The sequence below is a fragment of the Nomascus leucogenys genome, chromosome X, assembly GCF_006542625.1.
Source record: "Nomascus leucogenys isolate Asia chromosome X, Asia_NLE_v1, whole genome shotgun sequence".
Lineage (NCBI taxonomy): Eukaryota > Metazoa > Chordata > Mammalia > Primates > Hylobatidae > Nomascus > Nomascus leucogenys.
The window spans coordinates 105664724-105802013 of NC_044406.1; the positions used below are offsets into that span (position 1 = coordinate 105664724).

The 137290-nt window shown below is 44.6% G+C and overlaps 2 protein-coding genes, 1 non-coding gene and 1 pseudogene across 3 annotated transcripts; all 4 read left to right on the top strand.

The window, feature by feature from the left end:
* The first annotated feature begins 25736 nt into the window (after positions 1-25736).
* On the top strand, positions 25737-26142 carry LOC100597081 (annotated as a pseudogene).
* Positions 26143-43086: 16944 nt separating this feature from the next.
* Positions 43087-91810, top strand: SLC25A43 (solute carrier family 25 member 43). Its single transcript, XM_030807468.1, has 5 exons — positions 43087-43705; positions 50901-51142; positions 54903-55075; positions 89374-89508; positions 90217-91810. Exons 1-5 carry the CDS (start codon positions 43431-43433, stop codon positions 90415-90417), a joined length of 1026 nt encoding a protein of 341 aa, XP_030663328.1. The 5' UTR covers positions 43087-43430; the 3' UTR covers positions 90418-91810.
* LOC115833486 lies at positions 67635-67798 on the top strand. The gene has a single exon (XR_004028914.1). It is a non-coding gene; the product is annotated as a U1 spliceosomal RNA (small nuclear RNA).
* A 13130-nt stretch (positions 91811-104940) lies between the features above and the next one.
* SLC25A5 (solute carrier family 25 member 5) lies at positions 104941-108452 on the top strand. Its single transcript, XM_003262247.4, has 4 exons — positions 104941-105754; positions 106795-107281; positions 107507-107647; positions 108035-108452. The coding sequence occupies exons 1-4, from the start codon at positions 105644-105646 to the stop codon at positions 108190-108192; spliced, it is 897 nt and encodes a 298-aa protein (XP_003262295.1). The 5' UTR covers positions 104941-105643; the 3' UTR covers positions 108193-108452.
* Positions 108453-137290: the final 28838 nt, after the last annotated feature.

Sequence of the window (137290 nt, forward strand, 5' to 3'; positions counted from 1 at the left end):
ACTCCTATAACACAAATTTATCTGTGTAACAAATTTGTACATGTACCCCTGAACTTAAAATAATTTTTTAAAAAATAAATAAAATGTGGTATATATACACCATGGAGTACAAACTACTCAGCCATCAAAAAAGAACAAAATAATGTCTTTTGCAGCAACTTTGGATGAAACTGGAGGCCATTATCCTAAGTGAAGTAACTCAGGAATGGGAAACCAAAAACCACATGTTCTCCCTTATAAGTGGGAGCTAAGCTATGGGTATGCAAAGGCATACAGGGTGGTATAATGGACACTGGAGACTCAGAAAGGGAGGAGGGTGGGAGAGGGTAAAGGAGGAAAAAAATTACCTATTAGGTACAATGTACACTAGTTGGGTGACAGGTACACTGAAAAACCAGACTTCACTGATATACAATTCATCCATATAGCCCAAAACCACTTATACCCCCTGTGTTAGGTCATTCTTGCATTGCTATAAAGAAATACCTGAGACTGCATAATTTATAGAGAAAGGAGGTTTAATTCGGCTTATGGTTCTGCAGGCTGTACAGGCATGACACCAACATCTGCTCAGCTCCTGGTGAGGGCTTCAGGGAGCTTCCAATCATAGGAGAAGATGAAGAGAAGCCAGCATATCACATGGTGAGAACAGGAGCAAGAGAGAGAGGGTGGAGAGGTGCTAATGTTGGAGACATTTAAACAACCAGATCTTGCATAAACTCAGAGCGAGAGCTCACTTATCACCTAGAGGATGGCACCAAAGCCATTCATGAGGCATCCACCCCTATGACCCAACACCTCCCACCAGGACCTATCTCCAACAATGGGGATTATAATTCAAAATGAGATTGGGAAGGGACAAATATCAAACCCATATCAACCCCTAAAGCTATTGAAATAAAAGAAAGAAAGATAGAAATAATCTAAAGTTAGGTTGTAATTATGGTTGCATAGCTCTGTAAATATACTAAAAAGCTTGGAATCATACAGTTAAAACATGAGATAATTATTTTATATAAAATATACCCCAGGTAAAGCCTTTTTAAAAATAAACGTCAAAAAATACCGGAGACAGTGATCATACTTTGTGGCTTGGAACTTGCTTTTCTCAGTAATAGTTCTTGGGATTTTTTTCCTATCAGTGCATATAGATCTACTTCATTAATTTTAAAAATTGTTTAGTGTAAGCAGTACCATAATTATTTACCCAATTCCCTTTGATGGACATTTTGGTTGTTATCTCCTTGGCAATCATATATAATGCTGCAATTAATATCTTTGAACATATTTTTATGCATGTGCAAAATACAGATTTCTGATCTCTGGAATTGCTAAATAACAAGTATGCACATTTTGAGTTTTGACACATTACCAAATTGCACTCAATTGACTTTTCTCATCAGTAATATTTCAGAATGCCCTTTTCACACACCATTTTAAGCACTAGATACTAATAATCTTTTAATCTTTGCCACCCTGGTAGGTTTGTAAAAATAGCAATATGATTTTAATTTGCATGACTTTGAATACCAGTGAAGCAGAACACATTTTAATCTTTATTTCCATTCATATTTCTTACTTTGTATCACAACTGGGTCCTTTGCCAATTTTTTCTATTTAAGCGTCTATCTTTTTATGTTAATCAATTAGTTAGAATCATCTCATATAGGTTGCAAATATTTTTTTCTAAATATATTGTTTGAATTTCAACATTATTTATGGTATTTTAATAGAGTTTTAAAATGTGGTCTATGCTTTCATTCTTTTCTTTTAATGGTTTCTGCCTCCAGCATCACATCTGATTGGTGTGTTTTTTTTTTAACAAAAGCCAGAGAAATAGGTTTTCAGATTATTAACCCAAAGCTTAAAGAGAGCACATTCCCTTTTCATGGCTAATCAGGATCAGGTATCTGCAATGGAAACAAAATTTCCTCTCCCCATTCCCAACTTTAATCAAAATGTTTTTCTCCTTACGTTACTGGCAAAAAAACCACTGCCTAATTGAGACTTCCGTGTATTCAATTAATGCTTCTGTGCATTTGGCCTGACAATGTCTAGGGGCTAATGGGAGCATGTGCTATCTTTAACAAAGATGAGAGTACAAACATGAGTAAGACAGCCTATTATGGGCTTTCTGGGGCCTTTTAAAAATATTACATTTTCAGCATGTGAATTACACCAAATGGTGGCAACACAGGTTTCTGGGGTTTAATGCATTTCAGTTCATTCCATGTATAAAGCAAAATTGAAATAAAGTAATTCTATCCCAAAATATGTTTTAATCATGAGTTTTTGAAAGCTCTTTAGGTAAGATGTTTTTGCCTTGCGTGATTTAGAAACCATTAAATTAAGTGGGTTTCCATATTATTTGAATACTGCAAGTTGAACGTACTTTCAATCTAAAAGCAGGCAGAAGAGAATTTTGATGTAAACTGAATTATTTGAGTAATTTTCTTAATGATTAAGAAGTCGACTCAAAAAAATGCTAGCCACTGCCTATAGAATAAAGAGTTATCAATCCTTGTTGTTTTTCCAAAGTAGTCCATATGTTTTAGAGGTAAATTTTGAAGTAAATTTGAAATAAATGTCCAAAGTAAGAAAAATCAAATCAAACATTCAGACTTCAATCACTGCAAAAAAGATTTACAAAAATCTTTCAGATCACAAGAAATTGTTAAAATAACAGAACCCAAAAACAGAGGAGAAAGGAAAAAGTATGGGTTGTGAGGTTAATTCCAGCAGGTCTAGAATTAGCCCTAGTTGTTTTATTGAAGTTCTGGCGTGACACTGACCTCCTATCAAGACACAAAACATACTGGTTAATGGTGTTGTTTTGTAGCCATGAGTCTTGAGATTCACGGTGGTTTGTCCGAGCTTGTTGACATTATGTATTGGTAACAGTGAGACTGATTATTTGTACCTGGTCTCAGTGTGACACCTGTCCCTCCCTCAAAGGGCTCTACTGTTAAGGCTAAAATATGCCTGTGTGACTGTCAAAAAATTTTTTAAAACCCATCTGAGAGTCCATTTTGGACTCCCTGGTTCTGAGGTGTTCTGTGCACATGTCAGTGGTTCCTGGTCCAAGTGATAAAGTGCATCCTGCTGTCATGGCTCTTAGAGAGGAGGACAATAGGATCCTGTACCTGACCACTCCAGACCCCTGGCTGTATCCTTTTGCTGTAATAAACTATATATTTGTGAGTAATGCCATTTGAGTCCTCTAAGTCTCCTTTAGCAATGGAACCCTGTTCACTTGCCATAGTTAATGGAGCATGAAAAAGTCATCCAGGAGAGTGGAAGAGATTATTAGTGGTGATACACATTGTTCAAAAATGGTGCTGAAAAAAATGGTGCTGGGACAAATAGTGTAGCAGATGTGTCTGCCCAGGTCACAGTGATTCTTCCCAGAGAACTTCTATCTTCTATCTTCTCCTTTCCAATTCATAAGGTTTCAGGAGTGGGTCCACAACAGCCATGTACACATTAAGTGACCCATGTTCCCTAGCCAAAGCTGGTCGGATCGGAGGTGAACCCCTGACCCAAGCTAGACTGATCAGAGTCTCTTCCAGTCTGAAGGATTGGCATCTTTAAGGGAGGAAACCTAAAAGCTCAGGTGTTGAGCTTTGGTATACACAGCTTCCACCAATAGGACCAAGTAGCCGAGAAAGCCCAGCCACAGAGATGAATGAAGCCAAGGCTCAGAGGGCAGCAGAGCTGAGGAATGGCAACAAGCTACTCTTTGCATTCCTGACACTATTTCCTTCTCTGATTCCAGCCGTTTGGGAGGTTAAGCTCCATCCAAGATCTGGGTTCCAGAGAAATACTCCATATTCTTATAATAAATTCCTTTTTTTCCCCCATCAAGCTAGCTTGAGTTAGCACCTTTACTAGCACCTAAATATCCTTAACTCACTAGCCATGTAGAAACATATAGAGCTAGATCCCTACCTCACTGCCTGCCCAAAAATACATTCCAGATGGAATTAAGATTTCAATTTCAAAATAGAACAATATAGGGAGTAAAATCAAATGTAGGAGAATTTATTTATTTATTTATTTATTTATTTATTTGAGACTGGGTTATGTGTTGCCTAGGCTGATCTCGAACTCCTGGCCTCAAGCGAGCCACTCACCTCAGCCTCCCAAAGTGTTGGGATTACAGTTGTGAGCCACCGTGCCCCAGCCAGGAGAATATTTTTATAATATTGGAATCCAGAATCAAAAATAAAAAAGATTTAAACATTTGCCTGTATGACATTTGAATACTTATAAACAGCCAAAACACATCATGAACAAAGCCAAGAAGCATAAAAATAGGGAAAGTATTTGTAATAAATATGCAAAGCAAATGACTAGTGTTGGTAATACACAAAGGACTGTTATAAATTAATAAGGTTGGCTGGGCACAGTGGCTCACGCCTGTAATCCCAGCACTTTGGGAGGCTGAGGTGGGTGGATCACCTGAGGTCAGGAGTTCGAGACCAGCCTGGCCAACATGGTGAAACCCCATCTCTACCAAAAATACAAAAATTAGCTGGGTGTGGTGGGCAGGTGCCTGTAATCCCAGCTATTCACGAGGCTGAGGCAGGAGAATTGCTTGAAGCCAGGAGGTGGAGGTTGCAGTGAGCTGAGATTGCACCATTGCACTCCAGTCTGAGGGACAAGAACGAGACTTCATCTCAAAAAAAAAAAAATTAATAAGATTAAAAAGGCAGGCAAATCGGCAAAGGATGAAAATTGAGAAATCATAGAAGGCAAGTTACAAATTACCAGCAAACGTATTATATGAAAAGATGTTCAACCTGACACTTATTTAAGAAATAGAAATGAAAACTACAGATTGGCAGATATTAAAAAGATTAATAGCCCTAGTGATGACAAGGTTTTAGAAAAACATACGCTGTCTTTTAACTATTGTTAAAAACTTTTTGGAGTGTGATTTGGCAATATCAATTAAAATTTTAAATACACAATGACTTTTGACATCAGTAATTCCACTGCTGGGAATTTATCCTACAGAAAATCACATAATGTGCATGACACTATATAATAAGGTTGTTTATTATAAAATGGTTTATAATAATAAAATTTGGACATACACAAACGTCTATCACAAGGCATTGTATTTTTTAAAAATCTAGCATAACCACAGAGGGTAATAAACTGCAGCAGTTTAAAAATATTGAGGCAGCATTGTGTGTACTGACATGGAAAGCTACTTGGGAAATATTTTAAGAAAAAAGCAAGTTGCAGATCACAGGAATAGCATGATCTTATTTTTGAAGACGTGAGGGAGACCATGACCTGATAACAGTGGTTACCCATGGGCAACAGGAATCGGGGGGGGCCACAGAAAGCTGGTAATTTTTAATGTATACAGTTCTAAGTGTTCTAAAGCTTCTACAACATACATTTATTAATTTTGTGATGATTTTAAAATAAAATATTTTTAGAAACTTCAGACAAAAACGGAAAGATAGCTGGGTGCGGTGGCTCATGCCTGTAATCTCAACACTTTGGGAGGCCGAGGCAGGTGGATCGCCTGAGGTCAGGAGTTCGAGACCAGCCTGGCCAATGTGGTGAAACTCCATCTCTACTAAAAATACAAAAATTAGCCGGGCATGGTGGCGCACGCCTGTAATCCCAGCTACTCGGGAGGCTGAGGCAGGAGAATTGCTTGAACCCGGGAGGCAGGTGGAGGTTGCAGTGAGCCGAGATTGCACCATTGCACTCCAGCCTGGGTGACAAAAGCAAGAATCTGTCTCAACAACAACAACAATACAATTTTATTTAAAAATAAATAAATAAATAATAAGACTCAACATCAAAATAGGTCAATTCTCTTTAATTTAAGTTACAAATCTAACATGATCCCAGTAAAACTGCCTATTCTGGGGACTAGAGAAGCTTGTTTGATGTTCATATGGAAAATAAGAAAGAATAACCAGAAAAATGCTGAAAAAGAAGAATAATGAGGCAGGAGGAACTTGTCTTATTAAAGTATATACAATAAATACGGATAGCAAGGATGTTTATTACAGCAGTGTTTATATTAGAGACCAACTGCAGGCCACTAAAATACCTACCAACATAAGACTAGTTAAATAAAATATGATATGTCCATGTTGTGCAATACTATGCAATTATTGACAATAATGTAGTTGTATTGATGTGGAAAGATGCTCATGATATATTGCTAAATACAATAAAAGCAAGTTGCAAAACAATAAATATAATGTAATCCTATTTATGGAAGAAAGGCACATGTATATATGAGCACACATACATTACATGTATGTAAATACATGGAAAGTAGACAGAAATTATGCCCACTGAACTGGTAACAATGGTTACCTTCAAGGAGAGGACTGGGATTCAGGGTATGTGTGGTGGGAGGGAGAGTAGTAAGGATTTTGTTCTGTATGCTTCTATAATGTTTGAATCTTTTATGATGAGAATGATTCCTGTATCACCTGTGTACTTTTTAAAAGACAAAAAATGTCTGTAATCCCAGCACTTTGGGAGGCCGAGGCAGGTGGATCACTTAAGATCAGGAGTTCAGGATCATCCAGACCAACATGGCGAAATCCTGTCTCTACTAAAAATACAAAAATGCATGGTGGTGCACGCCTGTAATCCCAGCTATTCAGGAGGCTGAGGCACAAGAATCGCTTGAACCTGGGAGGTGGAGGTTGAAGTGAGACGAGATCGCACCATTGCACTCCAGCCTGGGTGACAGAGGGAAACTCTGTCTCAATAAATAAATAAATAAATAAATAAATAACAAAAAGTAAGAGCAGTTACCACAGTCTGCTTTTCTGTGAATGTTGGGACAAACTGGACCACAAACAAAAGTTTACATTCAATCACATATTTATTTCTTCATTCATTCAACAAATATTTCCTGCCGAGTTCTAGGTACTTGGTACTCACTAGTGATTAACAGACAATGCTCTGATCCAGGGCAGCTCATCCAGCTGAGTGATTGCTGAAGCCAGCTGTCAGACGAGGTGACTGGAACACAGGTGCAGTTGATGTGGCTCTTTAGAAGCCACATAGATCAATTGTGTATGGTTAATGGCTACCAATAAAATAAGAAGTTAATGCCTGTCGCAATAATGTCCAAAAGTGAGAGACAACGCGACAGAGGCAAAAAATCTAATGATTTTTGAATCCAGTGATGCAAAAAGAGAAAAGCAAGCAACAGTGGAAAAATCCAACATGTCTCTTGCAAGACTTTTACCTAAAGCCTTTCTCGCTCTCTGAACCAGCCACGGAATCAACTCTGCCTCACCTGTACTTTCTCGTGTGCCAAAGTGGAAACCTACCCATGGAACTTTGCATTTTCCTTCTTGGACCATGACAGACTCAGGGAGTGGAGGGTGGCAGGGCATTGCCAGGGCAGCTAGTGGGGACCTCAGGAACCATAGATTTGTGGCTAAATACCTGAACCCTCCCATCCTGGGGAGGACTGGGATTTATGTGGTCAGAGCCAGAGTGTGAAGCTTCTGCCAGAGGCAGCACAGTCTGCCAAGGACCTGAAGGTCAGGTCAAGTCAAAGCCCTCAAGAGAAAGCTGGGGTTTGATCACCAGGATGTCCTGGTGCAGGCCTAAATCCAAAGAGTCCGAGACAAGGCACAGACTGAGCAAAGAATCCAACACTGCTTGCCTGGCCACAGCTCCCTGAGCTACTGAATTCCCTCCTCATGTTCCCCTTTCTGTCCTCTGAATTCAAGTCCTGGCACTGGCTTTCCTGCTACAGCCTTGGCCCTTCTCCACATAAGTATCTGGCTTTCTGCCTCAGGCTGCCTGAAGAAAAGCCCTGAGACAACCTAGCCCCTGGGACCCTGCTACCCAGGAGTCAAGCCCATGGCCTGCACTCCCAGCCCATTTGTCCTGTTCCCTTCGGTGGCAGAGACCAGCACCCTACTCATGGGCATTAGAATCTCACTATCAGACCCCTGGCAAGGCCCTGTCTGGGCAGCTCTCTCTTTTCAATATTGCTCTCTGGTTGCAACACTTCGCAGGCATCTTTCTCAGTGTAAATCCACAAATTGGTATTCTGGATTCGCAATCCACCAGTTATAAATTTAGGTAGGGCAATCCCATCCCTAGACCTGAACACTTTTGGGAGAGCTGACAAAGTTTCTGAATCCCAAATTTGCAAAACAGACCCTCCACCCCTGGGAGGACCTGCTCAAACAGCCAGCTGGTTTCTTTCTTTACTACCTCGTCACTGAAACAGGCAGAGTCCAAGAGACGATTCTGAAATATAGAACCCTGTCTAGGAAGGCGGTCTTAAGGAGGGCCTCCAGGAAGGGACTGTGAGCAAAGCACAAAGTGTGTGCAGGTGTATGGTGGTGGGGGGCAATGGCAAGAAGGAGGAATAGAAGAAGAGAGTAGTTAAGAACATGGGTGGGAGAGAGTGGGTGCTGAGAATTACTTAATAGATACAACGCGTATTATTTGGGTCATGGATACACTAAAAGCCTGGATTTCAGACTGTGCAATACATCCACAGAACAAAATTGCATTTGTGCGTTTTAGATTTATACGATAATTTTTAAGACAAATGTAGGCTCTGCCTGTGTTTGCATCTCAGTCCAGTTTCCTCATTTGTTAAACAGAATCATAATATCTGAAGTCCAGTTTCCTCATTTGTAAAATGGGATCATAATAGTATTTACCACTATGTTATGAGAATTAAATGAGATAGTACCACGGGAGACTTAGCACAATGTCCAGCACATAAGAAGCACTCAGTATATGCCACCTGTTCCTAGAGGAGAGAGTGAGGCCAAGGAGGTTCCAACAGGGAAAAAAGGAGAAATAAATGAAGGGAGATGAGAAAGACTCAGATAAGCTGCCTAATTCCCACTTTTTTCCGAGGGCTAGCTTTGACTATTTTAGGTGTTTAATCAGAAATGTATTTGCATGATTTGTAAATTTCCCTGTCACTACCAATTTCCACTTCCAGCTCTGTCCTTTTTTATCTGTGTGTGACCATGGGTAAATCTCCTAATCACTCCATACCTCAGTTTCTCCAAAAATACAAGTAAGTGGTTATTGTAGAAAACTGTTAAGATCATTCCTATTCTAACATTCTTATTCTATCTTAAATTCTTGTCTTTTTCTTTGTGAAAGGGTTATGGGTTGAATTATGTCCTCAGAAGGATATATTGAAGTCTTAAGCCCCAGTACCTGTGTTACTGGTGGAAGGTGTCCAGGTTCTTGGCATTTTGAACAAAGAATTGGACAAAATGCACAGGTTTGTCAAAGGTCAGATGGCTGTAGGTGTGCAGTTTTATTTCTGGGTTCTCTATTCTGTTCTGTTACCAGTGGAGGGTGTCCAGGTTCTTGGCATTTTGAACAAAGAATTGGACAAAACGCACAAACAAAGCAAGGAAAGAATGAAGCAAGGAAAGCAGAGATTTATTGAAAACGAAATTACACACCACAGGGTGGGAATGGGCTGAAGCAGCCGCTCAAGGGCCCCGACACAGAATCTTCTTGGGTCCAAACACTCCCTAGAGGTTTCCCATTGGCCACTTGGTGTTCCCCTTATGTAAGTGAAGTGGTGGCCCACAATCAGAGGCTAAAGTGAAGTTACAAATTGCACTTCTATGCAAACAAAGACTTGGCCCGCAATCAGAGGCTGAAGTTACAAAGTTACAATCCTATGCAAAAAAGCAACCAATCAGAGGTATTTTCAATTTCCCATCTGCCCCACAGAAAGGGTGGGGATTTGCAAAGGGAGTAGCCTCTGGTCCTTTTGTTACTTAGGCGTGGAAAGTTAGGGTTTTCCTTTCCATTTCCTTGTAGGAAGTCAGTGTGAATCAGCCTCAGGTTCCCTACCTCCAGACCCTATTCTCCTACCTCACCTGTAAATGAGAACCTATTTGGAAATAATCAAAGATGTAATCAAGTTAAGATAGGTCATTAGGGTGGGCCCTAATCCAATATGGCTGGTGTCTTTCTAAGAGTAGAAGATGCACAGAGACACGGGGGAGAAGACAGCCATGTGATGACAGAGGCAACAATTGGAGCGATCCATCTACAAGCCAAGGAACACCCATGATTACCAGAAAACAACAGAAGCTAGAAGGAGGCAAAGGAAGGATTCTCCCCTCCAGGTGTCAGAGGGGCAGGCCCTGAAAACACCTTGATTTCAGACTTCTAGTGTCCAGAACGGTGAGAAAATAAATTTCTGTTATTTTAAGCCACCCAGTTTGTACTACTTTGTTACAGTAGCCCCAGGAAACTAATCCAGAAAGTGTCCCCAAAACATGTCTATCTTGTGCTATCAAACTGTTGTTTCCAAGAGTCCTACCTTCTTTCATATCTCCATCTCTAATTAAAGAAAGTTTAAACACAGCATTCTAAATTCCTGATTTAGCAATTTCATTAAATGATAAAAATTAATGCATGATATACCAGATATTTGGAAAACATAAATTGCCAGAAGATTGTTATAGCAACATCCATACTAATTAACATGTCTTAAGAAAGGCCATGCATGTTTATCATCTAATTAGAATCATACAATCAAAAGAATAAAGAGTACTTCCTTGGGGGATATAAAATAAATAAATAACTACAATATTTTCATTAAAGTTGGCAATGTTCCTTTGAACCTATTTGAGTGCTAGAAATTGAGGTATAAATTAAATGGTTTTATAGTTTAGACTTGATATTTAGAAGAGATTTAGACCATTAGTGCAAATTATTTTAAAATGTATTGTGTGTTTGAAGAATGCTATGATGCTTACAATGCTATGTGAAGAAAATGAGCTACAACTCATTTAAAATCGTGAATAAAAGGGTGTTTTAGAGACTGATGTCCATATTCCTATGAGACTGGAAAAATTCTCCAAAGTTCAGAGGGTTTGACAAAAAAATGCACCAATTCCTAGATATGGGGTTTGCCAAATTGTAACCCACAGGCCAAATCCATCCCATCACTGGTTGTTTGTACAGCCTACAAGCTAACTACATATATATATATGTACACATATACTAAACAGTTAAGAAAATTGAAAGCAGAAAAATGTTTTGTGACTATGAAATTTACATGAAATTCAAATTTTAGTGTTAATAAATAAAGTTTTATGGGAACACATCCTCCCTCATTCATTCATTTACATATTGTCTATGGCTGTTTGCATCACTTTCCTATTGCTGTATAACAAATTACCACAACTTTAGTGGCTTAAAACACAAATTTATTATCTTACAGTTTCCACTGGTCAGCAGTCCCGGCAGTACTGGGCTGTTTGTTCAGAGTCTCACCAGGCTGAAATCAAGGTGTTGGCTGGGGTGGTAGTCTCATCTGAGGCTCAAGGTCCTCTTTCAAGCTCACCTAGTTGGCAGAATTTAATTCTTTGCAGTTGTAGAACTGGGACTCCCATTCTTATGCTGACCACCAGCCAAGGGCCACCTTCAGCTCCTAGAGGCTGGTTACATTCCTTGCCACATGGCCCCTCCATCTTCAAAGTAAGCAATAGAGAGTCTCCCTCACATTAAACCTCTTTAATATTTTGAATCTGTCTTACTAGGAAGAGCCCTATCCCTTTTAAAGGCTCACCTGATTAGGCGAAACCTACCATGCATAATCTCCCTATTTTAAGGTCAACTGATTTGGGACATTAAGTATGTCTCCAAAATCCCTTCACAGCAGCACCTAGATTAGTGTTTGATTAAATAACTGAGATAAAGTTTGTATGCATCAGGGGCCAGGAATCTCAGGAGCCATCTTAGAATTCTGCCTACCACACTGTTGCCATGCCATGATGGGAAACTTCAGTAGTTGCAACAGAGACCACATGGCCAGCAAAGCTTAATATTTGGCCCAGAGATCATACGGCCCCAAATTACTTACTATTTGGCCCAAACAGAACAAGTTTGCTGATCCCTGTCCCAATAAAGCTGAGTTTCAAACTTGAAAACTGCATGATCTCTGTTCAGCAAATAACCCTAAATCTGGGACAGTGTAAACAGAAGGAAGAGGCCATGAGAGTGAAACAATAGTAGCATTACCAAACTGTTTCAACTTTTCAACTCACATACACACACACACACACACGCACACACACACACACACACACACACAAATACAGATGGTACTGAACTGGTGGTACTTTTTCTTTTTTCTTCTTTTCTTTTTTTTTTTTTTGGAGATGGAATCTTGCTCTGTCACCCAGGCTGGAGTGCAGTGGCGCAATCTCAGCTCGGCTCACTGCAATCTCCACCCCCTGGGTTCAAGTGATTCTCCTGCCTCAGCCCCCCGAGTAGCTGGGACTACAGGCATAGACCACCACGCCCGGCTAATTTTTGTATTTTTAGTAGAGATGGAGTTTCACCATGTTAGCCAGGCTGGTCTCGAACTCCTGACCTCAGGCAATCCACCTGCCTCAGCCTCCCAAAGTGCTGGGATTACAGGCGTGAGCCACAGAGCCTGGCCAATACTTTTTCAAATGAGTCTTTTCAAGCACACACTAGGGGACTAATAAAATGATAACTCACGTCATAATATTATCACTGCCCACCTTTGTCAAATCTTAACATGTTTGCTTCTTTTTAAAGTAATAAAAATTGGCCAGGCTCGGTGGCTCATGCCTGTAATCCCAGCACTCTGGGAGGCCAAGGTCGGTGGATTACATGAGTCCAGGAGTTTGAGACCAGCCTGGCCAACATGGTGAAATCCTGTCTCTACTAAAAATACAAAAAAATTAAATGGGTGTGGTGGTGCACACCTGTAATTCCAGCTACTCAGGAGGCTGAGGTGGGTGAATCACCTAAGCCTAGGAGGTTGTGGCTGCAGTGAGTGGAGATGGCACCACTGCACTCCAGCCTGGGTGACAGAGTGAGACTTTGTCTCAAATAAAAAAAAAAAAAAAGTAATAAAAGCCATAACACCGTAGCCTCCTCTGATCTCATGCCACTCCCTCCACCTTCAGAGGTAAACACTATCCCTTCCACCTATTCATCTATCCACAGAAAACATATTGCAATTTGTCATCTTTTGAACTTTACAGAAATCAAACTATATAGCATGTATTCTGCAATTTCCTTCTCTTGCTTAGCGTGTTTATGAAATTTATTCCCATCAATGTGTATAGCTAAAATTTGTTCATTTTTACTGACATATAGCATCCCATTGTATAAGTATACCATGGTTTATTTTTCTATTCAACTGGTGGTGTACATTTGGGTTACATGTATAGTCATTTACTGTTACAAACAACCCTGCTATGAATATTCTTGTGTAGTCTCCTGACTCAGATATGAAAAAGTATCTCCGGCTGGGCGTGGTGGCTCACACCTGTAATCTCAACACTTTGGGAGGCCGAGGTGGGCAGATCACCTGAGGTCAGGAGTTCCAGACTAGCCTGACCAACATGGTGAAACCTGTCTCTACTAAAAATACAAAAAATTAGCCAGGCATGGTGGTGCATGCCTGTAATCCCAGCTACTTGGGAGGCTGAGGCAGGAGAATCGCTTGAATCCAGGAGGCGGAGGTTGCAGTGAGCCGAGATCGTGCCACTGCACTCCAGTGTGGGCGACAGAGAGACTCCATCTCAGGAAAAAAAAAGAAGAAAGAAAGAAAGAAAAAACAAAGAAAGAAAGAAAAAAAGAAGAAGTATCTCTAGCATATTATCTGAGAGTAGAATTTCTGGGTCTTAGGGTATGTGTATGTTTATCTTTATTAGACATTATCAAATTCTTGGCCAGGCGCAGTGCCTCACACCTGTAAACCCAGCACTTTGGGAGGCTGAGGCAGGTGGATCACGAGGTCAGGAGATCGAGACCATCCTGGCCAACATGGTGAAACCCTGTCTCTACTAAAAATACAAAAAAAATTAGCCAGGCATGGTGGCACGTGCCTGTAGTCCCAGCTACTCAGGAGGCTGAGGCAGAAGAATCGCTTGCACCCAGGAGGCAGAGGCTGCAGTGAGCCGAGATCGCACCACTGCACTCCAGCCTAGGCGACAGAGTGAGACTCTGTCTCAAAAAAAAAAAAAAAAGAATTATTCTTTATTCTCCAAAATGTTTGTGCCAATTTATACTCCAACTAACTGTAAACAGTTCCCTTTTCCCTAAGCCCTTACCAATAATTAATATCATCAAACTTTTAATTTTTACCAGTCTCTTGGGTATGATGTGGTAGTTTCATTAGTGTTTAATTTTGTATTTTCCTGATTACAAATTATATAAAATAGTTTTCAGTATTTTTACTGTGTCTTCAGATTTCTTCTTCTGTGATCTGCCTATTGACGATTTTCCTATTGGGCCATTTGTTGGTTTTTAACTAATCTGTAGTCTTTACATATTCTAATACTAACCCTTTATCACTTATATTCATTCATTCATTCAACAAGTATTTATTTAGTATATAGTATATGCCACACATTATTTGAGGACAGAAGGATGTGGCAGTCAGCAAGGCAAAGTCCCTGATCTCAAGGAATTTGAATTCTAGTGGGGAGACATGCAATAAAGAGCAAATAGATATATAATATCAGGTGGTAATAAGTGCTATGAAGATAAAACAAATGGAGAAGATGAAGTGACGATGGTTTTATTTTCAATACAGTGGTCAAAGAAGGCCTCTTTGAGGAGGTGACATTCAGACAGACACATTAATTAATTGAAGAAGAGAACCAGATGCATATTTGAATGAAAAGTATTCTTCCAGGCAGAGAAAAATCAATTGCCAAGAGTCTGGGATAAAAGCAAGCATGTTGCAATTATCTTTTCCTAGACTGAAGCTTGTTTTTTCATTTTGTTTATGACTTGTCTTTTTGTACACAAGTTTTAAATTTTTAATGTAGTATAATTTAGCCAGATTTTACTTTATTTATGGCTTATCAAGCTGTATTTTGTTTATGAAATCCTTTCTTACTACAAGGTCATAAAGATATTTGCCCTGACCAGGCGCAGTGGCTCACGCCTGTAATCCTAACACTTTGGGAGGCCAAGGCGGGTGGATCACCTGAGGTCAGGAGTTCGAGACCAGCCTGGCCAACATGGCAAAACCCCATCTCTATCAAAAATACAAAAATTAGCCAGGCGTGGTGGCAGGCGCTTAGAATCCCAGCTACCTGGGAGGCTAAGGCAGGAGAATCGCTTGAACCCGGGGGGCGGAGGTTGCAGTGAGCCGAGATCGTGCCACTTCACTCCAACCTGGGCGAAAGAGCCAAACTCCGTCTAAAAAAAAAAAGATATTTTCCCATGCTGTCTTCTAAAAATTTGTAACTACTTGTCACATTTAGGTCATAAAACCACTTTGGGCCAAGTGCGTTGGCTCATGCCTGTAATCCCAGCACTTTGGGAGGCTGAGGAGGGCGGATCGTGAGGTCAGGAGATCGAGACCATCCTGACTAACACAGTGAAACCCCATCTCTACTAAAAATACAAAAAATTAGCCGGGTGTGGTGGCACGTGCCTGTAGTCCCAGCTACTCGGGAAGCTGAGGCAGGAGAATAGCTCGAACCCTGGAGGCAGAGGTTGCAGTGAGCCGAGATCACACCACTGCACTCCAGCCTGGGGAACAGAGTGAGACTCCATCTCAAAAAAATAATAAAATAAAATAAAACCACTTTTGAGTTTGTTTTTGTATACAATGTGGGGTTGAGATTTTATTTTTTTCAAAATAATAACCAGTGGTTCCAGCAACATTTATTAAATAAATCATTTCCACACTGATAATGTATTAAGATTTTCTTTTCATGTGGTTTCTGGGCTCTTTGCATTCTGTCCCGCTGGTCTATTTTTCTCTGTACTGCCTTAATTACTATAGCTTATAAGAAGTGCTGCCATTGGGTAGGGTATATTGTACTGCTTTAATATTGTCTTGGTTATTCTTGGTTCTATTTAGAATTTTAATTGGAATTGCATTCAATCTCTAAATGAATTTAGGGAGACTTTGCATCATTACATTATTAAGTCTTCCTATACATGAACATATTTTATCTATTAACTTAGCTTTTCTTTAATGTTATTCAATAAAGATTTATACTTTTTTGCATATAGGTCTTGTATATCTTTTGTTAGATTTATTCCTGGGTGTCTTTTAGTTTTTGTTTCTACTGTAAGCTCTAATTGGTACACTATTGATTTTTTTATATTGCTCTTATATCCTAAAACCTTGCTTCAATATTTTACATATACTTTTGTATTTTCTATGTGGACAGTCGTGTCATCTGCAAATAATAAGCTTTGTTTCTCCTTTTTTGATCCTTACTTTTTATTTATTTTCCTTTTCTTACTACATTAATTGGGACCTACAGTACAAGGTTGAATAGAAGTGCTAGTTTTGCTCCTTTGTATCATTATGGTGACGTAAATTAATAGTTTTCTTAAGTTAGATCACTCTTTTATTACTGAGATAAACCCACCTTGGTCATAGGTATTTTCAACGCATTATTCATTCTGATTGCTAGTATTTTGTTTTAGATTTTGGCATGTATGTTCATAAGTGAAGTTAGCATGTGATTTTCCTTTCTCATAATATCTTTGCCTGGTTTAGCATAGAGGTTATGCTAGCCTTACAAAATGAGTTGGGGGAGACTTAATGCAACAGTTTATATAGTATTCAGATTATCTGTTCCTTGTATATCTGATAGAATTCACCTATACAACCAACTATCTAGCGGGTAGGTGGTGGTTGTTTGTTGGTTGATAGATTTTAACCACTGCTTCAATTTAGTTCACAAACATAGGTCTGTTCAGTTTTCCCCATTTTTTCTTGAGTCAATTTTGGTAAATTTTAGCTTTATATAAAATTATCCATTTCATTTAAGTGTTCAAATTTAATGGCATAAAGATGTTCACAAAGTTATCTTATTTTTGTTTCAATATCCTATCTACTGTTACTTACTTTACACCCATTTATGGTTTGGTTTTTTTTTTTTAGATGGAGTCTCACTCTGTTACCCAAGCTGGAGAGCAGTGGCGCGATCTCAGCTCACTGCAACCTCCACCTCCTGGTGCAAGCGATTCTCCTGCCTCAGGCTCCTGAGGAGCTGGGACTACAGGCATGCGCCACCATGCTCAGCTAATTTTTGTATTTTTAGTAGAGATAGGGTTCGCTATGTTGGCCAGGCTGGTCTCGAACTTCTGACCTCAGGTGATTCACCCGCCTTAGCCTCCCAAAGTGCTGGGATTACAGGCATGAGCCACCACGCCCGGCCCCATTTTCTTTTTTTGTTCATTGATGGCATTGAATTTATTGATGAGTAGGTGATTTTTTTGTGTGGCTTATCTCATGATTTATTCAGATCTTTAATGTCTTTCAATAAAGCTTTACAAGTTTGTTCTTAAATGCTTTATTTTTTGTTGCTCTTGAAAATGGCCTTTTTAAAAAAATAATGTATTTTTGTGTATAGTAACCCTATTTATTCTATTTTTAAAAGCTTTTATTTTAAGTTCAGGGGTACATGTGTAGGCTTGTTACATACGTAAATGTGTGTCATGAGGGTTTGCTGTACAGATTATTTCACCACCAGGTATTAAGCCCAGTACCCATTAGTTACTTTTCCTGATCCTCTCCCTCCTCCCACCCTCCACCCTCTGAAAGACCCCAGTGTGTGAAAGACCCCTCTATGTGTCCATGTGTTCTCATCATTTAGCTCCCACTTATAGGCGAGGACATGCAGCATTTGGTTTTCTGTTCCTGCATTAGTTTGCTAAGGATAATGGCCTCCAGCTCCATCCATGTCCCTGCAAAGGACATGCTCTTGTTATTTTTTATAGCTGCATAGTATTCCATGGTGTATATGTACCACATTTTCTTTATCCAGTCTATCATTGATGGGCATTTAGGTTGATTCCATGTCTTTGCTATTGTGAATAGTGCTGCAATGAACATACATGTGCATGTGTCTTTATAACAGACTGATTTATATTCCTTTGGGTATATACCCAGTAATGGGATTGCTGGGTTGAATGGTAGTTCTACTTTTAGCTCTTTCAGGAATCACCATACCGCTTTCCGCAATGGGTGAACTAATTTACACTCCCACCAATAGTGTACAAGTGTTCCCTTTTCTCTGCAACCTTGCCAGCGTCTGCTTTTTTTTTTTTTCCTTTTTATCATAGCTATACAGACTGGCATGAGATGGTACCTCATTGTGGTTTTGGTTTGCATTTCTCTAATGATCAGTGCTATTGAGCTTTTCTTCATATGCTTGTTGTCCATACGTATGTCTTCTTTTGAAAAATGTCTGTTCATGTCCTTTACCCACTTTTTAATGGGGTCGTTTAGTTTTTTCTTGTAAATTTGTTTAAGTTCCTTATAGATGCTGGATATTAGACCTTTGTCAGATGCATAGTTTGCAAAAATATTCTCCCGTTCTGTAGGCTGTCTGTTTACTCTGTTGATAGTTTCTTTTGCTGTGCAGAAGTGCTTTCATTTAATTAGACCTCCTTTGTCAATTTTTGCTTGTGTTGCAATTGCTTTTGGTGCCTTTGTCATGAAATCTTTCCCTGTGCCTATGTCCTGAGTGGTATTGCCTAGGTTGTCTTCCAGGGATTTTATAGTTTTGGGTTTTACATTTAAGTCTTTGATTCATCTTGAGTTAATTTTTGTATTATATGGTATAAGGAAGCAGTTTAGTTTCAATCTTCTGCATATTGCTAGCCAGTTATTCCAGCACTATTTATTGAATAGGGCATTCTTTCCTCATTGCTTGTTTTTGTCAGGTTTGTCAAAGATCAGATGGCTGTAGATATGCAGTTTTATTTCTGGGTTCTCTATTCCATTCTGTCACGGGTGGAGGGTGTCCAGGTTCTTGGCATTTTGAACAAAGAATTGGACAAAACGCACAAATAAAGCAAGGAAAAAATGAAGCAAGGAAAGCAGAGATTCATTGAAAATGAAAGTACACTCCACAGTGTGGGAGTGGGCGGAGCAGTGGCTCAAGGGCCCTGGATACAGAATCTTCTTGGGGGGAGGGAGAGCATCAGGATAAATAGCTAATGCATGTGGGGCTTAATATCTAGCTAATGGGTTGATCTGTGCAGCAAACCACTATGGCACACATTTACCTATGTAACAAACCTGTACGTCCTGCAAATGTATACTGGAACTTAAAATATTTTTTTTTTTTGAGATGGAGTCTTGCTCTGTTACCCAAGCTGGAGTGCAGTGGTACAATATCAGCTCACTGCAACCTCTGCCTCCTGGGTTCAAGCGATTCTTCTGCCTCAGCCTCCCAAGTAGCTAGGACTACAGACGCACGCCACCATGCCCAGCTAATTTTTGTATTTTTAGTAGAGATGGGGTTTCACCATATTAGTCAGGCTGATCTCGAACTCCTGACCTCAGGCGATCCACCCACCTCGGCCTCCCAAAGTGCTGGGGTTACAGGCGTGAGCCACCGCGCCTGGCCATAAATTATTTTAATGGAGTGTTCGGACAGAGACTGAGACATGGGGAGAAAGCCACGTGAAGAAAGCCACGTGAAGAAAGATGAAAGCAGAGATTGAAGCAATGCATCTACAAGCCAAGGAATGCCAAAATTGGCTGCAAACCCCCAGAAGCAATGAAAGAGGCATGGAAAAGATTCTCTCTCACAGCCTTCATAAGAAACCAACCTTGCTGACACCTTGATTTCAGACTTCTATTCCCTAGATCTGTGAGACAATACATTTCTGCGCTCAGTTTGTGCCACTATGTTATAACAGCCTTAGGTAACGAATGCAGCATTAGTTAATGAAGCATTGACATTGTCCAGCATAATACTGGACTAGATGTCCTTAAGGGCACTTCTTTACTTCTCTAATACACAATTTTTAAAATGGTTCAATTCAATGACAGACAATAAATTGTTGGAAATATGTTTAATTCATTTATTCATTCAATAAATATTCATTGAACACACTACATGGCACAGTAGGGAACAAAACAGACAATCCCCTACCCTGGTGGAGCTTACATGCTAATGAAGGAGACAGACATGAAAAAAAGATAAATACATAGCCACAAACTTGTTAAGTGATATTAAGAAAATACAGGGTGTGGCTGGGTGCAGTGGCTTACACCTGTAATCCCAGCAGTTTGGGAGGCCGAAGCGGGCGGATCACCTGAGGTCAGGAGTTTGAGACCAGGCTGGCCAACATGGTAAAACCTTGTCTCTACTAAAAATACAAAAATTAGCCAGGCGTGGTTGTGCATACCTGTGGTCCCAGCTACTCTGGAGGCTGAGGCAGGAGAATCACTTGAACCTGGGAGGTGAAGGTTGCAGTGCGCCGAGAAAGTGCCATTGCACTCCAGCCTAGGTGACGAGAGTGAAACTCCATCTCAAAAAAAAAAAAAAAAGAAAGAAAGAAAGTAAGAAAAAAGAGAAGAAAAAAGAAAAGAAAATACAGGGTGCTAGGAGAGGGTATAAGAGTATTCATAGACGTCCTCTCTGGAGAGACAATATTTAAACTGGAAAGTTGAAGGAAGAGAAGGATCTCTATGTGAAGACAGGGAAGCTCATTTCAGGCAGAGGAAACTGCATGTGCAAGGGTCTTGACGTAGAAATATGTTGGCATGGGTAAAGAACAGAAGGGCTATTAGAACTTGATATACATGGGAAATAAGAGAGAGGAAAAAAAGTCAAAGATGACTAACTGGGAAACTGAGTGAATAGTGGGAGCTATTGACTGAGGTGTGGAAGAATCTAGGAAGAATGAAATGGGTCAGGGTAGGAAGCAAAAGTTCAGTTTTAGACATGTTAAGTTGGGAATCAGTAAATCTTCAAGTGGGAAACTGAATATATAAGCTTAGAGCTCAGGAGAAAGGTGTGGGCTGGAGATAGAAATTTGGGAGTCATCAACATAGGTGGTATTTATAGCCCTGGAACTGGAAAGGATCATTAGCAAGGGAGTAAGTGGGGCTAGAGAAGGGAGAAGCGCCAAGGACTGAGTCCTGGGGCATCCTGACTCAGATTTGGCATTGTCAGATCTGCATTGTCATCTGAGACTCTCTCTTCCCAACTATACTGCCTTTCCTCTTTCTATTCACAAGTGTCAAGTCTATGTCACGGTCTGAGGCATTTCCTGCCCAATCTTGCTTCCTCCCCTTTTGTAATTCACAAGCAGGACCCCAATAAACTTTTTAACACTGCTAATTCTGTCTCAGTATCTGCTTCCCAGAGGACCTGAACTGACACAATTGGTACCAGGATTGGTCTGAGAAAGCAGGAGATGATTGGGGTTTTGGCACTGGATCACTTAATGAAATGAAATGAGGACTTCTTCCCATGAAATGAGGACATATCCCATGGTATGTGGACGATGGATAGTCCCTGGTACAAGATGGTGACCCAACTGCTAAAACTGTCACTGGTAGTAACTTGGGAGAGTGTTCTGGTAAAAAGAAAATGCTCTGGCAGATGCAATGAAGAGTAGAGATGAATAACTTTGCACAGAAGGACAGTGGACTTGGCTGGCTGTCATTAAGGTGCACAGACACCATATGAAGGGACAATTAAGTGGCTGAGGGCAGTTAACTATTGAAAACTAAGCATGAAGGCCAGAGGACCTCTTTGGTAGCTCATAAACATGTTCTTATCTCCTTCAGTGAGAGAGCAGAGAAACCTAGAGATCAAACTCAGAATGACCAAGCTTCAAAGGTGACTGAATACTCATCCAAGCCAGGTCCACGATACTCAAGTCAGCACTCCAGTTAGGCAAACCCAGGATCGTGGCAAACAGCATGGGAGTGTCTAAGTGGGTGCTCCCAAAGATTTTGACTCCTCAGACTGCTCTGAACCTTTAGAGCCTGCAGCAGTAACTCATCTCTCCCTATTAAGGGCTGGCATTCACCCCATCCTTTGTGGAAAGACAGCACAAAGGCCTTTCCCTTATAAGGCACCAAGATCTGCCTCCACATTTTCTCCTGGCTATAAGACCAGTAAGTAGGGTTAAGTCAGGGTGTAAGCCTGCCAGGGATGTGCTGGGCCTGGAAGAAAAGAAAAGATCTATACCCCAAAGGAGCTGTAAGATCTAACCAACATATACTAGGAGTCAGAGAGGTCCCATGGACTGGATTTAGAGTGTTTGAGCAATGGGGCCAGAACATAAGACTAGGTAAGGGAGAGTTTGTTGATTTGGGGGCACTGTCCAGGAATACAGGACTTAGCACTGTGACAAGGACCCTAGGAGTTGGTGTGAACTGGCAGTCAGGGTGGCCCCTAGAACCCTGGGGAAAGTGATAACCCACATTGAGTGAGGGTGAAATGCCTAAATTGCCAGGGCAGATGGTAATGAAAGCAACTAAGTAGCGCAGGAAGGTGAACATGCTGGAGTGGTTATATAACCTGAGGCCAGAAGACCAGCCAGAGAATTATGTTGCACAGGAGGGCTCAGGAGATGCACCATTTACCAAAGCCATGTGGAATGCCCTGGTGAAAGGGGTACCAGCATCACCAAGATGTTCCATGGTGTTGCTCCTCTGCAGGCCAAGGTGGACTATAGGAGAGGCAATCACAGAGCTGGGCTTGTTAATGGAAGCCAAAGTTATAAGGGCCGAGTGACTGTGTTTAACTGACCGAAGCCAGAAGGCTGCACTTACCATAATGATTAGCAATCAGAGGAGCAGCCAAAGACACTTGACCCTCCAGGAGTCAAGAGGATTAATAGTGCATGTTGTCCCTAGAGGCAAAATAGGTGGATTGCCAACAAGAATATCGTTTAATTACATAATTTTTTAAGTGGCAATAGATGAGGAGGAGGTTGAGGGTCAACATCCCTATAAAAAGCCATGATCTCCTGCCTAGTTCCTGGATCTGAGTTATCAGACTTAGGACTCATTGACTGAAGAGGTGGCTAGGTCCCCTGGAAGAAGAACCCTACATCACTATGGCAATTATAAACCATAGTTTGAGTCCTTCTCCCAAAAGGACCTAAGACTTAGATGACTCTACATAAAGGACAGACATTTAGAGACTACTGGAAATTGATGTCTACAGACCCAAAAAGTTTCTCTAACAAGGAATTCCAGGTAATAAGCAAGGAGGCAGAACACAAATTTGGATAGAAGATAGTTTACCAATATAGGAGTACTCTCCTGGTATACACCCGGGAAAGGACCCTGGAAGACAGCACAAACACAATGCTAGGATAGATCCTAGAAGCATGAAAAACATGTTGTCTGACACTAAGTGCAGTAGGAATGCCTACATTGCCCTGGCAGATAGTGAAGAAAGGAATGAGAAGGCTCAGGGAGGTGGACACACTGGAGTGCGTATGTTATGTGAGGCCAGAAGACCCACTGTAGGATTCTCTTGTACAGAAGGACTCAGGGAACATCCAGTTCACCCAGGCCATAAGGAATGTGCTGGAGAGAGGGATGCCAGCATCACCAGTAAATTCAATGTGGCTCTCCTCTGCAGCCCAGAGTGGATGGTAGGAGGGGCAATCACAGAGCTGGGCTCATAACTAGCAATGGGGATGATGGGGCCTCTTCCATCCTGGAAGGGCCAGCAATTCATTCTCACAGGATGGACATTCTTTCTGAATATGGTTTTGCCTTTCCTGCCCACAGAACCTCATCCAGCACCACCATCCAGGGGCTTAAGGAGTGCCTGATCCACACCATGGAATCCAACACAGCACAGCATCCAAACAGGGAATTTATTTCATAGCAAAGGAAGTTTGGGAGTGTGCCTGTGACCATAGGATCCCCTAGGCATGCAACATTCCACACCATTCATGAGTAGCTGGCCTGACAGAGTGATGGAATGGCAAGGAGCAGCTGAAGCACCAGCTCAGAAGCAACACTCTGCAAAGATGGGGTAGCATCCTCCAGGATGCAGTGTAAGCACTAAATTAGAGACCTCTGTACGGCACCATCTCGCCAAGAGGAAAAATACATGGGTGCAGGAACCAAGGGGTGAAAGCAGGAGTACCATCATTCTCAATAACCTACTAGTAGCAAGACATTGTGCTTTCAGTCTCCACGACCTGGGGCTCTACAGTGTAAGAGGTGGGCACACTCTTGCCAGGGGCGTAGCAGGAGTCCCATTGAACTATACGCTACAGCTGCCACCAGAGCATTTTGGAGGTCAGAGACATGGGAAGCAAAAATTAGAAATACTCTGTTATAAGGTGCCTGCACTACTCATGAAGCAATATAGTGTTAGTTGAAGGTTGACTTACATTAGTTAAAAATGTACGTTATAGGCTGGGCATGGTGGCTCATGTCTGTAATCCTGACACTTTGGGAAGCTGAGGCAGGAGGATAGCTTGAGCTCAGGGGTTTGAGACCAGCCTGAACAACATGGTGAAAACTTGTCTCTACAAAAAAATACAAAAATTAGCCAGGCAGCATGGCACGCATCTGTAGTCCTGGCTACTGGTGGGGCTGAGGTAGGAGGATCACTTGAGTCCAGGAGGTCGAGGCTGCAGTGAGCCGAGATCGAGCCACTGCACTCCAGCCTGGGTGGCAAAGTGAGACCCGGTCTCAAAAATAAATTAATTAATTAAAATGTATATTATAAACTCTAGGGCAACCATTGCAACTGATACATTAGAAGAGGAGATAAAATGAAATCATATGAAAAGCTCAATTTAAACCAGGGAAGGCAGAAAAAGATGATAGTGAAAAAACAAAAAACAAGAGCAATAAATAGAAAACAGTTATAAAAATGGACACAAATACACACTTAGAAGAAATAAGACCTAGTTTTCAATCATCAGTAGAGTGACTAAAGTTAACGTGAATCAATTGTACATTCCAAAATACCTAGAAGAGGCTGGGCGTGGTGGCTCACACCTGTAATCCCGGCACTTTGGTAGGCCGAGGCAGGTGGATCACCTGAGGTCAGGAGTTCAAGACCAGCCTGACCAATATGGTGAAACCCCATCTCTACTAAAAGTACAAAAATTAGCCAGGCATGGTGGCATGCGCCTGTAGTCCCAGCTACTCGGGAGGCTGAGACAGGAGAATTGCTTGAACCTGGGAGGCAGAGGTTGCAGTGAGCTGAGATCATGCCACTGCACTCCAGCCTGGATGACAGAGCAAGACTCTGTCTCAAAAAAGTAAAACAAAACAAAACAAAATAGCTAGAGGAGAATAATTCAAATGTTCCTAGTTAAAAGAAAAGATTTATGTTTAAGATGATGGATATTCCAATTACCCTGATCCGATTATGTAAATGCATCAAATTATCACATGTATCCCAAAAGTATGTACATCTAATATGTATCAATTTAAATAAATAAATATACAAAAGAAAATAGTTATATAGATGGTAGATATTAGTCTGACTATATCAAAGTCACTTTAAATGTGAATGGTCTAAATGCACCAATTAAAAGACAGAGATTGTCATAGTGGTTAAGAAAATAAGATCCAATTACACATTGTTTATAAGAAATCCACTTTTAATATAAAGACATAGACATATTAAAAGTCAAAGGTATGGTGGCTCACACCTGTAATCCCAGCACTTTGAGAGCCTGAGGCGGGAGGATTGCTTGAGCCCAGGAGTTTGAGACCAGCCTGGGCAACAGAGTGAGACCCCATCTCTACAAAAAAATTAAAAATAAAGTAAAAAGATAGCCACAGATATACTAAAACAAAACAAAAAAACAAAAAAACACTAACCAAAAGAAAGTTGAGGTAGTTATATTTCTATCAGATAAAGCAGGTTTCATAACAAGGAATGTCATCAAGAATAAAATGGGGATCATTCTGCGACCGGCACTCCACAGGTCAGGTGGCTGCACAGTAGTGGCAGAGGTGACCATAGCCACATAATGTCCATAGTTCGTTCATCCGTCCATGCCAAATGGATTGTGGGGAAAGTGACTGGGACAAAAATGCAAAAGACTGCTAAAGTGAGAGTGACCAGGCTTGTTCTGGATCCCCATTTATTAAAGTATTATAATAAGCGAAAAACCTACTTTGCTCACAATGCCCTTCAGCAGTGCACAATTGGGGATATCATGCTTCTCAAAGCTTTACCTGTTCCACGAACAAAGCATGTGAAACATGAACTGGCTGAGATTGTTTTCAAAGTTGGAAAACTCATAGATCCAGTGACAGGAAAACCCTGTGCAGGAACTACCTATCTGGAGAGTCCATTGAGTTCGGAAACCACCCAGCTAAGCAAAAATCTGGAAGAACTCAGTATCTCTTCAGCACAGTGAAGGAGGAATGGAAAAAGAAGCCAAAGGGAAAGATTTACATGTTTATTTTATGGACAAAGAAATTTTTCTAAGTTTCATCACAAACTGTGTCCAAGTTCTCTTGTGGTATTTATGAAATAGCTAAAAGCAAATGAAGTAAAGGGCATATTATGGTTTTTCACAAAGGTTTTTATGGTCATGCTTCAAATTTTCTTTTCAGTGAACATACTTTCATGTTACACTAAGTGTGTCTAGCGGTCTGTTGCATTTTGTAAGCTCACTGTTTTAGAAGGTTTTCTTTTCATTTTTTGAGACAGGGTCTCGCTTTGTCGTCCAGGCTGGAGTGCAGTGGTACAATCTTGGCTCACTGCAGCCTCGACTTCCCTGGCTCCAGCAATCTTTCCACCCCAGCCTTCTGAGTAGCTGGGAGCACAGCAGCGTGCCACTACACCTGGCTAATTTTTTGTAAATTTTGTAGAGACAGGTTCTCCCTATATTGCCTACGCTGTTCTTGAACTCTTGGGAGTGAAATGCTCACATTGGCCTCCCAAAGTGCTGGGATTACAGGCCTGAGCCATTGTGCCCAGCCAATTTTCTTTTTTTCATTCAAAAGAATCTTGAATTTATCTTAGAACCTTTATTTTGAGGGAAGAAAGCCTTTGAATATAAACAAATAAGGCCACATTAAGTGAATCTTTTTGGATGCTATATATTCAAAATAAATATTTTATTTTTCTGACTTCACCAGTTCCAAAGGGAAATAATCAACATGCTTATGGTCAGAATTTTTTGATCAAGCTGTATTAATAAGAATGTTGACGTGTGGAAAATAAAAGTTTACAATTCTGAAAAAAAAATAAAATAAAAAGGGGTATTATGGGGGTCAAGTCTCAAGAAAACAAGACAATCTTAAAACGTGTATGCCCTAACAACAAAGCATCAAAATAAATGAGACAAAAACTGATAGAACTGTAAGAATAACTAGACACATCTACTATTATCATTGGAGATTTCAACACCCCTCTGTCAGCAATGGCTAGATTAAGCAGGCAGAAAATCAGTGCAAATATAGAATGGATTGTGGAGAAGGAAGAAAATGAAACCTAGTGGCAGCCCTGAGACCAACTGCAGCAAGATGAGCTATAGTTCTTCCCACTAACCTCCTCTTCTAAGTCTTCCCTCAGGAAGAGAGGTTCACAGGAACTCTGAAGTTAATCCAGGCAATACAAAGCGTGGACTGTGGCAAGCATGGAGCTGCATAGCTCAGAGTTCCCATCAAGAAAGACTTTGCCATGGAACTATGAGGAGTGAAGTTAGCTTACAGCCTCAGGTTGCAGGACCTTCCAAGACTGGCTGCAGTATTCTTGACAAAACCATGCTTTCCCTGGGCAGCCTCCAGTCAATAACTAAGCAAGGTGGCAGTTCTAGGGCCTGGCCACTTCTGCCCAATGTGAGACTCTTTTAAGAGGCAGTCTTTCCTCCAGAACTCCCCACTGGGTTGAGACCAAGACTTTGTCATATTTGCCTTAAAGTCTAAAACAACTCTGCCCAATTCTGTTTCCACCCCTTATCCTTTCACATGTGTCAGATATGCATTGTAGTTTGAATGCCTTTCCTGCCCAATCTTGTTCTCTGCCCTTTTATCTTTCACAGGTATTAGCCACAATCAACATCCCGCGTTCCTAACTCCATATTAGCATCTGCTTCCTAGAGGACCCAAATAGACACAATTAGCCACACACCACTGCCATCCACTTTGGGGAAATTCTTCAGAATACACTTAATCAAGCATTTCAAGAGTCTCTTCATTATGATCAAAATGTTTTCAGCAAGTTCTTCAGTTTAATTCATAACTAGGAAAATCAGATAATGAAAACCATTTAATACCACAGCCTCACAATCTCCATCAAGGCATGTGTGCTGCCAGTTGCAGTGGCTCACACCTGTAATCCCAGCACTTTGGGAGGCCGAGGCAGGCAGATCATGAGGTCAGGAGATCGAGATCATCCTTGCTAACACGGTGAAATCCCGTCTCTACTAAAAATACAAAAAATTAGCCGGGCGTGGTGGTGCGTGCCTGTAGTCCCAGCTACTCGGAAGGCTGAGGCAGGAGAATGGCGTGAACCCGGGAGGTGGAGGTTGCAGTGAGCCGAGATTGTGCCACTGCACTCCAGCCTGGGGGACAGAGTGTGACACTCCGTCTCAAAAAAAAAAAAAAAAAAAAAAAAAAGCATGTGTGCTGCAGCTACAGTTTTTACAATCATTGCATTCAGTTTATCTGGAAGGATAGAACACTGATGAAGCTTGTCATACAAGCATACATTTGGGCTGCGTAAAGTTAATCTTAATCATGCTTATGATCATTCAGATTAAGGGTTTTTGTTCCAGAAAGATACAAGATTTTTCTTGAAACTCAGTCAAGTGATGAATTTTCCTTAGGGAAGTCAGTGACTTCCTTGAGCAAAAGTAGTTATTTATGGTCATTACCCTAACCTCATAACAAAGCTGGAAAAGAAAAAACCTTTAACATAACTGGCAAGCATTAAGTGCTTCTCATAATCTTCACGTGTAGCTCAGGTAGAGAGGGCTTTCTTGTGGTCAACAGTGTGTAGATGTGTTAGTGCTATTGTTTCGATGTTTGTTCCCCCAAAACTCATGTGGAAATTTGATCCCCAGTGTTGGAGATGGGGCCTATTAGGAGATGTTTGGGTAATGGGGCAAATCCCTCATGAATAGATTAATGCTCTAGGGAGGGAAGTGGTGAGTGAGTTCTCACTCTATTACTTCCCACGAGAGCTGGTTGTTAAAAAGAGCCTGGTACCTCCCCCTTCTCTCCCTTGCTTCCTCTCTCGCCATGTGATCTCTGCATACACTGGCTCCCCTTTGCCTTCTGCCATGAGTGGAAGCACCCTGAGGCTTTTACCAAGATGCCCAACATTCCAGCCCATGGAACCATGAGCCAAACAAACCTCTTTTCTTTATTAGCTCAGATGTTTCTTTTTCTTTCTTTCCTGTCTTTCTTTCTTTTTTTTTTTTTTTCAGACAGTCTCACTCTGTCACCCAGGCTGGAGTACAGTGGCATAATCTCAACTCACTGCAACCACTGCCTCCCAGACTCAAGCGATTCTTGTGCCTCAGTCTCCCGAGTAGCTGAAACTACAAGTGTGCACTACCACATCCAGCCAATTTTTTGTATTTTTAGTAGAGACGGGGTTTTGCCACGTTGGCCAGGCTGGTCTTTTTGTTTGTTTTTGTTTTTGTTTTTGTTTTTGAGACAGAGTCTGGCTCTGTCACCCAGGCTGGAGTGCAGTGGCACGATCTTGGCTCACTACAGCCTCTGCCTCCTGGGCTCAGGTGATTCTCGTGCCTCAGACTCCCAAGTAGCTGGGACTACAGGCACACGCCACCATACCTGGCTAATTTTTTGTATTTTTAGTAGAGATGGAGTTTCACTATGTTGGCCAGACTGGTCTCAAACTCCTGGCCTCAAGTGATCTGTCCGCCTTGGCCTCCCAAAGTTCTGGGATTACAGGCATGAGCCACTGCACCCAGCCAGATATTTCTGTATACTGACACAAACAGACTGAGACAGTCAGGTAGACTAGAATCTGCTGTGGTAACAAAGAAACCCTGAAATTTCAGTGGCTTAACCAAAGGTTGATTTTTTACTCACACAAAGTCCCATGAGATGGTTCCTGTATGAGCAACTCTCCAGGGTGGTTTTCCTCTGAGGGGTAAACCCAAGGATACAGGTTCCTTGCATCGTGTTCCACCATTTCAGAGTCCTTTGCTTTCTGCTGTACAAGAGCAAAGAGATTTATTAATAGCATGAAAAATCATGAAGGGTATTACATGGTTTAGGCCTAGAAGTGGCAGTTATCAATCCTACACATGTTACCTTGCCAAAACAAAACCACATGGTCCCATTTAGACAAAAAGAAAGCTTGGAAATGTAAGGGAGCATGTGGATATTGGTAGATAGTCTCTGGCATAATAGACTTTGCTTTTGATATAACAGCTTGAAAACATGAAACAAGCTCTAAAGTTGGATTTACCTAAGCTTTTGCACTCTTTATAGTTTATCCTGACACATCACCTTTAGTCTAAGTTATTCACGTAAAGTCATCAATAAGCTTAAATTTATTCTCTATCTCAATTAATTACATCACCATCCACCCATTTGCTCAAGTGCAAAACTTAAAATTTATCCGTGTTTCTGCTACATAGAAACTGGATAAAAGAGCCGGGCACGGTGGCTCATGCCTGTAATCCCACTACTTTGGGAGGCCAAGGCGGGCAGATCACCTGAGGTCAGGAGTTCCAGACTAGTCTGGCCAACATGGTAAAACCCTGTCTCTACGAAAAATACAAAAATTAGCTGGGCATGGTGGCGGATCCCTGTAATCCCAGCGACTCGGGAGGCTGAGACAGGAGAATCGCTTGAACCCAGGAGGCAGAGGTTGCAGTGAGCCAAGATCCTACCAGTACACTCCAGCCTGGGCAACAGGAGCAAAACTCCATCTCAAAAAAAAAAAGAAACTGGATAGAAGAAAGCCAAAGAGCCCTGTGCAGGAGTGATCCCAGAGCAGCTTCTATGAATATTACAATTCCACTTGGTAGGAATTCCTAAAGTGAAGATGGATTGGTAGAATTACCTGTGAAGATATGCTCACAATGTCAGGTTCATTTAAAAAAAGAAAATAAAATAGAACGACCTATGAAGAGTATTTCAATATTTCCCTTTGCTCTAAGGCTGTGTTTTATACTAACTTCTTATTGCAGTGTGATAGCCCATTAAGACTTCCCTAAAGGGAAGAGAGTTCCCTGAATATCCTATGTGAGTATTCAGATCTGCTTAACAGTTACGGTTCTCACTGTCAATTAATAAACAGACATTTTGGTTCATATATATCTGTATCTTATGAGTAGAATCATTCATTCATTCATATATTTAACAAATATTTATTGAGTGCCTAGTAGGCTACAGTTTTAAATGCCAAAAATATAGAAGTATACCAAACAGATAAAACCTCTGCCCTCATGGAGCTTACATCTTAGTAGGCTAAAGAGAGACAGATTTTGGCCCGGAATGGTGGCTCACGCCTGTAATCCCAGCACTTTGGGAGGCTGAGGTGGGCGGATCACTTGAGGTCAGGAGTTTGAGACCAGTCTGGCCAACATGGTGAAACCCCGTCTCTACTAAAAGTACAAAAAATTAGCCAGATGTGGTGGTGCATGCCTGTAATCCCAACTCCTCAGGAGGCTGAGGCAGGAGAATTGCTTGAACCCGGGAGGCAGAGGTTGCAGTGAGCCGAGATCGAGCCACTGCACTCCAGCCTGGGCAACAGAGCAGGACTCTATCAAAAAAAAAAAAAAAAAGAGAGAGAGAGAGGTTTTTTTAAGAAAAATATATAGTGTGTCAGATGGATAGTGGCAAATTCTATAGAGAACAAGAAAGCAGGGAAGGGGGACAGGATGTACCAAGGTGGGAGTTACAATTTTAAACAGAGTATTCAGGCCTCACTGGGAAGAAGACATTTGAGCACATCTCTGAAGGAGGTGAAGAAGTAGCCATTCAGATGGCTATGGAAAAGCATTCCAGGCAGAAGAGACACCAAGTGCAGAGGCCTGAGGTGGGGAGTGCCTGGTTTGTTCATGGATCAGCAGAAAGGCCAGTGTGACTGAAGTGGAGTGAACACAGGGGAGAGTAGTGGCGAGGAGTCAGAGAGATAATGTGGGGACAGTGGGGGGATGAGGGAAAGATTGCGTAGGGCCTTGCAGAGCAGTATTAGGATTTTGGATTTTACTTTGAGATGTAGAGTCAGCGGAAGGTTCCGAACAGTGAAGTGACACCATCTGACTTTCATGCTAAAAGGATCAATTGGCCGTATGTGGTGGTTCACGCCTGTAATCCCAGCACTTTGGGCCGAAGTGGGAGAATCACGAGATCAGGAGTTCGAGACCAGCCTGGCCAACATGGTGAAACCCCATCTCTACTAAAAATACAAAAAGTAGCTGGGCGTGGTGGTGGGTGCCTGTAATCCCAGATACTTGGGAGGCTGAGGCAGAATTGCTTTCAGGAGGTGGAGGTTGCAGTGAGCCAAGATCATGCTACTGCACTCCAGCCTGGGCCACAGAGCAAGACTCTGTCTTGATTAAAAAAAAAATTAAAAGGATCAATCACTCTAACTGCAGAATTGAGAATAAAGTGTAAGAGAGCAATGGTGAAGCAGAAAGACCCATTAAGAGATAATCTCAATAGTGCAGGTGAGGGATGATAGTTTTTTAAAGAGAAAAAGGGGTATCAAGCATGACTACAAGATTTTTGGCCTGAGTTACCAAAAGAATGAAGTTTCGGCCGGGTGCGGTGGCTCACGCCTGTAATCCCAGCACTTTGGGAGGCCGAGGTGGGTGGATCACCTGAGGTCAGGAGTTCAAGACCAGCCTGGTCAACATGGTGAAACCCTGTCTCTACTAATAATACAAAAATTAGTCAGGCGTGATGGTGCGCACCTGTAGTCCCAGCTACTCAGGAGGCTGAGGCACAAGAATTGCTTGAGCCCGGCGGGGCAGAGTTTGCAGTGAGCCAAGATCGCAACACTGGACTCCAGCCTGGGTGACAGAGTAAGACTATGTCTCAAAAAAAAAAAAAAAAAAAAAGAAGTTTCCATTTGCCAAGATGGGGAAGGCTAGGTAGGGACAGATTTGGTGGGGTAGATCAGGGGTCTCATTTGAGACACTTTATGATTGAGATGCATATGAAATATCTAAGTGGAGCTATTAAGGGGGCCTCTGGACATGGGAGTCCAGAGTTCAGGGGAGAAGTCCAAACTAGAGATACTGTATCTTGAATCTGTAATCTCTCTTATCTGTAGGAGATCTGTTCCAAGATCCCCGATGGATGCCTTAAAACATGGATAGTATTGAACCCAATATATACACTGTTTTTTTTTTTCACCTGATAACCAAGAGAGCCACTAAGAGACCAACAGGCAGGTATCATGGACAACTTGGGTACAATGGACAGAGGGATGATTCACATCCCAGATGGGACAAAGCAAGATTTCATCACACTACTCAGAATGGTGCATAATTTAAAACTTATGAATTGTTTATTTCTGGAATTTTCCATTTAATATTTGCAAAGTGTAGTTGACCACAGGTAACTGAAACTGAGGAACATGAAACTTCATATGACGGAATACTACAGTATATATTTGGGAGTCATCGGGACATAGATGACATTTAAACCCATGAGACTAAATGAGATCAGCATGGAAATCAGTTTAAATGGAGAAAATGCTCAAAGAGTGAGCCTAGAGCACTCGAATATTTTAAAGGTCATGGAGATGAGGAAGAACCAACAAAGGAGACCAAGAAGGAGTGACGGTAGTTATTAAGAGTCAGCCTTCTGAGCCTGCTTGCTGCAGGGTATCCTGATAAAGCTGAATTTCTGGATCTGCAGAGCTAAGAAATCAACAGCAGGGACCCTCACCAAGGTACTGCTGTCTGGTGAAGTCTAGCTAAGTAGTCAGTCAGCGTTTTCCTTTGACATCTTTTAAATACAACAAAATCTCATGCAAATTATATGCAAAAACAACAGGATGGCAATATTGTGGTAGATATGGCTAGTCTCTTGTTTAGGGACAGACATTAAATGCTAGAGCCATGCATGCCACACTGGCAGGAGGAGCTCCACCCTGTGACCCTCCAACCAGGCCCTCAGGCCAACCTTGGAGAACACCCAGCAGAGACACTGAAAACCACTCCCAGTGAGGCAGGAGAATAGGGACTGGAGTTAAGGACCCTAAGGCCATTTCACGCTGACTTCCTGGAACTAAATTGAAAGGAAAACCCTAACTTTCCATGCCTAAGTAACAAAAGGACCAGAGACTACTCCCTTTCCAAACCCCCACCTTTTCTGGATGGCAGATGGGAAATTGAAAGTACCTCTCATTGGTTGCAAAAAGCAAAGGAGTCTAACTTTGCAAAGGAGTGTAACTTTGTAACTTCACTTTAGCCTCTGATTGGTTGCACCAATCAGATGTTTGCATAGGAGTGTGACCTTTGTAACTTCACTTCAGCCTCTGATTGTGGGGCACCACTTCATTTACATGGGGTGAACACCAAGTGGCCAATGGGAACTCACTAGGGGTTATTTGGACCCAGGAAGATTCTGTATCCCGGGATCTTGAGCCGCTGCTCTGCCGCTCCCACACAGTGGAGTGCACTTTCATTTTCAATAAATCCCTGCTTTCATTCTTTCGTGGCTTCATTCTTTCCTTGCTTTGCTGTGCATTTTGTCCAATTATTTGTTCAAAACTTCAAGAATCTGGACAGCTTGCAGTCAAGACCTTCTACCAGCCGGGCGTGGTGGCTCACGCTTGTAATCCCAGCACTTTGGGAGGCCAAGGCGAGCGGATCACGAGGTCAGGAGATCGAGACCACGGTGAAACCCCATCTCTACTAAAAATACAAAAAAATTAGCCGGGCGTGGTGGCGGGCGCCTGTAGTCCCAGCTACTCGGAGAGGCTGAGGCAGGAGAATGGCGTGAACCCGGGAGGCGGAGCTTGCAGTGAGCCGAGATCGCGCCACTGCACTCCAGCCTGGGCGACAGAGCGAGACTCCGTCTCAAAAAAAAAAAAAAGACCTTCTACCGATAACACCAGTGCCCCAATAGCAAAAGGCTACTGGCTCACTGCACCCCCTTTCATTGATGCTGCCAATACCAACTGACCTAGAAGTAAAAGAACACTTTACACTCCAACAGCTGGACCTTATCAGCAGGTTAGGTTAAGAGAGATTTAAGTTAAGGTTAGCACTCCAAGTCTATGATGGGTTAAATCCCAAAGCCTCAAATCTCTCAAGATATTCTTCCCCCATCCCTGCTGTAATTGAAACCTTGGCTGTCTGCTGACCCTTTTCAAGTGCGAGCTGTTTATTTTCTCATCCCCCCCACAGCTAAATGCCTCAGGGAGTGCCAGGAGGTGGAGCTTGAGCTCTCCTTGCTCCCCAAGACCACTTTCTGATCTTTATTCCTCCTCCCTCCTGAGAAATCTCTAGCTCTTCCTTGGCTCATGCTATCCACTTGTATCATCCTCTCCCATTCCTGGTGGCAGTCTTCTATCACCTTCCCAGTCACTACCCTCATTTGTGAAGAATTTAGTTCTGTACTCACAGTCTCTCTGTCCTCTTTGTCCCAACTTCCCCTGTCATTCTCAGTGATTTCAACATTCACGTGGCCAATAACCCAGCATGCACACCTCATGTTTCCTTGATCTGCCCATTGCAAATAACTACTGCCATTTTGGGACATACTTCACAACCCAGAGCAGCAAGATGGGGCCTTGTATCCTGAAGGTTCATATACTTCAATGCATTTTTTTCATTGCTACACCAGCACATGGTTTATAAAAGTTGACAACTCTTTAGAACAGGAAATAGGTAAAAGTGTGTATTGTTTTTATTGGAAGTTGGGCCTGTGCTTCATTCTTTCTGTTTTGTTTTCTGTTAAACTCACCGTGGGTCAGTGATTACAAATGGGATTTTATTTTATTTTTATTTTTTAGAGATGAGGTCTTGCTCTGTCACTCAGGTTGGAGAGCATAGCTCACTAGGGCCTCGAACTCCTGGGATCAAGGGAGTCTCCCGCCTCAGCCTCCACAATAGCTAGGACTACAGGTGCACACTACCACACTCAGCAAATTTTTAAAATTTTTTGTAAAGACGACATCTCACTATGTGGCCCAGGCTGGTCTCAAATTCCTGGCCTCAAGTGATCCTCCCTCTTTGGCCTCCCAAAGTGCTGGGATCATAGGCTGAGTCACCATGCCCAGCCTATAAATAGGATTTTTAAATGTCACAGTAGATGAAGATAAACCCCTAACGATCCAAAGATACATATGCACAAGGTCATTCATCACAACATTGCTTAAAATTGCAAAATATTGGGAATAATATAAATGTCCATACATAGGTTTATAGTTGAATAAGCTATGGTACATCCATACAATAGAATACTATGTGGCTGTAAAAAAAAAAAAAAGTGAGAAAAGTCTCTACAAACTGAAGTGGAGTGACTTCTAAAATAAAGTTACAGTGAAAAAGCAAAGTGCCAAAGATATGTCTATAGAATGCTACCTTTTAGGTAGTAAATAAAAGGAAGCATTTTCATACAAACACTTGTACATGAATGTTCACAGCAGCATTATTCATAATAGCCAAAAACCAGAATCAGACCATCAACGGATGAAGGGATGCTATCATTTGAATGTGTCCCCTCCAAAATAAAGGTGTTGCCAATGTGATGGCATCAAGAGGTGGTGCCTTTAACAGGTGATTAAGCCATTAGGGCTTCTCCTTCATTAAAGGGACTAAGGCCCTTATAAAAGAGGCTTCATGTAGCATTTGGTTAGTTCGCTATTCCACCTTTCGCCATGGGGTGGTGCAGCAAGAAGGACTCACCATAGCAGATGCCAGCACCTTGGTTATGGACTTTCCAGCCTCCAGATCTGTAAGCAATAAATTTTTGTTCTTTATAAATTACCCAGTCTTGGCCGGGCACGGTGGCTCATGCCTATAATCCCAGCACTTTGGGAGGCCGAGGCGGGTGGATCACGAGGTCAGGGGTTCGAGACCAGCCTGACCAACATGGTAAAAACCCCGTCTCTACTAAAAATACAAAAAAATTTGCTGGGCGTGGTGGTGGGCACCTGTAATCTCAGCTACTCAGGAGGCTGAGGCAGGAGAATTGCTTGAACCCTGGAGGTGGAGGTTGCAGTGAGCCAAGATCGCACCACTGCACTCCAGCCTGGGCGACAGAGCAAGACTCTGTCTCAAAAATAAATAAATAAATAAATAAATAAATAAATAAATTACCTAGTCTCAGGTATTTTGTTGTAGCAGCACAAACTAAAACAATGGATAAACAAATTGTGGTACATCCATACTATGGAATACTACCCAGCAATCAAAAGGAAGAAACTATTGATGAACACAACATAGATAAATCTCAAAGGTATTGTGCTGAGTGGAAGAAGCCAGTCTCAAAAGGTTACATGCTATATGCTTCCATTTATATGACATTCTCAGAAGGCAACACGATAGAGATAGAGAACAAATCTGTGGTTGCCCAGGTGGGGGTTGGGGAGGCCTTGACTACAAAAGGGCAGCACATGAGAAGTTGGGAACAGCTCTGGATCCTTATTGTGGTAGTGGTCACACCAGTCTATACATGTGCTCAAATTCCTAGGACTCTACACCAAAACATGATGTGATTATGCTGCATATCAATTACAAAAAGTATAGTGGTGGAATTTGTGGTAAAAATGTTATGACTTTAATTGTAGGTCTTCAGATAGTTATTAGAGATGTATCACTCCAACACTTGGACCATCTACTGGTATAAAAAAAAATACTGGCCAGGCACGGTGGCTCACACCTGTAATCCCAGCACTTTGGGAGGCTGAGGTGGGCAGATCACCTGAGGTCAGGAGTTCGAGACCAGCCTGACCAACATGGAGAAATCCCATCTCACTAAAAAAAAAAAATTATCCAGGTGTGGTGGTGCATGCCTGTAATCCCAGCTACTCAGGAGGCTGAGGCAGGAGAATAGCTTGAACCCAGGAGGCAGAGGTCGCAGTGAGTCAAGATCGCACCACTGCACTCCAGCCTGGGCAACAAGAGCGAAACTCCGTCTCAAAAAAAAAAAATACCAGCAGTGCCAGGCACAGTGGCTCATGCCTGTAATCCCAACATTTTGGGAGGCCAAGGCAGGAGGAAGATTGCTTGAGCCCAGGAGTTCAAGACCAGCCTGGGCAATACAGTGAGACCTCATCTCTATGAAAAAATTTTGAAAATTAGCTGGGCGTGGTGGTATATGCCTGTAGCCCTAGCTACTGCAGAGGCTGAGGTGGGGGTATCACTTAAACCCAGGAGTTGGAGATTGCAGTGAGTTACGATCATGCCACTGCACTCCCGCCTGGGTGACAGAGCGAGACCCTGTCTCTGAAAACAAAAACAAAAAAACAAAAGCAAAAACAAAACAGCAGCAAAGAAACTAAAAGTATCATGCAACTCCCATGAAAAATAACTGAAATTGGGATTACCATGACCTGGTGTATTGGTCCATTTTCACACTACTGATAAAGACATACCTGAGATGGGGCAACTTAGAAAAGAAAGAGGTTTAGTAGACTTACAATTCCATGTGGCTGGGGAGGCCTCACGATCATGTCGGAAGGCAAGGAGGAGCAAGTCACTTCTTACATGGATGGCAGCAGGCAAAGAGAGAGCTTGTGCAGGGAAACTCCCATTTTTAAAACCATCAGATCTCGTGAGACTTATCCACTATCACAAGAACAGCACAGGAAAGAGCCACTCCCATGACTGAATTACATTCTAGTGGGTTCCTCCCACAACATGAGAGAATTGTCGGAGTTACAATTCAAGATGAGATTTGGGTGGAAACACAGCCAAACCATATCACCTGGTAATGAGAGAAAATTAAACTCCATTATGTGACATATGTATCCTTTGCACAGTTCCTGATATAGAGTAAGTATTCAATAAACATTTGCAGGATGAATAAATGAATAAATGAGTGAATGAGTGAGCGAGTAAATGAAAAGGCTCATATATTTTGATACAAAATCTTCCTGCTTCAAATGTCATCAAAAATTTTGAAGCAGAATGGAAGGACATTTCATCATTACCTAAAGCTAAACACAACAGGCCAAAGGCAAAAGCTGTGGAAACCACATTTTATAAGGTTGTACTGAATTGCAAAGGTTAGGCCTACTGAATTCATTTTTCACACACTTACCAAAACTGCTGCCAAAGACATAGTGAAAATGATGACTGGGAACAAAGCAAGTGTATTTGTCAAATATCACAGTTCTTTTTAAAATTACAGATGTGGCTGGAAACTTAAAATAGCAAATATCCAACTTCTGAGGAGGTTGATATTATTTGCTGCAAATTGATGAGTCTACTGATCTTATGAATTTAGCTAATATTTTGGTATTTATCATATTTAACTTAAGCCATTTCATGAAGACATCATGTTCTGCCAATCTTTTGCAACTTGTACAACTGAAGAAGAGATTTCCTTCCCTTCCTTCCTTCCTTCCTTCCTTCCTTCCTTCCCTCCCTCCTTCCTTCTTTTCATCTAACTAATGATTGCTGGGCACCAATGTGCCAGCCACCATTGCAGGTAACAAGGACACTGCTGTGAACAAGAGACAAGATCCCTTCCCTCATGGATCTTACATTCTGGTAGGTGGAAACAGACAATAAAATGACAGGAAAGAAAAACAGCAGACAAGGATAAATGCTATACAGAGAATTGAAATGGGGCAATGTGGTAGAGTGAATGAGGGCCCTGTAGATTGGACAGTCAGGCAAAGCCCTCTGAGAGGAGGTAACATTTAAGTTGAGCTCTGAACAACAAAAAGAAATCAACTCTGCAAACTGGGGAAAGAACATTCCAATCAGAGGAAGCAGCTACAGCAGTGGTTTTCAACAAGAATAGCACCACCTCCTAGTAAGCATTTTGGAAATTTGCAGGGAAGAGTACCACAGCGATTGGGGTATTCTGCTGGCATTTGCTGGAGAAAGGCCAGGGAAGCTGCACATCAGTAATACGCAAGACAGTCCTGCATCCTTCATGGCTCTCAAAGATCCCATCAGACATTCATGCAGGTGGAGAACCTGTTTACAATTATCTGTGTCGAGAACTTAACTTTGCTTTACTCCTAAAGACAAAACATTTTTTGCACAGTATTTTTGTACATGGCATTTTCCAGGATCACAAGTACCATGTAAATAGAAGGAAGGTTGTATCTTGTTTGTTTCTTTCAGAACTTCATCAAGAGTTGCTTAACATTAAAAAAAAAAAAAGTTGCCGGCCGGGTGCAGCGGCTCATGCCAGCACTTTGGAAGGCCAAGGCAGGCGGATCACCTGAGGTCAGGAGTTCAAGACCAGCCTGGCCAACATGGTGAAAATCCATCTCTACTAAAAATACAAAAATTAGCCATTTGCCGGGTATGGTGGTGGGCGCCTGTAACCCCAGCTACTCAGGAGGCTGAGGCAGGAGAATCGCTGGAACTCAGAAGGCAGAGGTTGCAGTAAACCGAGATCGCACCACTGCACTCCAGCCTGCACAACAGAGTGAGACTCCATCTAAAAAAAAAAAAAACACACACACACACACACAAAACACACCAGGAGAAAAAGGCAAACAGTATAAAAAGGCACACAGGCTTGGGTGCGGTGGCTCACGCCTGTAATCCTGGCACCTTGGGAGGCCAAAGATCACTTGAGGTCAGTAGTTTGAGACCAGGCTGGCCAACATGGTGAAATTCCGTCTCTACTAAAAATACAAAAATTAGGGCCGGGCGCGGTGGCTCATGCCTGTAATCCCAGCACTTTGGGAGGCCAAGGCGGGTGGATCATGAGGTCAGGAGATCGAGACCATCCTGGCTAACACGGTGAAACTCCGTCACTACTAAAAATGCAAAAAAATTAGCCGGGCGCGGTGGCAGACATCTAGAGTCCCAGCTACTCCGGAGGCTGAGGCAGGAGAATGGCGTGAACCCGGGAGGCGGAGCTTGCAGTGAGCCGAGATCGCACCACTGCACTCCAGCCTGGGCGACAGAGTGAGACTCCGTCTCAAAAAAAAAAAAAAAAATAGATGGGTGAGGTGGTGGGTGCCTGTAGTCCCAGCTACTGGGGAGGCACGAGAATCGCTTGAACCTGGGAGGCAGAGGTTGCAGTGAGCCAAGACGACACCACTGCACTCTTGTTGACTGGGGCAACAAGAGGCTGCCTATGGCTTAACTCTCAGCTGGCCACCTTTCTCCTTATATTGCAATATAACTTCTAAGATTTTTTTTTTTTACTCACTGCCTCTTCCTTTTTAGTTATCACACATTTATTTTTAGCATAGCACCCCAATTTTACATCATGTACATTTTCCAAAGTTGGAGCTTGTTAACCTACTATGCTCTCCACAGACTTTTCAACAAGTGTGAAAAAGAGGCAGTAAGGTTGGCTTGAGTCTACAAGTCACAATCCAAATATAGGATATCCTCGGAGATTTCTTTATGTTTAGGATGAATATACATAAGGTGCCCAATGCTAAGCAGATGAATGAGACTCTAGCTGAGTAAAATATGAACACCTGGTTAGCACATGATCATGAAAAGACAGAAGGCATCCAATATATAGTTTGGTGTTATTCATTTTATGCTTCAGTGTACCTGTAGTGAAAAATATACATTTTACTTTCAAGGTTAAAATAGGCCAGGCGCAGTGGCTCATGCCTGTAATTCCAGCACTTTGGGAGGCCGAGGCGGGTGGATCATCTGAGGTCAGGAATTTGAGACCAGCCTGGCCAACATGGCAAACCCCATCTCCACTAAAAATACAAAAAAATTAGCCGGGCATGGTGGCACACGCCTGTAGTCCCAGCTACTTAGGAGGCTGAGGCAGGAGAATCACTTGAACCTGGGAGGCAGAGGTTACAGTGAGCCAAGACCACGCCACTGCACTCCACCCTGGGCGACAGAGCGAGACTCTGTCTCAAAAAAAAAAAAACATAACTTGGCTGACCCAATCTCCATACAATGGGGTTATCACATGAAATGTTCCAGACCCAGGAACTTCCTGAAGGAGCTTTAGAATCTTGTCCCGTTGTCCAACAAAGGGCTTTAGGAAGTACCACTACCCGAAGGTTTCCTTATTGTAATCCCCAAATTCCAATTCAAGCCCTTTTAAAGTCAGGGTCCTCGGGTCTTCAGAGTCATACATCTTTCTCAAGCTTCCGCCAGCCATCAAATTAGCTTACAGCAAGACAGAAGAATTCACAAAACATGAAAATAAGCATTCCCCAATTGTTGAGAGCAGAGTAAGGCTTCTGCAACTAGAAAAAGTTCTCACAGTCAAAACCTTGTAATGTCATACTCAAGTGAGACTGACAGTGAAAAATAAAAAAGGAGAAACCCTGCAATGCCTTTTAGAAAACGTTCCTGTAGCATTGTGTGTTAGTAAATGTAAATAACTATACAAGCCTAAAAACAACTATGTACCCGGAACATCTTGCTCACACCAACAGACTGCTGACAGTTCCTTTCCTTGTAATTATTAGTGACATGGCTTTTTTAGAAAAAAAAGAGACAGAAAGAAATTCGGAAATTCTGAAATTTTTGAACTGATTAAAGAATCCTTGGATTCTGGCCAAGCCTCTCTTAGCCAATCTTTGCCTCTATTGTTCTCTTAGCTTACAGAACCACTGAAAATGTCCCTACTGGAGTTAACTCTGCAGTCCTAGTAGACGCATAGTGTAGCCATTAGTGGAAACTGACATAAACCGACCTAGATTTCAAACCGGTCTCTGCTTTGTAGGTAGCTGTGTGAGCCTGAGCAAGTCCTCTCTGTGTCTTGGTTTCCTCTCCTGTAAAAGAATATCTAATCAGAACTAACACATATAAACTGCTTACCCATACCAGTCATTGTTCATTAATCCTTACAACAACCCCTAGGAGGAAAAAATTATAATCTCTGCTTTATAAAGCAACTGACACACAGAGGGGTTGAGTGACTTCCCCAAGTTCCCACAGCTGGTAAGCTGCAGAGCCAAGAATCTTACGCAGGTTCAAGAGTCCAGATTCAAGTCCCCATACCCACATAGCCTCTGTCAATGAGGACATATGTACTTAGGGCCGTTTTGAGGATTACATGAGAACGTCTGTAAAGCCCAGTACTTGACAAGTACCTGAGGGATGGCATCTGTGGTTGTTAGAATTTTTTACCTTCTGCACTGGGAAACCATCAAGACTTTTTGGTTAGGCAGGAAAAAAAAAGAGGTTGGAGGGAAGAGGAGGAGGAGGAGGAGGGAAGCGCCAGGGGAGGAAGACAGAGAAGTGGGATGTGAAAAGGAGAAAAGGGGCAAACCAGAGGAGAGGCAGGGAGGGGCGGCAGGGGCGCACTGAACATTTAGGAAGCAAGATGTCTAGCAGGCTGGGCCTTGAGAGAACAGTAACTGTTTCGCAACTGAAAGTCGCTACTCGAGCCTTGCCAACTGGGGAGACTATGCCCATGATATCCGCGGCCTCGGACCCAGGACCCTCCAGGCCCTCGCGCCCCACCCCCCACCAGCCTCGGGCCAGGCTAGGGCGTGGATGGGGCTTCCCGTCCCTCACGCGGGTCCGCCCCATGCCGGGCGGGGCCTGGGGCCCGCCGCCTCCGCCCGTGGCCGGAGAGCCCCAGGCCCGAGCCACGCGGTCTCCCCGGCCCGGGTCAGGGCTCGATGGCTACGTGGAGGCGGGACGGCCGACTGACAGGCGGCCAAAGGCTGCTGTGCGCTGGGCTGGCGGGGACGCTCAGCCTCAGCCTCACCGCGCCCCTGGAGCTTGCCACCGTGCTGGCCCAGGTTGGCGTCGTGCGAGGCCACGCCCGGGGGCCGTGGGCCACGGGGCACCGGGTGTGGCGGGCAGAGGGGCCCCGGGCCCTGTGGAAGGGGAACGCGGTGGCGTGCCTGCGCCTCTTCCCCTGCAGCGCCATGCAGCTCGCCGCCTACCGCAAGTAAGAGCCGGGCGGGGCCGGGGAACCGGGAGGCCGGACGGGGGTGGGGTGGGGGAGCCGCGGCCCGACGCTGCCCTGCTGCCTGGACTCGGGGCCCTGGAGTAGGGACGGCCCCCTTGTCGATCACCTGGGGACCGCTCGGGGCGGTAGGCCACCTCTATGGCCCCCAGAGTGCAGCCCCAATGCTTTTCACGTTCTCTTGGGGTTACCGCCCTGCAAGATGCAGTTTTGTGGTCCGCAGCCGTGGTCCGAGAGGCTTTTCGGATTGGACCGGGCGAGGAGGTGGAATGCAGCAAAGGATTTGGAGGAAAGGAATGAAAAGCTCTCCAGAGAGATGAGTCCTAACCATTTCCACCGTCCTCCAATTTGGAAACTTTTGCTTAGGCTGACTTAGGAGGAGAGAGACCCTTTTAAAGGTGTTTTTGTCTGTGTGACCCAAGCCCGGAGAAGAAAGTGCTTGGTGTGGGGAAAGGACCCAATCCATCCATACGAAAAGGCCGCAGATTTTTGCCCACACATCTCCCCAACTTAAATGAAGCTTGACTTCAGGCTCCGACAGAGGCTGCAGCTTCCCCTCCTCAAGCTGAGAACGGCCCCCTCAGCCTAATGCTTCACCCCATTGGCCTCATTCTTTGGGCCTTTTCCACCTTCTCCCACATCAACAGCTGCTCCTTAGGAAAAGATCTAAAGGTGTAAATGCAGCCTTAAAGCTTCCACCGAGCTCAGAGGTACCTGCATTTGAACTGGAAACCAAGCCTAAAAGAATGAATTGGTAGTGATGGCATTTCAGGAAGCAGAGATGTTTCTGTATTGGGGGGATGGTCCCTGTGTTCCTCATTCAGTGGGCACAGTGGCATCTTTGAAATCGCCTTGGCTCTGAATTAGACGAACAGCCCACATTTCGGAGAGTCGGTCTTGACCGCATAGTTTAGTCTTGGCGGCTAATAGTCAAAGGATTTTGCCTTGACACTGTCACTCACTTGGGAGGCCAGAGGTGGAAGGCTCAACTGGCAGCTGACAAGCCGAACGGAATCATCCTTATCACCTAGGCCTCTAGGCCAGTACTCATTTTGCCCCTGCCTGGAAATAGAGTTCCCTTCTCTTCCTCTGCAGAGGGACTCGTGGGTAGGATCATGACATTTAGTTAAGGCCCTTTTTCCTCCCCACCCCTGCTTGCCCTCATCAACATCTGGCCTGTAGTCTGTAAACAGTTCTCCTCTGAGTCTTAATGACTGAATTTCTCCTCCACTTCACCCTCTTCTCTACAAAGTAGTGTGGAAATCTTCCTTTGGATGGGATAAAATGTGTCCAGAGGGGTGGGGGGCAGAACTTCAAAGGCTGGTTTAAGTATTGTGGCTTTTCTGCTAAGCACCTAGTATATGCACATTAGATTTTTAAAGCTCCTGCCTCCTGCCCTGTAAGGTCCGTAGGACAGGAAGCATTGTGCCTGTTTTACAGATGCAGAACTGGGCTCAGAGTGATCACACCTCTTGTCAGTGACAGAGCTGAGCTCCACTACCTGGCCTTCTGACTCCAAATCTCATAGTCTTTCTGTTACATCATGCTGCCTCCCTGCATCCATTTGACACTAATTTAGTTAGGCTACATTAAGTCCCCACTGTGTGCATGATGCTGAGGACAATGCCAGGATGGAAGGGGCATGGTCCCTGTGTCCCAGGAGCTTACAGAGTAATAGAAGAGTAAGACTAATATGTCCATGACCATAACACACAAGGTAGCATGTGATTGTCATGGATAATGTGCTCTAGAAATGTACCCTTCTGATGAGCGATGAGGAGGAGAAAATGTGAAGACTTCATAGAGGAGAAAAAAATTTGAGTTTGGCATTGGGAAAATGAGTAGGAGTCAGCTGGGCAGAGATGGAGAGAAAGATACTGCAGTTGATGTCAGCAAAGGCACAGAGGTGGGAAGGCAAGCAGCACAACAGGAAATCCAACCAGAAAAGCAGGTTGGAATGAGATATTAGAGGGTTGGATTAAGGGATTTGGACTTGACTTGGCATCCAAGGGTAGCTGTGGGAGGTTTTTGCGGGGAGTGGGGGGAGGCGTGTTGTGATTAAAGCAATTCAATGGAAATCATCGTCACATCGTGGCAGAGTAAGATGACTAGAGAGGAGGAAGAGTGGAGACAGCAGGGCCAGTCAGGAGCCTGTTGCACTAGTCCACATAGCAGCTGAGGGCACTGGCAATAGGTGACCATGGGAGCAGAGAGGAGGAGATGTGTGGGAGAACGAGAACAGAGACTTACCTGGGCTAGGTTTGCTAGGAATTTTTTTTTCCCCTACAGGATTATTTTCTTTCTGAAAACTAAAAGGAAGTATTTTGGTGAATGGCAAGGCATAGTTGGAAAGCAAAGTGGTTGATTAATCACGATGCCGTCCTTCCTACATCAACATGATACTCTTGATTCATCATTATATTGATTCATTTCTACTCTTTTCTGACCATGAATTTGCAAAACAGTTGGCTGGAGGCCTGTGATCATAGGTTTGAACAAAACATAAACATCCAGAATGTTCAGGGAATGGGGTAGTTAAGTGACTTGTCCACAAACACAATTAATGGAAGAGCTGGAACTTGAAGCCAAGTCTTCTGGCTCCTTAGTTCAGGTCTCTGTCTACCATTGCACAGCAGAAATATCTGCTTAGTTGGATTTACGATCAAGAGTCCACTCAGTAGTCTATTGGGAGCTAGGTTATTGTAATGGGTGGCTTTCAGATGTATCAAATAGAAGACCCCCCCGCCCCCGGAACTTCACAACCACTTGTCTATCTTATCTAATAAACATTAGTTTGGGTCCCTGCAGCTCTGAAATTGTTCGTAACCAACACTATTTCTTTATTGAATAAGCACTTCATGAGCTTATGTTTGGCTGCATTGGCTGCTAACCTGTTAGGTTGAAGTATTGGCAGTTCTAATTACACATCTCCAGGGTGTGTTGTATCTGTGCTGGCTGAAAGGAAGGGGTTGCTGCAATTCACCAGTGTATCCAGTCTCACTGGAAAAAGCTTCTGTGCATGTATGTGTGGGGGTGGGAGGAGGAACAGAAAAGGGAACAGTGCCGCCCTAGCAAATCAAAAGTTTAAGATGCACGGACCGGGATGACGTCATTGGTGGATTACCAGGGTTGCCTGCCCTGACTCTGAGATTCTAAGGGGAACAATTGGTAGGACTTATCTCTGTATCAGATGGGAGAAGTCTGCGAAAAAAGGACTTCCTATGGTTCTTCTTTTTAACTGTGTATATTTGATATTGAGACTCTATAAAAGAAACTGATATAAAATACGGCTCCTCTTCCTAGTTCATCAAGTCATTCAGTGAATTAAGGGCCTGTTTCCTCTCCGCTTGCCCCTACCAGTCATTTCCTTGTCAGAAGTGTTGAACTCCCTTAGGCTCTATGCTTAGGACTAACACAGGGTCTAATACATTGTAGATCTTCAATAAATGGGTAGTGAATTAACTATGCCCTAGAAGTGACCAAGTGGGATGGGGAATAAGAGTGGGACAAGGAGAATGAATGGTGTTTCTTTGGGCATTTCAAACTCCACCTTCTAGGTGATTCCAGCTTGCTGCAGACCGCCCCTCCAGTCAAAAATTTCTTTTTTTTTTTTTTTTGGAAGAAGTATCGCTCTGTCGCCCAAATTGGAGTGCAGTGATGCAATCTCGGCTCACTGCAACCTCCGCCTCCCAGGTTCAAGTGATTCTCCTGCCTCAGCCTCCCAAGTAGCTGGGATTACAGGTGCATGCCACCACGCCTGGCTAATTTTTGTATCTTTAGTAGAGACGGGGTTTCACTACGTTGGCCAGGCTGGTCTCAAACTCCTGACCTCGTGATCCACCTGCCTTGGCCTTCCAAAGTGCTGGGATTACAGTGAGCCACCACGCCCAGTCCCAGTCAAAAATTTCTACTTCCTCTGTTTCCCCTGTCCTTCCTGAGGTCCCCCTCCAACTTGACTGGCCAGGGTATAGAAGAGGGAGGAACGAGGAAGTGGGCAGGCAGGCAGTACAACTGAGGCAGATGGTCTGTTGGTGAATGCCACCTGTTTGAGAAAAACCTCTGTCAAACTTGGTTTTTCCTCTGCTCTCACACCACAACAACAACCCTCAACATAGAAGACTTCTGTGACCAAATGTGTGTGGGGTTTTCCCCACACTCTGATAAATGGACACCAACTAGGTGTCCTCTGATTAAGTTCTGACACTGTCTACCTGGACATAATGTCGGACCAAGCCACAGGTTAAGGGTTTGGTCCCCAAGAATGGCCCCCAACCAGACACTAGTCACAAGTCCAGGCCTCCAGAACTTTTTTTTTTTTTTTTTTAAGACTGAGTCTCGCTCTGTGACCCGGGCTGGAGTGCAGTGCGTGATCTCGGCTCACTACAACCTCTGCCTCCCGGATTCAAACTATTCTGCTGCCTCAGCCTCCTGAGTAACTGGAATTACAGGCGCCCGCCACCATGCCCAGCTAATTTTTGTAATTTTTTTAGTAAAGACAAGGTTTCGCCATGTTGGCCAGGCTGGTCTCGAACTCCTGACCTCAAGTGATCTGCCCGCCTCGGCCTCCAAAAGTGCTGGGGTTACAGGCGTGAGCCGCCATGCCTAGCCAGGCCTCCAGAACTTCTTACTAACCATCTTCAAGTTGGGGTTCCCACGACCCCCTCTTTGGATTTGATTAATTTGCTAGTGCAGCTCACAGAACTCAGGGAAATAGTTAATGTTTACCAGTTAACTACAGAGGATATCACAAAGGATACAGAGAAGAGATGCGCAGGGTGAGGTAAGGGGCAAGGGGCATGGAGCTTCCGTGCCCTCCCTGGGCACACCACCCTTCAGGAACCTCCACATATTCAGCCATCCAGAAGCTTCCTAAACCCTGTCCTCTCGGGTTTTTATGGAAGCTTTGTTACAGAGGCATGATTGACAACCATGTAGAAATGTGATTGGACAAAAAGCACATGATCTAAACCTAGCAAGGCCTGTCTGTTCAGACTTTTCTTGGCCTCTGTGCGGCATTCCTTTCTCTAGGGCAGAGGTGTCCAATCTTTTGGTTTCCCTGGGTCACACTGGAAGAAGAATTGTCGGGCCACACATAAAATACACTAACACTAACAATAGCTGATGAGCTAAAAAAAAAAAAATCGCAAAAAATCTCATAATGTTTTAAGAAAGTTTGCAAATCGGTGTTGGGCCACATTCAAAGCCATCCCGGACCACATGCGGCCTGTGGGCTGTGGGTTGGACAAGTTTGCTCTAGGGTATGGGGCAGGACCCTCTCTGGAATGAGGATCTTTTAACCCACAATCAGATTAGAGTCCCTTCTTGGGCAGGTAAAAGGAGGGCAGGAGAAGGTCAAGGAGAGAAAGATTCTGTTTCCTGAGACCTAAAGTGCCCCAACATTATAACAAGGACTAGGGAAGTTAGGAGCCAGGAACCATGGGTGAAAACCAATGTATGTCTCATAGCACCACATCACCTTTACTTCTCTGTATGTTTAAAAGCAGCTGATTAACTCAAATGACTGTTTTAGTTAATGTGGCTAAAGTAGGTTTACAAAATGAACTCAAGACTCCTACAGCTTGAAGGAGATGTTTTTAATCAGTGAGTGTTTACTTGAAAGCAAAAGAGCTGGCCTAGAACCCCTTAAATGGTTTCACCTGAATGCCCACTCTTATTTCTCATGCAGCAGCCCCTGGCCCGTGGGCAACTGAAAGAACAGGAAATGCACCTCTTCACTGGAGGTTTGAAGGCTAAGGAACTGGGGATGCTCTCATTTTAAAAAGATAGGCCGGGCACAGTGGCTCACACCTGTAATCCTGGCACTTTGAGAGGCTGAGGCGGGCAGATCACTTGAGCCCAGGAGTTTGAGACCAGGCTAGCCAACATGGTGAAACCCTATCTCTACAAAAAAAAAAAAAAAATTAGCCAGGCATGGTGGCGCACATCTGTAGTTCCAGCTACTCAGGAGGCTGAGGTGGGAGGATCTCTTGAGCCTGGGAGGTGGACGTTGCAGTGAGCCCAGATCATGCCACTGTACTTCTGCCTGGGCGACAGAGACCCTGTCCCAAAAAAAAAAAATTTTTTTTTCTACCAGAGAGTGGGGCTAGGGAGAGAGGGAGAAGGATAGGGAGAGTTTGGAATCAAAGGTAAGTGAACAGAACTGGGCTAGAATAAAAGTATTTTATCTCTCTCTTTTTTTTTTTTAGATGAGTCTTGCTCTGTTGCCCAGGCTGGAGTGCAGTGGCACCATCTCGGCTCACTGCAACCTTCACCTCCCTGGTTCAAGCAATTCCCCTGCCTCAGCCTCCCGAGTAGCTGGGATTACAGGCACAGGCCACCATGCCTGGCTAATTTTTTTTGGATTTTTTAGTAGAGATGGGGTTTCCCCATGTTGGCCAGACTGGTCTCAAACTTCTGACCTCAAGCGATCCGCCTGCCTGGGCCTCTCAAAGTGCCCAGTTCTGGGCGGGATGTGGTGGCTCACGCCTGTAATCCCAGCACTTTGGGAGGCTGAGCGGGGCGGATCACCTGAGGTCAGGAGTTCGAGACCAGTCTGGCCAACATGGTGAAACTCCGTCTTTACTAAAACTACAAAAATTCGCTGGGCATGGTGGTGTGTGCCTGTTGTCCCAGCTACTTGTGAGGCTGAGGCATGAGAATTGCTTGAACCTGGGGAACGGAAGTTGCAGTGAGTCGAGATCGTGCCACTGCACTCCAGCCTGGGCAACAAAGTGAGACTCTGCCTCAAAAAAAAAAAAAAAAATGCAATTACTGAGATGCTCAAAGTTATCATTTCAAGGAATTTTTTTCCTTTTAAGTTTCAACAGAACTGAAAGACTGCATTCCAGTTGGTATTTGCCAGGTACTTCTGTGCATTTACACCCCACAGGCAAGCCAGGGTTGACAATTATGTAGATAAAAGTAGAAAATGCTTTAAGTGGGAAGGACTTGGGATAGATGTAAATTAAGAAAGTTAGGCATCTCTTATAGCCAACTAGCATCATATAAATATAGAAAAATGTAAATGTGTTATTCATGAATGCTTATATAGTACTATAGTAACTTTTCACTTTGTAAAGTACTTTGAAATGCTGGAAAATATTTCAAGAACTAGTGGAGAGAACTCTAGCACAATCCATAGCTGATTCCTCTGGCCTTTCCCCCTATTTTCTCCCAGGTTTGTTGTGCTGTTCACAGATGACCTGGGCCACATTTCCCAGTGGAGCTCCATCATAGCTGGGAGTCTCGCAGGCATGGTTTCCACCATTGTAACATATCCTACAGACCTCATCAAAACCCGGTTGATCATGCAGAACATGCTGGAACCATCGTACAGGGGGCTCCTCCATGCTTTTTCTACTATTTACCAACAGGAAGGGTTCCTTGCCCTTTATCGAGGGGTTTCCCTCACCATTGTAGGTAAGATGGACCTTTTCACCTTGTCCAAGAAAAGACTATGTTCTCTGAAATTACAAATGTATTGTATACCTTTGTGAGCCACTAAATCAGTTTTACTGAGATCAAGGTTATATGGATTTAACGTACATAGAGCCAATTAGCTTCATTCTATTCCATAGCCATACACTCCACTCCTAAACTTTGGCCAGTTACATCCCCGGGAGAGGAGTAGGACAGAAAGTGGAGGTGACTCAGCAAACGGGTAAGAATGCAATTTCTTTTTTTTTTTTTTTTTTTTTTTTTTTTTGAGACGGAGTCTCGCTCTGTCACCCAGGCTGGAGTGCAGTGGCGCGATCTCGGCTCACTGCAAGCTCCGCCTCCCAGGTTCACGCCATTCTCCTGCCTCAGCCTCTCCGAGTAGCTGGGACTACAGGCACCCGCCACCTCGCCCGGCTAATTTTTTGTATTTTTAGTAGAGACGGGGTTTCACTGTGGTCTCGATCTCCTGACCTCATGATCCGCCCGCCTCGGCCTCCCAAAGTGCTGGGATTACAAGCGTGAGCCACCGCGCCCGGCCAAGAATGCAATTTCAACCACTCTCCATCTGACTGCAGAAGGAGTATTCAGTGTACATACACATTGATATGCCATGAGGGCAACTAGGGTAGCAACTGTGTCTCCTGGGGTCTTTGTAACCTTTGTCAGAGCTACACATTTATGGCCCAATTGCAAAATCCAGTAGACTTTTGCCCTTTATCTGAGCTTGGTTGCAGCATTTGATAAGGTTGACCACCCCTTCTTCTGGAAACTTGGCTTCCAGGACCCCTCCAAGTCCTGGATGTCTTCCCATCTCTCTGGCAGCTCTTTCTTATCTGACTTATCCAGATGGGTCATCTGACACTGCCAGCCCCTACATGTTGCTCTTCCCCTGGGCTCCTTCCTTAGCTTTCTTTTTACCCCCCGCTTTAGCTTGCTTCTCATCCTCCAAACCCTCCCTAGGTGGCCTCATCTATGCTAGTGGCTTAAACAAGCGTCAGTGTATTCTGTGACCCTCATTCTCTACCCCTTTAGTAACAATGGCCAACTTTTGGGGGGAAGTACTTACCATGTGCTGGGTACTGTGCCAAATGCATTGCATGCACTTTCTCATGAGGCCTTATTTTACAGATGAGGAGATAGATACTTCAGGAAGCTAAGTGACTTGCCCAAGTCCACATAGAAAGCAGGAGAAACTAGCAATAGAACTCCAGAGCCCTCTGTTAGCCCCTGACTGACACCAATTCCCAATGGTAGTATGAGTCCCTGCTGCTGGACACCTTCACCTCCATGCTCCCTAGGCACATCAAATTCAAGATTAACCCTGATGTCCTCATTGGTCAAACTAGCTCTTCCTCCTGTATTCCCTAATGAATGAGACTACCTTCCTTTCACCCCATGGCCTGAGCCAGAAAAAAAGCCTAGGGATCTCTTCAACTTCTCCTCTCACTCCACCCCCAACTTGAACCACCAAGTCCGGTCAATTTGACTCATCCTCTTTCCCACAGATCCTTACGACTCAGACTCTCAGGGTCTCCCACAGACTCCGGCTCCTACCTGCTTCCACTCTTGGTCTCTCCTGCCCCAGTCTTCCCCGTGCATCGCTGCCCGGCTGAGGCGATCTCTCCACGTGCAATTTCATCGTTTCACGGCCCTCATTTCACTGCTCTCCTTAAAAGTATTCAGCGACTCCTGAGCTACAGGAGAAAGCCCAAATTCCTTAGAACATTCCAGATCCTTCAGACCTGGCCCCTGCCAGTCTGTCCTACCTCATCTCCTGCCACACCTCCACCTGCATTCATGCTCCAGCCATTCAGAAAAACTTGGATTTCTTGGAAATACCACTCCCTTTATACATGCTGTTCCCTTTGCCTTTCCACTCTGTCAAAGTCTGATGAACTCCTACTCATTCCTCAAGACCCAGTTCAAAAGTTCTCTCTTTCATCAAGTCCCTCCTGACTCCCCCAGGCAAAATTAACCCCTTTGATCCCTGTGTACCTAATGCATTTCATATAGCCCCCCTGTTGTGGCACACATCAGGGGTGTTATACTTACTTTGCCCTGGCTGTCTCTCTCCTCGACGATGAGCATCTCCAGAAATTAGCCTGCTCCTCTTTCGATTCCCAGCGCCTGCCATAGGGCCTGGCACATAACCTAAGTTTTCCAGACGTTTTCTGAATGAAGGTAAATGGAAGGTTGGTGAGCCAATTAAATAAACATTACGTTTTTCTAAAGATAAGCAATTTCACTTGTATTATCCCCTATTTTAAATTTCATTTTGAGGGAGAAATTTGGTCCCTCTGTAAACTAAAGATAGCTCCTAAAGTTTCTGGAAGTTTGTGAAAGTGCCACCTACTATATTACTTACTCACCATCTCAGTTCTTAGAAAGGTGAGGAAGCCACACAGTGTAGGGTGCCCACTGGGCCATGATATGACCATGTCATTCCCAAAGGTGAGGTCAGGTGACCTCCCTCACCACCGAGAGTCTCTCACTTTCCAGTTTTCATAGAATGTTTCCTTCTCAGCTAGAGATCAGTCCCTCCTGTCCTCCAAAACATAATGAGGTGCTGCCCACTGGCTTTTTTTACTTGAGTGATTTTTTTCCCCAAACATTAAAAAAAAGTTTCAAACCTCTAGAAAAATTAAAAGAAATATAGAGTATATATCCATGGACCATCTAGATGCTACAATTAACATTTTGCTATTCATCCCTCCAGCTATTCATCAGTCCATTTTTATTTTATTTATTTATTTATTTACTTATTTATTTATTTTTTGAGACAGAATCTTGCTCTGTCACCCAGGCTGGAGTACAGTGGTGCAATCTCGGCTCACTGCAACCTCTGCCTCCCAGGTTCAAGCGATTCTTGTGCCTCAGCCTCCCAAGTAGCTGAGATTACAGGCACGCACCACCACACCCAGTTACTTTTTGTATTTTTAGTAGAGATGGAGTTTCCGTTTTCTTAGAGATGGAGTTTAGTAGAGACGAGGTCAGGCTGGTCTCGAACTCCTGACTCCAAGTGATCCGCCCACCTCAGCCTCCCAAAGTGCTGGGATTACAGGCCTGAGTTACTGTGCTCAGCCAGTCCACCTTAACTTGCAAATATCAGTACACTTCACCCCTAAACCCTTCAACATGTGTGTCATTAACTAGAGTTCAATATTTGTGTATGGTTCTTTTTTTTGAGATGGAGTTTCTCTCTTGTCGCCCATGCTGGGGTGCCGTGGTGCAATCTCAGCTAACTGCAACCTCTGCCTCCTGGATTCAAGTGATTCTCCTGTCTCAGTCTCCCAAGTAGCTGGGATTACAGGTGCCCAACACCACACCCAGTTACTTTTTGTATTTTTAGTAGAGATGGGGTTTCACCATGTTGGCCAGGCTGGTCTCAAACTCCTGACCTCAGGTGATCCGCCCGCCTTGGCCTCCCAAAGTGCTGGGATTACAGGCATGAGCCACCACGCCCAGCTGTATGGTTCTTTTTTAAAGTACAATTTACATCCAGTAAAGTGGACAAACCTTTAGTGAACCATTTGGTGCATTTTGACAAATGACACAATCCCTACCAAAATATAGCACATTATCGTCACTCAAGAAAGTTCCCTCATGCTCCTTGGGTTGGAGGGATTTTAGCAACCCCAGAGCCCCTCCTGTTTTCTTTCCCCGGAATCTCCCCAGGAATTTATGTTCTCAAGCCAGTGTTTTCCCAAGACAGCAGCAGCTTCTCCCTGGCCTTGTTTCGCAGGTGCTCTCCCGTTCTCTGCTGGCTCCCTTCTTGTTTACATGAACCTGGAGAAAATCTGGAATGGACCCCGAGATCAGTTCTCTCTCCCACAGAACTTTGCTAATGTCTGTCTGGCTGCTGCAGTGACCCAGACCCTCTCCTTTCCCTTTGAGACTGTGAAGAGAAAGATGCAGGTGAGGAGTTATCAGAGTGGGGTGGGGGGTGGAATGCTTTGCAGTGTTTGTGGTCGGGTAATAACAGCAAAGAACACTGACCCCAAGTGATGCCAGGTTTCCAAGGAGCTTCCGACTGCTCACACAAATACTGTGTAAACCCCCACTCTGTGGCATTTCTGCTGCTAACCTCAGAGCTGTTGGCTTGAGCCCAGGCTGCCTCCTCATTCCCATCCTCTGTTTTTTGGTCTTGTAAGAAGCCTCCAGGCTAGGCGCGGTGATTCACACCTGTAATCCCAGCACTTTGGGAGGGCGGAGGCGGGTGGATCACTTGAGGTCAGGTGTCCAAGACCAGCCTGGCCAACATGGTGAAACCCCACCTCTACTAAACATACAAAAATTAGCTGGGCGTGGTGGCAGGCGCCTGTAATCCCAGCCACTCAGAAGGCTGAGGCAGGAGGATCACTTGAACTTGAGAGGCAGAGGTTGCAGTGAGTTGAGATAGCGCCACTGCACTCCAGCCTGGCCGACACAGAAAGACTGTGTCTCAAAAAAAGAAAAAAAAATAAAAAAGAAAGAAAAATAAGAAAGAAAGAAAAAAAAAAGAAGCCTCCAGATGAGGCTTCTCTTTTCTTTCCTGGCTTCCTGATTATATCACTTGTGGCTCTCCTTCCTCCAAGACCAGCAGAGAGTAGAATATGAAATGCAGCCTGCTAATGCTCCCTGTCCTTGCTGCCTCCATAGCAAGGATGCCACTCTTGGTTTCCTCACTGTGCCTTACCTCAGTGAAGCAGACTGGATAGGACCAACATAAGCTAGGAACTATAGCTAACAAGGGTCCAGCATCCCTGACTCCCTCACTGAGGAAGGAGCTGCATTTAAAATGTGGCGGCATCGGGCCGGGCGCGGTGGCTCATGCCTATAATCCCAGCACTTTGGGAGGCCGAGGCGGGCGGATCACCTGAGGTTGGGAGTTTGAGACCAGCCTGACCAACATGGAGAAACCCTGTCTCTACTAAAAATACAAAATTAGCTGGGTGTGGTGGCACATGCCTGTAATCCCAGCTACTCGAGAGGCTAAGGCAGGAGAATCACTTGAACCCGGGAGGCGGAGGTTGCAGTGAGCCAAGATTGCACCATTGCACCCCAGCCTGGGCAACAAGAGCAAAACTCTGTCTCAAAAAAAAAAGAGGCGGCATCTTAGTGAGACCACTGAGGCAAAATCCTAGAATCAGAAGTTCCAAAGTGAGTAATTGACTTAGCCTAGAATAAGCCAATTTTGATCAAAGAAAAATCAGACTAGTTCAAATAAGGTTGGGTGGGTAACAGTTATATCTGTGCAGTGGGGGCAGGCCCAGAATCCTAGCAGGGCTGAGGTGCTGTATCTTCTCCTAGCCCTGCTCAGGCCCTTAAAATTCAAAAATAGCTAATGCATGCTGGACTTAATACCCAGGTGATGGGTTGATAGGTGCAGCAAACCACCATGGCACATGTTCACCTATGTAACAAACCTGCACATCCTGCACATGTACCACAGAACTAAAAATAAAAATTTTTTTTAAAAATTCTACTTCCTAGCTTGTCTCCATGGCCTCTTCTGGGCAAACCCTGATTTATACAAGCAATATATTCTTGAAGAACTCTATAGATATTCATTTGGGGTCAGCTGAATCCAAGTTTAAATGAGCAGCCCCAGCCAAGTTTGGTTTTCCCCCGTGACTCTAATTTGTCCTCACTTGCTCAATGCCCCTCCCTGCTCCCGCTTTCCCTCTGTAGTAGTCCCGGCTGCCCTGGGCCATCGCTTACCTCAGCACTAAACAGCCTGAAGGTGCTTATCAAAGCTGCCTTCAGACAAATACACACTATGATTACACTCAACAATGCCACTCCACTCCCTGAAACTTCATCTGTCTGGGTTGCATTCCTTTCCTGTCCTTGTCCAAACAGATAATTGTCACATCATTATAACGGTAGTATAGGTGCAAAATGTTTCTATTCGTTGGTAAGAAGTCTTTATATATTAAAGATATTAACCCTTTGTCATACATTTCACATATTTTTCCCAGTTTGACATTTGGCGTTTTTTTTTTTTTTTTTTTTTTTTGAAAGACAGAATCTCACTCTGACACCCAGGCTGGAGTGCAGTGGCACCATCTCAGCTCACTGCAACCTCCTCCTCCTGGGTTCAAATGATTCTTCTGCCTCAGCTTCCCAAGAGCTGAGACTATAGGCATGTGCCACTACACCCAGCTAATTTTTGTATTTTTGGTAGAGATGGGGTTTCACTATATGTTGACCAGGCTGGTCTCGAACTCCTGAGCTCAGAAGATCCACCCGCCTCAGCCTCCCAAAGTGCTGGGATTACAGGCGTGAGCCACCACGCCTGGCCAACATTTGGCTTCTAGTGCTGTTTATGTGTTGTTGGTGGTGGTGCTTTGTTGTATATATTTGTAGAATTTTATCTAATTATATCTATTACTTTTTTGTTTGTTTGTTTCTGACTTTGCTTTTCTGCTTAAATGTAAAGTCTGCTTAGTGCATGCTTATCTTTTTTTTTAAGTACTTCTAATTTTAAAAATAATGCACATTTGGAAGGCCAAGATGGGAGGATCACTTGAGCCCAGTAGTTTGAGACCAGCCTTAGCAACATAGCAAGACCTTGTCTCCACTAAAAATAAAAAATTACCTGGGCATGGTGGTGTGTACCTGTGGTCCCAGCTACTTGGGAGACTGAAGCAGGAGGATTACTTGGGCCCAAGAGGTCGAGGTCACAGTGAGCTGTAATCCTGCCACCGCATTCCAGCCTGGGTGACAGAGAGAGACCCTGTCTCAAAGAAAAAAAAAAGTAATGCACATATACTTTAAAATGGTTAAAATGGTTCATTTTATGTATATTTGACCACAATGAAAAAAAAGTAATACACATAGGTTGTAGAAAATTTGGGAGATACAGAAAAGTGCAAAAAGGAAAATAAATTACCCATAGCCCAACACCCATGGATTATAATGATTAATAGTTTCCTTTCTATGGATCTTCATATATATACATATACACACTCACACACATATAAAGATATATAAGGTTATTTCTTTTACAAAATTGTGTTCACACCGTATATAAAAATTAGTATCCTTAGGCTAGGTGTGGTGGCTCACGGCTGTAACCCCAGCACTTTGGGGGGCCGAGGTGGGTGGATCACCTGAGGTCAGGAGTTCGAGACCAGCCTGGCCAACATGGCGAAACCCCGTCTCTACTAAAAAATACAAAAATTAGCTGGGCATGGTGGCACGTGCCTGTAATCCCAGCTACTTGGGAGGCTGAGGTAAGAGAATCCCCTGAACCTGGGAGATGGAGGTTGCAGTGAGCTGAGATTGCACCACTGCACTCCAGCCTGGGCGACAGAGCGAGACTCCGTCTCAAAAAAAAAAAAATGGTATATTTTTTTCACTTACTATATAATGGGTATTTCCCTGGGCCATTAAGTATTTAATTATCAAATAATATTCCACCATATGGATGTGCCAAAAATATGTAACAATTTCTCTTTTTTTTAATATTTAGGCTTTTTCTAATTCTTGAGTTATAATAACATTGTAATGAAAACCTTTGTATTTTTTCATATCTGTGATGATATCCTTATGCTATATTCCTAGAAATTGACTTATAGGTCACAAAATATGAACAATTCTAAGACTCTTCATGAAATGTGCACTCCAGAAAGGTTGTGTTTGTAATTCCACCAGCACTAAAGCAATGGCTCAGCTTCTAAACTCTCAATATTCATTGATATTAATTATCAATATTAATTGTCACTTTTTAAATCATTGTGAACCTAATTGCTGAAAAATAGTATCCCATCATTTTAATTTTAATTTGATTGATTAAAAGCAAGGTTGCACTGGCCCTTTGTATTTCTTTGTAAGTTTTGTATTTATGTCCTTGCCCTATTATTTCTAGAATATTCAACTTTTTCTATTCATTGGTAAGAAGTCTTTATATATTAAAGATATTAACCCTTTGTCATACATTTCATGTATTTTTCTCAGTTTGACATTTGGCTTCTAATGCTGTTTATGTGTTGGTGGTGGTGGTGGGTTTTTGTTTTGTTTTGTTTTGTTTTTTTAGACAGGTTCTTGCTATGTCGCCCAGGCTGGAGTGCAGTAGCAGTTCAAGCAATTCTCCTGCCTCAGCCTCCCAAGTAGCTGGGATTACAGGCACCTGCCACCACGCCTGGCTAATTTTTGTATTTTTGACAGAGACACGGTTTCAGCATGTTGGCCAGGCTGGAGTGGTGATGTTTTGTTGTACATATTTTTAGAATTTTATCTAATTATATCTATTAGTATTATTTTTTGTTTCTGACTTTGCTTTTCTGCTTAAAAGGCCTATTCTATCCCATGATCCTATGACTATTCACTTATATGTTCTTTAAATACTTTTTTAGCTGTGATTTTTACACTTGGCTTTTTTTTTTTTTTTTTTTTTTTTTTTTGAGACAGGGTCTCACTACTGCCCAGGCTGGAGTGCAGTGGTGCGATCTCAGCTCACTGCAGCCTCGACATCCCAGGCTCAGGTGATTCTCTCACCTCAGCCTCCTGAGTAGCTGGGACTACAGGCATGCACCACCACACCCAGCTAATTTTTTTTTTTTTTTTGAGACGGAGTCAGGCTCTGTTGCCAGGCTGAAGTGCAGTCGCACCATCTCGGCTCACTGCAACCTCCATCTCCCTGGTTCAAGCAATTCTCTTGCCTCAGCCTCCTGAGTAGCTGGGACTACAGGCACATGCCACCACATCCAGCTAATTTTTTTTTTGTATTTTTAGCAGAGACAGGGTTTCACCATGTTGGCCAGGATGGTCTCGATCTCTTGACCTCGTGATCCGCCCCCCTTGGCCTCCCAAAGTGCTGGGATTACAGGGGTGAGCCGCCATGCCTGGCCATCATACCCAGCTAATTTTTGTATTTTTTGTAGAGACAGAGACTTGCCATGTTGCCCAGGCTGGTATCAAACTCCTGGACTCAAGCAATCCTACCCATCTCAAATTCCCAAAGTGCTGGGATTACAGGCGTGAGCCACTGTGCCCAGCCTTACACTTAACATTTTAATACATTTAGAATTACCTGGTGTGGCAGGGTGCAGTGGCTTGTACCTGTAATGCCAGCACTTTGGGAGGCCAAGGTGGGCGGATCACCTGAGGTCAGGAGTTCGAGACCAGCCTGGCCAACATGGTGAAACCCTGTCTCTACTAAAAATACAAAAATTAGCCGGGTGTGGTGGTGCGTGCCTGTAGTCCCAGCTACTCAGGAGGCTGAGGCAAGAGAATCACTTGAACTCAGGAGATGGAGGTTGCAGTGAGCTGAGGGCGTCCCATTGCACTGCAGCCTGGGCAACAGAGCAAGACTCAGTCTCAAAAAAAAAAAAAAAAATTTACCTGGTGCACAGGTGCCATGGCTCCTGCCTGTAATCCCAGCACTTTGGGAGTTTGAGATAGGTAGGATCACTTGAGGCTAGGAGTTCGAGACCAGCTGGCCAACATGGCGAGACCTGTCTCCATAAAAAATACAAAAATTAACTGGGCACACCTGTAGCTGGTGTACACCTGCAGTCCCAGCTACTTGGGAGACTGAGGAGGGAGGATCACTTGAGCCCTGGAGGTAGAGGCTGCGGTGAGCCATATTTGTGCCACCACACTCCAGCCTGGGTGACAGAGCAAGACCCTATCTCAAAAAAAAAAAAGAATTTTCTTGGTGCATGATGTGAAGCAATCATCTAAGTTTTTTTTTTTAATAGTTTACCAATTGTTTAAGCACCCTTTTTTGAATAATTCTTTTCTCCACTACTTTGTGCTGCAGCTTTCACCACATACTAAATGTTTATATCTCTTCTAGGGTCTCTATCTTAATGACCATAACTTTAGAAAAATGCCTTTTTTTTTTTTTTTTGAGATGGAGTCTCGCTCTGTCGCCCATGCTGGAGTGCAGTGGCGCGATCTCAGCTCACTGTAACCTCCGCCTCCCGGGTTAAAGCCATTCTCCTGCCTCAGCCTCCCGAGTAGCTAGGACTGCAGGCGTGTGCCACCATGCCCGGCTAAGCTTTTGTATTTTTAGTAGAGACGAGGTTTCACCATGTTAGCCAGGCTGGTCTTGAACTCCTGGCCTCGTGATCTGCCCACTTTGGCCTCCCAAAGTGCTGGGATTACAGGCGTGAGCCACCGCCCCCGGCCGAAAAACACCTTTTAGTGTCTAGTGGAATGTAGCCCTCCTCATTGTTTTTCTTTTCAACATTTCCTTGATTATTTTCAGGCATTTGTTCTTCCTGATAACTTTAGAATTACCTTGTGATTATGATTGGAATTATGTAAAACCCATACACTTGGAGTAATTTATGTAAAATATTTCATCTTTTATTCAGAGACACAGTATGTCTCTCCTTTACTTTCAGTCTTCTTTCTTTAGCTTGAACCAGATGAAATTACCAATATTCAACTTTGTTGACATCATTCAAACAGCAATTTCATCTGGTTCAAACCTTAGAAAAGTTATTTTCTTCACAGGGAAATTATGCTTTCTCTAAACAAACAAAAAAATAGTTTCTCTTAAAAAATCTGGGGAGAAGTAGGGTAGGAAAGATGTATGATATACTGTAAGTGTTTTATTCATTTTTTTAAAATCCTGGTCCTAAGAATTTCTCACTGCCAGGGGCATCTCTCCAGCACTTTCTGCCACTTCATGCATAGTTCAAGGCTTCGCGAGCTTAGCTTCCTCCCCATAGTGGGCCAGTCCAAAACAACCAGGGCGTTGAGCCTCAAGGGGTAGGGCTAGTCAGTGAAAAAGGGTTTCAGGCCGGGTGCGGTGGCTCACATCTGTAATCCCAGCACTTTGGGAAGCCGAGGTGGGTGGATCACCTGAGGTCAGGAGTTCAAGACCAACCTGACCAACATGATGAAACCCCATCTCTACTGAAAATACAAAAAAAAATTACCCAGGTGTGTTGGCATGTGCCTGTAGTCCCAGCTACTCGGGAGGCTGAGAGAGGAGAATCACTTAAACCTGGGAGGCGGAGGTTGCAGTGAGCTGAGATTGCGCCACCACACTCCAGCCTGGGTGACAGAGAGAGACTCTGTCTCAAAAAAAAAAAAAAAAAAGAGAAAAGAAAAGAAAAAGGGTTTCAGATGAAGTTCAATGACATCTAAATGGGACGGGGGAAGGGTCCCAGTCTTCCCCATAAACCTTAGTTTTGCTTTCTCTTCCTGGGAGCTAGAACAGTGACCTCATCTGGGAGAATCCAGCCAACACCGCATTCTACACCATCTGCATTCTATACCCCTACCACAACAACCCACTATAAATGGGGGTAAGACACGCTAGAAGTGGGTATTTGGGCGTAATCCTGATCATCTTTTTCCTTGTACGGGAGCCTTCCAGATAATGCATATATAGAGCATAAGAAGAAGTTTCAAATAGATGCAAAGTCATGATGGTCGTAAAAAAAAAAAAATCCAAAGAGGTAATTGCACTGTTTTCACAAAATAGGATCAACATGTAATTATGAATAACAATATAATTGTCATCCAAAGATATAGGAAGTGAACTTTTAGGGTTTCAGTGAAAGTGTTATTTTGCAAGGGTTAATAAACATACTAATACTTTGTCCACCCTATGTTAAAAAAAATTCACCCCAAGACAGAACTGCAGGCTGCTTTTAAATGCAAACAAGGCATTGGGCTTCTCTGGCCATTAGATGTCACTGCAGTAAATGGAGAGTAGCTGAGCATCACCTGATTGGAGCCTGAAGTTCAGTGATCTCTGTCGAGTTAACAACTTCATAATCCCTGCTTGAAATCCATCTTCGGTTTGGAGAATAAGAGGCCTAGAAACCACAGGCTAATGCTAAACTTGTTGGTTTTGTTGTTATTGTTATTTGTCCTACAAAGCACACACTCCAAATTCACCAAGAAGAGAGGGCTTTAATAACAGTCTGTCCTCGCTGGAGCAGGCAGGGTTTGCCAGCAGAATAAGTAACGAGGGACCTTTGCAGGGCCACTGGGCTGCTCTGACCTGAGTGCACTTAATGGCAACATTTGCATTCCATTGGCTTTCCCCATTGCACTGCCTGTCATGAAGCAAATCAATGGCAGGTGTCTGTTGGATAACGAGCTACACAGGGAATTTTTCTCAATCCCTGCACTGATTGGCCCCTTTGTCTGGATGTCTCTTTCTCTTAATATGCTTTTCTCTAGACACACACAGCCCATTTAATGGCACATCAGGTTGGAACTCTTTTGAACATAATGACAGTAATCAGAAGTCTTGTTTAACCAGCTGAGCCCTTCCTTCACCATGCTTACACTCATTTTATCCCTTTTTCCTTTTCTTGCCTTGGCTCCTGGCTGGCATGCTAGAGAATGGAGAGGTAAATAAATTATGCATGTGCATGTCTTGATAGAATGGCTTCTGGTGGGAAGGGGGGTGGGTCAGGCCTGTGCACACATGGAATGAGGTGCCCCCAACTTGGTGTGCTTTCAGGGACCCCAACCACCCTGCCTGAAATCCCCTTTCTCCACGCTTCAGTGCATCTTAGCTCAAGCCCTTCCAGGTATAGCCTGGCCTTTTTGTCTATTTCCCACACCTAGCCCAGGGCCTGGGCCAGAAGAGATGGCAGAACTTAGTGTATTGAGAGAACAAGTAGGAAGGGTAAAATATTGACAGAGATGAATTCATCTGATTAATTTGTGCACCCCGAATAAGAACCAGGGAGTCCTGAGAAAATGGCTCTCTGCACAGGTGCATGTGGAGGAGAAGGGGAGATAGGCTGGGGAATACTGCCCTGAAAATCCATGGAGCAGCTGAGAATGTAGGAGCCTTGGAATCTGGCAGGCCTTCTGAAAGGATCAGGAGGGAGGTACCAGACACATGCTCGGTCCCCCCACAACTCTGCCTGACACCCTCCCCTATTGCCCATATTAGGTGTCTCCATTTCATCAAATATAAAACCAAGTGTGAGCCTGTTGCTTTATACCCCAGTGGACTTTGACCCCACCACAGCTCACAAGGTAAGCAGGATTGGGCCAGGTCAGCATTTGAACTGAAAGCACATAAGATGAAGGACAAAGGTGGTATCTGAGTGGTACAGCTGACTGAGCAGAATACACATGGTCAGTGAATAAACAGAGGCCCCAGCCTACTCAAATAGAGATGCTCGACACCTCGGGTTACCTTTGCTGAATTGGACACAGTCACTTCATTCATTCCCTCTCAGGGCGCTCATCCTCTATTGTAGTTTTTCATGTTCATATCTACATCTTCAACCCTGACCTCCCTTCTGAGCCATGGTCCCACAGTGCCTGGTACATATTAATATTCAATGCTTAAGATCATTTTTAGAATTAATCCTGGAGACCAATGAGGAGATTACTGTAATAGCCTAGATAGCCACTGTACTCAGCCTGTTGTGTCCTTCTTGATTGTCCCCAGAGAAAAAAGGCTGAGCCCCTTGGCTTGGCATGTTTCCCTTACCAACTTTACGATCCTTGTTGCACAGAGGCCCTTTATATAACAAGTTACAAAAACAAATGCCTACAGAAACTTGGAAGTAACATGAAAAAGAGAATGTAGGGAAACCCAGATAACAAACACTCACCCTGTAAAGAATAAGCCTTCAGGCTGGGCCTGGTGGCCCACGTCTGTAATCCCACCACTTTGGGAAGCCAAGGTGCGTGGATCACTTGAGGTCAGGAGTTCAAGACCAGCCTGGTCAACATAATGAAACCCCGTCTCTACTAAAACACACACAAAAAAATTAGCTGGGCATCGTGGCAGGTGCCTGTAGTCCCAGCTACTCAGGAGGCTGAGGTGGGAGGATCGCTTGAACCTAGGAGGTGGAGGTTGCAGTGAGTTGAGATTGCGCCACTGCACTCCAGCCTCGGTGACAGAGCGAAACTTCATCTCAAAAAAAAAAAAAAGCCTTCAAATGCAGTCTGAGCCATCATGGCTTTCAAAAGCATTCTGGAGAGCTAAACTTCACTGTGCTCACAAAATGTGATTTGCATCTAAATATGGATAACAGAAAGGAATAAAGAGAGCCAGTAGAGGCTGTGGCCAGTTCCTCTTCTCCAAAGGACGGATGCCATTTAGAAATGTAGGCCCAGTTTTCAAAGGAGTCTCAAATCCAGATTTTTATGTAAAATCTCCCAGTTTTTCACTGCTGGCAAATGAAAATTGTTAAGTACTGGCTGGGCTAAACAAAACACACATTTGTATGACCTCTGCTCTATTCAAGCCTCCAAGTCCATCAAACTAATCTTCTTAGCCCCTTCTCCCAAGCCCTGAAGACTAAGTGCATTTCACATTCCAGTCACCAGGCCTTTGTTCATGAGGTTACCTCTGTCTTGGAACATCTGTCCCAATTTTCTTAAAGGCTCAACTGAGGTTTGTCTCAGTGATGGCTATCTTTTCTGACCTACTGTAGCACATACCTGTTGTTTTAAGAAATGAGTTGGTTTTTCCCATCCCCAAAACAGCTGTCCTGTCTTGATGGATCAAGGTAGATGTTTTGCCTTTGTAGAACCACAATGGAGGTGCTCCAGCCCACTTTGGAGGGGATTCTGGGGCAAGAGAAGCTGAGTTAACTAACAATCTACTCAGTTAATAACTGCAGATGCCATATTTTCACTGTCCCCCACCCAACCCCCAAGGGCATAGTTATTTTGTTCTAAGAGCTTTGTGGGTGAATACCACCCACTCCTTTTTTTTTTTTTGAGACAGAGTCTCGCTTTGTTGCCCAGGCTGGAGTGCAGTGGTGCAATCTCGGCTCACTGCAACCTCCGCCTCCCGGGTTCAAGTGATTCTCCTGCCTCAGCCTCCCAAGTAGCTGGGACTACAGGCATGCACCACCACGCCCAGCTAATTTTGTATTTTTAGTAGAGACGCAGTTTCTCCATGTTGGTCAGGCCAGTCTCAAACTCCTGACCTCAGGTGATCCACCCACCTCAGCCTCCCAAACTACTGGGATTACAGCCATGAGCCACCGTGCCCGGCCGAATAACCCCTTTTAAATGATGCTGTTAGCCTATATGTGCCCTCTGATTCGGCCAGTTTCTTTTCCATGGCATTTCTCTCCATGCCCTACCTCTTCCCATCTTAACGCTATTGCCCTGCTGTTCCCTCACTATCAGAGCTGCCTCCTGAAGTCTTCTCTCATCTCCCCAAGCAGTAGTCTCCCGCTCCTGAATGGCTCACTCTTGCTAGAGCTGTCTTATGGCCCATGCCACATGCTTCCTTTTGTTATAATCTTTTGTGTCCCTTATTTCCTCTAGATTGCAAACTCTTTGCCTGTGGGAAGTATGTCTTACACATTTGTATATCCTCACGACACACAGCCTCATGTAGCAGACATCTAATACTTGTTTAAAAATGAAGTTTAGGGACAGCTTAGGAGATCTCACTGTCTGCTGGGTGAGTCCCAAGTCCGTGTGGTTGTACCTACCCAAGATGAAGGTAAGAACACCCAAGCCTGCCTCCTGCTCAACCTGCTGCCCTAAGAAAACCTCTGCATGTCCCCTGTCTAAAACTGTCTATGCATTTCGCTCTGAGAATGCACTGTCTTCCATCTCCTACCCTAGCAGTCAGGTTGTATGCATCTCAGTGCAAACAGCCGTTAACGTTTCAGGATAGACAAATATGCTAAAAGGACAGAAGGAAAAATTATTGACACCATTTTGATTTACACCTCCTCTTCATTCCAGCCTCCTGGCGCTTTGTATGGTGGCTGGAAGTGCTTGACAAATCATAGCACCATCAAATTTATACAGTCGTCCCTAGGTATCTGCGGGCCATTGGTTGCAGAATCCCTCTCTGATACCAAAATCCACTCATTTCTCAGCCCTGAAGTCGGCCCTGTGAAACCTGTGGACACAAAAAGTTGGCCCTCCTTATACACAAGTCCCGCATCCCAAATTTGATTGTGGATGCAGAACCCACAGAAACAGAGGGCCGACTGTATTTATTGAAAAAAATCCACATATAAGTGAACCAGCACAACTCAAATCCATGTTATTCAAAGGTCAACTGTAGGCCGGGCGCAGTGGCTCACGCCTGTAATCACCACACTTTGGGAGGCTGAGGCGGGCTGATCAACGGAGGTCAGGAGTTCGAGAGCAGCCTGGCCAACATGGTGAAACCCCGCCTCTACTAAAAATACAAAATTATCCCGGCATGGTGGCACACGCCTGTAATCCCAGCTACTCAGGAGGCTGAGACAGGAGAATCGCTTGAACCCAGGAGGTGGAGGTTGCAATGAGCTGAGATTGCACCACTGCACTCCAGCCTGGGCAACAGAGCAAGATTCCGTCTCAAAAAAAAAAAAAAGAAAAGAAAAGGAAATAAAAGAAAAACAAAGGTCAACTGTATTTTGTTAGTTGGTTGCTTTCTGCAAATGTGACCAGATTTGAATGAATGCATGTAAATCTATGCTGTACTTTGTTGGGGAGGTTTTTGTCAGGGATAAGGATGGGGGCAAACTATGTTAAGGGAAGTGATGACAAGACAGCCTTCCCTGCGATTAAGAAATTATAATAATATATACTTACCTGGCAGGGGAGATACCATGATCATGAAGGTGGTTTTCCCAGGGCGAGGCTTATCCATTGCCCTCTGGATGTGCTGACCCCTGCGATTTCCCCAAATGTGGGAAACTCGACTGCATAATTTATGGTAGTGGGGGACTGCGTTTGCGCTTTCCCCTGAGGAAAAAAAAAAAGAAATAAATTATAATAATGTAATAATAACTACCACTTATTGGTCACTTAATGTATACAAGGCAGTTTATTATCCCATTTAACTGTCTTTATTGACCCTATGAAATAAGTACTCTTAGTACTCCTATTTTATAGATGAGGAAACAAGGCACAAGGTGTAAGTCACTTACCCAACCATCACATAGCTAGTAAGTAAGTGGCGAAGCTGGGACTTGAACCTATGTCTCTCCTTCCTCAGGCCCTTATTTTATTCACCAAGAGTACAGGAGCCTAATCCTGTAGGTGAGGTAACTGGATCATTTTGACTTTAGTTCCCTTGCCCCAGGTGTGGGACTAAAGGATGAGGGAGCGGGAAAGCAAACCTTGATATTGGGAGTCCACAGCCTCAGTGCAAGAGGGGTTGAGAAAATCAATACTTTGCAAGCTCAGAAACTGACAGGCCATAGCCTTGTCTTAATCCGTTCAGGCTACAATAACAAAATATCATAAACTAGATGGCTTATAAACAACCAAAATGTATTTCTCACTGTTCTGGAGACTGAGAAGTCCAAGGTCAAGGCAGATTTGATACCTGGCGAAGGCCAGCTTCCTAGAGCCTTCTTGCTTTGCCCTCACATGGTGGAAGGGGGAGCTAGGTTTCTTCCATCTCTTTTAAAAGGACCCTAATCCCATTCACAAGAGCTTTGCCTTCATGGCCTAATCACCTCCCAGAGGCCCTGCCTCCTAAAACCATCACCCTGGGAGTCAGGATTTCAACAGATGAATTTTGGGAGGACACAAACACTCAGAGCATAATGAGCCTGGCTTTGGCCAGGGAATGGTTAACTCAAGTTAGAGAGAGGAAAAAAAAATCTTTGGAAAACTGGGCTGTCCTGGGGTCTGCTTTAGTCCCTGGCAGTCTGGCAATGGAAAGCCCTACTTGTTGCTTCGACTTGAGAAGCCGTAATGAGCAGTGAGCCACAGGCATAGACCATTCAGTAGCCACAGGCCTTTGGCCAGCCTTGAACAAACTGCTCAGAGGGACTGGGAAGAAAGCCCGCCTACCACAGGGGGCAGGGCAGGGAGCAGAAGCAAAGCCCCAGGATGGGAGAGTAAATTGTTATAACTATCCCTGCGAGGAGGTGCTAACAAAGTTCCAGGTTTTTTGCCTACTTCAATATTTCCCGGTTGGCATAGCATCTACTCTCAGTAGGAACAGAGTTCTATTTGCCTAACAGAGTCAAATTACCTGTCCAGAGGTACAAACACTGCTAGGTTCTGAGCCTTCAGGGTAGTGGGAGAGGAGTGGAGCCTTACCTTTAGTTTGTTGTATTTTCAACTCCCTGCTGTCATCTTATTTTTAGGTCTGGCCCCTTTGTGAACCAAATTCTTCTGAGTAGCATTGCGTTAGCTGTCAGAAAAAAAAAAAAAGAAAGATGCTTTTCAAATATAGGTAGATGTCTGGACATCCCTTAGGCAAGGTGGCTCTGTATGAGCATCACTATTAAAGTCAAAGGAAAGGAAAAGTCTCCCCCACCCCCCGCTTTTTTTTTTTTTCAAAAGGTATAGAGTGCCCGAAATACTTTAGGGATGGCAGCTGTTGAGCATGGAAACAAGACTTGTCCCTAGAGGGAAGGCAAGGAAGGCATAGGGAAGAGCCTTCCTAACTCCACTTAGTGTAAAATCACTCTGTCCTCTTCCCCTGACCTGAGCTGGCTTATTCCTTGGAAGAGATAAAGATCTGGGAGTCAAAATGACCACCCTGTGCTGGGCAGGCTTCTTTGAACTCCAGCTAAACAGTAACAGCACCTAAGATAGGATCTTCCCACCCTCACTCCCCACCTCAAAGTGGAGGTGAAGAGGGAGGTAAGGGAAAGGGAGAGAAAGGTCCCAGGAAAGGTCTGCTGTCAACAGGGAGGACCCGCAGCTGGCTGGGAGCACTCATAGGAAGCACCAATTTTCACCTCCTTTTTTCCACAGAGCTGTCGCTTATTTGCCTACGATGGCTGTGTTCCTCTTGAGGCTGTAATGGGCAGACTAGCTCAGTGGGTAACAGTGTGAGCTTTGGATCCCAGCCTTGCCCCTTACTCCCGCATGAACTTGTGTACACCACATAACCCTTCTGAGCCTCATCTTCCTCATCTGTTTTGAGGGTAAGAATGGTGCCTACCTCATCTACTTGCAGCAAAGACTAAATTCGTTTAGTGCAAATGCAGAGCCAGGCCCATAATAAGTACTCTCAATAATGCTAAGATGCCATGTTTATTGTTCTTGAAGCATCACTTCAGAATCTGTGCATAGCATGGAAGGCCTGATTAGAACCATAAAAGCCAGTCCAAGGCCAGGCGCGGCGGCTCACGCCTGTAATCCCAGCACTTTGGGAGGCCGAGGTGGGTGGATCACTTGAGGCCAGGAGTTCCAGACCAGCCTGGCCAACATGGCGAAACCCCGTCTCTAATAAAAATTTAAAAATTAGCTGGGCGTGGTGGCGCGCACCCGTAGTCCCAGCTACTCGATAGGCTGAGGCATGATAATCACTTGAACTGGGGAGGCAGAGGTTATAGTGAGCCGAGATCGCACCACTCCAGCCTGGGCAACAGAGTGAAACTCCATCTCAGAAAAAAAAAAAAAAAGCCAGTCCAGATGTGTTTCCATGTTTCCTATGATTACTGTAAACACACAAATGAGCTGGGGTCACAGAACCTCAATAGACCCTGGATATGTATAGCTAATGATGAGCAGCGACAGGAATCGAGCGTTCTTACAGAATTTTTTGGTTTGGTTAGCGTAACAACAGGCTTTACAGACAGGCTCCATGTGCAAGCACTGCACACGTCTGTATGTTCCCAGCCTTCTGAGAACTGTCACTGCCAAATATTTTCCTTCACCCTCCCTACCCTATCTCACCCCCAGGCAAGGTGACACTTTCAAAGTTGGCACGGCAGGCAGCACATGCCAGGCCTGTGACCCAGGCCTCAGCAGCTCTGCTCACTTGCATGGCAATTGCTTTCTGCAGTCGGGCCCAGCTGCACTTTGGGTTTCCCCACCCCCCACTCCCAATCACCACACAGGAACTGGCTGTTTCTCTTTTCTTCGTCCAAGCTGAATACTAACCTACTGTGGTTTGCTTGCTTCCCCCATTGTGATCGCAAGCTTTCTGAGCAGCTAGTCAGTCCTCTAGCCTGCCACTGAATCGGAAGGCATTCATGCTGGAGGGGATCAAGGGGAGCTTGTAGGCTTGCCTTGCTGGCGGGCAGCTGCCTACACCCACTCATACCAATGTCCCCGCTGCAGAGCTCGGGTGCTTCCCAGCTGTACAAGGACAACTATTTGGGTCCCGGCTATGCCAAGAGAAACATGGGTCATGTGGTTCACAGGACAGAAAGGTTCGTTTACTCCAATATGATTGGCATTTTTTTTGTTTGATTATTGGATATTTGCCAAAAGACTGAAGCCTCCTGCCACAACCACCTCCCCCACATATATATCCTCAGATGGTTTGGGAATTGGACAGCTTAGTCATCAGGTCCTGTCCTCCACATCCACAGAAGATACAAGTTGTTTCCAGATAACATGCAGAAGGTTCTGAGCTCCTTCCTGTGTGCTCCAGCTTGAAGACTCTTTTCTTTTCCCTATGATTTTTTTTCCTTTTCTTTCTCTGGTCTTTCCTTTTTAATGCCCTTTTAAAATTAAGTATTCTATCTTTTGAGTGGGTAACACATACACATGATACAAAATCCAAAAGGTGTAACGAGTATATGCTGAAAAGTAAACCTCTCTAACCTTTGTCCTTAGCCGTTCGGCTCTCCTGTGAGTCAATACTGTTATTAGCAGTTTCGTACCTGTATCTTTCCAAAGATGGTCTATGCAAAGATCCACATAAACTTGTACATTTATGTTCTGTTTTTAGGTCAGCAGCAGCACACTACATACACTCCTCTGTGCCCTGTTTTTTTTCCACCTGAAAATGTATCTTGGCTGGGCATGGTGGCTCACGCCTGCAATCCCAGCACTTTGGGAGGCCGAGGCAGGTGGATCACTTGAGGTCAGGAGTTCAAGACCAGTCTGGCCAACATGGTGAAACCCTGTCTCTACTAAAAATACGAAAATTAGCTGAGCGTGGTGGTGGGCACCTGTAATTCTAGCTACTCAGGAGGCTGAGGCGGGGGAATCGCTTGAACCAGGGAGGCAGAGGTTGCAGTGAGCCAAGATCACACCATTGCACTCCAGCCTGGGTGATAAGAGTGAAACTCTGTCTCAAAAAAAAAAATGTATCTTGGAAATGATATCACATCAATCCAGATAAAGCTGCCACATATTTTTAATTTATGACATAGTATTTCCATGGTATGATATACTATTTATTTAACTAGTCCCTGATTGGTGGACATTTAGATTATTTCCAGTCTTCTGCTATTACTAACAATGCTGTAACAAATCTCCTTGTTACATACATTTTTCACGCACACACAAGTAGATCTGTAGGATAAACAGGGGTCCCCAACCCCTGATCCGTGGCCTGTTAGGAACTGGGCTGGGCCACACAGTGTGAAGTGAGTGGCCAGCAAGTGGCATTATGGCCTGAGCCCTGCCTCCTGTCAGATCAGTGGCAGCATTAGATTCTCATAGGAGTGCAAACCCTATTGTGAGCTGTGCGTGCAAGGGACCTGGGTTGCACACTCCTTATGAGAATCTAATGCCTGATGATCTGAGATGGAACAGTTTCATCCCAAAACCATTCCCCCCGACCCCTTGTCCATGGAAAAATGGTCCTCCACGAAACCAGTCCCTGGTGCCAAAAAGGTTAGGGACTGCTAGGCTAAATTCCTAGAATTTTTGCTTTGGTCAAAGGGCATATGTGTCTTACATCTTTTTTTTTTGAGACAGAGTCACCAGGCTGAAGTGCAGTGGCGCAATCTCAGCTCACTGCAACCTCCACCTCCTGGGTTCAAGCGATTCTCCTGCCCCAGCCTCCCAAGTAGCTGGGAGTACAGGCACATGCCACCATGCCCAGCTAATTTTTGTATTTTCAATAGAGACAGGGTTTCACCATGTTGGCCAGGATGGTCTCCATCTCCTGACCTCATGATCCGCCCGCCTCGGCCTCCCAAAGTGCTGGGATTACAGGCGTGAGCTGCCGTGCCCAGCTGTGTTTTACATCTTTATAACTATTGTTCAGTTATTTCAGTACTCATGGAAAGATTGAACAACCAAAACGTTGCCTCTGTTGGAAGACCTCTGAGGAATTTATCACAGGAATAATCAAGTGCTTTGCTTTTAAGTCTTTGTTCTTTATTTGTACCTACTGCAAGTTTGTTATTACTTTCCTTCAATATGTATTAAACACCTCTACCATGCACCAGGTAAGCTTTGAGGCCAAAACCATAAACACAACAAATGTGGTTGCTGCCCCCACAGTATTTACAGTCTAGGAGATGGAGCAGTTGGGGGCAGGAGGACACATGAACGAAATAATTATACACTGAGTCATTACAAACTGTGTTAAGTGCCATGAAGGAGAAGCACAGGGTGACTGAAAGTGTTCAATAGGCTCCTGACTTCGTGTGGAGGTCTCAGAAGACTTTCCTGGGGAAATGATGTTTATTCTGATCAATAAGACAGACTTAGCGAGGCCGAGGAAATGGCAGGTTTGAAGTCCTAGAGGAAGGAAGGAGCACGGATTCTGGCCAGCAGCATGGATTACAGGATCTGGAAAGGGTCTTCAAGGTCATTTTGTTTCAGTCTCCTCATTTGACATGTCAGGAAACTAAAGTTTAGGGAGCTAAATGACTTGACCAGGGTTATACAGATAGTAATGAAGTCAGGCTGCAGAATCGAGTGTGCTCATCCTGGGAGCTGTGGGTCTGAACTAGACAGCTACGGGATAGTTGCCTGGGTTTGTGTAGGAGGACTTAAGTTCAGGTTCTTGTGACAAGCTGCCTGACATGTTTCATTTCTCTTTACTAGTAAGATACAGTTTGGATGAATGGCCATTCCAATCTAGTGGGTTGGTTTGTTCTTCAGCATACTTGTCTTTCTTACAAGTTTAAATAATAATAACAATGGTGGTTAATTCTTTAGCACTTGCTCTATGTCAAATACAGTTCTAAGCAACTTACATGTATTAAATAATGTCATTTTGACAGCAGTTCTGTAAGGTCGGTGTTATTATTATTACCCCATTTTACAGATGAGGAAATTGAAGCTCGTAAAGGCACTTGCCAACCATCACAGAGCTAGTGAGTGGCAAAGCGGGGGGACTGAGTCCAAACAGTCTGGTTTCAGGGCCCATGTGCTTTGTCTCCCAGGCACTCTCGGTGTCAGCAGCAGGCTGATGGACTCAGGTTTGAGCCCAGAGCTGCCTTGTGCCATGGAAGGTCCACATCAGTGGCTCTCAACCCTGGCTGCACATCAGAATCAGCTGGGGAGCTTGTAAAAAGTGCTAATGTCCAGGGCTCACCCCCGTTCAGTTAAATTGCAATCTCTAGGGGTGGATCCCAGTCACTGAGGGTTTTTAAAAGCTTCCGTGGTCAGCCTAATGCAGCTAAGGGTTGAGATGTGCTGGGATCTAGCCTTGCCATTGCTTTGCCCTTTGGGAGCAACCAGCAGCCCATACTTGCCTTTGTGTTCTGGACACCCACTTAGTAGGACACTTGTAGGGGCACTTATTCATACCACAGCACAGGCTCCTGTCTCGGCATAAAGAACTCATTCAGTGTACATGCTTTGGCAGCCACATCCACCAGTGATGTGTGGTAACAAGTCTGTAAAGGGCTAAGAGAGTATTTTCAGTCCTGAGCGTCAGAAGACAGTGGAGCTTAGTGGAGTGGAGCTTGGCTCTGAGTCAAACAGACCCAGATTCAAGTTGATGCTTTGTGTCATGGTCTGTGATTTTAGAGACTGGTGTTTATCCTCTCACCAACTCCATTTTGTCATCCATATAATCAAGCTAATACGATAATACTACCTCTTTCATGAGGCTTTTGTGAGGATTAAATGAGATAGTATATAGAAAGCAATCAGTGGGCCAGGCGCAGTGGCTCATGCCTGTGATCCCAGCACTTTGGGAGGCCGAGGTAGGCAGATCGCCTGTGGTCAGGAGTCCAAGACCAGCCTGGCCAACATGGTGAAACCCCGTCTCTACTAAAGAATAGAAAAATTAGCCAGGCTTGGTGGCAGTCATCTGTAATCCCAGCTACTCAGGAGGCTGAGGCAGGAGAAGCGCTTGAACCTGGGAGGTGGAGGGTGCAGTGAGCCAAGATTGCGCCAGTGCACTTCAGCCCGGAAGACAGTGAGACTGTGTCTCCAACAACAAAAAAGAAAAAAAAAAAAAAAGAAAAGAAAAAAGAAAGAGAAAGAAAAGAAAAAAAAGAAAGCACCCAGTGCTAGGCCATGTCTTTATTTCATGACTATCCACGTAGCTTATGTGAGTAAACAGCTGTATTTGGGAAAAGCTACTAGTGACACTGATATTGACAGGAATTTGACTTGACATTTAATGAGTGCCTGGTATGTACATTGAAGAGTGAAAGATCCTGAAGAGCTAGGATGACTAGGAAGGCCCTGTGCCTGCTGACTAGCTTGCTGGCTGGGAGGGAGCGTAAAGACTTGCACCCAGATAACTCATATAAGGTAGAGTGTGCCACAGCAGAGGTCTAAACGAGAAGCTAAGGGAGGCCAGGTGCGGTGGCTCATGCTTGTAATCCCAGCGCTTTGGGAGGCTGAGGCAGGTGGATCACTTGAGGTTAGGAGTTCGAGACCAGCCTGGCCAACATGGTGAAATCCCGTCTCTACTAAAAATACAAAACAGTTGGACATGGTGGCGGGCACCTATAGTCCCAGCTACTTGGGAGGCTGAGGCAGGAGAATCACTTGAACCCGGGAATGGGGAGGTTGTAGTGAGACGAGATCGCTCCATTGCACTCCAGCCTGAGTGATAAGAGTGAGACTCGATCTCAAAAAAAAAAAAAAAAAAAAAAAAAGCTAAGGGAGCACAAGATATGGGGAGAGAAAGCCCCAGTTCAAACAGAAGCTGGAAAACAATTATAAAATAACCAAGGAAATATGAATACTAACTGAACTCAATATATGATGATATTAAGGAATTATAAATTTTTAGGTGTGATAACGGTATTATACATATATTTTTAAGGAGCAATTATAGTTTAGATAAACATAATTCTAATTAATAATATGTAAGTCAGATGAAATGATGTCTCATGGGGGTAGAGATGAAAGAAGATTGGCCACGTATAGCTAATTGTTGAAGGTGGGTGATGGAACTTTGTGCTCATTTTACTGGCCTCTCTACTTTTATATATGGTTGAGATTTTTCACGATAAAAAGTTTTAAAAAGAGGGCCGGGCACAGTGGCTCATGCCTATAATGCCAGCACTTTGGGAGGCTGAGGCGGGCGGATCACTTGAGGCCAGGATTTCGAGACCAGCCTAGCCAAGATGGTGAAACTCTGTCTCTACTAAAAATACAAAAATTAGCTGGGCGTGGTGGCACACACCTGTAATCCCAGCTACTTGGGAGGCTGGGGCAGGAGAATCACTTGAACCTGGGAGGCAGAGGTTGCAGTGAGCCAAGATCGTGCCACTGCACTCCAGCCTCAGTGACAGAGCGAGATTCCATCAAAAAAAAAAAAAAAAAAAGTTTTAAAAAGAGGTAAAGTTGCGGCCAGGTGCAGTGACTCACGCCTGTAATCCCAGCACTTTGGGAGGCTGAGGCAGGTGAATCACGAGGTCAGGAGTTCAAAACCAGCCTGGCCAAGATGGTGACTCCCCATCTCTACTAAAAATACAAAAAAATTAGCCGGGTGTCTGTAATCCCAGCTACCCGGGAGGCTGAGGCAGAGAATTGCTTAAACCCGAGAGGCAGAGGTTGCCGTGAGCCGAGATCGCGCCACTGCACTCCAGCCTGGGCGACAGAACGAGACTCCGTCTCAAAAAATAAAAATAAACATAAAAGAGAGAGAGAGGTAAAGTTGAAGAAGAGGAAGGAAACAAGCAGTACACAATTGTGGAATCTGGAAAATTTTCAGGATGAGGTGGCATCTGACTTGGGCATGGGTGACTAGGGAGAGTTGATGTCGCAGTTTAAATCTGAAGGGAGTCTGCTGGCAGAATCTCCTCTTCCTTGAGGGGCTTCAGTCTTTCTTCTTTTAAGGCCCTCACTGATTGGATGAGGCCCACTCACATTATGGACAGGAATTTGTTTTACTCAAATTCTACTGATTTAAATGTCAAACTCATCTTAAACATGCCTTTACAGCAACATCTGGACTAGTGTTTTTCCCAAATAGCTGGGTACTGTGGCCTAACCAAGTTGACATATGAAATTAATCATCACAGGGTGGCAGTGGGAAATAATACTAGGAAAACCGGTAGGGGCCAAATTGTAAAGGGTTTTAAATTCTATTAAAATTGTCTTTAGTAAACTTCTTTGGAAAATATCTCTTCTCAAAATGTTTTCTTTAGAAAATTGGGAATTGTTGAAGGCTTCCAAGCAAAGCAATGGTAGCATCTGATGAGTTTGGAAGGATACTTGGCTGCAGTGTGAAGGATGAGTTGGAGAGGGCAGAGACTGAAGATCAAACGATGGGTAAGGAAACTGACCCTTGCTCAAGAGAGATGATGTGAGGTACTGGGAGTAGAGCTGAAAAGTATCCAAAGCATAGAATATAATGCAGGTAGCGGCAAGAGATCAGACTGAGCAGTAGGCAGAGGCCAGGTCATGGAGCACCTGGTAAGCCAGATTAAAGAGCCTGGAGTTTATCCTGACGATAATGGGGGACCCACTGAAGAGTTGAAATCAAGGGAGTAACCTGATTAAATCACTCTGACTGCTAGATGGGGAATAAGGGCAGGTAGACCAGCTAGTAACAGTTGTAGTAGTGTGGGCAAAAGATGATGGTGGCTTGGACTAGGGTGAGAGTGGAAAGAAAGAAAAGTAAACAAATTTGGGACATGTTTGGAGCCACTGGAACTTGGTTAGTGATGGATTAGATCAGAGAAAGGTGAGAGACAGAGAAAACTTAAAGGTGACTCAGGTTTTGGGCCTAAGCAAGTAGGTTGATGACAGTGCCATTTGCTGACATGAGGAAAACTAGAGGACAGTCAGGATTGGAGTGGAGCAAAATCAAGAGTTCTGATTAGGACATACAAAGTTTCAGATGTTCAGTAGACTTCTGAGTGACAATGTCAAGTAGCTAGTTGATTACATGATCCTGTGGCTCAGAGGAGAGATACAGATAGAAATGTGGAAATCATCAAGCAGAGGAGAACAGAAAGAAGGCCAGCGCAGTTGAAGGGTTTTGTGACCCTTCATCTTGGGTCACAAAAGAGTGACCCAAGATAAAGTTGAAAAGGTGGGAGGGTCAGGCATGGTGGTGCATGCCTGTGGTCCCAGCTACTAGGAAGGCTGAGGAAGGAGGATCACTTGAGCCCAAGAGTTCTGGACTGTAGAGCACTAAGCTAATCAGATGCCCACATTAAGTTCAGCATCACTATGGTGACCTCTCGGGAGCGGGGGACCACCAGGTTGCCAAAGGAGGGGTGAACCGGCCCAGGTTGGAAACAGCAGATCGAAACTCCTGTGCTGATCAATAGTGGGATTGTACCTGTGAATAGCCTGTGTTGCCCACTCCAGCTTGGGCAACATAGTGACACCACATCTCTGTTAAAAAAAAAAAAAAAATTTTGAGACAGAGTCCACTGCAACATCCAGGCTGGAGTGGAATGGCACAATCTCGGCTCACTGCAACCTCTGCTTCCTGGGTTCAAGCCATTCTCGTGCCTCAGCCTCCCGAGTAGCTGGGACTACAGGCATGCGCCACCACGCCCGGCTAATTTTTGTATTTTTAGTAGAAATGGGGTTTCACCATATTGGCCAGGCTGGTCTCAAACTCCCAACCTCAAGTCATCTGCCCACCTCGGCCTCCCAAAATGCTGGGATTACAGGCGTGAGCCACTGCACCCAACTTAAAAAATATTTTTTAAAAAAAAAGAAAAAAAAAAAGGTGGGCAGAGCAGATCATATAGGACCTTGTAGCCTACAAGCATGCTGGAACCACTTCCTACTGGCTCAGGAGAACTGACTGTTAAATTTCAGGAAATTTGGGAGCTGGTTGACTTCACATTTGGCAGCCTGAAATCAGCCATAGTGGGAGTACTGACGCTGTTGAAATTGGTAAATGCTACAATTCAGCCCTTTTTTTATTTCCCCCCAGAGAACCAGTTGTTAAACTTTACCACCATATTAGTACTATGGCTTGTAGGCTCCAGTAAGAAATTTAGATTTTATTCTAAATGTGATGTAAAGTCATTAAAATGTTTTAAGCAGGTGAGTAAAAGGATCTGATTTTTTTTTTTTTTTTTTTGAGATGGAGTCTCGCTCTGTCACCCAGGCTGGAGTGCAGTGGTGCCATCTCGGCTCACTGCAAGCTCCGCCTCCTGGGTTCACGCCATTCTCCTGCCTCAGCCTCCCGAGTAGCTGGGACAACAGCTGCCTGCCACCATGCCTGGCTAATTTTTTGTGTTTTTAGTAGAGATGGGGTTTCACTGTGTTAGCCAGGATGGTCTCGATCTCCTGACCTCGTGATCCGCCCGCCTCGGCCTCCCAAAGTGCTGGGATTACAGGTGTGAGCCACCACACCCAGCCAAGGATCTGATTTTTAAAAATCACTGTACATGGCCAGGTGCAGTGGCTCACGCCTGTAATCCCAGCACTTTGGGAGGCCGAGGCAGGCGGATCACATGAAGTCAGGAATTCAGGACCAGCTGAGCAACATGGTGAAACCCCGTCTGTACTAAAATACAAAAAAATTAGCCGGGCGTGGTGATGCACACCTGTAATCCCAGCTACTCAGGAGGTTGAGGCAGGAGAATCGCTTGAACCCGGGAGACGGAGGTTGCAATGAGCCGAGATTGCGCCACTGCACTCCAGCCTGGGTGACAGAGAGAGACTTCATCTCAAAAAACACACACAAAAAAATACATCACTGTACAAGAATGGACTCTCAGCGGGAGAAGGCAAGATCCCTAAGGAAACTGCTGCAACAATCCACATGCGCAGTGGTGCCTTGGCAGTGCAGGTAGAGTTCAGTCAAGAAATTTGGAAGATTGTTAAGGTCCTAAGACTGGATATAGATGGACCTTGATTTATCACAAGTTGATTATAATTGACCTGTTATGTAATTCGTGTTACTTAGTGTCTTTTTGTTTTAGTTGTGGGGAGCACCAGATTACAGAATTATTACCTTGACTCATGACCCGGGGCTCTTTACAGTTCTTACCAGAAACTGGCAGATGATAAATCAGTCATCTTATTTGGTAGCAAAATAAGGAGGTTACTTTCCTGCATGAACATAATTTCCTCTTTTCAATATTTCAGTCTTACATTAGCAGGAGGAACTTGAAGTCTTGTGATTGGGCAGATTCTTTGTAAGGGAAAAGAAGGCTTACTATCCCTTTGGTAACAGTTCTTTACTGATAGGGTAAGAAGGAAAGGAGGTTGAGACCGAACAATGCTAAAGGAAACACTTTAAAGTAAGACATCCACCGAAGACTCCTAGTCATTTTGCCTACTGTAAAACAGAACCATCTACAATGTCTTGTGAAGAGAGAAATGAAATGAATTTTGATATTTGTTTTCTGCAAAGATTCTACATTACATTGTATAAGTCTTGACCCACCGTTTTTATAACTCATGCATAAAATTATGTGAAAATGCTTTAAAAATTCCAGCCCACTCTTATACTGAGTATTTTATGTACTCATTCAGCAAACTATTCATTGAGCACCGGTCATGTGTCAGCTGCTGGTTAAGGCACTAGAGATACGCAAATTAAAAAGACCCAGTCCTCACAGAGTTCACAGAACACTAGGAAAAAGACATGTAAATTGGACATGATTACAGTACAATTGTGAACGAGGTCTCTTTGAAACAGTTGTCTGTATTTATTTACCATCTCCAGTCTTTCTTTTCCCATTCTCTTTTTTTTTTTGACACGGAGTCTCACTCTGTCGCCCAGGCTGGAGTGCAGTGGCACAGTCTTGGCTCACTGCAACCTCCACCTCCCAGGTTCAAGCAATTCTCATGCCTCAGCCTCCCGAGTGGCTGGGATTACAGGCATCTGCCACCATGCCCGGCTAATTTTTGTATTTTTAGCAAAGACAGGGTTTCGCCATGTTGGCCAGGCTGGTTTCGAACTCCTGACCTCAGGTGATCCACTTGCCTTGGCTTCCCAAAGTGCTAGAATTACAGGTGTGAGCCACCACACCCAGCCCCCATTCTCTAATCTCTCTCTCTCTCTCTTTTTTTTTTTTTTTTTTTTTTGAGACAGAGTATTACTCTGTTGCCCAGGCTGGAGTGCAGTGGCACAATCTCAGCTTACTGCAACCTCTGCCTCCTGGGTTCAAGCAATTCTCCTGCCTCAGCCTCCCAAGTAGCTGGGATTACAACCAGGCTGGGAGATTCAGCTTATCCATTTCATGTTCTATTTCTCACAATCATCTGTGTTTGCTTGTCACTGCACCTTAAAGAGAAGGCATAACTCAAAAGTTTCACCCTTCAACTTGATGGAGAATTATTTTTTATTTTATTTTATTTATTTATTTTTTTTGAGACAGGGTTTTGCTCTGTTGCCCAGGCTGGAGTGCCATGGTGGAATCTCGGCTCACTGCAGCCTCAACCTCCTGGGCTCAGTCGATCCTCCTGCCTCAGGATCTACTCCTTCCTGAGTAGCTGGGACTACAGGTACATGCCATCATGCCTGGCTAATTTTTTTTTCTTTTGTAGAGACGAGGTTTCGTCATGTTGCCCAGGCTGGTCTTGAACTCCTGGGATCAAGCGATCTGCCAGCCTCAGCCTCCCAAAGTGCTGGAATTACAGGCATGAGCCACTGCGCCCAGCCATTCTATATTTTTAAAGCATAGGTTATTGATTCTTTGAGCTGGATTAATGAGGAAAGATACAACAATCATTAATATAAAATAAAGAATTGTGAAACCTCCTTAATTTGCATGCCACTAACCTAAAATTCTAATAACCCAGGGCTTAGTAAGCAAATTAGTCATATAAACAGCATAATTATAGGGATATTTAAACTGTTTACAAAAAGAAGCTGCTTTTAAGGCCTGCTGAAGTACCTATTTATTACTATTAATGGCTAATATTATTGACACTTATAATGTTGCTGGCACTCTTCATTGTCTTATTTAATTTCCACAGCAACTCTAAGAGCTAGGTATTATCACTCCCATTTTTGAAATAAGGAAATTGAAGCTCAGAGAAGTTAAGGAACTCACTGGGTGCAGTGGCTCACGCCTGTAATCCCAGCACTTTGGGAGGCCAAGGTGGATGGATCACTTGAGGTCAGGAGTTTGAGACCAGCCTGGCCAACATGGCAAAACCCTGTCTCTACTAAAAATACAAAAATTAGCCAGGTGTGGGGGCATGTGCCTGTAATCCCAGCTACTCAGGAGGCTGAGGCACAAGAATCGCTTGAACCCAGGAGGTAGAGGTTGCAATGAACCAAGATCATGCCACTGGGTGACAGAGAAAGACCCTGTCTCCAAAAAAAAGGAACTTGCTTAAGATCAAAAATAGCTAATGAGTAGAAGAGACAAGGGTTCCAATCCAGGTCTGTGTGATGCTGAAGCCCACAGGCAGAACATTCGCACTCTACCTAGGCTTCCACAGATCACTCAACCATGCATGAAAGTAAGGCCTGAAAAGTGTCTCTACTAGGTTGCCCTTCATTAATCTAGTTCCAGTCATATATAATAAAATGGAGTGTCTTTCCAAAATTTCATAATTTAGATTTCACTCATTTAGGCCGACTCCCCCACTATACATACCCACTAGTTGGAATTAGTGGCCTTTTACTATATGCTGTATTGAATGTCCTTATAGTTGGGGGTCATGAGAGAAGCTAAAGTCTAACTTGAACAAGATGACGACTGGCATTGCCAGGGTTGTGCAGCAACGGTAGTGGGATGGGGTGTCCTGCAAGGGCATGAGTTAGGTGGCTGTCAGGGGCAGCATAAGTTGTAGTGTAAAGCCTTGGAGCCTAGAGGCCAAGGTCACAGAGTCACCAGGAGGCAGGATCCTGGAGTGCAGGCTGCAGTGGCCCAGTAGGCAGAGCATCTGGCCTCTAGGTCTGCCTCTGCTATGCACCAGCTGGGGGCTTTGGTTAAGTCGCTCTGCTTCTCCAGGTCGTAGGTTTCTGTTTGTGAAAAGATTAATTGGAAGGGAAGATCTTAGGGTCCATTTCAGATTGGGGTCTCTGGTTTAGGGATCTGCGTTATCAGAGTCTAAAGTAATCAAGTCCTTGGAGATCTAGTAATCAGAAGGAGAGCAAGAAAGGGCCAGCTTTCATTGTCAGGGGCAACAAAGAGGTGGCTCATGCCCATAATCCCAGCACTTTGGGAGGCCAAGGCAGGAGGATCACCTGAGGTCAAGAGTTTGAGGCCAGCCTGGCCAACATGGTGAAACCCCACCTCTACTAAAAGTACAAAAATTAGCTGGGTGTGGTGGCATGCACCTGCAATCTCAGCTACTCGGGAGGCTGAGGCAGGAGAATTGCTTGAATCTGGGAGGCAGAGGTTGCAGTGAGCCGAGATCACACCACTGCTCTCTAGCCTGAGTGACAGAGTGGGACTCCAGCTCAAAAAAAAAAAAAAAAAAGTCCAGAAAGCCTGGTTTGAATCAGTAAAATCGAGTTTTCACACTGCTTCTCTGATGGTAATTCATTCTTCTACAGATTTTTAAGGAGGGTGGAAGAGAGAAAAGCTAAGTAAAATGTGGTCCTAGCCATCACAGGTCTCATAGTATCCTGAGGGAAAGAGACAGGAAACAACTAGCTGGAATATAAAACAGAATAAAATGTGTTCATTACCTGCTGTATGACCTTGGTCAAATCACTTAACCTGTCCCTAAGCCTCAGTTTCCTCAACTGTAACAGACACATAAGCAGTCAATAAATGTCAGCAGCTATGCATCAGTAGTGGCAATAGTAATATGGGCTACATGTGTAATATTTTGTACTATGCCATTACATCTTAGTAAAATAGAACCATCTACAATGTCTTGTGAAGAGAGAAATGAAATGAATTTTGATATTTGTTTTCTGCAAAGATTCTACATTACATTGTTTAAGTCTTGACCCACCGTCTTTATAACTCATGCATAAAATTATGTGAAAATGCTTTAAAAATTCCAGCCCACTCTTATACTGAGCATTTTATGTACTCATTCAGCAAACCATTCATTGAGCACCAGTCATGTGTCAGCTGCTGGTTAAGGCACTAGAGATACGGAAATTAAGAAGACCCCTCACAGAGTTCACAGAACACTAGGAAAAACAGACATGTAAATTGGACATGATTACAGTATAATTGTGAAAGAGGCCTCTTTGAAAGAGTTGTCTATATTCACCATCTCCAATCTTTCTCTTCCCATTCTCCCATTCTCTTTTTTTTTTTTTTTTTTTGAGACAGAGTCTCACTCTGTTGCCCAGGCTGGAGTGCAGTGGCGCGATCTCAGCTCACTGCAACCTCCACCTCCTGGGTTCAAGCGATTCTCATGACTCAGCCTCCTGAGTAGCTGGGATTACAGGCGCCCACTACCATGCCTGGCTAATTTTTGTATTTTTAGCAGAGACGGGGTTTTGCCATGTTGGCCAGGCTGGTCTCGAACTCCTGACCTCAGGCAATCCACTTGCCTTGGCTTCCCAAAGTGCTAGAATTACAGGCATGAGCCACCATGCCCAGCCCCATTCTCTCTTGAGTCCATTCCAGTCAGACTTTTGCTCCACCACCCAATAAACTTCTCTTTTATTTTTTGAGACAGGGACTCACTCTATCGCCCAGGCTGGAGTACAGTGGCATAATCATGGTTCACTGCAGCCTCAACCTCATGGGCCCAAGCAACCCTCCCACCTCAGCCCCCCCCCGCCAAGTAACTGGGACTACAGGTGTGCACCACCACACCCAGCTAATTTTTATATTTTTTGCAGAGATAGGGGTCCCACTATGTTGCCCAGGCTGGTCTTGAACTCCTGGGCTCAAGCAATCCTCCCCCCATGGCCTCCCAAAGTGCTGGGATTGCACATGTGAGCCACTGCACCCAGCCAAAACTTCTCTTTTTATGATAACCAGTGACCTCCATGTGTTTAGATCCAAGGGTCACTTCTCAGTCTTCATCTTACTGGGCCCTCAGCAGCTCACCACTCCTCCTTGACATACCACCTTCACTTGGCTTACTGGACACCACACTTTCCTTTTCCTTCTTCACCGACTGCTCCTTCTCAGTCTTCTTTGCTGGGTCTAATGTGGAAGTATCCCCAGGCTCAAGCCCTAAGTGATCTCATCTGGTCTCCTGGCTTTAAATACCATCCGTGTACTGGTGACGCCCTAATTATGTTTCCAGCCCTGACCTCTCCCCTGAACTCCAGACTTATGTAGCCAACTCTCCATCTCCATTTGAATGGCTAACAAGCATTGCACAGTTAACTCCTGATGTTTTCACTCACCCTTAAAAAACAAAAACAAAAAGCCAACCTGCTTCTCCCATAGCGTCCTCCATCTCAGTTCATGGCACTTCTGTCTATCCCGTTGCTTAGGCCAGAAACTTTAGAGCCATCCTTGACTTTCCTCTCACACCCTCATCCAGTTCATCAGCCAATCCTGTTGACTCTACCTTCAGAATATATCGAGTCTGACCACTGCTCACCACTCCACCACTAGCATCCCAGTCCAAGCTACCGTCATCTCTTGCCTAAATTACTCTAGTAGTCTCCTAACCAGTCTCCATCCTACTTTTCCCTCCATCCTTGAGTCTTTTTCAACATAGCAGCCAAAGTGATCATGTGAAAATATAAATTAGGTCATGCCATTCTTCTATTCATAACCCCCCCAGTGACCAGTCTTCTCAGTAAAAGCCAAAATGCTTACTGTGGGCCCTACCAGCCTTATACAACCTAGCCACCATTTACTTTTCTGAAGTCATATCCCATTACTCTCTATTTTGTTCATTCCATTACCACCACACTGGCCTCCTCACTGCCTCTGTAACACCCCAGACATGCTCCTGTCCCAGGGCCTTTGAAGATATCTGTACAACTTGCTTCCTCACTTCCTTCAGATCTCCAAAAAGCCATCTTCTTGGTGAGGTCTTCTCTGATTACCCTAATAAAAACTTCAGCATCCTCCAGACACTCCTTATGTTCCCTCTGCTTTTATTTTATCCAGAGCACTCACCTCCTCTTAGTATTTGGCGTAATTTGCTTATTTATTGTCTGTCTTGTCTTCCCCTGCAATTAGAATTTCAGCTTTATAGGAACAGGGACTTTTGTCTGTTTGGTTCACTAATGTATCCTGAGTGTCTGGCATATAGTAAGTATCAATAAATATGCAAATAGATGAATAGTCTTTAGAGGGGATAATGGGAGCTAATGGGAGTATAAAAAAGAGCTAAGGAGTGCAGTCAGTATGATTGGGGTGAGTGATGCTTTTCATGCTGGAAAAGTTGTCATGAAGGGCCTTACATGTCATTCTAAGGAGCTTAGATTTTATCCTACAGGTGGTAAAAAGTCAGTAAAGGAGTCAGTGGTCTGAATTGGAATCTTAGAAATGCGTTCTGGCTGTAGTATAAAGAATGAGGCTGGGCACGGTGGCTCACACTTGTAATCTCAGCACTTTGGGCGGCCGAGGCAGGTGGATCACCTGAGGTCAGGAGTTCAAGACCAGCCTGCCCAACACAGGGAAACCCCATCTCTACTAAAAATACAAAAATTAGGCAGGTGTGATGGCATGCACCTGTAATCCCAGCTACTCAGGAGGCTGAGGCAGGAGAATCGCTTGAACCCAGGAGGCAGAGGTTGCAGTGAGCCGAGATCGTGTGACTGCACTCCAGCCTGAGCAACAGGGCGAGACTCTGTCTCAAAAAAAAGAAGAAGAAGAATGAATTGGAGGCTGGGTGTGGTGGCTTATACTTGTAATCCTAGCACTATGGGAGGCCAAGGTGGGAGGATCACATGAGCCCAGAAATTCGAGACCAGCCTGGGCAACATAGGGAAACCCTGTCTCTACAAAAAATACAAAAATTAGCAGGGCATGGTGGCGCATGCCAGTAGTCCCAGCTACCAGGGAGGCTAAGGTGGGAGGATCAACTGAGCCTAGGAGTTTGAGGCTGCAGTGAGCCGTGATTGCACCATTGGACTCCAGCCTGGGTAACAGAGTGAGACTCTGTCTCAAAAAAAGAAAGAAAAAGGAAAAGAAAAGAATTGAAAAGGACAAGAGTGGGTCCAAGAGGCCAGTAACAGACTGCTACAGTAATGCACACATGAGATGGTGGTAGCCTGAATTATGGGAGTGCCAGTGGGGATGGAAAGGAGGAGCTGCATTTGAGAAATGCTCTATTTAGAAGACAAAATTGATAGGACTTGATGATTGCTTGGATAGGGCAGTAAGGGTGGGTGAAATGAAGGAATCCCAGGTTTCTGGCTTGGGGTAGCTTGTTAAAGAGTTGGGCCATTCATCATTGAGATAAGAAATACAGAAGAAAGAATAAATCTGACACTGTCAAGAAGAAAGGCAACAATAGGTTCTAGGTGTGTCGAGTTTTGAGTACTTGTGTACTATCCAGGTAGAGCTGCCCAGTAGGCAGTTGGGTGCTTGGTTTTGGAGGTCAGTGGGAGGTCAGAGCCAAAGATAAAGATTTGGGAGCCATCTGCCTGTAGGAGGTGTTTAAAGCAAAAGCTATGGTAGAATTTCCTAGAAAAGGTATATAAATTGAGGAGGACCAAAAGAGTTCCTGGTTATCAGTGCCAAATATTGCCCCCTAAGAAATCCAGTAATAATATAGCCAAAAAGAGCCACTGGATCTGGAAACCAGGAGGTCGACAATGGAATACATTTCATGTATTCAAATGTTTATTAAATATCTACTATGTGTTAAGAATATTAAGGATACAGAAGTCAATAAAACAGACCAAAAAATCCCTCCTTACCTGTAGCTGAAATTCTAGTTGCAGAGAAGGAGCAGATAAAGGAAATAAATAAGTAAATTATTCCAAATATTAAAAGGTAGTGAATGCTCTGAAGGTTAGATAAGCTGCCTAGGGTCACAGGGCCAAGTAAGTGAAGAAACTAGGACTAGAAACGAACCTGCTCAACTCTAGAGTTGTGCTCTTCTTACTGTTGTACCACACCTCCTCTCCCACATCGATAATCTTGGTTCCATTGCCACAGAATGCCATATAGCCCCAACGAAACGTTTCAGAAACAAACCAAAGTATGTGCATAGCTTAATCTAAACTCAACACCATTTCTGAAAGCCAGCTATGAGGGGACATCCCCTTCATAGTGGACAGGTAGTACCAGTTTTATATGTAGATGGTATATTGAAAAGTCATTTCATCTGATTGTAAAATTATTTTTCTAAGAGGATGGCTGGGTGCAGTGGCTCACGCCTGTAATCCTAGCACTTTGGGAGGCCGAGGCAGGTGGATCACTTGAGGCCAGGAGTTTCAGACCAGCCTGGCCAACATCGTGAAACCCCATCTCTACCAAAATTATAAAAATTAGCCAGGTGTGGTGGTGTGCACCTGTAGTCCTAGATACTCGGGAGGCTGTGACAGGAGAATTGCTTGAACCCAGGAGGTGGAGGCTGCAGTGAGCCGAGATCATGCCACTGCACACCAGCTTGGGCAAGAGTGAGATTCTGTTGCAAAAAAAATAATAATATTAAAGGATAAAACATTCCTTTCAGAGATGGAGCATTTTGGTAATAATAGGGTTCAGTCAGGATGGCTCTGAAGGTGGTGATGATGTCCACGGGGTGGCCAAAATGGTATAAAGGTGAGGATCACTGAAACCGAAGGCCAGAAACTGGTCATGGGCTGGGTCGTCTTTATAGATGCCAAAGTTACCTAAGATGACGGCAAGGCTAGGAGAGGGTGAGCCACCAGGTATCACAGTCTTCAATGAATGTGGAAGAGTGGCCAGATTAGTAGATAATAGCAGGCCAAGGAGTATGGTTCAGTGACATCAGCCCCAGCTAAGTGCTTCTGTCGTGAGAGTGAAGGAGGAAGGGTTTGGGAAAAGCAACAGAGCGTGAGAAGAATGCCACCATCGCAATGCTCCCCACCCTGTCACATCTGTGAGGTGGAGAAATGAACAGCCTCCGCTTGGGAGCTTCACAGGGGAAGGACCAGTAAAGACAAGGAAACAGGAGAATACTTTAAAAAGGCTAAGGGCATAGGATTATGTTTATCATGTCCAGAAGGCATAGGTTGGGAGGGAATGTAAGTATGAAATTGAATCTGTCCCAAATGTCGGCTTCCTTCCAAGCAAAATAAATGACAAATATATGGACAGGGTATCATGATTGTATTGCATGTTAATATCCGTTCTAAGCCCACAGAACAAGAAGAACCCCACAGCAGCCATTCTTTGCCATCATCTTGGCCAGGAACCCAGCATCCAGAGTGTAGACTTGAGACCCTGGCTCCTTCCACTAGGACATTTATTTCCTAGTGTTTCAATCACCTCATCCCAGCTTCTGTTTCCTGCCAGGCTCAGAGCCCCTACCTCCCACACAGTGGAGGAGTAGATGTCCATTTCTCAGGAGCAGTGGACTGCTTCCGGCAGACAGTGAAGGCCCAGGGGGTCCTGGGGCTCTGGAATGGATTGACAGCCAATTTACTGAAGGTGAGAAGAGCCACCAGTCTCCGCTGCTCCCCTGCCTCTTCCAATTCTACCCTCTTCCTTTGTCACCCCCAACCCCCACTACAGTTTGCTTGGAAAACCCCCTCTAGCACTAACGGGTAGCACAAGGCCCATGAATGCATACTGTCTGTCAGCCCCGTAGAGAGGGGAACCTGTGCAGTGGTGGAGTATCTTATACCCCATTCCAGAGGAGCTGATCATTTAGTGCAGAGATACTTAATGTGGAGGTTCATGGGCCCCTAAGGGGAACCTAACCCCTCATCCTAAAATTCTATGCAAAAATGTATGTGTATATGCATATGTGCATCATATTCCCAAAGAAATCCATGACAAAAAAAAAAAAAAACGTTAAGCACTCTGGACTAACCTTGCACTAGCTGGCATGTAAATGATTCCAGTCAAGGCCAGCATATAGTGACAGGCAGTATCAGATAGTCTGCGTGCATATGACCCAGATCTAGCGCCTCCCAGGCAGGTCATGCCCTTCAATCACTGTCATTCCTCTCCCAACCCACATTGAGCCAGCTTTCCTTTTGCCATCTTCCCTGATTCCAAAAAGAGTTACCATTTGTATTGCCACTGCTATTATCTCACTTTACAAGATAACTTACCCTGATCCAAGTTGACTGCAGACACACTGATGTTTTCTTTTTAAGAACTTAACTTGATTTTCATTTTCGGTTTTAACAGATAGTTCCATATTTTGGAATTATGTTTAGCACCTTTGAGTTCTGCAAGAGAATCTGTCTTTATCAAAATGGTTACATTCTGTCTCCACTGAGCTATAAATTGACCCCAGGAGTCGATCAGAGTTTGCAGCCCCAGGAATTACGAGAATTAAAGAAGTTCTTCAAAACGAGAAAACTGAAGCCTAAAAAACCAACTCTATAAAATGGAATGGAACTAGAAGTGCACTGACTGACAGCGTGTTGCAATCACAGATAAATGTAGCCTCATAACTGTGCACCTGAGGCGGGATGAGAAGCTACTGCTATCTGCTGCTCTGGGAAATGAGATGGTTTGGCCATGCACCACCTCAGATCTCCAAACTGATGTCCCTGTGAACACCTGCACCATGAGAAGGTTTCCCAACAAGAGTGTGTCATGATGGCATTCCACGAGATTTTATAACCAGAGTCTAGCAGTGATAAAATGTACAATTTACACTCTGAATAGAAACATGACACCAAAGAAAGGGCATTGCCATGACATCTCAAAGCAACAGGTAATTGAAGTGGCTGAGTGGATACCACATTGTGAGGTCAGCCACTGGGTCACTTGTAGTCAATGCAAAGCTTGCACAAACCAACGTCAGCCTAGTTTTGCTCAGTTTGACCTGAGACTTCTCAATACAATCTGTTGTTTTGTTTTGTTTTTAGAGACAGGGTCTTGCTCTGTCACCCAGACTGGAGTACAATGACACAATCATAGCTCACTGCAGCCTTGAACTCCTGGGCTCAAGACATCCTCCTGCTTCAGCCTCCCGAGAGTTGGGACCATAGGACCACACCTAGCTAATTTTTGGGGGGGCGGGTCTTGCTATGTTGCCCAGGCTGGTCTTGAACTCCTGGGCTCATGCAATCCTCCTGCCTTGGCCTCCCAAAGCGCTAGGATTACAGGTGTGAGCCGCTGCACCCTGCCCCAGTACAATCTTTCTTGAACTCAAATTTTTGCAGACATCTGAGTGCACACACCACAGTGTAAATTATGCCTTATCAGAATCTAAATGAAAATAGTGAACATTTAAAAGCTATCACCATTGTAGTAGAATCATCCTTCTTTTGTGAAATTTGAAGCATCCCAGGCTTAAAATCTTACGTTTCAGTAAGACAGTTTATACCATGACTGCTTAATTATCCCCCCAAAGACCTTCTGATTGAAGTCATGTACAGTTCAGTGGCCTAAATTCTCTGCCTTTTTAACTTGCTTTGCAAGTCTACCCTGAAAATAAGTTATTTAGTCAAGTTATTCTCAAAGATGTCCCAGTTGCCTAGAAAGGATCAAATGGAACATTTGACACACATACCCAAAAAAATGTAACTGACTATAAACACTTTAACCTAATCATCTGTATCAAGCTTTCTAAAAATCAAATTTCAGGATTGTTCCACTTTAGAGATTCTATGTAAAGTTTAACTACACTTTTCAAATAGCACCTATCTATGCATTTAAAAATGCATTAATATCTAACATAAAATTATTAATTTATACACACACATACACTCATACACAGAGATTTTCAGTATGTTGCAAGTATTTTTTCCGATTAAATTTATTTTCCAAAGAAAAAACGATGTGTTGGTCATCTATTGCTAGTCTGAGTTATAAAACTATGGTTAAATACATACTGGCCAAATCTGTAAGCTCTCAGAGCCTTATCCTATTTAAGTATACCAAAATAATTCACTTTTCCAACTGCTGCGGCATTCTGTTTTATGGAAAATGGCAGTTAACACACACACACATGGAAATCTCATCTGTAGCTCAATCTGTTAGAGTTTGGAGGGTGGCAGATTCTTTACCCAGAGTGAATAGTTCATGTTTATTACTCTTTATTTTCCTTGAAACAGACAACTTTTCAAACAGTTCTGAAAGCTGCAAAAATATTTTTTACTTTTTTTTAACTAACTAAAATCCTAACTTCACATTATTTCATGATAATATCTTGTGTATTCTTCCACAAGTAATTTTTTTTTTAATTGTCACCCAGGCTGGAATCCAATGGCGTGATCTCAGCTCACTGCAACCTCCTCCCGGGTTCGAGCAGTTCTCCAGCTTCAGCCTCCCGAATAGCTGGGATTACAGGCGCCCGCCACCATGCCTGGCTAATTTTTGTATTTCTAGTAGAGACGGGGTTTCACCATGTTGGCCAGGCTGGTCTCGAACTCCTGACCTTAGGTGATCTGCCCACCTCTGCCTCCCAAAGTGCTGGGATTACAGGTGTGAGCCACCACACCCCGTCCTTCCACAAGTATTATTAAATAGATAGCTAAGCTCTTGCAGTTGTCATGCACAGAAATGTTTTCTGAGCTGCAGTTTTGATTTTTTCATTATTATTTTTTCAAATAATATGCCTGATTTTTCTAATTTCAGAAGAACTCTAAAACTCTTGTTCTATTTCTAAAATAAACTTCCAGCTAATTTCATTTTCTTCGGAGTATGAAGAGAGAGTTCTGCCTTTCTGCTTTATGGCTGACAGTGAGCACCACACTGGACTAAGTACTTGAGAAGGATTATAAAGATGTGTGATGCAATATTGACTCAGGAGGAATTGATGGTCTTGAGGAACAAATCATACCTACATATATGAAATGACTATGATTACAAAGCAAATACAAGCAAAGGCATGATAATGTAGTATCAACTGTTTATAAGATTGCCAAGGTGCTCTATACAAACTTAGTGAATAAAAAACTAAAGGGATCATCACATGGGAGACAGACTAGTGATCAACAGGGATTTGGGGAGGTTGTGAGTCTTTTTTTTTTTTTTTTTTTTTTTTTTGAAACAGAGTCTCGTTCTGTCGCCCAGCCTGGAGTGCAGAGATGCAATCTTGGCTTACTGCAACCTCCACCTCCTGGTTCAAGTGATTCTCGTGCCTCAGCCTCCTGAGTGGCTGGGACTACAGGTGCCTGCCACCATGCCCAGCTAATGTTTGTATTTTATTGGTAGAGATGGGGTTTCACCATGTTGGCCAGGCTGGTCTTGAACTCGTGACCTCAGGTGATCCACCTGCCTCAGCCTCCCAAAGTGCTGGGATTACAGGCATGACCCACCGCACCCAGCCATGAGTCTTGAACTAAGTTTTGAAGGAAGTTAAGGGATATGTATTGGTCACGAATAGGAAGGCATTGCAGGTTAAAGGCAGGGCATATGCAGCATCACAGAGATGGAAGCAAGCAAAAGTGGGTCAGAGCAAGAAGAGTGGCTTTGTGCATTTATTCAATAACTGCTAGGCACTACAGACACAGTGGCACAAAAGGCAGATGAGGTCCTTGCCCTCAAGGAGCTTACACTCTAGTGAGAGTGGCAGTCAATAAACAAGTAAACTAATAAATAATTTAGGTAATCATGGACTGTAATGTTATGAAGGTGCTTATATACAGGGTGCTTTATTAGAGAATTTTGTGGAGGTAAGGGGAATATTTTATTTTTGGTTTTTGTTTTGTTTTGTTTGAGACAAGGTCTCACTCTGTCGCCTAGGCTGGAGTGCAGTGGCGCGACTTCAGCTCACTGCAACCTCTGTCTCCCCAGCTGAAGTCACGGGAATATTCTAAATCAGGGAGCCAGAGAAGGCCACTCTGACAGGTGACATTTGAGATGAGACCTGAAGGATGAGAATGAGCCAACTATGCAAAGAACTAGGGAGGGCTGGTCAAAGTGCAGTGGTGTTTACAAGTAATTGACCACAATCAGCTACAGATTTCTTTGTTCCTTCCCACTCCCACTGCTTCACTTGACTTGCCCTAAAAAAAAAAAAAAAAAGAAAAAAAAAGGGCTAGGCGTGGTGGCTCACGCCTGTAATCCCAGCACTTCAGGAGGCCAAGGCAGGCGGATCACTTGGTCAGAAATTTGACACCAGCCTGGCCAACATGTTGAAACCCCATCTCTACTAAAAACACAAAAATTAGCTGGGCGTGGTAGCACACACCTGTAATCCCAGCTACTCAGGAGGCTGAGGCAGGAGAATCCCTTGAACCCGGGAGGCGGAGGTTGCAGTGAGCTGAGATTGCAGCACTCTGGCCTGGGTGACAGAGCGAGACTCCATCAAAAAAAAGAAAGAAAGGACAGAAAGGAAAGAGAGAGAAAGAAAGGAAAGAAAGAAAGGAAAAAGGAAAGAAAAAGAAAGAAAGAAGGAAAAGAAAGAAGGAAAGAAAGAAAAAGAAAGAAAGAAAGAGAAAGAAGAAAGGAAGGAGAGAAAGAAAGGAAGGAGAGAAAGAACGAGGGAGAAGAGCATTCCTGGCAGAGGGAAGAACAAGTGCAGAAGTGTGGCAGTGGGAAAGCCTTGGTGAACAGAAAGGAGGCAAGGGTAGCCAGAGTGTGGTGAGAGAGTGGGATGAGATGAGATTGGAGAGAGACAGCCAGATCGTATGTGGCCACATGGGCCAGAACAAGAAGTTAAATTTTATTCTAAATGCTGTGGGGAGGCATTGAAGGTTTTTAAGCAGAAAAGCGATATAATCTGACTTTGATTTTTAAAGGATTACTCAGTTGCTGTGTGGAGAATGGATTGGAGGGAAGCAAGGCTGTGAGTGAGAAGACCAGTTAAGAAGCGATTTCGGAAGTCCAAGCAAGAAAGGATGGCTTGGACTAGAATGGTGGCAATAAAGATGGAGAGGAATGAATGAGTTCAAGATGTATTTTGGAGGTGGACTCAGCATGATTTGCTGAGGGATTGAATATAGGGAGTTAAAGAAAGGAGTCAAGGGTGGCACCTAGATTTTTGGTTTTTGTTTTTCTGAGACAGGATATCACTCTGCTCCCCCAGGCTGGAGTGCAGTGGCGCAGTGGCGCAATCTCGGCTCACTGCAACTTCCGCCACCCAGGTTCAAGCAATCCTCCCACCTCAGCCTCCCAAGTAGCTGGGATTATAGGCATGCACCACCACGCCCAGCTAATTTTTGTATTTTTTGTAGACATGGGATTTCACCATGTTGCCCAGGCTGGTCTCGAACTCCTGAGCTCAAGTGATCAAGGCCTGCCTTGGCCTCCCAAAGTGCTGGGATTACAGATGTGAGCCACCGAGCCTGGCTGGTTTTTGCCTCTTGACTTGAGAACAAGTAAATGATCTTGCCATTTGCTGATGTGAGGAAGACTGAGGAGGGACAGAGTTTTGGTGGGGAGGAATTAAAAGTTCTGTTTTGGACATGTTAAATTCAAAATGCCCATGAGACATGCAAGTAGAGAAGTCAAGTAGACAGTGGGCTGGAGCACATGCTGTCTGTGTAATTGTCCAAACCAGTCATGGTAAGCAGAATGATGGCCCCCACCAAAGATGTCCACACCTTAACCCCCAGAACTTGTGAGTATGTTACCTTTCATGACAAAAGAGACTTTGCAGATGTGATTACTGTTACAGACATTGAGATGGAGGGATTCTCCTGGATTCGTTGGGTGGGCCCCTAATCACAATCCTTAAAATCACAAGTGGGGCCAGGCACGGTGGCTCATGGCTGTAATCCCAGCATTTTGGGCGGCCAAGGCGGGCAGATCATTTGAGGTCAGGGGTTTGAGACCAGCCTGGCCAACATGGTGAAACCCCACCTCTACTAAAAATACAAAAATTAGCCGGGTGTGGTGGCACACACCTGTAATTCCAGCTACTCAGGAGGCTGAGGCAGGAGCATTGCTTGAACCTGGGAGGTGGAGGTTGCAGTGAGCCAAGATCATACCACTGCAATCCAGCCTGGGTGACAGAGTGAGACTTTGTCTCAAAAAAAAAAAATCACAAGTGGAAGAGGAAGACAGAAGAATGGGTCAGGGAGATGCAAGGATGGAAGAAGAGGCAGGAGAAATGAGGCCTGAGAAGAACTGGACTTGCCACTGCTGGCTTTGAAGACAAAGGTTTCTGGGTGCCAAGAAATGGGTATGGCCTCTAGAAGCTGAGCATGACCCTCAGCTGACAGCCAGCAAGGAAACAAAGGACTTCAGCCCTACAGTCACAATGAACTGAACTCAGCCAAGAACCTGAATAAGCAAGCTAACGGATTTGCCTCTGGAGCCTCCAGAGAGGCACGCAGGCCTGCCGACACTTCGATTTTGGCCCAGTGAGACCCACGTCAGACTTGTGACTACAGAACTACAAGCTAATAAATTTGTGTTGTTTAAGTCAATGCATTTGTGGTAATTTGTTATAGCAGCCATAGGAAACTAGTATATCAGAACATTATTGATAATTATTTCAGGATAATAGGGACAAGTCTAGAGTGTGGGGAAGAGTGATGACTGGAGATAGGAATTTGGGTGTCATCAGGAGATAGGAATTTGGGTGTCATCAGCAGATAGATGGCAAGGGACTGAGTAAGAGCAGCAAAGGAGTAGATGGGAAGAAACTTCTGGGGGAGTGGGAAGCAACAAAAACTGACACTCAGGATGGTGGCTAAAGAAAGGCCTCAAGGGACTTGAGGCCGGGCATGGTGACTCATGCCTATAATCCCTGCATTTTGGGAGGCCGAGGTGGGTGAATCTCTTGCGGTCAGGAGTTCGAGACCAGCCTGGCCAACATGGTGAAACCCCATCTCTACAAAAATACAAAAATTACCTGGGTGTGGTGGCGGGCGTATGTAATCCCAGATACTTGGGAGGGTGAGGCAGGAGAATTGCTTCAGCCCGGGAGGCAGAGGTTGCCGTGAGTTGAGATCACACCACTGCACTCCAGCCTGGGCAACAGAGCAAGACTCTGTCTCAAAAAAAAACAAAAAAAAAAGATGAGACTTGAACCAGGCATGCTGACTTGAAGCCCTAGTACATTCTATTGTGATGCAGGTGCCTCTAATCTAATCACAAAGACAATGAGGAGGAAAAAAACAAGTATAACAACAGTAGAAGGCTGGAGAAGGGATAGACACGGGGAAAGTCGGGGAAAGTCGTGTACTAGCAGAAAGCAAAAATAAATTCTTCAGTCATTCGTATCTCTCCCTTTTGTTGTCATTGCTAGCCAAAAATAAAAGTAATATCCAAACTAACTGATATGATATTCAGGTCCATTTGACAGCTGTTACTTAGGAACTGTCTAAAATATTCCAATGGGGCCAGGCACAGTGGCTCATGCCTGTAATCTCAGCACTTTGGGAGGCCAAGGTGGGAGGACTGCTTGAGCCCAAAGAGTTCAAGACAAGCTTGGGCAACATAGGGAGACCCTGTCTCTATAAAAAAATTTAAAAATTAGCCAGAGGTGGTGGCAGGCGCCTGTGGTCCCAGCTAATCGAGAGGCTGAGGTGGGAGGGTCACTTGAGCCCAGGAGGTCAAGGTTGCAGTGACAGTGAGCCATGATCACGCCACTGCACTCCAGCCTGGGCGACAGAGTGAAACCCTGTCTCAAAAATAAATATAAATAAATAAATAAAATATTACAACAGGATGATGGAAACGAGGGGGGTGTGTTTGACATACAGCAAAGCACATACAGCTACAGTAGTCATTGGAAGATAAATATCCCATATTAGATCCTGAAATAAACATTTTTGCTCACATTTCTAAAAGGAAACCTGAAATAAAATTTCGTGTACTCATTATATTTACTTTGGAATTAGAAGAAGTTATACATCTTTATCAAAGATGAATCTCTGCTCCATTTTCAATAAGCTCACCTGGGGATCCTGATTGTTATACCAAGCTGCCTGATTTTATATATATCAAATTACATTTAATTATATAGATGCAATATGTAATTTTTCCCATAAAGTTATTTAGTCTTACTCAGACTAAAGTTGGAGATCCATAAAGTAAAATGTATATGTGCAGGGGGTGTTTTGTGTAAATTTAGGGGTCTAAGTACAATTTTGTTATATGAATACATTGCTTAGTGGGGAGGTCTCGTCTTCGTATAACCATCACCTGAATAATGAACATTTTACCCTGCACAGGTTTAGAAGATAGTCACAGCTTATAAAATTTATTAAAATATATCAAATATTTCTAAGTTAAATTTTTCTGAGTTAAATTATTTATATGCAATTGGGCCACGTGCAGTGGCTCATGCCTGTAATCCCAGCACTTTGGGAGGCTGAGGCTGGTGGATCACTTGAGGTCAGGAGTTCAAGACCAGCCCGGCCAAGATGGTGAAACCCCATCTCTACTAAAAATACAAAAATTAGCCAGGCATGGTGGTGTGTGCCTGTAATCCCAGCTACCTGGGAGGCTGAGGCAGGAGAACCACTTGAACTCGGGAGGCGGAGGTTGCAGTGAGCCAAGATCACACCACTGCACTCCAGGTTGGGCAACAGAGCAAGACATTGTCTCAAAAAAATTATTTATATACAATTGCATTTAAATGGTAACTAACCACCCCCACTGGGCAACATAGGGAGACCCTGTCTCTACAAAAAATTTTGAAAATTAGCCAGGGGTGGTGGCAGGCACCTGTGGTCCCAGCTAATCGAGAGGCTGAGGTGGGAGGGTCACTTGAGCCCAGGATGTCAAGGTTGCAGTGACTGATATGGAGGAACTGGAACTCTCGTACCCCGCTGTTGAGAATGTAAAATGGTACAATCACTCTGGAAAAAACTTGGGCAGGTCCTCAAATGGTTCAACATAGAGTTAACATGTGACCCAGCAATTCCACTCCTAGGTAACAACCCCAGAAATAAAAATATACGTCCACACAGAAACTTGTATAGGAAAGTTTATAGTAGTGTCATTCATAATAGGCAAAAAGTGGAAATGAGCCAATGTCCATCAAATGATCAGTAAACAAAATGTGGGCCAGGCAGGGTGGCTCATGCCTGTAATCTCAGCACTTTGGGAGGCCAAGGTGGGTGGATCACCTGAGGCCCAGGAGTTCGAGGCCAGCCTGACCAACATGGTGAAACCCTGTCTCTACTAAAAATACAAAAATTAGCCAGGCGTGGTGGCACATGCCTGTAATCCCAGCTGCTTGGGCAGCTGAGGCAGGAGAATCGCTTGAACCCAGGAGGCAGAGTTCACAGTGAGCCAAGATCGTGCCATTGCACTCCAGCCTGGGCAACAAGAGCGAAACTCCATCTCAAAAAAAAAAAAAAAAAAAAAAAAAAAAAGTGGCATATCTGTACAATGGAATACTACTTAGCAACAGAAAGTAAATAACTATTGATACACACAACATGAATGAATCTCAGAGTAACATGCCAAGTGAGAGAAGCTAGACCCCAGAAAGAAGAGTACATAATATATGATCTCATTTATACAAAATTCTAGGAAATGCAAAATTCTAGGAAACTAATCTATAGTGACAGAAAGCAGATCAAAGGTTGCTTGGGGATGGAGAGATTACAAAGGGGCACAAGAAAATTTTGTGTGGTAATGGATATGTTCATGATCTTAATTATGGTGATGGCTTCACACGTATATACATGTGCAAAAACTTAGCAAATTGTGCACTATAAATATGTACAGTCTTATTGTCTGACAATTACACCTCAATAAGACTGTTGTTTTAAGCAGTTACCCATGGGCTGGAATCCACCAATTGTTGTTTTGTTTTGTTTGAGACAGTCTCACTCTGTCACCCATGCTGTAGTGCAGCAGTGCAATCATGGCTCAATGCAACCTCCACCTCCCTGGCTCAGGTGACCCTCTTGCCTCAGACTCCTGAGTAGCTGCGACTACAGGCATGCACCACCAGGCCCAGCTAATTGTTTTAATTTTTTCATAGAGATGGGGTTTCACCGTGTTGCCCTGGCTGGTCTCAAACTCCTGGGCTCAAGATATCCTCCTGCTTTAGCCTCCCAAAGTGCTGGGATTATAGGTGTGAGCCACTATGCCCAGCTGTATTTTTCTTAAAATTGATAAAATCTAACACATATTAAATGCTGTTCTATGCATATATTATCTCATTTGCATGTGCCTACAGTCCTCTGAGGTATAGGTACTACTATCATTCTCATTTTACACCTGAAGAAATTGCAGTTTAGAGAGGTAAAGCAATTTACCCAAGACCTGACAGCTAGCGAGTGGCAGAGCCAGAATTTAAACTTAAGCAACCTGGTTGCAGGGCCCACCCTCTTAACCACTGGGCTAAATTACTTTCTCTTCCTATTTGCCCCAGATTCCCAGACCCAGACGCTCAGATCCACTCAATCTTATAGATACAAAAGGATAGAGCCATAGAATCTTAGAATTGGAAAGGGTGTAGAACTCTCTTCCAGACCAACCCAGTGATCTCCCCCATAGCATCCCTAACAAGTGGCTATTCTGCCTCAACTTTTAGCTTTCCCAGTAACAAAAAGTTCACCCCATCATACGGCAATGCATTCTACCTTTAAGAAGCGCATATTTTACAAAGTAATGTCTTTTTGAGCTGAAGTCTACCTTCATGAAACTTCTACCAGTGGGTGTTAATTCCATATAGAATGTATAATTTATGAAGACATGTCCTTCTTTCACCCAAAGCTCTTTCCCAGTTAAATATCTCTCATTCAGCCATTTCTCATAATACATGATTTATAGACACTTCACTTTCCTGATTGCCTTGTTTGAATATGTTCCAGTTTGTTAATGTCCTCTTAAATGTAGCACCCAGAATTAAACATAAAACTCTATGGGCTGGCCAACAGAAACCCAAGTGGAACTGAAAGTCCCTCTGATCTGGTCACTACCATTCTCTTAGTGCAACTCAAGACTCATTAGTATTTTTTGGCATTGTCAACCCACAGTGAACTAGGACCTAGTTCTCTTTTTCACACATGCTACCATTAAGCTCTATCTCCTCATCCTTAAATGTCTTGCACTAAATAGGGCATTAAAACCCTTTATTGCGGTGCTTCCCATTTTATAAGCCTGGGTTTATTCTGGACTTTAGCCCTTATGACTCAATTCCTAGAGGTTTGTGATATTCTTTGGGCTTTGTCCTTGGAAGCATAGTCCTCCTTCTGTCATCTATACATGTACTTTTAAGATCTGAGCTCATCAGAGAATAATCTATAAGGACACTGTAGTTTATTAGAAATCTCTCCCTTTTTATCATTGGAACTTTTCCAAATTCTACAGTTCTGAATTTTCAACTGGATCCCTCTCCCTCTTGAGCTATCTTTCTCTTTTGGTGTTAGGCCAGGAGATCATACTTATCTTTTCTCTGATCCTTTTGAAGTCTACCTTACACATACACATACATACACCACACACACACACACACACACACACACACATTAATTAACCTATGTGACCATGCCCAGCATTTTTTTTTTTTTTTAGTTTTTTTGCTTAACAGATATCCAGATGACAGGATCACTTTCCCCAAGATTCTTGTCACTTTCACTTTGCTAACCAAATCTTCCTTATTTATTATCAGGATTAAGCCCAGCTTAGCAATTTACCTCACTGCTTCTTCATTCTTTTGAGAACTGTAATTACACTGTATCAGCAAGAGAGCCAAGAATCTATCAGATGTTTTCTTAAATTTAAGATGGTCTTAAAAATAAGAAAAAAGAATGTATCAGATATGTTGCTATCAGAATAACTTCCAGCAGATATTCAGATGTTCTATGTCTCTGATCACCCTTTCTTGTTCGTCTATGTGAGTTTTATGAAGTGCCATTCATACTTTTATTTATTTTATATTTTTATTTTTATTTCGAGATGGAGTCTCGCTCTGTCACCCAGGCTGGAGTGCAGTGGCGCGATGTGGGCTCACTGCAACCTCTGCCTCCCGGGTTCAAGCGATTCTCCTGCCTCAGCCTCCTGAGTAGCTAGGATTACAGGCCTGAGTCACCACACCTGGCTAATTTTTGTATTTTTAGTAGAGACAGGTTATTACCATGTTGGCCAGGCTGCTCTCAAACTCCTGACCTCAGGTGATCTGCCTGCCTCGGCCTCCCAAAGTTCTGGGATTACAGGCGTGAGCTGCAGCGCCCGGCCGGGAATGTAAAATTTTAATACACTCAGGAAAATGCAATTTTATAGGTATTGTTTAGACTTGGTAGGGTGGAACTTCTGGCTGGCATCTGGAAAACTTGATTTAGAGATACCATACAGAGGAAGAGGAGAGCAGTAATATATCAAGAAGGTATAACCAGTAATTCATTGGCTGGAGGGTGAGAAGCATTCAATGAGAATGAAACAGAGAAATGAAAGTGATTATAGTTGTAGAAGTATACAAGAGACTGCTCAGATTAAAAGTATGAATGGGGCTGGGCGTGGTGGCTCACGCCTGTAATCCCAGCACTTTGGGAGGCTGAGGCAGGTGGATCACCTGAGGTCAGGAGTTTGAGATCAGCCTGGCCAACATGGTAATAACCTGTCTCTACTAAAAATACAAAAATTATCCAGGCGTGGTGGTGACATGCCTGTAATCCCAGCTACTCGGGAGGCTGAGGCTGGAGAATTGCTTGAACCTAGGAGGTGGAGGTTGCAGTGAGCGGAGATCGCACCATTGCACTCCAGCCTGGGCGACAAGAGCAAAACTCTGTCTCAAAAAAAAAAGTACATTCCCTTTATTACCCATATTCTGGGTGTTGGTACAAAGATATCTGAGGCCTTAAAAGTGTCATTTCTGACTCTCTTCCTTGTTTTTCCTTGAGAATTACTAGGCATTGCCTTAGCTTTAGTTCCTCTTAATTCGACTTATATTTTACATAGCTCCCAGAAACACAATAATTACTAACACAGCACTATGTCTCAGTGGAGGAATTCGTTTTGATTAACTGACCAGCCATATATCATTATCAACATCATCATCATCATCATCATTAATACTCTTCTCGGCTGGGTACAGTGGCTCATACCTGTAATCCCAGCAATTTGGAAGGCCAAGGTGGGAGGATCACTTGAGCCTAGGAGTTCGAGGCTGTAATGAGCTATGATCGTGCTGCTGCACTCCAGCCTGGGTGACAGAATGAGACTCTATTTTCTATTTTCCTGGATGCTTGCTCCTTGTTTCTTTTTCTTTCTTTTTTAAACTTTCAGACTTTTTTAAATGTTGCAAAAATAGTACAAAAATGTCCTTATATCCTTTATTCAACTTCTCTAAATCTTACATAACCACCATAACCAAGAATAGTATTGGTAACCTACAGATATTCAAACCTCACCAATATAACCAATGTCCTTTTTCTGGTCCAGGAGCCAGTTGAGTGTCATATATTACATTCAGTTGTCAAGTATCTTTAGTCTCCTTTAATCTGTGACAGTTCCTTAGTCTCTTTGTCTTTCATGACCTTAACAGTTTCGAGAATATCTGACTCCTTAAAATATACGCGGTGATAGGCGACTACAGGAGCTCCAGCTCACCCGTGGATTTAGCAAAATATCAAGTGATGGCAAGAAGTTGCTTTTAAACGACCCATCTTGTATTTCATCGTCAATAAAACCACACTTAGTTACCCAAAGACTGAGAAGGGAAAAATTCTATGTAATTATTTGATCATCTTTTTTTGTGGAGAGAAAAAAAACTGACAAAACAATGAGCTCTGGAATAGAATACAGTAGAGGCATCATGTTCAAAGAGAGTAGCAGATGTGGCCAGGGAAAGGTCACATGTAGAAAAGGGATACACAAGTGATGGCGAGGTGTATCAAGGAATAATTAACAGTTGAATAAAAATGCATTAATCAGAATGTCAAGAGTTCAAAATAGAAAGATTTTGAATTTTAAATGCATTATAAATAAAATCCATCTCTCTCCAAATAAAGCCCTCTGTAGAATTTTGCTTTAGCTCTTGCTTCTCTCACCAGGATAGCGAAGTGAGTATTGCCTTTGGAGGATATACTCTACCATTCTCTGAAACTGTTTTTTTTGCATCCAGCTACCTCACTATTATAATCAGCTGAGAAACACTGTAGCCTTTCACTAACACAGGTCAAAGATTTCTCCCAAGATCAACAAAGCTAGATTCAAAATTGCTCCTTTGAACACCTGCAATTTGCGTGCATCAGTTTGGATCGCTGGGGTTCTTGAGGAGACTAACAAATTGCAAAGCGTACTTTCAGAGGAAGGGCCTCACCATCCTGGAGGGTCCTAGAATTGGGTCCTTTCACAGGCAGATCTGGAGAAGATGGGAGAGGGCAGGAAAGGAAAGTGAAGGATATGAACACTATGTGTTCAGTGTGCAAAGGCCTGCTGGCATTTTGCTTTTGGGAATTCTGAAGTCTGGGCACATAAGGTTCAGCTGCAGTTGCAGTTTTCAACAGTCGTCCTTATTTTTATAAACATTGTTATGATTATTCAGACACAGAATTTGTGATTACACTATTTGCTCCTGTTCTGAACTTGAGGGAGTCCACTTAAGCTAACAAGTAGGTTTTTGAGGACATGTGTGGCAAATGCTTACCCGGTGAAGGGATTAAGGGGCTCAGTAAGCACTTGTCCATTGGCACAATGGCTGCCAATCTAATTCTACTGATTCCTCTAAATGTTTCTGGAGTTCAGAAATTCGATCCAAGGGCACTTTACCTGGGGTCCTGGGAGCCAAATGTCAACGTAGTTCTTAACCTTCCTAAGCCTCTTAACCTTCTGGGTACAACCTCTATATTTGTCTTCTGGCTAAAATCATTTCCCCACCCCCAGCCCAGTCCTTTGGACTCTCCCAGGCCAATTCCCGGCAAGATCTTTGTTGAACTGTATTTGCAAACCAGGGTCTGGGCACGGTGGCAGTTCCTTCGTCTGCTGTTCCCTTAATTTCGTCTGGTTTCCCTGGCTCCAGGACAGTGCCCGGTCTAGGGTGGGAAGAGTGAGGCACTCACCTTGGTGAGAAACAACTCAGTAATTAAGACAAATGATTTTTCATGCACTATTTTAAAAAAATCAAAAGCAATGCAAAAATCCATGATGAACAAATGATCAACATTTGAAATACAGACAGGATCCTAACCTGCACTTGCATGATCTTGTCTCGCTTGCCTCACCCTAATCTCAGCCTTGACATTCCAATTAAACTTTATTTACAAAACAAGGGGGCCGGCCAGCAGGATGTAGTTTGCCCAAACGACTTTTTTAAAGTGTCGCATTAACTACTGTTTATCTCGATGACTGAAGGGTTCTTTTGGCATCCCTGTAACAAATGCGTCTCACCCTAGTCCTGGTCCTGCTCCAAGGGTTTTTGTCCAGGCACATCGTGACCTCACCCTTCCTCCCCACTCCGAGGCCTCTCTCAGGGTCCAGCGTTCAAGTCCCGGGTGTTCTCTGGACCCGCCCCTTCCTCCCGCCGGGTCAGGTGCCGAGGGCAAGCCGGGGCGGCGCGGAGAGCGGTCCCCGCCCGCCCTCCACGACTCCTCCTCCTACGCGCTGGGCCACTCGGCGGCTCTGCCGCCCAACGCGCCGGGGCCCAGACCCCTCCCCGGCCCCGCCTCCGACGCCTGCCGCTCCGGCGCCGGCTCCCCCTATATAAATCGGCCGTTTGCGTCGCTCCGCCCCGCAGCGCCGGAGTCAAAGCCGGTTCCCGGCCCAGTCCCGTCCCGCAGCAGCCTGCCTCCTCTTTCCTTTCAACATGACAGATGCCGCTGTGTCCTTCGCCAAGGACTTCCTGGCAGGTGGAGTGGCCGCAGCCATCTCCAAGACGGCGGTAGCGCCCATCGAGCGGGTCAAGCTGCTGCTGCAGGTACGTCCTGGGATCCAGGAACCCAACCAGGAAGTGGGGGGAAGGGTCGCACAGAAGGCGGGAGCCCGAGGGGTGGCGGGGAGCGAACTCTAAAGACATGGCCAGGGAAGCGGCTAGGAGAGGCCAGAGCCGGGCGCAGAGGCAGAGCAGAAGGCAAACTGGTGGGAGGCGCCTTTAGTGACCTGAAGTAGTGAGTCTAGGAAGGGGCCGGGGGCGGAGGGCAGGACCAGGCTCTCGGCATCCCCGAGGCGGCGGACTCGGATGGAGCAGTTACTGAGTGACGGCCTCTCCGGGCCTGGGCGTCAAGGGCGAAGGCCGAAAGCCGGCGTTAGAAAGAGGAACGCCTGTTCTTACCGAAGACCTCAAGGTCGCGGCAAGGAGATAACTGCCCGGGGGAGGCCATGCGCCCGGGTCCAGCGGCCTCCCAGTCCGCGGACGCGCTCAAACCTCGCCGGGCCGGAAGCCGGCGCCGGGAAGCGCGTGTGCCTTTTACGTCCGCCCCCGCGCAGCCGCGGCCGCGGCCGCTGCCGCCGCGTCTCCGCCTGCCTGCCTGCGCCGTGCGCTCTCCAGTGCCGGCTCTAGAGGGCGCTCCTGGGCTAGCGTGTAAGGGCTGGCGGCGGCGGCGCTCGGGTCACCTCTGGGAGCGGAGTGGGGGCGGAGCGAGACGGAAGCAGCTCAGGAGACTTGAGGCGTAGGCTGCGGTCCCCAAGGTGACCGCGCCCTATGTGGGACTCGCCCTAATGCCTCTGAACCTGGGTTTGAGGTAATGACCTTTCTCCCAGGTCTACAGGTCACGGGTCCGCTGGAGGATGCCCCCTCCCCACTTAGAGGGGTGGAGGCTTAATGCCACTGGTGCAGATCACCTCTTCCCCTGTGACAGCCTCAGAGGGTTGGGAGGGTCCAGCCAGTATGGTATACGAAGACTAGATTTGAGAGAGGGGAGCCAACCTTAAAGGGCATTGATCGAGATGGCATATGCTCTTCTCTTTCCCTTCCCCATGGTTATAACTGTCCCTGTTGGCTTCCTTCCTGTCTGTTAGGTGCAGCATGCCAGCAAGCAGATCACTGCAGATAAGCAATACAAAGGCATTATAGACTGCGTGGTCCGTATTCCCAAGGAGCAGGGAGTTCTGTCCTTCTGGCGCGGTAACCTGGCCAATGTCATCAGATACTTCCCCACCCAGGCTCTTAACTTCGCCTTCAAAGATAAATACAAGCAGATCTTCCTGGGTGGTGTGGACAAGAGAACCCAGTTTTGGCGCTACTTTGCAGGGAATCTGGCATCAGGTGGTGCCGCAGGGGCCACATCCCTGTGTTTTGTGTACCCTCTTGATTTTGCCCGTACCCGTCTAGCAGCTGATGTGGGTAAAGCTGGAGCTGAAAGGGAATTCCGAGGCCTCGGTGACTGCCTGGTTAAGATCTACAAATCTGATGGGATTAAGGGCCTGTACCAAGGCTTTAACGTGTCTGTGCAGGGTATTATTATCTACCGAGCCGCCTACTTCGGTATCTATGACACTGCAAAGGGTAAGTTTGCTGTGGGCTTTAACGTTGTGTTCTTAGGAGACAATTTAAAAGAGCATTGTACCAACCTAACATTCCAAGAGCTAGAGAGTTGTTTTTTTAATTGCTGAAGGAAGCCAAGATCATCCAATGCAACCCTTGTGTACAGATGATGTGTTTAGGGGATGTGGGGAAAGGAAGTCAGTAAAACTCTGCTTTTTGGTAAAAGCATCCCTTTCCTATTCCCAGGAATGCTTCCGGATCCCAAGAACACTCACATCGTCATCAGCTGGATGATCGCACAGACCGTCACTGCTGTTGCTGGGTTGACTTCCTATCCATTTGACACCGTTCGCCGCCGCATGATGATGCAGTCAGGGCGCAAAGGAAGTAAGTTCCACTTGAGCAGAAGATAAAGTTGTAGGCGTGGGGCAAGCTGTGGCCACAAACTAGTGATGTGTACCTTTAAAAATGGCTGTCTGTCCAAGTCAAGGGATGGGGTTGATAGCATCTGTGTCTGTTCCACAACTGCCTTTGAGCTGGCCCTTCAGAAGCCTATGAATGAGGGTGCTTAAATGGTATTAGAGGTTAAGACCGATGGGTAGTCTGTATTCCTGTGGTCATAGCATTAATATTTCAGTGTTGCCCATGCTGATGTGTGAATGTTGGGTTTAAAACGGACGTTCTTAGAGGTGGGGCTCTGCTTTATTTAGCCTAGTGAATCTTAGGATTTTCATCAGCCTTCAGTCACCAACTCCATGTATTTATTCTTTGCAGCTGACATCATGTACACAGGCACGCTTGACTGCTGGAGGAAGATTGCTCGTGATGAAGGAGGCAAAGCTTTTTTCAAGGGTGCATGGTCCAATGTTCTCAGAGGCATGGGTGGTGCTTTTGTGCTTGTCTTGTATGATGAAATCAAGAAGTACACATAAGTTATTTCCTAGGATTTTTCCCCCTGTGAACAGGCATGTTGTATTATATAACATATCTTGAGCATTCTTGACAGACTCTGACTGTCAGTTTCTCAGTGGCAACTATTTACTGGTTGAAAATGGGAAGCAATAATATTCATCTGACCAGTTTTCTCTTAAAGCCATTTCCATGATGATGATGATGGGACTCAATTGTATTTTTTATTTCAGTCACTCCTGATAAATAACAAATTTGGAGAAATAAAAATATCTAAAATAAATTTTGTCTGCAGTTTATTTTCATATAAAAATATATATTTGAGTGCTACATTTGAATAAATACTACCTTTTTAGCAAATGCTACCTTTTTAATAAATGCTACAGTGTCTCCAGAGATGAAGAACTGTCTTTTTAAAACCAATTGTCAGCGGTCCACTTAACAAAGAATAACTTGGTTGTGCCGCCCACCAACATTTCCAACACATTAGCAAAGGAATTCAGGCCCAGTGCATCCAAAAAACATTGTTCCATTGCCTATGGATGATCATAGCTGAATGAGCTTTCTCCAAGAAATACTATGAACCCACATTTCCTAGTCCTTTATTTATTAATCATGAGCCATGAGCTGAATTATCCACTTTAAAATGGTTACATTTGTTGCATGAATATCACCTCATTTAAACATTTTTAGAATCAATACCAATTTCATCCAGTTGCCGTCATCCATTTTCACCTGGCTCAAGCCATTTTTTTTTTTTTTTTGAGACGGAGTCTTGCTCTGTTGCCAGGCTGGAGTGCAGTGGTGCAGTCTTGGCTCACTGCAACCTCTGCCTCCTGGGTTCAAGCGATTCTCCTGCCTCAGCCTCCCAAGTAGCTGGGACTACAGGTGCACACCACCACGCCCGGCTAATTTCTGTATTTTTAGTAGAGACGGTTTCACCATGTTGGCCAGGATGGTGTAGATCTCCTGACCTCATGATCCACCCACCCCGGCCTCCCAAAGTGTTAGGATTACAGGTGTGAGCCACCGTGCGCGGCTGGCTTGAGCCATTTTTTTTAAATTTATTTATCTTTTGAGATGGAGTTTCTCTCTTTTTTTTTTTTTTTTTGAGACGGAGTCTTGCTCTGTCGCCCAGGCTGGAGTGCAGTGGCGCGATCTCGGCTCACTGCAACCTCCGCCTCCCGGGTTCACGCCATTCTGCCTCAGCCTCCCGAGTAGCTGGGACTACGGGCGCCCGCCACCACACCCGGCTAATTTTTTTGTATTTTTAGTAGAGACGGGGTTTCACCGTGTTAGCCAGGATGGTCTCGATCTCCTGACCTCGTGATCCGCCTGCTTGGCCTCCCAAAGTGCTGGGATTACAGGCGTGAGCCACCGCGCCTGGCCGAGATGGAGTTTCTCTTTTGCCCAGGCTGGAGTGCAATGACGTGATCTTGGCTCACTGCAACCTCCCCCTTCCAGTTTCAAGCGATTCTGCCTAGCCTTTTGAGTAACTGGGATTACAGGTGCCTGCCACCATGCCAGGCTAATTTTTGTATTTTTAGTAGAGACGGGGTTTCACCATGTTGGCCAGGCTGGTCTCGAACTCCTAACCTCATGATCTGCCCGTTTCGTCCTCCCAAAGTACTGAGATTACAGCTGTGAGCCACCGCACTCGGCCTCAAGCCATTTTTAATTCCATTCAGAGTAGAGGATTAGAGCTGGCACAGCTACATAGTGCTGAGATTGCAGTGCTGTTAAAGATTATGAAGAGGGCCAGACATTGGGCACGACCTCAAAACTCACTTTACAAAGAGGAAATAGCATCTGCCTTTTGCCTCATGCTAATAAGCCCAGTCAATGGAGGGCATTTATGTTTATTTTCAATAAACCCTTATTTGGAATCCATGTGACAGTGTTTGGACTTTCTGTATCTCTTGATTAGGGCTCAAATCCAGTGGATTTTGCCATGAGATTTGTACTAAGAATGAAGCATTATGTCTGTCAAGCCGCAACTTTATAAAAATGATAGGACGGGTGCTCCATGCGCACATGTAATGCTCATTCTTGAGGAACATCCCACACACTGGCATGTATAAGAGCTATTCACAGAGAGGTCTGCATGGCATGGATGAATGCCTAAAGATCCCAGAGTTTATGTTTGTCCTCTGGCCAGGCACCTGAATCGTAGTATAGCTTAGTTATTAAGAATTCTCTTCTGGTATCAAAGAGGCCTGGCCTGAAGATCTGGACTCTGATGCTCAGTTGTGTGAGGCCAAGTTACTTAATTTTTCTAAACCTTGGTTTTCCTTATCTATAAAATGAGGCTATTAATAATGCCTGACTCAGAGGGTTGTTGCAAAGATTAAATAATTTATGCCAAGCATCTACCATAGAACATAATAAGCATTACATAAACGGTGACAGACAATTCTTAGGAGGCAGATTTCAGGGGCTCTAGAATCAATCAGACATACCTGGATTTTAAACCTGGCTCTGCTGATTACTGTGTGACTTTGGGCAAGTCACTTAATCCCCGGGAGCCTCAGTTTCCTCGTCTGTGAAGTGGGGATATAATAGCGCTTATATATTTCTTTCCTTCTTTCTTTTTTTTTTTTTTTTTGACACGGAGTCTCACTCTGTTGCCCATTCAGAGTAGAGGATTAGAGCTGACACAGTTACATAGTGCTGAGATTGCAGTGCTGTCAAAGATTATGAAATCTTTAACAGCTGGAATGCAGTGTGCGAGCTCGGCTCACTGCAACCTCCGCCTCCCAGGTTCAAGCAGTTCTCCTGCCTCAGCCTCCCAAGTAGCTGGGATTACAAGCATGCACCACGATACCTGGTTAATTTTTGTATTTTTTGTAGAGATGGGTTTTCGCCATGTTAGCCAGGCTGGTCTCAAACTCCTGACCTCAGGTGATCTGCCTGCCTTGGCCTCCCAAAGTGCTGGGATTACAGGCGTGAGCCACCTCGCCTGGCCTGCTCATATATTTCTTAGGGGTGTTGTGAGTGAGGGTTAAGCACAAGAAAGCATGTAGAGCCAGAAGTATGGTGCCTGGCATTTAGCAAGCACTCCGATGTGAACTTTCTCATAATATGGCACCCAGATTTGTTGAGTGAAGATTTGCCCAAGTACAGCACTGCCTAAGAATAAATTCAAGCTCACCTTTCTTTTTCTGCAACAGACTAGACATACTATATTGTGTAGCATTTATACAAAATAAACTTCAGGTTAGGTCTTTTTCAGTTGTGGATTTTGTTCCTGAAAGGGGATAAGAGGCTCTCCAGTAAGGGCTGCATACATGATGCAAGAGGACCCAAGCCCCCTTTATGGTTATTACAATAGATGTGGACTCACTGAGCTGGCAGCTATTAAAATAAACCTAGGACCAGGCATTAATGATCAGAAAGCAAGAAGTGGTGCCTCCTGCAATTGGGTAGCTGACATAGATGAGGTGGGGGGGGGGGGTTTGTTGTTGTTCTTTCTATTCTTGTTCAATGATTTTTGAAATTTAATTTAAAGACAAAGTGGTTTTAATCTCTCCAAGCTGTGCAGGATAGTGCTATAGAATTCATTATGTCCATTATGCTCATGCGAACGTTAATGGTACACAATCTTAGCAACACCCTAATTTATGCCGTTGTTTTGTTACTATTCAATGCATAACAGGATCCGTGAAGCCTGATTCCAGGTGAGAGAGCCAGAACACAGGTCAGCTTGTGCACAGCCGTGCTTCCTATTCCAAGGGCCCTCTGCACTCAGTGACTGGAAGCAGCGCGCTACGGGCGCTCCGGACCGCCAGAGAAAGAAAACGAGGGGTGTCTTCCCAGAGGGGCAGTTTTCGTGAATGGTAAGTCATTTAAACCGTCATTTTTTTGTATCAAAAGAGATGCAGAGATGCTAGAGAGTCTATTAATTTGAAGGCATTTTAAAAACATAAACTGCAAAGAGAGTTGTGGTATACAAGGGCCATTTCTGGCACTGCCCCCAGACTCCAATTCAGTCTCCTCTGCCATTATAGATACTTTAGGAGAAAAAATTTTTAAAGTACTGCTGTACTGTATCATAGATTTTCAAGCATCCGTGTTACTAGGGTAAATTCTATTTCTCCTTTGAAGTTTGTGAACATAGTATTTCTAATTTGCTTTTGAGGTTTTTAATAGTTAACATCTGTACATGGTAATAAAAGCCAAATAGTAAAGAAAATATGTAAAATGAAAAGTAAACATCTTCCTGTCCTGCGTTTCTCATCACTAGCCCCCTCCTCAAAAGTCAACGTTATTAGCAATTTCTTGGCTATCCATTCCCCCAAAATTAATGCATATTGCTGTAACGGCCGCTGATTTCTTTTATCGGAATCGTATTCTGACCACCTGGATTCAAAATGGCATGATTCTTTTAGAACCGAGTCAGACTGTGGAGTACCAGGACTAACAGAAGCTGTCGGAGGCAGGAGGGCAGGGAAAGGGTAGCTTCTGGACTCTGAGCAAGGATTTCTAAGTGTGGCCATTTATTAAAATCCTAACCTGGGATTTTTTTTTTTTTTTTTTTTTTTTTTGCGGGGGTTTGGGGGTTAGTTTTGGTTGCTGAGTGACCTGGGGACAAGTCACTTCTAACATCAGGGTCTTAGTTTCTTATCCTTGAATGGAGAAATTTGGGGAAGAGACAAACTCTAAAGTCCCTTCTAGTTTAGACGTCCTCCAGCTCCATCATTTTTACAGAAAGCAGAACCAGTGAAAGGACTGGGATTAGGTGATTTAATCCTTTCAGAGAACATTTTAAAATATCTAACACAATCATAAATGAATAGTCTCTGACTCAGAGCAGTCATTTACAGACTGTGTGGGTGGTTTGGCATTGGCAAGTAAAATTACGAATGTAAAGATTGACATTAATTTCAGGACCAAGAAGCTGAGCAACAAATTACAGCTCGGTGTTTGGGTCAGAGGTGCTCTGATTTACCTCAAAATAATTAACATCTGTCTTCTCAAAGCCTCATCTTATTATGTGTAATGTGCACTTCCGTATGCAGGTTGAGATTTATTTGAACAACAAATATTAGGCGCTGCAATTTCGGACACAAAAATGCCTTGTGTTCCACTCCAAATGTTTGGAGGAGCTTTCCTATCATTTCAGCCATTATTTGCTTTATGTGCAGGTGAACAAGGTCAGATGCATGGTGCTCTTCTTAGCCAAAGGCTTAAGAGAGCCTTTGGTATCCCAGCAACAAATATAAACAGTGTTCAAGCGACAGATTGGGCAGTTGCTTTCACTAGACCCTCATCAGAGACAAAACTGAGTTAAATTAAAGGAGTCTATTAATCCTTGGCTTTTCCATGACTATCAGGGAAGGGGACAGAGAAAGGAGAGGGTTATTTTGATGGCGAGCATCCATCCTGGGATTTCATTTCCCTGGGCAACTTTCGTAACATGGGGAGGCAATTTAGCACTGTTGAGATTTTAGAGAACATGCCGAATCTGATCACATGACATATTACACTGTCTCTAATGTTTTCAGTCCCAGAATAGAGATGGTTATGGTTGCAAGGACATAACCAGAATAAAGTATCAGTTAAATAGCTGTTGACTGGTAACTTCCGAGGGCCTCGTGTTTGGGAATGAAAAGGAAAACTCTTCTGTCTAAATGAGCTCCAATACCCGGTTTGGCAAGAAGCAGAGACATCTCATGGGCAGAGACAAAGGCAGATGTACTGTGGAGCTAGGGGTGCTTCCCCTTTGGAGCCACCCCTTGCATGGGCCCCTCCCAAGCCCTAAACATGTATTCATTTGGTCATATGGTTTGGCAACATTTTCAAAAGACATATTTTGTGTTTTTAAAAAGAGGGAGCCAAATCATATAAGCTGACACTTCCACAAAACCCAGATCCACTCCTGCCCGTGGAACTGGAGTAGATGAAGGAATTTGGAGGCAGCCCTGTACATCAGGGAGAGTTCTGGGGCTTCCTCACCACCTGACCTTCCTCGGAGCACACCGCTCAGGACTCGCTCATGAGAAGCTTTGAGGCTAGAGGTCTCATTTTCAAATACCAAACTTTCTTACTTGACAACAATTCAACTTTTACTTAACTGTTTCGTGCCTTAGTTTCCCCATGTGGAATATGGGGATAACATTAATACCTACCTCATAGGAACAGTGTGAAGATTAAAGGAGTTAATATATGTAAAGTGCTTAGAACAATGCTGGGCACCTGCTTTACACAATTTTGCTCTTATTATGACTGTTATTGCTTTGTTTTTGTTTTTGAGATAGAGTCTTGCTCTGTCACCCAGGCTGGAGTTCGGTGGTACGAACTTGGCTCACTGCAACCTCCACCCCCCGGGGTTCAAGTGATTCTCCTGCCTTAGTCTACCAAGTAGCTGGGACAACAGGTGCATGCCACCACGCCTAGCTAATTTTTGTATTTTTAGTAGAGACGGGGTTTCACCATGTTGGCCAGGTTGGTCTTGAACTCCTGGCCTCAAGTGATCCAACCACCTCAGCCTCCCAAAGTGCTGGGATTACAGGCGGGAGCCACTGCACCTGGCCCGACTGTTATTGTTTTATTGAAATGCTTTAAATTATTTTCACTTCATTCATGGGAGAATGGTTTAATGGATTTATCCTTGACCTGCAGATTTGCTAAAACAGTCTCAAGAAAATGCTATATATACTGTAGAAAGTGGGTCACACACACGCACACAGAGAGAGAGAGAGAGAGAGAGAGAGAGAAAGTTGTAAAGAAAGAAAAGGACATTTTTGGAATGGACTGAATGAATAGAAACAAGTGCTTATGGTGATAATCCTGAACTCTAACTCACAGCACTTATTTTACAACACTGATTATGAAAGAGACCAAAGGTCAAAGATAAATCCATCCTGCCTCACAACCAGACTGCACTGCTCACCTGACCCAGGGGCCACTGTGTGATCACCAGGATTCTTCTCACAGCTTCCTTTGCTCTCGTAGTATTTCAGGGAACCCATGAGGTCCCAGCCTGATTACCCAACCCTATGACTTCACTCCCTAGGGAAAGAAGCTGCAGGGAGGAGAAAATTTACTGAGACCTTTAGAAGCAAAGGATCTCCTTTCACTTTCACAACTAAGTCCAGGGTTCAGGAGTCCATTTATTACGAAAATTGAGCCTCATAGTGGCTTTATCCCAGAAGTGAAGATCAGGGGGTAAGGACGCTTGGGCTTCTGGGTGAAAGCATGCTGTTTGCCAATTAGGGTAGAAAGCTAGGAGTTTGACCACTGAAATTGTAATCCCACTTCGGCTCCATGTTTCTTTGTCTTGGGTCATATCACATCCCATCACTAGTTAGTGGCTCAGTTTGTCTACCAGGAAACCTGGAAATCAACTTTCCTTGTTTAAGCTACAATATAATTCCTCAAATCTACTGTGGGCTGTGGTTCTTTTTGGAGTTTCTAGGGCTAGACAGATTGAATTAAGTTAAGCCTGCATCTTCAGATTAAACAATCGATATAACCAGGTAACAGTAATTTCTCTAAAACTACAGAATCAAGATCATAGCTCATTATTTTGACATCTTATATGCCAGATGTTGTGCTAAGCACTTTACATGGATTAACTCTCCCGATTGTCTCAACAGCCCTAAGAGGCAGGTATTATTATTCACTCCATTTCACAGCTATGAAACTGAAGCTTAGAGAGGTGAGGTAATGTCCTCTGAGCTATCTGACTCGGCAAAAGGTTTCAAAGAGACTTCAAGGTGACCCTGTTCAACTATTTATTTTGGGTCATGAACCATATTAAAATATGAAAGCTGGCTAGTTTCAATACCAACTGACAAAATCCATTTGACAAATATTAAATAGAAATTATAATAGCCTCAGTTGGATAAAAAAAGAGATAACAAAAGAAAAAATAAATTATAATAACCAAAGCACTGTTTATAAAGTCCATTTTTAGAGTATGGGTTATTTTCTATTTTCGGCCAATTTAAGAATTATGGTCATTAAAAACTACTTGACCCTAAAGCTGTAGAGTTAAATTTGAATTTATTCACATTTCTTTGGCTTTTCCAAGACAGATCTTCCTTTTAAATGACGGCTCTTCACAAGGAATACTGAGCCTCTCTCTAAGGTTACAAGCCTGAGGCTGGGGTCATTAGGACTTTGGGTAAGGCCCATACCAACTAACACAACCACAGGAGGAGTTGGTGTTGGCCGCACCCTTACCTCTAGCCAGGGTTGGCTCTCAGAAAAATGCAGTGAGGCTGGGCACAGTGGCTCACGCCTGTAATCCCAGCACTTTGGGAAGCCTAGGCGGGCAGATCACCTGAGGTCAGGAGTTCGAGACCAGCCTGGCCAACATGGTGAAACCCCATCTCTGCTAAAAATACAAAAATTAGCCGGGTGTGGTGGCGGGCATCCGTAATCTCAGCTACTCAGGAGACTGAGGCAGGAGAATCACTTGAACCCGGGAGGCGGAGGCTGCAGTGAGCTGAGATCGCACCATTGCACTTCAGCCTGGGTGACAGAGTGAGACTCTGTCTCAAAAAAACTTTGGGAGGCCGAGGCAGGCGGATCACAAGGTCAGGAGATCGAGACCATCCTGGCTAACATGGTGAAACCCTGTCTCTACTAAAAATACAAAAAATTAGCCGGGCGTGGTGGCGGGCGCCTGTAGTCCAAGTTACTTGGGAGGCTGAGGCAGGAGAATGGCGTGAACTTAGGAGGAGGAGCTTGCAGCGAGCTGAGATTGCGCCACTGCACTCCAGCCCGGACGACCGAGCGAGACTCAGTCTCGAGAAAAAAAAAAAAAAAGCATAAAAGAAAAAGAAAAATGCAATGAGTTGGGCTTTGGGCTATTTTATCTGATTGCATCTTATATTGAGAGACAGTACTGTGTGCCTCATGTTCTGTTCCTCCTCTTGCACGTGATCTGCAGTTCCACTTGCCATTTCCTACCTATGCCATTCACTTTCATATTTCCAAGCTTGGCTGTACTATTGTTTTTCCCAGCATGCCCTTATCTGCCCCTCTGCCAGGGCATGATCCTTCAAGACCCAGCTCAGATTGCACCACCTCTGGGAGCCTTCCCAGACTCCACCTGCCCGTACTCATTGCTCTCTGCTCTGCACTTCTAAAGTAATCTATCTCTATCAGCTTCACAAAGGCAGATATTTTCTCTGTTTCATTCATGTGTCCCCAGTGTCTAGAACAGTGCCTGGCACATAGTAGATGTTCAAGAAATAGTTGTTAACTGAATGAATTATAATGTTTATTTCATGGTATCACACCCAAGTGATTACTTGTCTGTCCTCATTAAGGGCTATGTCTCGTTTCTCTTTACATTCCTAAAACTGAGCATAGAACCTAACACATAGTGAATGTGTGGTAAATGTTTGCTGAAGGAGGAGATAAATGAGAAAATGGGCCAGGTGCAGTGGCTCACGCCTGTCATCCCAGCACTTTGGGAGGCCAAGGCGGGTGGGTCATTTGAGGTCAGGAGTTTGAGACTGGCTTGGCCAGCATGGTGAAACACCATAACTACTAAAAATACAAAAAATTAGCTGGGCATGGTGGCACATGCCTGTAGTCCCAGCTACTCAGGAGGCTGAGGCCAGAGAATCGCTTGAGCCCGGGAGGTGGAAGTTGCAGTGAGCCAAGATCGCACCACTGCATTCCAGCTAGGGCGACAGAGACTCTATCTCTAAATAAATAAATTAATTAATTAATTAATTAATTAAATAAAATAGGCAGGTGCAGTGGCTCATGCCTGTGATCCCAGCACTTTGGGAGGCCGAAGCGGTCGAATCACTTGAGATTGGGAGTTTGAGACCAGCCTGGCCAACATAGTGAAACCCCATCTCTATTAAAAATACAAAAATTACCTAGGTATGGTGGTGGGCGCCTGTAGTCCCAGCTACTCGGGAGGCTGAGGCAGGAGAATCACTTGAGCCCGAGAGGTGTAGGTTGCAGTGAGCCGCGATCGAGCCACTGCACTCCAGCCTGGGCGACAGAGAGAGACCCTGTTTCAAAAATAAATCAATATATATATATTCATTCTCTATTATTACGAAATAAATAGAGAATGAATGAATGGCATGTTGTAGGGTTTGTGCATTGGTTATTGATTGGCATGAATGAATTTTGGCTCGATCCAGCCACTTGATACCTGGGAACAATTCTGCAGCAATAAATGTACAGGGCCTTTCTTTTTCATTTTCTTATATAATAATTCATCAAATGTCCAAGGCCTTTTGACTTGCAGCTATTGTTTCTCCAGCCCCCGGGCTTACAGGGAAGATCTGGATATTGCAGGGGTTGGGAAATCAACTGGTTCCTGTACCGCTGCTATGTTATCCATGCTAGAGAACCAGAGAGGCAGGACCTTGACACACACACTTCCCCTCCTGAAATCCGTGTGAAAAACAGCTGACTCCACATCCAGGGCTTCTACCATACTGTGTTCATGGGATGCTGGCCTGTGCCACACATGTGCTGGCCATTTTGTCATGAGCCCCTAACACAGAGCCCTCCACATAGTAATTGCCTGATGGATGTCTGGTTGTGATGATGACAATATTGAACAGTGGCTGTCACACAACATGATTCAGGCCACTCCAAGGGGAGAGGAACAGACATGTTCCTGGGGCACCTGAGGATGCTGCCGATAGAGCTGTACCAACTGCACACCCATGTGACTGATTAGGGCTGATTAGGCCAGACCTGCTCCCAGACCTGGGCCCAATGTTCCCAGCTTCTAAGACTATTTCAGCCACTAAAAGCCCATGAGAACCCTTGAGTGAATGTGGCCCTCTTTGACCTGCTCAGGAAGCAGGCAGTTTGTTCTCTCTCACTTGCGAACGGGAGGCCTCCAGGAGCGCAGCAGCGGACTTGCTCAGTAGTAACATCCATTGTCATTTCTTGAGCTTTGACTATGGGCCAGGCACTCTTTTAATTGTGGATACTCATTTAATCCTTTCAGTGGCCTTATGATGCAGGTGCTAAGATTACCATTTCCCAGATGAGGAAACCAAGGCACCTGGCAAGCCACGTGTAACACCTGCAGCTGAAAACCCTGAAAACAAAGGGAACCCCTCCCCCCCAACTTAGAGTCAGGAAGTAGCACTTAATGCTGCGGTGCCTGGAAAGTAACCAGGGAGACACAGAGGAAGGGAGGGGTTCAGGCTCTTTGGGGACCATCGGCCTGTTTGGGGACCTACCCATGTGAGGAGCCCCTGGAGAGGCGCTTGGTGCAGTGGTTAAGAGCATGGTTCCGCCCCTTTCCAGCTGTGAAATGGCGAGCAAGATTCTAAGTCTCACTGCCTCACCTTGCTCAGCCGGAAAATGGGGTCAAGAACACCACCTGCCTGGCACTGCAGTGAGGATGAAATAAATTAGTATTTGCGAGGCGCTTGGCACAAAGCCTAGCACACAATATGCGCTTAAGTGTTTGTTAAATAACTACGGGCTCTCTCAGAGTCGGCCCCTTCCCTTTAGGCGCCGATTTTTTAATCTGGGAAACGTTGTAAAGAGCGCTCTCAGCGCGGCGGCTAAAACAGTCCGCTAGGACTGTGCCGAGTAGCAGCAGAAGGAAATGGCCCCGCCCGCCAGGCGGGGAGCTGCAGACAACTAGGAGAGAGGAGGGCAGGGCACGCCCTGAGGGAAAAACGCGGCTTTTGCAGGCCTAATGGCGGTTGAAAGTCGCCGAAGTGCAAGGCTGGATTGAGACAGGCTGAGAAAGTCGCAGCGCAGCCGCAGCGGCAGCGGCCGATGGCCGACTCCTTCCTTTTCCAGTCCACGTGCCCAGGCGGGTCTCCGGCCGCCTCTCGCAGCTGCCTGCAGAGGGCGCGCTGCTTCTCGCCTCGGCCTGGGGACCGCGGCCGACCCCGCTGGAAGAGGTGTGTCCTCCACGCAGGCCGCTTTCCACCAAGTTCAGCTAAACCCACCGCCTCCAAGAAGCCTCCCCTGGCCGCTCCAGCCAAGCTCTTCCTCCCCTGAACCCCCAAAGCATCATCAGCACTGCATAATTTAGAACTTGGGTATGTGCTGGCTGGTCACCGTGTCCTACGTATGGGACAAATCTTGGCTCAACAATATCATACTTTGCATTTCTCCCCCAAGTCACACACGGCCATTGGCATGCCGGCAGCCACATAGCGTGTGCCCAGCAAACACCTGGTGTACCTCTACTAGGTCTCATTGTATTGGCTCCCAAAGGAGACTCTCAGGATCCCTGATGTCGCCAAGCCCTGGGGTGGCAGAAGGGACACCTGGGATGGCTTCAGTTGCCACTTCGAGCCTTCACTGACCAAATGAGGTCGGTGTAGCCCACCTCAGAAGGCAATGCTTTCGTGCAAAGGAAGCCCTCTGCCAGGGAATCCATTGATATGGAAATATTTGCTGAGCCCCAGCTTTGGTGCAGAGCCCTGTGCTAGGCACCAGGGACACAGTGAGGAATAGAAAGGATTCTTGTGGTGATGGGAGGCAGTGTAGAAAAATTAGAATAGCAAGAGATTTAAAGTCAGGCCAGGCGCGGTGGCTCATGCCTGTAATCCCAACACTTTGGGAGGCTGAGGTGGGTGGATTATTTGAGGTCTGGAGTTCGAGACCAGCTTGACCAACATGGTGAAATCCTGTCTCTACTAAAAATACAAAAAAAAAAAATTAGCAGGGCGTGGTGGCGCATGCCTGTAGTCTCAGCTACTTGGGAGGCTGAGGCAGAAGAATCGCTTGAACCCCGGGAAATGGAGGTTGCAGTGAGCCAAGATTGCATCACTGCACTCCAGCCTGGGTGACTGAGTGAGACTCTATCTCAAAAAAGAAAAAAAAAAGAGAGAGAGAGAGAGATTTAGAATCAGAAAATCCCCCACAGGCACTAGCTGTGTGGCCTTGGGCACACCATGTCACTTCTTTGAGTCTCAGTTTCCTCTTCTGTATCTCTGAGGGACTCTGGAGTAGGGTAGGGGTGGTCAGATCTACAATGATAGCCAGATTTATAATGTTTTAATTTTCATGAGAACATACTTATCCATGAAGTAAGTAATTTAAATTACATTTTTTAACAGTACACGTTTTTTTTTTTTTTTGAGATAGAATCTCGCTCTGTTGCCCAGGCTGGAGTGCAGTGGTGCCATCTCGGCTCACTGCAACCTCCGCCTTCAGGGTTCAAGCGATTCTCCAGCCTCAGCCTCCCGAGTAGCTGGGATTAAAGGCATGCATAACCACGCCCAGCTAATTTTTTGTGCTTTTAGTAGAAATGGGTTTTCACCATGTTGGCCAGGCAGTCTCAAACTCCTGATCTCAAGTGATCCACCCGCCTCGGCCTCCCAAAGTGCTGGGATTACAGGCGTGAGCCACCACGCCCAACCACATGTTTTCTTTTTTTTATTGATACATAATATATTTGTACATATTTATGGGATACCTGTCATATTTTGATATATGCATACAGTGCGTAATGAACAAATCCACCTATTTAGCATATCCATCACCTTAAGCATTTGTCACCTTTGTGTTGGGACCATTTCAAATCTTCTAGCTATTTTGAAATATACGATATATTGTTGTTAACCATAGTCACTCTACAGTGCTACAGAGCACGAGAATTTATTCCTTCCATTGATTATTGATTGATTAATTGATTTTTGAGGCAGAGTTTCATTCTGTCACCCAGGCTGGAGCACAGCGGTGGGATCTCAGCTCACTGCAACCTCCACCTCCTGGGTTCAAGGGATTCTCATGCCTCAGCCTCATGAGTAGCTGGGATTACAGGTGCTCACCACCACACCCAGCTAATTTTGTATTTTTAGTAGAGATGGGGTTTCACCAGCTTGACCAGGATGGTCTCGAACTCCTGGCCTCAAGTGATCCACCTACCTCAGCCTCCCAAAGTGCTGGGATTACAGGCATGAGCCACTGCACCCAGCCTTATTCCTTCCATTTAGCTGTAACTTTGTAACCAACCTCTCCCTATCCTCCCCTCCCCTCTACCTTTCCCAGCCTCTAATAATCATAATTCTACTCTCTACTTCTATGAGCTCAGGGTTTTTTTTTTAGCTCCCACATATAAGTGAGAACATGTGAACATGCCTGACTTATTTCACTTAACATAATGTCCTCCAGGCACATCCATCTTGTCATGAATGACAAGATCTCATTCTTTTTTATGGCTGGATAATATTCTGCTGTGTATATGTACCACATTTTCTCTATCCATTCATCCATTGATGGACACTAAGATAGATTCCATATCTTAGCTATTGTAAATAGTGCTGCAATAAACATGGGGAGGCAGGTATCTCTTCAATACACTGATTTCCTTTTTGGGGGTATATATCCAGTAGTGAGTGGAATTGCTGGATCATATGGTAGTCCTATTTGTAGTTTATTTTTTTTTAGAAACCTTCATACCATTTTCCATAATGGCTGTACTGATTTACATTCTCATCAACAATGTACAAGTCCCCTTTTCTCTGCATCCTCCCCAGCATTTTTTTTTTTTTGTCTTTTTGACAATAGCTATTCTAGCTGGGGTATATATTATCTTTTTTTAAATTGAAGCATAAAATGGAAGTGATGGTGTTTTGTGAAAAACAAATGATAAAATAGTTATGAAAGCTGTTGTAACTGAAAGAGGCACCACAAAGGTTCATTATGTTTACCACTGCTAAAATATATAGGAGGCATCCAGTTAATGTTTCTTGAGGAGAATGGAAATGTTTCCTGAGTGATAGGATCCATATATAAACATGAGAGTTAAGAGTGCCAGAACATCTGACATGTGCCAAATGAGCTGTCCAGATGATACGTATTTAATGGATTCACTTAGAGAGCAATCACTGGGGGCGGGTGGTCAGGGCTGCATGGTGGAGGTGAGATTTGAGTTGGGCCCTGATGATGGTGTTGATCTTTGGTGAAGAGGCATGAGGAAGACAATCCAGACAGAGGAAAGGGCATGCACTAAGGGCACAGAAGCAGGAAGGTATGAATGATTGGGAATGCCAAGCACAGGAGGGCAGGGCCCTCTGCCTCTGCTCTACCCTCAGTGCCTAGCACAGTCCCTGACACATAGTAGGCTCTCAATATATTTTTGTGGAAGGAAGGGAGGGAGGGAGGGAGGGAGGGAGGAAAGAAGAAAGGAAGGAAGGAAGGGAGGGAGGGAGGGAGGGAGGGAGGGCGGGCCAGGAGTGGTGGCTTACCCCTGTAATCCCAGCATTTTGGGAGGCCAAGATGGGAGGATCACTTGAGCCTAGGAGTTCGAGACCAGCCTGGCCAACATGGTGAAACCCCGTCTCTACTAAAAATACAAAAATTAGCTGAGTATGGTGGCAGGCACCTGTAATCTCAGCTACTTGGGAGGCTGAGGCAGGAGAGTCGCTTGAACCCAGGAGGTGGAGGATGCAGTGAGCCGAGATCACACCACTGCACTCCAGCCTGGGCGACAGAGTGAAATTCCATCTCAAAAACAAGCAAACAAACAAACAAACAACAACAAAAGCAACAACAAAAATTAGCTGGGTGTGGTGGTGCATGCCTGTAGTCCCAGCTACTCAAGAGGCTGAGACAGGAGAATCGCTTGAACCCAGGAGGTGGAAGTCGCAGTGAGCTGAGATCGCACCACTGCACTCCAGCCTGGGGGACAGAGTGAGACTCTGTCTCCAAAAAAACAGATTACGTGACACAATGTGAGTAAAGTGCCTGCTGCAACCCTCAAGGACAGTTGGTGGCCATCGTGATCACACCCCTTAGGGTGAAGCAAATTTCAGAGGAGTGCTTTGTATACAGTAGGTCATCAGCTGGTATGTGTTGACTGAGAGGAAGTTTGGGGCCTTGAACCTTTTCTCTCTGTAGGCAATGGGGAGCTTCACACACAAAGTACGGTGGGTGTTGGACAATGAACACAGATGTGGTGTGAGGTGTGGGTTGAAGCGGAGGAGGAGAGGAGACACAGGTGTCGCAGTTGTTGCAACAGCAAAGGGATTAGGGACAGGCTAGGGTGATGACAATGGGGATGAAAGGACAGGTATGGCAGAGAAAGCAGAATAACAGAACTTGGTTGTTTTTTGTTGTTGTTTTTGAGATGGAGTCTCACTCTGTTGCCCAGGCTGGAATGCAATGGCGCAGTCTTGGCTCACTGCAACCTCCATCTCCCGGGTTCAAGTGATTCTCCTGCCTCAGCCTCCTGAGTAGCTGGGATTCGATTACAGGTGCGTGCCACCACACCCAGCTAATTTTTGTATTTCTAGTACAGATGGGGTTTCACCATGTTGGTCAGGCTCGTCTCGTACTGCTGACCTCGTGACCCACCCGCCTTGGCCTCCCGAAGTGCTGGGATTACAGGCGTGAGCCACCGCGCCTGGCCAGAACTTGTTATTTTTGAAAGGAAACTGTGGAGAGATGACTCCAAATTAGACAAGAGAGATAGGTATGAGCTCAGAAAGATGCAGAGACCTGCTACGTGTGTTTTACTGCCAAAAAGCACAGAGCTGAGCCTGTCTGCAACCCCCTGTCAAAGTGTAAAATAACCCAGAAGACTCACAGGGGGTTCTGCTGGCCCTGGTCAGTGAAAGTCGGAATGACCAGTTCCCAGACGCTGCAAATTTTTCGGGCAATGACATTTTCCGAGGAATTTTGGAGACGGCGTGTGTTTTTTTTTTCCTTCTCTTCCTTCAAATTGTCAGGACAGCACAGTCCACAAGGGGGCAGATTATATCTGGCAAAGTCCAATTACAATGGCAACGGTGATACTAAAAGGCAATCTCCCGGCCAGGCACTGTGGCTCATGCCTGTCATCCCAGCACTTTGGGAGTCCAAGGTAGGTGGATCACTTGAGATCAGGAGTTCAAGACCAGCCTGGCCAATATGGTGAAACCCCATCTCTACTAAAAATACAAAAATTAGCCGGGTGTGGTGGCAGGCGCTTGTAATCCCAGCTACTCGAGAGGCTGAGGCAGGAGAATGGCTTGAACTCGAGAGAATGGCTTGAAGCTGGGAGGCGGAGGTTGCAGTGAGCCGAGATCGTTCCATTGCACTCTAGCCTAGGCGTCGCAGCGAGACTCCATCTCAGAAAAATAAAAAATAAAAAAAAAGGCAATATCCCCTCATAGGTGCTTCAGCTATCTGAACAAGCACAAAGAGGATATCATTTCCCCTGCCCTATTAGCAGGAGCTGCAGTGTCAGAGGTGTGCGTGTTGCCACATGGCAATGAGGCGAGCTCTGGGAAGCCAAAGAGCCCTTACCCGACTACAGGGGACATTGGTTATTGGCCAAACTTGACACTTCCTCCTGCTTCCAGCTCCTGGACCCCTCACCATTTGCATCTCCCTAACAGGACCGGGAAGGAGCAGAGTGTGAGACCCAGTGGGCCTGATGGTGCTAGGAAGACCCCTGCAAACTGAGATCAGTCGGGCAAGTGCCCACTGCAAGCTGAGCCCAGGACTGGGTGTGAGGAGGTGGAAATCCAGGAGAAATCAAAGACTCCTTCACTAAACCCAATCTGATAGAAGAGAAAAGGCAAGCCCACATTGGTTCAGAGATCACAGAAACCTGGGTTCAGATCTCAGTCCCATCACTTCTTAGCACTCTGTTATAAGTCAAGCTGCTTAACTTCCTGAACCTCAGTTACTTCATCTGTAAAATGGGGAGGGCAAAAACAGTATCCACCTCACAGGGTGGTTGTGGGGTTTCAGTGAGATATTGCATAAATGAGATAAAGCCTGGCCCACAGGTAGTGCTCAGTAAATGGTAGCTGGAATCCATGTTATTGTTCCAGTAACAATAAAGCAATGTGGTACCATTGACTATATTGAGTACAGAAAAACCTTGGAAGACACAAGTGGCAGGTGAGTAGAAAGTGGGTTTTTCCCTGACTGATTGAAGGTGAAGGGGCAGGAGGTGTGAGAACGGAGCAGGGAGGGCATTCCAGAAAGAGGGAAAGAGAGGATGTCTTCAGGGCTGGCCCCATGGGTCTGCATCGGCAAGGATGGAGGCTGCTGTGATGGGGCTGAGTGGTTTCAGGCCCAGCCCAGCCAGGTACAGGCAGCTGCTCAGCTCCCCGACTGTGCATTAAGAAGTCAGTGAAGAAGAATATGAGGGGCCGGGTGTGGTGGCTCACACCTGTAATCCCAGCACTTCAGAGGCCAAGGCTAGCATATCGCCTGAAGTCAGGAGTTCAAGACAAGCCTGGCCAACATGGTGAAACTCCGTCTCTACAAAAAATACAAAAATTAGCCAGGCGTGGTGGCAGGTGCCTGTAATCCCAGCTACTACTTGGGAGGCAGAGGAAGGAGAATTGCTTGAACCCGGGAGGTGTAGGTTGCAGTGAGCCGAGATCATGCCACTGCACTTCAGCTTGGGTGACAGAGCGAGACTCCGTCTCAAAAACAAAGTAAAAACAAAGAAGTAATATGAGGGAAAGAGTGTCTCGGATGATTGTTAGAGAAGTCTCTTGGTCTCCAGCCACAGCGTTTTAGAAGAGGAAGGCAAATCTATGACAGCAAGCTAAGGAAGATGAGGCCCAATCTCCCTCTGCCCGTGCAGAGAAGCCAATAATATGGGATAAGTGACTCTGGAAGTTTCTTTCTTCTGGGCCTGAACATATATCTAGAATTCCAAGAACATGACCCAATGGGACCCAGAAGCCAGCCCACAAAACCGTCAGCTATCAACTGCAAAATGCTCATCCCAGGCCTGTGTCCCCCCACGACCCCCAAACTCCCCACCCCAGGGACAGTAAACTGGAAGGCTATTCTTGACATTTCTGATCCCAGGGCCTGGTCTAAGGTTTTCATTTCCATGCTGGGTTTTCTTTTTTTGGTTTTTTTGGGTTTTTTTGTTCGTTTGTTTGTCTGTTTGTTTGTTTGTTTGTTTAGACAGAGTCTTGCTCTGTCACCCAGGCCAGAGTGCAGTGGTGCGATCTCAGCTCACTACAACCTCAACCTCCCAGGTTCAAGCGATTCTCCTGCTCCCAAGTAGCTAGGACTACAAGCACGCACAACCACACCCAGCTACATTTTTGTATTTTTTTTTTTTTTGAGACAGAGTCTCACTGTCACCCAGGCTGGAGTGCAGTGGCGCGATCTCAGCTCACTGCAGGCTCCGCCCCCCGGGGTTCATGCCATTCTCCTGCCTCAGCCTCCCGAGTAGCTGGGACTACAGGCACCCGCCATCTCGCCCAGCTAATTTTTTGTATTTTTAGTAGAGACGGGGTTTCACTGTGTTAGCCAGGATGGTCTCGATCTCCTGACCTCGTGATCCGCCCGCCTCGGCCTCCCAAAGTGCTGGGATTACAGGCGTGAGCCACCGCGCTCGGCCCATTTTTGTATTTTTAGTAGAGACAGGGTTTTGCCATGTTGGCCAGGCTGGTCCCGAACTCCTGACCTCAAATGATCTGCCCACCTCAGCCTCCCAAAGTGTTGGGATTACAGGTGTGTGCCACCGCACCCGGCCCATCCTGGTTCTGTAAGTTTAACTTCCCCTGTGAGTAGATCTTTTTAGGGCCCTGACAGAGCCAGCAGAGCTGGGCTCGTTTCCTGTTTGCCCAGATGCTAAGCTGCCATATAACCCTTGGTTACACAGGCCCTTGGAAGGAAGCCTTGGCCTAAATAGCCCCAAACAAGTGATAATAGAAAAGCCTTTTATATTTAGCTTTAGGATATTGTAAGGGATTTTTGGCAGCATATTTCTCTTCCTAAATAGAGTTGGATTGGGCTAATTAAAATTAACTTTATGAGATGCAGAATAGGAGAGTGGTTAAGAGCCTTTATAGACCAGCGGTATGGGCGCTCAGCCACACAGTCTGGTTTTCAGTCCAGTCACCACCATTTGCTAGCTGTTTATCTCCCTGAGTTTCTTCATCTGCAAAACACAGGTATAGCCAGAATACCTTTCTCATTGGGTATTTGTGAGGATTGCATGAAGACTCATACATGTAACACAGCCTGATGTCTGGCCCCTGGAAGCATTCAATAAAGGGTGGCAGTCATAGTTATCATGACATTATTTCCCTAGCAGACCCACTGGGCTTTGGATAAAGGAAGTCTAAAGGTAGCCTGGGGGAGGGGTATATGAGGGAAAATCAGGCCAGGATTAAAAACTGTCAGCATAGGCCCGGCACGGTAGCTCTCATCTGTAATCGTACCACTTTGGGAGGCGGAGGCAGGTGGATCACTTGAGGTCAGGAGTTTGAGACTAGCCTGGCCAACATGGCAAAACCCTGTCTCTACTAAAAAATACACAAATTAGCCGAATGTCCTGGCAGGTGCCTGTAGTCCCAGTTACTTGGGAGGCTGAGGCAGAAGAACTGTTTGAACCTGGGAGGCAAATGTTGCCATGAGCCAAGATCGTGCCTGGGTGACAGAATGAGACTGTCTAGCAATAAATAAATAAATACATAATAATAAAAAATTGTCAGCCTATAATCCAGAAAAAAACAATCCACCTGTGGATAATTGAGTTATCCACTTGTTATTCTTTTTTTGAAACAGGGTCTCACTGTTGCCCAGGCTAGAGTGCAGTGGTGTGATCAGAGCTCACTGCAGTCTCAAACTCCTGGCCTCAAGTGATCCTTCTGCCTCAGTTTCCCAAAGTGTTGGGATTCCAGGAATGAGCCACCACTCAACGGCCAGAACATGATTTCTTGACCCTTTTTCTCAGGATTTTGCTAGCTCCTCAGCAGGTTTAGGCTAGAGTGAGCAGGTGGCGTTGCCCCAAGACCAGTTGGATGCAGAGTCTGTCAGGAATCACTTATCTATGCAAGGGAGTAGGTCTGGCTAGGCACAGGTATGTGCTTGCAAGGTAAATAGTTGTTACTGACACAGTCACCTTTGTCTATGAGGGGAGGAGGAGGCCAATGCCTATGGAAGGACAAAACTCCTTCTGCCTTAGGCAGATCTTACCTGCCTCTGCATTCTTGTCAGGTTATATATTGCTTTTGTGATGTGTTTGGAAAAAGACAAGAAACCACACCTTTTTTTCTTTTTTTTTTTCTTCTAGCCAGCACCTCTGGCTAGAGGTAGAGGGACTTCTTAGAAGTCACTATCATGGCTGAAGCCTCAATTCTGTCCTAAGCCAGGAAGCCAAGTTGGTAAATTCAGTCTTTTTTTTTTTTTTGACAGGGTGTTACTCCTTTCTCCCAGGCTGGAGTGCAGTGGCACAATCTCAGCTCACTGCAGCCTCAATAGCCCAGGCTCAAGTGATCCTCCCACCTCAGCCCCTCAAGTAGCTGGAATTACAGGCATGAGCTATCACGGCCAGCTAATTTTTGTATTTTTAGTAGAGACAGGGTTTCTCCATGTTGGCCAGGCTGGTCTCGAACTCCTGACCTCAGGCGATCTGCCAGCCTCGGCCTCCAAAGTGCTGGGATTACAGGCGTGAGCCATCATGCCTGGACTAGTAAATTCAGTCTTTATGTCATGGTTCCTCCATTGTTGTCAATAACTCTAGCACTGTAAACGTGCTTTTGTGAGCTGATGCTATTTACTTCTCTATTTACACATTTATGTATTTGTGTCTCCCTGATATCACATTTATCTTTTGAACGGGTAATATATTGGTAATATATCCTCAGATACCAAATTGACAAGGTATAAAGGGTTTACAGTAACAAGTTAGTTTCCCTCCCAACCCTGTTCCCTCGACACCCACAGGTAATCTCCATGACTACATTCTGGTGTTCCCTTCCAGAGATAAGCTATGCCTATCCAGGCATCTATTATTTTAGGTGGTAGCATTCTTACTCATATTTGTATCCTAGTGCCTAGAGGAGTGCCAAACAAAAGTGTGCTGTCAAAAAAAGCTTGTTGGTTGCATGTTTGTTGCTCCAGATTTGTTGCCCTCATCCCAGCCATGGGTGCCTGAACTCTCTAGTTGAAATTTCCACAAGCTTATCAAAATTTTACCTGGGGCCAAGCACGGTGGCTCACGCCTCTAATCCCAGCACTTTGGGAGGCCGAGGCAGGCGGATCACGAGGTCAGGAGTTCGAGACCAGCCTGGCCAACATGGTGAAACCTCGTCTCTACTAAAATTACAAAAAAATTAGCTGGGTGTCGTGACTGAGGCAAGGAGAATCGCTTGAACCTGGGAGGCAGAGGTTGCAGTGAGCTGAGATTGCGCCATTGCACTCCAGCCCAGGCAAGAGTGTGAGACTCCATCTCAAAAAAAAACAAAACTTTTTTTTTTTTTTTTACCTGTTTGGACTTGCAGCTCTGGCTTTATTTTCTCCAGACTGAAATTTACAAAGAGGCTACTGGGGCCCTGCTTAATAAAAACAAGTTATTCTCTTTCACAATAGAATTCTAAAGAGCACCCTGATGCATGAATTTTCTTCCCTGCTCTGCTCAGTGTAAAACAGAAGCTTAGCCCCAGCTCCACTTTGTTAGGTGACTGTTCCCTGAGGCAAGGGTTAAAGAGACTTTGCTGCTGCTCATCTTAGGGGAGTCTCTAAGCATACTCATCTCAGAATTCTGGCTGAGGAAATAAAATGCAGGAGTTTCCACTGCAGTATTCCTCAGTCCTTGACAGAGCTGGGTTTTCCAGAAGCATCCAGACAGCAGTGCCACCTTCATATTCTCTCATATTCTCTCTCTCTCTCTCTCTCTTTCTCTCCCTCTCTCTCTCTCTCTCTCACACACACACACACACATTTTTTTTCTCCCTGATGTGGCTAGGGGACAGGCTGGACTCCTGCACTTGATCCATATAAAAGAATCTAAGGAAGAAAGAAAAAGGGAGGAGTAAGAGGGCCACTCCCTGTCCTGTTCTATGATCACGAGGCTTGTAAACTCAAGGAGGCAGCAGGGCAGAGTGCCGAAGCAAACAGAGGCTGCCTGAGCTGGAATCCTGACTCTGCCATTTATCACCTGTGTGACTTTCAAACCACCTTTGCAAAATTGTAACTGAGGAAGTTATGATAGTGAAAGAAATCAGACCTAACCGATACCATCTTGCTTTTAACCTTTAAGCTGTCCTTGTTCATTCCTGGGCATAGACCGAACTCTCCATTGCAATTCCCCTGTCTTGATAAATCGTCTCTGTCTAGGCAGTGAGCAAGGTGAACCCATTGGGCGGTTACAACTTTGGACAAGTTATTTAACCTCTCTCTGCTTCCATTTCTTCCACCGTAAAATGGGGATGATAACTTTACCTACTTTAAAAGACTTATTATAAGGATTCAGTTAGTTAGGCCGGGCGCAGTGGCTCACGCCTGTAATCCCAGAACTTTGGGAGGCCGAGGCAGGCGGATCACAAGGTCAGGAGATCGAAACCATCCTGGCTAACACGGTGAAACCCCGTCTCTACTAAAAATACAAAAAATTAGCCAGGCGTGGTGGCGGGCGCCTGTAGTCCCGGCTATTCGGGAGGCTGAGGCAGGAGAATGGCGTGAACCCAGGAGGCGGAGTTTGCAGTGAGCCGAGATGACAGTGTGAGACTCCGTCTCAAAAAATAAATAAATAAATAAATAAATAAATAAATAAAAGGATTCGGTGAGTTAACAGATTGCAATGCATTTAGAACGGTGCCTGGGCATGTGGTAAGTGCAATATACATGCTATTTATTTATTTATTATTTTTATTTTATTTTATTTTATTTTTGAGACAGTCTCACTCTGTCACCCAGGGTGGAGTGCAATGGCGCAATCCCGGCTCACTGCAACCTCCACCTCCTGGGTTCAAGCAATTCTCCTGCCTCAGCACCCCAAGTAGCTGGGACTACAGGTGCCCACCATCATGCCCGGCTAATTTTTGCATTTTTAGCAGGGACAGGGTTTCACCATGTTGGCCACGCTGACCTCAAACTCCTGACCTTAGGTGATCTACCTGCCTCGGCCTCCTAAAGTGCTGGGATTACAGGTGTGAGCCACTGCACCCAGCCTATACATGCTTTTTAAACAAAAAGAAAAATGTCCATGTCAGTGGTTCCTGTGTTCGATGCATGTCCCTCTATTCCCTGGCTGTAAGTTTCAAGGTTTTCACTTACTGATCTTGGGCCCTTTGGTGTATTTTTTTTCCTATTGGGAAAAAGCTAAATGTTGTGTTGTATGGTGCGTTTCTTACACAGAAAGGAAAAACTAAAAAATAGCCTGTATCTAGGCTAAAATTCCTATATAAAGGCAAGATTGTGTCATCTAAAGTTCTTACTACACTGACTTTTTCCTGGTGCTGTTCTTGGGGCCCCCACTCTGCCTCTAGAGGGCTGGTAAGAGTTCACAGGAGAGCTTCCCAAGCCAGTGCCTTCTAGGAAGAGTTGCTGTGGCTACTGAGCTGATCAAAGATCTCAGCCTCCGTAAAGAAGCATGTGCTGCTGTGGCAATGGGCCTGAGGGTACGGGGGCCCCAGGATTGCAGAGCAAGACAACAATCCGGAATCCAGCTATTGTCTCAGGCATCATCTGAGGTCATCCTGCCAGATTGGCAGGCTGTGCCCTAGACCACAGAGGTGGCCTCTGCTCTTCAAAGGGCTGGATTGTCAGCCCAGCCCCTCCTAGGCCTTCTCTTCAGGCTTCTTCTTTCTACATTATCCCAACACAAACAGCTTGACTTCCAAGTGATATTGCACTAGAAAGACTTCCAAAGTCAGCTCACCTAGCCTAGGGATCTAGCTCGGCCAGGGGCTCCTATGAGGGATTCCATAGGAGGAGTCAGAGACTGTCATCTAGGAAGGCTTCAGAGCTTCAGGATAGGTCCTGGGCAACCATTGATCGCCCTCAGAGACTCACTCAGGTTTTGGCGTCCCTCAGTTACGGAAACCCTCATGAGCCTAATCACATTGCAACTGCATTTCCTTCCTGTGCCTCGGGCTCAGTCAGGGTTGGGCCCAGGTGTGCCAGAACGGCAGGTGTTCAAAGAGCACATCGCCTGCTTCTCAGATCTTGCTCACCAACAGTTTAGTGCAGTTCTATGGAAAGGAAAAAAAAGTGTACCCTTAACAACCAATATACACATACAGACTCATTCAGTAAACATTTGTTGAGTGCCTGTTAGGAACAAGGTCCTGTACCAAGTACCAAGGGGAGGGGAAGAGGATGCAAAGTTGACTTAAGCATAGTCCTTTCCCTTAAGGACTTTGTCCTCTGCCAGAGAAGCCAGTCACACATATATAAATGGAATTAGTTTATTAGTTTAATAAAATGGAATTAAAACGAGCTGTAATATAAGACCAAACTATTTATTGACTTGACATTTGTGGAACAGATATTGTGGGCCAGGCACTGTACTAGGAGCAAGGGATACACAGCAGAGAAGAAGAGAGAAAAAATCCTACCCTTATGGAGCTTATATCCCAGTGAAGGAGGCAGAGAAGTAAGAATTACAATATAGTGTGACAAGAGTGTTAAGAGGGGTCAGCAGACTGAGATTTGGGAGCAAAGAAGGAAGAATGTTTAACTAACTGACGTTTGGGGAATCTGGAAACACTTCTGAGAGGAAGCTCCATCTCGGCCGGGTGCGGTGGCTCACACCTGTAATCCCAGCACTTTGGGAAGCCGAAGTGGGCAGATCGCTTGAGGCCAGGAGTTTGAGACCAGCCTGGGCAACATGGCAAAACCCTGTCTCTACTAAAAATACAGAAATTAGCTGGGTGTGGTGGCACACACCTGTAATCCCAGCTACTCGGGAGGCTGAGGCAGGAGAATTCCTTGAACCCAGGAAGCGGGGGTGGCAGTGAGTCAAGATCTCACTACTGCACTCCAGCCTGGTTGACAGAGCAAGATTGTGTCTCAAGAAAAAAAGGAAGTGCCATCTCAACCACAGCTGCCACGTGGCATGGCTGCAATGTGAATGTTGTGCATTACCAATTGTAACAGCCCAGGCTGAAGGATAAACAGGAGTTAGCCAATAGTACTTAGCAGGTGTGGAGAACCAAAAGTGGTTCAAAATGGCTAGAGTGCAAGGGCCAACTGGCAAATGTGGATGGAGGGAGCATGAGAGTTGGAAACACATCATTTTGCAAATATCATTATAAAGATTGGATGGGCCAGATGTGGTGGCTCACGCCTGTAATCCCAACACTTTAGGAAGCTTAGGTGGGAGGATCACTTGAGGCCAGGGGTTCAAGACCAGCCTGGGCAACACAGTGAGACCCTGTCTCTACAAAAAATTAAAAAGATAAGCTGGGCACGGTGGTGCAAGCCTATAGTCTTAGCTACTCAGGAGGCTGAGGTGGGAAGATCACTTGAGACCAGGAGTTTGAGGCTCCAGTGAGCTATGATCCTGCCACTGCACTCCATCCTGGGGGACAGAATGAGACCCTGTCTCAAAAAGAAAAAAATATCTGATGAAACACAACATGCCAAAATCTGTGGGATACAGTAAGAGCAGTACTAAGAGGAAAGTTTATACCAATAAGCAACTATATCAAGAAAGTATAATGATTTCAAATAAACAACCTAACAATGCACCTCAAAAAACTAGAAAAGTGGCTGGGCGCGGTGGCTCACATCTGTAATCCCAGCACTTTGGGAGGCCGAGACGGGCGGATCAGAAGGTCAGGAGATTAAGACCATCCTGGCTAACACGGTGAAACCCCGTCTCTACCAAAAAAAAATAAAAAAATTAGCCGGACGTGGTGGCGGGCGCCTGTAGTCCCAGCTACTAGGGAGGCTGAGGCAGGAGAATGGCGTGAACCCAGGAGGTGGAGCTTGCAGTGAGCGGAGATCGCGCCACTGCACTCCAGCCTCGGCGACAGCGCGAGACTCTGTCTCAAAAAACAAAACAAAACAAAACAAAACAAAACAAAAACTAGAAAAGCAAGAACAAACCAAACCCAAAATTAGTAGAAGGAAAGAAATAATAAAGGCCAGAGCAGAAATAAATACAATTGAGACTTTAAAAAATATACAAGATCAATGAAATGAAAAGTCAGTTTTTCACTAAAGAACTTATCCATGTAACCAAAAAACAACCTGTACCCCAGAAAACTACTGAAGTTTTTTTTAAGTTGGTTTTTGAAAAGATTTAAAGAAACAACAGGCCGGGGCATGGTGGCTCATGCTTGTAATCCAAGCACTGTGGGAGGCCGAGGTGGGAAGATCACCTGAGGTCAGGAGTTCGAGACCAGCCTGACCGACATGGTGAAACCCCATCTCTACTAAAAAAAAAAAAATTAGCCGGGCGGTAGTGGTGCGCGCCTGTAATCCCAGCTCCACTCGGGAGGCTGAGGCAGGAGAATTGCTTGAGCCCAGGAGGTGGAGGTTGCAGTGAGCCAAGATCATGCCATCTAAAAAAATTGCTGTGGGAATGTTCTTTAGAACATTTTTTTCCTCTCAAGTACAGGAGCTACTCTAGGGTCAGGTATTGCATTTAGCTTTTTTTAAAATCTGGAACAGGATATCTCTATTCTTAGGAAATACACACTGAAGTGTAGTGGTGAAGGACCATGATACATACAACTTATTCTCAAATGGTTCAGAAAAAGTGTGTGTGTTTATAGTATGCATATAAAATGTATATACATAATGTGTATATATTATGTGTGTATGTGTGTATGTGTATATATAGTGTGTATGTAAAAAATGTATATACATAATGTGTGTGTGTATCTGTATGGAGAGAGAAAGAGCGAGAAAGAGAGAGAGAACACAAATGATAAAGGAAATGAGATAAAATGTTAAAAGCAGATGAATTTGGGTAAAGATTATACAAGTGTTCCTCGTGCTCTTTTTATTTTTGCACATTTTGTAAATTTGAATTTTTTTATTTTTATTTTTTTGACGGAGTTTCACTCTGTTGCCCAGGCTGGAGTGCAGAAGTGCAATCTTAGCTCACTGCAACCTCCACCACTCAGGTTCAAGTGATCCTCCTGCTGCTCCTGTTTTTTTTTTTTTTTTGGCATTTTTGGTAGAGATGGGGTTTTGCCATGTCGGCCAGGCTGGCCTTGAACTACTGAGCTCAGGCAATCCACCCACCTCGGCCTCCCAAAGTACTGGGATTACAGACGTGATCCACCATGCCCAGCCTGAAATTACTTCCAAATAAAGAGTTTTTTAAGTATAGGACAGGAGCGGTGGCTCACGCCTGTAGTCCCAGCACTTTGGGAGGGATCACAAGGGTGATCACAGGTCAGGGGCAAGGGGATCACAAGGTCAAGAGATCGAGACCATCCTGGCCAACATGGTGAAACCCCGTCTCTAGTAAAAATGCAAAAATTAGCTGGGCATGGTGGCGCATGCCTGTAGTCTCAGCTACTCGGGAGGCTGAGGCAGGAGAATCACATGAACCTGGGAGGCAGAGGTTGAAGTGAACTGAGATCGTGCCACTGCACTCCAGTCTGGCGATAGGGTGAGACTCTGTCCCAAAATAAATAAAAATAAATAAATAAAATAAAATAAAGTATGGCAAGACACAGAGTACCAAGGATTGGGGAGGGAGTGGTGAGAAATGAAAGCAGCAGCTAGTTCTTGAAGAGACCTACTCACCATGGTCAGAATCTGGACTTCAGGGCAGTAAAAGGTATATTCTCAAAGGAGTGAAAGGAGCCAGGCATGGGGGCTCATGCCTGTAATCCCAGCATTTTGGGAGGCCGAGGTAGGAAGATCTCTTGAGGCCAGGAGTTCAAGACCAGCCTGGGCAACATAGACAGACCCCGTCTCTATAAAAAAATACAAAAATTAGCCAGGTGTGGTGGCACACACCTGTAGTCCCAGCTACTCTGGAGGCTGAGGTGAGAGGATCAGTTGAGCCCAGGAGGTCAAGTTTCAGTGAGCCATGATCACGCCACTGCACTCCAGCCTGGGCAACAGAGCAAGACCCTGTCTCCAAAAAGCAAACACAAGACAAAAAATAAAAAGGGTGTGGGGAAAGGGGTTGACCTTGGAGGAAGTACCAGGATGGAGAAAAGATGGGCAAAATTTGCAGGCTGAGTAGAAGGATGCATGGTGGTCATCTTCTTAGCTCTGGTTATGTTTGAGCGACACATCATAGTACAGACACAAAGATGAATGAGGCACGGTGGGCTCTTCCCAAGAAGTCTGGTGGTGTCACATCCTGGAGGACTGATTGCGGCAGTATCCTGGAGATGTCAGAGGTGGCCACAGAAGGGCATGGGCTTCAATGTCACCTTGCAGGACTGGAGAGGGGTTGGTGCAAGCTATATCTTATAGGGGGCTGTCTCTCCAGCTGGCCTGGAGGATGGGGGTTAAGAACAGACTTGAGTTTTATAAGAGAAA

What these genes read in the sequence shown, in the direction of transcription:
- SLC25A43 (XM_030807468.1), top strand. Translation starts at nt 43,431, where the DNA reads ATGGCTACGTGGAGGCGGGACGGCCGACTGACAGGCGGCCAAAGGCTG. An exon ending in CAGCTCGCCGCCTACCGCAA is followed by an intron (nt 43,706 to 50,900) that starts GTAAGAGCCGGG and finishes ATTTTCTCCCAG; the next exon opens with GTTTGTTGTGCTGTTCACAG. An exon ending in TGACAGCCAATTTACTGAAG is followed by an intron (nt 89,509 to 90,216) that starts GTGAGAAGAGCC and finishes CGGTTTTAACAG; the next exon opens with ATAGTTCCATATTTTGGAAT.
- SLC25A5 (XM_003262247.4), top strand. Translation starts at nt 105,644, where the DNA reads ATGACAGATGCCGCTGTGTCCTTCGCCAAGGACTTCCTGGCAGGTGGA. An exon ending in GGGTCAAGCTGCTGCTGCAG is followed by an intron (nt 105,755 to 106,794) that starts GTACGTCCTGGG and finishes CCTGTCTGTTAG; the next exon opens with GTGCAGCATGCCAGCAAGCA. An exon ending in TATCTATGACACTGCAAAGG is followed by an intron (nt 107,282 to 107,506) that starts GTAAGTTTGCTG and finishes TCCTATTCCCAG; the next exon opens with GAATGCTTCCGGATCCCAAG.